The 103541-nt window shown below is 51.0% G+C and overlaps 4 protein-coding genes and 1 long non-coding RNA gene across 11 annotated transcripts; 3 read left to right on the forward strand and 2 right to left on the reverse strand.

The window, feature by feature from the left end:
• Positions 1–21519: 21519 nt before the first annotated feature.
• LOC125323029 lies at positions 21520–25607 on the reverse strand. Of its 2 annotated transcripts, none has more exons than XR_007202336.1 (3): positions 25523–25607; positions 24351–24496; positions 21520–22197 (listed from the first exon to the last, which is right to left on the reverse strand). It is a non-coding gene; the product is annotated as an uncharacterized LOC125323029 (long non-coding RNA). The 2 variants fall into 2 exon arrangements; XR_007202335.1 differs by lacking the exon at positions 25523–25607 and adding an exon at positions 25420–25510.
• Positions 25608–25848: 241 nt separating this feature from the next.
• On the forward strand, positions 25849–54216 carry GATA4 (GATA binding protein 4). Of its 2 annotated transcripts, none has more exons than XM_048297530.1 (6): positions 25849–26563; positions 44733–44902; positions 47186–47311; positions 48615–48702; positions 48963–49108; positions 49716–54216. In XM_048297530.1, the coding sequence occupies exons 1-6, from the start codon at positions 26038–26040 to the stop codon at positions 49896–49898; spliced, it is 1239 nt and encodes a 412-aa protein (XP_048153487.1). In that variant the 5' UTR covers positions 25849–26037; the 3' UTR covers positions 49899–54216. The 2 variants fall into 2 exon arrangements, with proteins under 2 accessions (XP_048153487.1, XP_048153488.1); XM_048297531.1 differs by having other exon boundaries at positions 44736–44902.
• A 2857-nt stretch (positions 54217–57073) lies between these two features.
• NEIL2 (nei like DNA glycosylase 2) lies at positions 57074–62218 on the forward strand. Its single transcript, XM_048297543.1, is given in 6 exon segments — positions 57074–57112; positions 57114–57316; positions 57963–58146; positions 59373–59704; positions 60601–60797; positions 61144–62218. Coding segments are annotated over 6 exon segments (1272 nt in total). The 3' UTR covers positions 61461–62218.
• A 1258-nt stretch (positions 62219–63476) lies between these two features.
• On the forward strand, positions 63477–74804 carry FDFT1 (farnesyl-diphosphate farnesyltransferase 1). The gene is made up of 8 exons (XM_048297529.1): positions 63477–63629; positions 64375–64472; positions 68055–68238; positions 70162–70290; positions 70689–70880; positions 71472–71648; positions 71870–72022; positions 73135–74804. The coding sequence occupies exons 1-8, from the start codon at positions 63528–63530 to the stop codon at positions 73354–73356; spliced, it is 1257 nt and encodes a 418-aa protein (XP_048153486.1). The 5' UTR covers positions 63477–63527; the 3' UTR covers positions 73357–74804.
• Positions 74805–75762: 958 nt separating this feature from the next.
• On the reverse strand, positions 75763–87900 carry CTSB (cathepsin B). 5 transcript variants are annotated; one of them, XM_048297526.1, is made up of 10 exons: positions 87800–87900; positions 82382–82533; positions 81760–81845; positions 81235–81349; positions 80512–80630; positions 79789–79874; positions 78962–79108; positions 78200–78316; positions 77273–77401; positions 75763–77166 (listed from the first exon to the last, which is right to left on the reverse strand). In XM_048297526.1, exons 2-10 carry the CDS (start codon positions 82505–82507, stop codon positions 77069–77071), a joined length of 1023 nt encoding a protein of 340 aa, XP_048153483.1. In that variant the 5' UTR covers positions 82508–82533; positions 87800–87900; the 3' UTR covers positions 75763–77068. The 5 variants fall into 5 exon arrangements, with proteins under 5 accessions (XP_048153483.1, XP_048153482.1, XP_048153485.1 ...); XM_048297525.1 differs by having other exon boundaries at positions 87790–87898; XM_048297528.1 differs by having other exon boundaries at positions 87810–87887.
• Between the last annotated feature and the right edge of the window lie 15641 nt (positions 87901–103541).

Here is a 103541-nt window from a genome sequence, read left to right on the forward strand (position 1 = left end):
CTAAAACCCTGGATTCATTTTGGATTAAATCAATCCGAAAGATGCACTACAGTTGCCCATGGGTCTGTTTTCTACAGGACTAGAGCAAACCCCTTCTGAACCATCTGCCATGGGGATATCATGTGCTCAAGGCCAATATTTTGGCTGCTTTGTCCTACTCCTACATGGCCACCTCTCATCTTGCTTTGCCACAACTTATTGAGTAGGACTTGCCACATAGCAAAGGGACCCACATGAAAAGACAAACACGAATCAGGACTAACTGGATTGCAGCATCCCATTCCTTATTCCTGATGGCTCAATGAACAGAGAAAAAGAAATATAAGCAGGAAAAATAAAAGTATTATGAATTTTGCAAGTCAAACAACCTCCAGCAAACCAGGTTTTGAGAGGGAAGAGGAAAAAAAATAACTCACAAAGCAATTTGACACTTCTACCTGTAAGTAATTATTCATCCAAACTCTAGTGATAAGGACATGACACTCTCCATGCAGATTAGGACCTCATAGGAGAAGAAAACCCTTCTTGCTTCCCCTCTTCCCATATTGTTCCCAAAGGGTTAACAGCAAAGCAGGTCTGCAATTACCCGGGAATAATGGGGTGTGATTGGGGCACTAAAGAGCTGGAATTGATTTTTTTTTCTTTCCAGGCTTTCAGCTCTAGAAGCCCCTCCCTGACTTCCTGGTAACTCATGACCAGCAGGGTCAATAGAGCAGAAATCCTTCTAAAGGGCCAATCTGTATTTGAATTATTTAAACAATGTCGTACAGCCAAGTTAAATGGGGCTTATCAAACGTTACACCTCTCCAGGCACAATTGGAGACAGAAGCATATTAACTGCTGAACACTCCACGGATGGCCTGGAGAGACTGAAGAAAAAGGGGGAGAAAAAAGGAAAAAGATAGGGGCATCAAGACAGGCTGATTTGGACAAGGGGAGAAGAAGGAGTCTGCCCAGAGATGGTCTCTTCTCCCATTTGGAGACTCTCCATGCTTTTCCTGGAGATTGGCTTCACCATCCTAATAAAACCACGAATTTGGGGGTATTTAATCCTTAATCTGCATCATCTCCTCCCTTCCCAGGATGAGAGCACCTGGAGGGATCTGGAGGATCCCAGTCTTTTCTTCACCCTTCTGGAAATGAAAATAAGGAAGGAGCTGTTTCCACGTCACATAGGCTGGGGTTTATTATCCCCAAGTGTGCACTTTGCCCTGGGAGGGCGGGGACGTGGAGCTGCCTGTAGGGCACAGTGGAAAAAAAGAGAAAGATAATAATAATAATAATAATAATAATAATAATTTCCTTCAAATTTAGGAGCCAGACAACAAACTTTCATCAGTTGAGAGAGAGGTTAAGGACTTTGCTGAGCAGCTCCAAAAGGTGGCTGAGATTATTTTTTCCCCTAAAATCATAGAATTTGCTTAGGTTTGGGAGCTGAGAATTCATCCAGGAAAACAGCTCTTGATTTTCTTATGAATGTGGAAGCAGACAAGAATCCACCTGGGATTTCCTGGACGTTTATCCTGCTTTACCCCAAAACTTTCCTGGTATTTCAGGTGACCGGATGTACATTGGGAAGCTCAGGGGGTCCCAGGTGGGACACAGGGGGTAAATAGTTCACAGGTAATTCATGCACTGACATTTTCACATGACTTATTTGACCTGGAGAGAAAACAAATGTGTTTGCAAGTAAGAAACAAACTGCAAACAGACCCCAAAGGAGCCTAAATTCACTAGATGATGTATGGCTGGCTGGGAAATAATTCACCCACATACAGCTCTGCGGTAAGGATAGAGAGGGAAAGGATTTGTACAGATTCATGGATCAAAAATGTATAAATATTGTTTAACTGAGCCACAAAGGTTTCAGCAGAAAGCCTCGAGCTTAAAGCACATGAGGAAAGAGGGGAAAAAAGATTAATAACACCGGCTTAAGGACACCCATCCTTCACTTACCCAGCTACTGTGCTGCCTCTGAGCTAATTAAACCTGTTAATTAATGGGGGCTCAGGTATCAGCCCCCTGAGAGCTGATTTTTGTGGGGGCAGGGGATCTTTGCCCACTCTGATCTGAGCTGCCATGCCCAGGTTGGACCTTCAGCTGGAACGTGCAGCCAGAGCTGGCCAGGAAAACCCAGAGGGAAACATTTCCTGCTGTGAAAGGCTCTCCCATCCAAACTGGAACGTTTCAGGAGACGTTGCTGATTTCACTGAGGTTGGGTTTTTTGGTTTTGTTTTTTTTTTTTTTAAAGAAAAATAATGAGGGGAAGGAGAGGAAAGTTTTCCTGACTCTGTTCCATCCTTTTTATCAGAAGTTAGGACTATAAGAAGGTGCCTCGCGGCTCAAATCCAGCCCGGTGCTATCTCAGTATTTGACATTATTTGTCATTTGGGGAAGAATTTCAAAATGTTTAGATTTCGTTATGGTTCAAAATGAAGCCCCAAACTCAACCCTTCCTCCCCCTCCTCTCTAAGCGGCATTTTCCACCCCTCCCCAGCTGCGTTTTTAGGGACTGCAAATCCCCAAAATGGGTTTTTCGGGGACAATGTCCGAAACACAACGAGGCACTGGGTTTGCTCCCTCGGATCCAGCCCCAGGCAGCCTCTCCCTCCCCTCCATGGGGGAGTCCTGTCCCTGCCAGCTCTGGACGTCACATCTCCGGCGGGTTCTGCCACCTTGGACGTCTTGGTGAAGGTCACCGTGGCCAGCAGCCCCTGCTTTCGCACGCTGCCTTCGCCGGGCGATGCTGGGAGGGGATGGGACGGTCACAATATTGGGAAAGCTCAGCCCAAGCAAGCTCAGGGTTTATAAACTCCTGGCCTACCCCGCAGGCTGCAAGGTCGCCCCTTATCTGAGTTTGCAGAGGGTTTGCAAAGTGCTGGCCACCCTCCAAATATGTTTGGGAGTTTTTTACTCGAACCTAAGGCTGCTGGACTCCCACATTTGACATTTTCCAAGTGCCGCGGAACGGCGAGGGAGCAATGTGTGGTTATGGCAGCCGGCTGGGATCGGGAGAGCCGCTGGCTGAGGCTTTCCAAGAGCCAGAGCAAGTGTGAAGGCTTGGCAGCCCCGCAGGAGCCGCCTTCATCAGGGATGCTGCGGGGTGGAGGGGGTGTCGGGCAAAGCCAGTGCTCACCCCTTGAAAGCCTTTAAATTGCAGCCCAAGGATGGAATAATAAAGTTTTCCAAAGCAGGGGAGGTTGGGATAACCTGGTTGCCTCTGCTTTGCCTGCACAGTTTTGGTGCAAGACTCTGCAAGATACTCAGCCCATGGGGTGTGGGCTGAGGCCCCCATTTCACAAAGAAATGAGACAAAAAGTAGCCACAAATTGGTAAAGGAGCTTGTGGACTTGAACCAGGGTTTCTCCAGCTCTGCATTAACCCCTGCATTGACTCTGCTTCCCTTTCTTGCCTTAATTAATCCATCAGTAGCAAGGGCTCGCCATAATTAAAGAGCTGGGTTTGTTAATAGGTATTCTCAATATTGTACAATAAATGAGCTGAGGTGCCCTAATTCTCAGCTGGGAATATTTTCATTATTGGGGGGGGGGGGGGGGGGAGGGGGGGGTGGGGAAGGGAAGAGAGGAAAGCCACACTGAAGACAGATAAAAACACAAACTCACTCGTTGTTTTATTTCCCCTTTTTCTTCCTTTTATCTCGCTGGAAAACTGAGTGTGCAGGACAGGGAGTAAAAGAAAACAAAAGAAAGAGGAAGGAAAACCAAAAAACAAAAGTGCTGTTTTTCTTTCTTTCTCAAGAAAAGAAGTCCAGAAAATTTCTTCCAAAACAGTTTTTCACCTAACAGCTGCCTGCACTTAAAAATAATTTTTTTTCAGAGGGGGAATGAAAGGAGAGGAATGGCTGGGGAGAAACGGGATGTGCTTAAATACAAATTGCACTGGAAGTGCAAAGGGGGTTATTAGTCAGATAGGGAGGATTATTTTACATCTTGACCACCTCCACAACCACGCGTGCAAGCGCCTGCATGAAATGTTGCCTTAATCATCCTGGTCAAAGTCCTTTGGCTACAAGCAAGGCCTTGTTGTACTGGGGATTAACAGCGGGGGAAAATAATAAGGGATTCTATATATACAATTTTCTGGCTTTGGTTGGAAGCCCCGGGGTCAGAGCAAAGCTCTGATTTCAAACAACTGTATTTTGAGTGATCCTGTTTATTCCAAGTGTCTGCTGAGGCTTTGACTCCGAGCTATTAATACAAAATAAATAATTTTCGCACGAGCTATTTTTACCTCCCTTGCCAGAAAAACGAAGCAGAAGTGACACGTGTGAACAGCAGAGAGGGTGTGAGGTGGGGCCGTGGGCTCCTGGGATTTTTTCTGGCTGCTGGATGACACGTGGAGCACCGCTGGCTGAGGATGCTAAGGGAGACCAGCAGCCAGCACAGTTAAAGATGCTTCTGCAGCACATAGGGGATGGTGGGACACTCTGAGGGTGTGTTGGACCATGGGTCTTACAGCATTTAAACTGCTGCTGTTTGAGAGAGGCTCTGAGCTGACCCTCTGTGTGCAGTATGTGAGCTCAGGTGACGCAGATGTGCTGGTACAAGATCCTGTGCTGCTGCAGATGCATCCACGGCACTGTCCTTCCATGTGGCTCAGTGGAAATGTGGTTTTTTGGGAAGCACCATCCCTCCACAGAGATCCCTCGAAGTGTCTCATTCCCTGTGGCACAGGAGCCAACCAGGTTGGCTGGAATGCACTTGGACCCACAACATTTGGATGCTCAGGGCAGGGAGTAGGAGGTCAGGAGATAAAAGCAGTGAATCCCTGCTCAGCTGTGTTCCCAGCAGATGCCAGGGGTGAGCTGTATTTGCACACCTGGAGCTGAGCCCACTCTCATGCTGATGGCTGTGCAATCACAGCCCACTTCCCTTCTCCAGCAGCTGCTTCCCTGCTCCCCTTCTTGCAGGTTGATGTCAACTGGGTATAGAATTTCAGGCCTAGTGATGGAGTGAGATGGGAGGGGAGTTCAAATGGTGCCATGCACGCCACATATGAGGGCCGCAGGGATGGCAAATAATCGTGCAAAGCCTCTGCAGAGGCCACTTGGCTTCCTGGGCTGTACCTGAAGGGCAGTCTCCTGCTATTGCTGTCCAAAAAACACTTTAAAGTCTTTACCACTTGCTGTGCATCTCATAATAAAGGAGCTTCACGAGGGTTTAGGAGTTCAGAAATGAGGGTGGGCTTGGGGGCATCAGCAAGGTGAGGAGAAGGCAGCTGGTGAAGGTGCCTCTCAAAATCCCAGCCCTCAGGAAGGAATTCTTCCCTGTGAGGGTGGGGAGGCCCTGGCACAGGGTGCCCAGAGAAGCTGGGGCTGCCCCTGGATCCCTGGGAGTGCCCAAGACCAGGCTGGAAAGGGCTTGGGGCAACCTGGGCTAGTGGGAGGTGTCCCTGCCCATGGCAGGGGGTGGCACTGGATGAGCTTTAAGGTGCCTTCCAACCCAAACCAGTCAGCGATTCCGTGATTAACCTGTGTCCATGTCAGGCATTCAAATCAGCCTGGGAAAAGGGGGAATCCCTGCTCCCTGCTCCCACCACGGCCCCTCCATCAGAACAAGCACCAGAGCTCTCCCATCTCTGCTGGATGTGCATCAGGGAGGGATGCACCTGACCCGGGAGTGTTTTCCATGCTCAGACTCACATAGGCACGAGGTAGGACCTTCAAAACTGCTGGACCAAGCACCTGATGTCCAAGGCTCCTTCCAGAGCCAGCGGGGGAAGTGGCTGCTGGGGAGATTTGGGAGGCACTCACTGGAGTCTGGGAGTCTGAGGGGAGAGCAAGCAGCTGGAAAAGTGCCTGGCATTCGTGTCTGGGTCCTGTCCCTTTGGTGCTGGGTTTTAAGGATCTATCGAAGTACACATTGATCAATCTGGAAAACCAGTTCAAATCATCAGGTTATAGAAAGACATAAATTTATTTAAGCTGTAAGGTCTCCAAGACAGGGCTGTGTCCCACAGTGGTGTAAAAACCCTGTTAAAACTACTGGGATGCAGAAGCAGACAAGGCTTTAGATACACAGGTACTTCTTAAGGGGAAAAAAAATTGAAGATAAGGATTTAAACACATTTATATCGATTCTGGTTCTGGTATCCATCACCTGTAATTTTCCATAGGCAGGGGGAGCAGAGCAGGGGAAAACCACTGCAAGATCTACTCGGTCTCATCTTTTTCCACCAGTATCTCCTAACAGCCACTCTTTCCAGTTTGGGGCAAGGAGGTATGAGCACAGTTCATCACTGTCACAAGTTATACATTTCAATTTTCCATGTTTGGCAAAGTCAGCTTAACCCTAGTGCAGAGCACCAGCTTGATTTCCGTGTCACCCTTGGAGCTTCCAGATGTCACATTAATGAGGTCTGGATCTCAAACAGAGCACCTGGACACCCAATAATGTAATTAAATACCAATAAAGTCATGTGGACCCTGCCCGCCATTCCTGACACAGGTCAGGATCTCCAGTATGCCAAAGGCAATTCAGGAATAACCCAAATCTGGGGTCCCACCAGCACCGAGGCAGGAGAGCAGAGGAGCCAGCTGGCTTTCCATGAGCCATAGGCATCTATTAACAACCAGCTTTTGGGCTCCTCTAAGTGCACTCAGCCTGACTTGGTTTTATTGGCATCACCCATCTCCCAGTAAATGTGATAAGAGAGGCTGATTAGCCATGGCAATCAGACTGGGCTCGGAACAAGTCTCCAGCACAGCTGTCTGAAGGCTCCTGACCACATGTGCTTCCCATGCCACGCTTCCAGGCCCAGGAGGCTCTAATGAAGATTGTCCCTGGACCTCATTGTTTACTCTTAAGCCAGCATCAGAATTAAGACCAATTTAGCTGCCCCTTCTTTTCCTTTTGCTTTTTTCTCCCGGTCAGTCTAAACATGCATCTCAAGAAAGAGACTTTTTTATTGCCAAGACAACACGTGATAAGGAAAGATCATCTGTCTGGGAGAAAATTACTTCTATGGGGCTCACAAAGTGGTCCCCAGGGCCCGATTCCAGCACAGGAACAGCCCCTGGAGAACATTAAGGAATTATAACCCTCACGATAAGGCACTTTTCTTTTACAGTTTTTTATTTCATAGCAATAGTCACAGCTCAGAGATAAGGGCAACATACATTTTGTTTAACTAGGCTCTTGTTCCTTGGTGTGGGGCTCAGAGTGAACTGGCATCCATCAGACCCTTTTGTGATTTACATGAATACCTGATTCTTCTGATAAGGGAAAGTGTAAGTCAACACAGTTCTGTTGTAATTGGGTGTTACCTGTTGAGATACTGAGCTGCTATCTCGGCAAGCTCCACTTTACCTTTCCTTGCTAGGTGCATAGAGAATGTCTCCTGCTTCTGCACTGGCCCCAGGTGTTGCAAGAAGCTGCCTGGATCCTTTCAGTCTCATGGAGGTGTCCACAGGATGCTGGTGATGTTAAAAGTCCATGAGCATCCAAACACTGACAGGAAAAAATTACAGAATTAAAATCCCCAAGTTAAACCCCAAATCCCCACTTCAGTCTCAGCACAGCCCTTGGCCCCTCTCTGTGTGTTCTACCAAAGATGTGCTACCATAGTCTTATTTTTTTGGTACAATTATTTATCTTAGTGAGCAACATCTCATGTTTATAGTATAAAATAAATATTCCTGATGTTTGTATGATAGCAGCAATCTCTGGGCCTCGGCATACCAGGACTCCTTTGCAGTAGATGATAGGGACACTAAGGCATCTCGAAGCCTGAGAAGTTTGCAGCCTAAAATCAAACCAGAAATGGATCCCAGTAAAGGATTTGATGACTTCCACGAAGCAGGAATTCTCAGAGGAGACACTGTAGCTCCTGCCACCTTTAATTAAATGTCAGAGCCCCAGGAGCAAACTGCTTTACTTCTAAAAGCACCTGGACTTCCATAACAAGCATAACTTGAAATGAAAAAAACAAGGAAGGAAAGACCACAAACAGCCTGAATCTCCCACCTAATGCCTCTGAGGGCCAGAGGATTGAAGAAATGAAATGTAAATCACTAATCAAACCCACTCATTTCAGATAACAAATGACCCAGAGGCTGCCCAGGGCTTTCTTTCTGTGTGACATCTTCAGGAGAGCTGAGCTCAGGAACCTGCAGTGGAGAAACAGAGCAGAATTTGGCCAGGTTTTAGTATCAGCCTGCCACAGTTCTGATCTCCCTGTCCTAAGTGACACAAAGCTCTAGGGACCTCGCAGCAGCTGCTGGTGGAGGGGTCAGGAGACCACATCCCAGTGGGATGCAGACTGGGAAGATCCCAAGGGCTGCGAATGGATATTTGGATGTATCTCCCTCCCCAAACCCAAAAATGAATCAGAGTGATTTGCCACCTCCCAGCTGGGATGATACAGGAACACCCAAAGGTCTTCTATTAAACCAAATTATCCTCTTGATGTAGCAGCACCTCCTTACCATGGATGGGCTGCTCATGGCAGATCTCCCCAAATGCCACTGATAGCCATGTGTTCATCCTACACCACTGCAAACACCCAGGGCTGAATGAATGAGAGGAGAGGCAGGGCAGATGCAGCCTTGTTCCCTGAAGTGGGATCCAGGTCTCCACCAAGAGTCAGACTCAAAGCCTGATCCCTCTTCAGCCTTCCCAAAAGCTTCTGTCCCATGCAAAGCCTTGATGGTGCCTCCTCATCTCCGGTCATGAATCACCTAAAACATCATTGTGGCCATACCTGGCCAGGGCCCCTCTCTGTGGAGCTCGGTATGGGTTGAGTGGGCACCTCTTGGCAAGGAGAGATCACGACTCTGTCGGCTTCAGGTGTCCTTGGAGGCTGGGAATATATGGCACTGGGAGAGACCTGGAAAAATGCTCCAGCCCATGTAGTTGAAAAGATTGCTTTGGCTTGGGCTTACAAGTTTAAAAGGATTTCTTGGCCACTGTGCAAAGAGCAGGATTTCATGGTGGTATTGAGAAAGGCAGATGTGCAGCTATGCTTTTATATAAAATGCTGCCTGTACCAGCACAGGAGAGCTCAGGTTTAAGAGGCAATTTCCTGGCTTAGTCTAATTCTCTCATTAGATGTTTTCCTTCACACTAAGTGAAATTCTGACTGAATTAAAGACCCGCTTTTCCTCTTATCTGCTATTGCTCTTATCTAACTCCGAGGAAAGGCTGGGAGCAGAGACAGCCAGGGCTTGCCATTTTACAGCTCTCCTTCCCACTTTTCCCCTGGCTTTGCATCACACACCAGGAAGAATTGTTAAAAACCAGCTTGTCATTCTCAACACATCCATACAAGGGGAATAGCAATGGAAAAGCCACCAAATAGGTCCATTTCCTGAATATATATATATTTTTTTTTTTTTTTTTTCCTAGGGGGATCTCCCAAAGCCTCCTACAAACCCCAGTGAAATGGTCTCCCTGGAGCAGGGACCATCCTTTCCATTAGAAGATCCAGGCCTATTCACTTGTGTGAGTCTCCAAGGGTGTCATGAAAAGGTAAAACCCCAACCCTGCTCATTATTTATTGTCACTGCTCCTTTCTGGGTCCTGAGCCAGGTTGGTACAACCAGCAGGAGCCCAGACACCTCAGGGCCCTCCCTGACTCCACCACTGACTCACTGCTTAGCCCTGGGCAAGTCCCTTCACTTATTTTCATAAAATCATAAAATAGTTTGGGTTGGAAGGGACTTTTTAAGGGTTTCACCTCTTTCTCAGCAGAGTCTCTGTCTTGATTATGGAGTTTGTCAGTTTTAAGCGAGTAGGACATGTTGGTCCAGCACCAAATACAATTTTTCAGCTCCTACTTCCAGCTGATCCTCTTCATGCCATGGTGAAACAATGCTCGTGCCTAATTAGGGTAGCCCTTAACTAAGAACCCTCTTTTATCCTTGGATTTTTCACTAGAGCCTTGTCCCACTGTTTTCAGTGTTTCAGTTTTATCCATCTTTCCTCCACGTCCTCCCTTGTCCCAAGCCTCTTCCACCCTCCGTGTTTGAGTGTCCCAGACTTTGCAATGGAGTTGGCTCTGCCAAGAGCTGCACTTCTCACTCTGGCCAGCTTTATCAGGGCTGCATTTCCACTGCGTGACATGTCTGGTCCCTAAATTCCCAACACACTTCCAGGCACAGAGGCATTTCGAGCCCTTGAAACCAAATTAGCCACTCTCCATTTTCCTCACACGCAAGTTTTTTATATTTCTCCCTAATTCAGGGCTCTGGCAGCCCAACTTCTTCCAGCAACCTGCTGTCTCTGGCAACATCAAACAAAAAGCACCCCCAAAAAGGGTCCTTTCTCACTGGATGTGGACATCCTTCCAGGAAGGGCCCTGCTCCACGGTCAGCTGGGAATTTCAGCAATCTTTAGAAGAGAAGGCTCTGGGGAGATCTCAGAGCCCCTTCCAGTGTGTAAAGAGGCTCCAGGAGAGATGGAGAGGGACTTGGGACAAAGGATGGAGGGACAGGACAAGGGGGAATCCCTTGTCCCAGAGGGCAGGGAGTGATTGGATATTCTGCCCGTCCTCCCAGCTTTCCCCCTCACCTCCTGGTGAATTTTAGGAAAGTCTCCTGCTTTGATTTTCTCCCCTCTAAAACCCAAGAGAAATCTGCTTCCCCTGAGACTGTAGTGAAAAGGGATGTACAGCATCATGAAATGGTGGCTCCTGGATGGATGTGCCTCTTCCCAATTGGAACAGATACAGATCTGCCACAACAATCCCACAAAAAAATCTCAGTGTGAAAATCTTTAATACACTGATCTGATTTAAAAAGAAACAGAAACCTGGAGTCAAAAAGCAGGTGGGTTTTATCAACTCTTTCATTATCTAATTTGGCTGGAATGTCCTTTCTTTTCTTTTAAGACGAATGAACATTCTTGCTGACAGCAACTCCCTTACTTTTTGCTTTCAGACTAAAATTGACAGGATTTTAGGGGATTTTCTGCTAGGGGAGAAAAAAAAAAACCACCTTCCTCATTGGAAAGTGCGTTCACCTGTGGTCATGAAAAGCTCTGGAAAACCACAATAGCCTTCTGGAGAAGTTACACCACGTTAGAGTAGAATCATGGAATGGGTTGGGCTGGAAAAGAGTTTAAAGATCATCTTGTTCCAATCCCCTGCCATGGGGAGGGACATCTTACACTATCCCAGGTTGCTCAGAGCTCCATCCAAAATGTCCTTGAACACTTCCAGGGTTGGGGTAGCCACAGCCCAGAACATTTGTGGTGTCTCTTGCTCCAGGTTTGGACACCCAGTCCTTCAGTTGTCCATATAAATTGGGCCATGGTGAGGACAGTTCTAGGGTTCCTGAGATCAGGTGAGCATCCCTGCACCTACATCAGGGCTTGGAACCCTATAAAGTTCTGATGGATCAGATTTGGGGCACTTTGGTCAGTGCCACCCAAGTGTGCTTGAGCCCCATGTTGGATCACCACAAACATCACCTCAGTGACAGGTAAGCAGGGATAAACCTCAGGATTCCTAGCATTTGCTTAGTAAAATGCTTTTTTAAGGAGGAAATTTGTGGCTTACTCTCCAGACAAATATCCTTCTCAAAGTCCTCCATCCAGCACAGCATAAACTGGAGACCTCCAGAACTTTCCTGAACTACATTAGATTTTCCAATAGAAAATAATAGAGTCACTTCTTTGCATTTCTTCTAGTCATCACATGGGCCTGAATAAAAAATGCTGCAGCCAGCTACACATTTTCTTTAGACAAGGCTTGTCCCAGACAACTGGAGCCTGGACTTTGCTTCTTCCCATCCTGTGGATTACGAAGGTTTTTTCTTGCTCCAGCAATAGCCTGTGCTCAGTAGAAGCCACCTCTGCATTTCATGGGCTCTGCCAAGCAGACAGGAAATTGATGAAGTTTAAATGAAGAGCTGCTCCTTCTTCCAGCCTTCTGATCCTTGCTTTTGATTCAGTAAAACCCTGGCAGAGGACTCCTGATCTAATCACAGGAGCTTGCACTTGGTGATCCAATTACTGCCAAGTTTCTGGACGTTGTTTTTTTCCCTTGATGAGAACATTTAAAGGTGTGAACTTCTCAGGGGCTGGCTGACGGCTGTCTCGTCTCTGCTATCTCATTTGGGGAAGGGAGGAATAAAATACTGTGATTTTCTACAGATTTGGACTTCTTCAATCAGAGTCTGTGAATCCTGATACCCAGAGCTTATTTCTGCTCTTGCCTGCAGGTCTCCACCCCTCTGCCAAGCCTGGCTTGAATGAATCAGTCCATGCAAATACCATCTGGGGAAACGTGCAGCCAGCACATTCACACAACCTCGATTTTAGACAGAGATAACATTGGGACTCTTCTCCAACAGCCTCCTCCAGTTCAAATGTGCACAAGCTTACAATGGCCATAAACTAAAACACAAGAAGTTCCACCTCAGCATGAGGAAGAAATTCTTGATGTTGAGGGTGGCAGAGCACTGGAACAGCTGCACGGGGAGGTTGTGGAGTTCCCTGTCTGGAGACATTCCAAACCCACCTGGATACGTTCCTGTGTCGCCTGCTCCAGGTGACCCTGCACTGGAGGGGTGGTTGGACTAATGATCTCCAGAGGTCCCTTCAACAATTCCTGTTGTGATCCTGTGAGAGTTGGGCTGAGAACTGATGATTTCACTTCGTGAGAGAGCCCAGGACACCTGCTCTGCCCACTGATTTTCCAGCGCTGTTGCCCAAACACCCTCACGTTGTACCCTCAGTCTTTCATGTCCGAAGGTTGCCGCAGTCACCGATCCCACCACATAGGGGAAAGAGGCTCCCAAGGTCTGCCCTGCGAGATAACATCACCCCAGTGACTCCCAGAGCCTGTCTTGAGGTGCCGCTGCCCAGTGTTTGCTCATGTCCTCTCATTGTCCCCAATGCTGATAATGCCTCTGGTCAAGGCTATCAACTCATCAGCACAGCACATCAGCCCCCGCGTTTGGCAGGGAGGACACCAAGCCCTACCCGCTGATAGACTCATCCCTAATCCCATTCAGGAGTGTTTTGATCAATGGATAAATCTCTGTTTGTGCAGCCAAATCCCTCCCTGCCTTGTCTGCAGGCTGGGTGTGGGGATGAATGTCCTCAGTGTCCCCCTCGGCTCGTGCCATCCCAGATCCTGACGATGTGGAGAGCACGTCACAGTCAAAGATTAACCCCATGGGGCTTTATTACTTTGATTTGAGCAGATGGACAGCTGAGGTCCCAAAAAAAGTGCAGTGGCCTCTCCAAAATCCCAGGACAATTGAAAATTGAGCTGGGATTTCCCAAACCTTAGGGACATCCTTCTCCTCCAACAGCACCGCACCAACGCAGGGTGTTTTTGTGCTGACAGCTGAACACAGAAGCCTTGGCCAGAGACACTTTTCCATCTGAATTCCCGATATCTTTTGAAGACGTGACCATTTGCTAAACCTTATTTACCCAGCAACCCTTTTCCAGTCAATGGGGAGGAGATAAGGATATGTAGAGATCTTGATGCAATCAGGACTCATCTGACAGGATAAGAATAGGCTGGAGAATAAGAAAGAAAAATGTAAAAGTAAAAGCTCTTGATGATCCAGACTCCAAGAGAGGCCAAATCTGAAGGGAAGAGTTCTCCTCTAAATAATTCTATTTTTTTCACAGATGTCAACATAAGGCATTTGGGCTCCAGCATCAAACCAGCAGCAGAGAGAAAAAAATGAGAGAGGACAAAAGAGAAATCAGAAAAAAAATTGATAAAAATAGGAAAAAAGCTCTGTATTTTCCTTCCTTTTTTTTTTTTTTTCCCCAAACATGAAAAATATTAAATTGGCCCAGAATTATGAAAAAAAAATACCCCAAAAACCCATCACCAACAAGGGAAGGAAACCAGGAGCATTTCACAAAAGGTTCTGCCCTGGAGGCCCAGCTGGACCCTCTTCAGATGCTTCCCAGTGGTGCCCGAATTCTTGTCAGTGGAGAGAGACAACCCTTGGAGGTGCCCAAGGAATGACTGGAGGTGGCACTCAGTGCTCTGGGCTGGGGGACAAGGTGGGGACCAGTCACAGGTTGGACTTGATGATCTTGGAGGTCTTTTCCAACCTAAATGATTGTGTGATTCCACAATTCTCTGATGTGAACTCGCGGCATCTTAACTCACATCACCTCTGCTCTGGGGATGAAATCCCAAGGACAGACAAAAGGCAGGAAATGAGGCAGGTGCAGATAAGGCTCAAAGATGTTCTTCACACAACCAGTCACTGGGAAATGGAAGATTCTGGGGTGTCCTCAAAAAAAACCTCCTGTGATTTATCCCAAATGGGATATGACATGTGGAGATCAAAGAACTGTAGAGCCATGAAATCACAGAATGGTTTGGGTTGGAAGGGACCTCAAAGACCATCCAGTTCCAACTCCTGCCATGGGCAGGGACACCTTCCACTATCCCAGGTTGCTCCAATCCATGCCCAACCTGGCCTTGGACACTTCCAGGAAGCAAATAAAAAAGCGCTGGGGACTTATTTATCCTGGTATTTGTGGTGGAGATCTGTGGTTCTCTTATTTTTAATTTTCCATGTAAGAGGAAAAGCCAGGAATAAAGGATTAAACAAAACAGCCTCTTTTTATTTTTTTTTTGCCTTTTTTTTCCCCCTTTGTGTGTTTGGTTTTTGCTTGCAAGAATATAAAATGTAACAACTTTTGCCTCCGCTGTGGTTTTCCCACTGCCCGTTGTGAACTGTCAAGGCTTTTTCACTGCAGTAAGAAGGCTGAATTCTGAAAATGTTCTTTATTCCCTATATGAACTACCCTCCCCCAAAACAAGAAGGAAAATAATTGTTTTTCATCTATAATTAATAAACCCCATCTGAATTCACGCTCCCATTATATTGTCCTTTCTTGAAAAAAACCTAATCCCAAACCTAGCTGAAAATTATTAGAAACATTTAAACTTCTTGCTTAGAGCAGTTCAAGCCCAGCTTTCCTTTTCATTGAGTTTAAACAGCAACTCATCCAGAAAGGTCATAGAATTTTCTGAAAACAAGCAAACCAACCAAAACCAAACCAAAAAGCCCAAAGTGAAAGTAAAGTTCAATTAAATTGTAAAAAAATGGGGAAAAAAACCCCAAACTATTAAACTTTGGAGATCTGTCCAGCCAGAAATGACAAATATTGAACCTTCCAGTTCGCTCATTTTGTCTTTCTACCTCTTGCAGATGGAACGCAAATGACATTTTTCTTGATTTCAGGAGTTATTTTCCACTGAAAAAAAATGTGATCCTTAATGAGTTCTACCTCTGCCATGTGTGTTTTCCTGGAGTGAACATTACACGAGCAGTTTTACCACAGCCTGGGCAGAAAGATGCTAAAAATTATCCTTTCTACACTGCCAGAAAAAGGCAGTTAATCCAAAGCAGATATTTTGGGAAGGAGCCCTCCGTGGGGTGCCTGCACCCATTTCTCCATGGTGGTTTAGGTATCTTTGGGTGTTAACAACTGGAATATGCTCCAATGCCTCCGGTGTCCCGCTGGAATTACAGTGAGATGTCACAGCTGTTCTGCCAAAAATCCATAATCCTGTGAAAAGGCACAGGACTAAGTGCTCTGGGAGAGGCAGGTCCTGTCCTGGATCTGCTGTCCCCCACAAGGCCTTTAATCCCCTTTTCCCTTGTCTTCCCAGATAATAAAATCCACCTACCCTGCAGTGTTGTTGCAAGGCTTAACGTGGTAATCTTTATAAAGTGCCATGGGATCTTTTGGAAAAGAGAAAAGAAAAATAAAAGAAAAAAAGGAAAACCTACAGTCCAGCCTGATGCTGGTGTCACATAGCCAAGGAGTGACGCCCAGGGAGATACAGATGATCTCTAAGTTCCCTTGCAACCCAAATCATTCAGTGATTCCATGATTTTGTGACAAAGACAAGCCCAAGGTCACCTGTCCCTCTCTGAGTTATCGCTGCAGAGCCCAGCAGCCATCCTTCATTCACGCTCCTGGGTGCCAGCGAGGGTGACACTGCAGGGGCATTTTTCCAGCCCATGGAAAGACCTGTCCCTCTGAGATGTCTTCACCTTTCTGTACTGAACCAAATCTGCTTTGTTCACCTTGTTGCTGGTGGGTAGGACAAGATGGGGCTGAGCCCGAGGTGCTCTGTTGTGCAAGTCAAAAGCCAATTTCTGGAGAAGGGAATTCTCTGGGGACACCTCAGAGCCCCTTCCAGTGCCTAAAGAGGCTCCAGGAGAGCTGGAGAGGGACTTGGGACAAAGGATGGAGCAACAGGACACAGGGAATGGCTTCCCACTGCCAGAGAGCAGGCAGAGATGGGATATTGGGAAGGAATTGTTGGCTGTGAGGGTGGTGAGGCCCTGGCCCAGGGTGCCCAGAGAAGCTGTGGCTGTCCCTGGATTCCTGGAAGTGTCCAAGGCCAGGCTGGACAGGGCTTGGAGCACCCTGTGCTAGTGGAAGGGGTCCTTGCCCATGGCAGGGGGTGGAACTGAATGATCTTTAAGGTCCTTTCCAACCCAAACCTTTCCATGGCTCCCTGATTCTGTATAATGGCCAGAGCTACACATTCAGGTCCAGGATTCTCCTGTCTCTAATTGGTTTGGTGGGATTTTCGTTCATTTCTACTAAAACCCTCCAAAACTCAAACCATTGTCCAGGATTCCACCTCTCTTTCACAGCAAGTCCCAGGACTCACATCATTCCTGACTTGTCCAGTGCATGAAAACTCAGAGGTGCATCAGTCACCCAACAGATACCACAGTTTATTAGCAATATCAACACGGCAATAATGATCCAAGAACGAGGGCTAATTACACATAAATTTGGCAACACACCTGAGTATTCTTTCCCCATGTGTTGCCCTGGAGTTCTGCCTGATGATAACAATATCATTTCCTGATAAAATGAACTTTCATGTTATTGTGTCTTTTGCAGTTACAGCCTGTGGTGTATTTCCCTGCTTTTCTCCATGGAGACAAAATGCTGCCATCACCCAGGGTATTCCATCCCGGACAGCAATCCTAGGTGGGTGTGAAGCAGCAGGATGGGTCCAAAAGCCAAAGGATTTCAGCAGATTTAAGGGACCATCAGCTCTGCTTCTCTCTGGTAACGCTGATGTATCAAAAATATTATACCAGAGATAATTTTCTTTACAAACCCAAAAGAGAAGAAGAAGAAGGAGCAGGCTATTCCTGAGGGTAGAAGGAAACTGGGAGCTTTATTTTGTGCAGCCATAAGAATCTCAGTGGCATAGTCTGAATTCCTGCTGCCCTGAGTGAGGCCGGGGAAGGCTGCACTGTTCACTTGGCTGGAGAACAGCAGTGCAAGGGGGATTTTGGTGGGATATTTCTGGAAATTTGGGTGGGTGTTAATTAGGAAATGAAAAAGAATCCCATGTTGCCGCCTCAGCTACAGAAATTGTTGTGTAAATTACATGGAAATTAAATACAATCCAAAGGAACTCCAGCAGCACTTCATAGAATCATGGAACTGTTTAGGTTGGAAAAGTCCTCTAAGATCACCGAGTCCAACCATTCCCCCAAAACTGCCAAGGCCACCACTGACCCATGTCCCCAAATTCCACATCCACACGTCTTTTAAATCCCTCCAGGGATGGGGACTCCACCACTGCCCTGGACAGCGTAAGCCAGGGCTGGACAACCCTTTGGATCCTCCTTTCCTTTACAAAGCTGAGGCCAGGGGATCTGGGAGAGTCTGAGCGACCATCTGGTGAGTCCCAGCCCAGTGTCCCAAGCTCAGGAAATTCAACTGTAACAGATCTAGGAGAAGAGAGGAAGACTCCCAGAAATTCCCACCTGCCCCCAGTGTCCCTTGCTGGAGGACATTGCCAACCTCAGATCACAAATTCACCCTGCACCAGGGAATTTTTTTCCCTGTGGAAAACACCAGACATTTTTCATCTTTTTTTTTTCAAGGTTTCCTTTTTAAAACTGTCAAGATTTTGTGGTTTTTTTGACTGGCATCTTGTCCAAGGTCAGACCATCCTCCTGCATTACCACTCAGTCCTGCCAGCACTGCCTGCACATGAAACCCTTCTTGTCCTTTCCTCATGCATTTCACATGGATTTGGGCTTGGAAGTCCAGTGCTTGGAATTTTTGGTGCATGAAAAACTATTTTGTCTTCGTGGCTTGACTTTTATGTGAAATCTGCCTCTTTTTTTTTTTGCTTTCCTCTCCTGAGTAAGTGGATTAATTCAACCGATGATACCTCAGTGCAGAAACAATTTTTTCAGCCCCCGAAGGAACTCAGCGATGAAACCTCTGTCCTGACCCCGCATCTGCCACCCAGGGGCGGAGGATTTGGGTCAGGATTGGCTTTTTTTTCATCATCACATCCAACCTCGGCGCTGCATCTCCCAGCAGCCGGAGCCCGGTGCGAGATGCTCGGAGGGAGCGCTGGGGCATCGCCTGCGGCTCCGGCCCTGCAGCCCTTCCCTTCCCGGCGGCGGCGGGGCTGCCCGGGGCACTGACCCCAGCGCCGGGGAGTCTGGAGCGGAGCCGGCGGCCGCCGCTCGCCGCCGTCAGCCCACACCTCATCAATAGGGGCTGACAGCCCCGGCCCCGCCGCCCCGACGGCACCGCTGCCGGCACGGCACGACTTGGCACGGCCCGGAGTGCGGGCTGCGAGCGGGGAGACCCCCGAAGGTGGGGTTGGAGGCAGCCCCATCCATCCGGGATGTGTTTGGGGAGACAAGTGGAGGAGTCGGGGTGCAGAGAGCCCCACGGGAGTCAGGGTGAAGGTAACCCCACAGGGATCCAGGCATTCCCGCAGGCAGCAGCCCCACGGGTCTGGGATAGCGGCAGCATCACTTGTGAGGGGGTAGGAACTTCCCAGTGGGGCAGATTGAGGGGGTCAGGGGGGCTGGAAGGGGGGTACAGGGGTGTAGGGGACCCCACAGCGACAGGTAAGGACATCCAGTGAGTGGTATAGGCGAGTATGAAGGTAAGACACGCAGGTAAGAGAGGTGTAGACACATGGAAAAATGTACGGACAAATAAATCAATATTCAGGCAAAGTAGACAGGCACAAAAAAGCAAATAGACATAGGAATGAGTAGGGAGTTACAGAGATGTATGGATATAGGGATATAGGGATAGATACATGGATATATGGCTAGATGACGGATAAATGGATATATGGCTAGAGATGATGGATAAATGGATATATGGATTAATGATGGGTGGTGATACTGACTGAGGTTCCACATTCCCAGGGCTCCAGCCCAGGCATTTCCAGGCAGAGCAACCTTCCCCGCCTGATGCACGCGGCTTGTCCAGCCTCCCCGAGAGTGAGAAGGGGTTTTCCATCACCGCTGCTGTTCCTACCAGACGCGAGGTGCTCTGCCGGGGCCGGTCAGTCCCCGACCGCCGGGATGTCACAGCAGGTGTGTTCCGCACGAGTGGTTTCACTGTCGCTTCGTCAAGGAGCGGTGACAACGATGACAACAGAACCACACGTGTGGAGGGCGCTGCGAGTGGGCGACGGGAGCCCCGCTGGTGACGCACCCCCTTCGTCCCCAGCGGGTTCCCCCCACCGCCGGTGATGTTCGCCCACTCGTCCCTGTGCTGGTGGCCCCGGCACATCCCCCTGCCACGGGTGACGTGTGCTCACAGATGCCACGCAGACATTCGTCACACCGCGGTGGCACAGCCCCTGTCCCCCGGGGGAAGGTCCCTCCGAGCTGGGCTTTCCTGTCTCCCCACCAATTCAGAGAACCCCGGATGGGGAAATTCAGAGCCCTGACGTTTTAGGCTCAATTCCCTTGATTTTGGCAGTAAAGCTGACAGGAACGCAGCGCATTGATCCACGCTGTGTTTTCAGTGTCCTCTGGGACAGATCTGTCCCCTCCACGCACACACAGTGGCACAGACACGCAGGGCAACACGTGTCCTGTGGTTCCCGGGTCCTAAAGATTCCCGTTCCAGGTCGGTCTCAGATCCTGCCTCTCCCCAAATTGCCGTGGCACTGACCCTCACTTCTCAGCCTCTCCCCTCCTGCTGCATCAGAGCACAGATCGCTGCTCCACGCACCTCTGCATGCCATGGTTTTGACCCCGAGGAAGTCACTTGTATTCATTTCCACTGAGGGTAAAAATAAAAAAAAAATTAAAAAAAAAAAAAAAAAGGAAAAAGCAATAATATAATATTTGGGGTTAGACTGGGTGGTCAGAAGGGATTTAGAAATGCTCCTGAAGCTCCACTGAGCCATGATGCTCCTTGGCCACCCTTCTCCCGAGGGCAGCACCCGGCCTTTGGGATGGCGGGGGCTGGAGGCGGGGGGTTGGTGGCATTTTAGGACCGCTGCTGTCCTGTAAACAGATGTGACGTTTGTTTGGGAAAACGTCTCTGAAAGGCGTGACAAGAGCCTTTGGTTAAGCCGGGGCGGGGGTGGCAGCCACAGCAGGGTCCCCTGTGAGCAGCTCACGCTCCCTCGGCTGTGGTGGCGGGGTTGTGCCGCTGTCCCTTCCAGCTGTGCTGCCCACGGTGTCCCGTGGGTTTTCCTTGCGCTGGGGTGTCCTGGCACGCGTCTGTGGGCAGGGGGGTGCAAGGGGGCCTCAGAGCGGGGACTCCAAGGCTCCCCAGGGAGGAGGGTCCAGGATCTGTCCCCCGGGAGGGTGGAGGGTTCATCCCTCCCCCCGCAGAGCTCCACCGGGGGATGACGCTCGGGATTCCCCCCCTTTGCTGGAGCAGGGGAGGGCTGGAGGGGCAGGGCCGGGGACAGCAGCCCCCTGTGCATCCCCACACGCCCAGACGGGTGGGAAGGGGGCGGGAGGAGGCGATGCCGTCCCGAGACGTCTCCTGGCTCGCAGGGAGCTTCGTCCCCCACTCCCGGCCATCCCCCCTCCCAAACCATCCCGGTCCTGCCGCGCAGCCCCAAAAAATCGGGGGTGCATCTTGGGACCCCCCTTCCCGTCCCCGATTGCACCGGCTGCTCTAACACAAATCAGGGACAGCCTAGAGATACCTATAGATAGATACCTATAGATAGATCCCTATAGATACCTATAGCCGATCCATACCGCCCGCAGATGCCACCCAGCCGAAGGCACCGGAGTTTTTGGAGCCGATTTCTCCCCTCTCCGCTGTCCCAGGGTGTCCGGTCCCCTCCCGCAGCCCGTAACTCTCAGACTGCCCCCAGCCCCCTCCTCCAGACCCTCCCCGGCCTCAGCCAAGGCAAGGAATAAATAAAATAGTTAAAATTATATTAGTAAAAATCCCAAATACTCCTAAATACCCAATACACAGCAGCTGCCGGCCGCATTTATCCCTTTTGCTCTGCTAAAACCGCATTTCCCCCGCTGATTTTCCTCCCTCTTTTTAACCATTTTTTTCGTGATTTTTAAAAAAATTTTCAGCACAGAGAAAAATTTAAATTAACTTTCTCCCCTCTTCTCCTCCGCTCTCCCAGTTCCTAAAGTGGCTTTGGGTGGGGTTTTAGGTTTGTTTTTTGGGTGGTTTCTTGGGGGTTTTTTTGCATCCACCAGCACCCGGAGCTTTAACTCTAAAACCGCCGCGGAAGTTCGATACAAGGAAAAAAAGCAAAACGAAAAAAATCTTTTAAAATAGGCATCGAATCGATTTTTTTCCTGCTTGGGGCAGAAGTGGGGGCTGGAAAGGAGAGAGATCAGGCCAAAGTTTGTTCCCCTGGGTTATTTTCAGCCAGATTTCGTTAATCGCAAGGGGAAAAAAGCTCCACCGAGTACAGAACAGAGTTTTGGGTTTGGTTTGGGCTTTTTTTTGTCGCTGCGCTTTGCTGTGTCCCATCTGCTTTTTCCGGGAGAAATTGTGTCCGAAATCCATCCTGCCCTTCTCGGCTGTTGGGTCACGCCAGGCTGGGCTCAGCGCGGTTCCTTAACTCTCCGATTTTCGGGATGCTCGTCCCGGCGATTCCCGGCTCCACCGACCGACAATTCCCCGCAGAAAGAGGCTGGATCCGGCCACAATCCACGGGAATTGCTTTTGTACGTTTTTTTCCTGGAAGTAGCAAAGCCAAAACAGGTCCTTGAAATCTTCTCTGCTCCAAGTATTGCTTCTTGGCCGGGTTTAATCAGTTTAAATTGCATTTTTGCTTTTTTTGCCTTTTTTTTTTTTTTTTTTTTTAAGGAAAGCGCTGATTTTCAGCAGGAATTCAACGAATCTTTAGGAAATCGCTGCTTTGGGAAAGAGAACCGTCAGGGATTTTGCAAAGGAAGGGAAGATGAGCGTCCCGAACCCGGCACATCTGGATAGGCAGCTGCTTCGGAGAAGGGATATAAAAAGAGACATCGAAATACTTAAATCTCCTTTCTTTCCCTGTGTGCCGACAGCCCCGAGTTCCAAAGCATATTTTTATAGATACATGTATTCATATACATTTTTTGATGTACGTATTTACACGTTTGGATATTATATATGAACTATTACACATTATATATTATTATTATTATTATTATTATATATGAACTATTACACATTATAATTTATATATTATATATGCATTTTTATATATTTCATAGTTTACATATATAAAAAAACCCAATTTGTACCACAGGGCGTTACAAATTATAAACAATAAATTACTTAGGTATGAAAGTACATCCATGTTTGCATGCAACACACTTTCCTGTGAATTATAACATATATCGAGTCCCGTCTGTACTCAATTTTTGTATCGATCTGTATAAAATGACACACTTTTTATTAAATACATATTTTCCCCCGTGTGCTAAAAGTACAAATATCCACAGTGACACCGTCGCTGACATTTATTTGTTACGCATTTCTGTGCCCATAACTTTATTTCTATACGGATCTATAACTGTTTTCATCCTGATATTTGGGACAGTCTCCAACTGTGTTTTCCCACCTTTTGGGGTTTGGGGAATCCCTGTGCCCCCTGAGTATTCCAGAGTAACGGGAGGGCAGAGCATGAGGGGATCGCACATCCCCAGGGACTCATTCCCGACCCGGGAGCACCCCCCAGGAGCTCCCTTCAACTTCCATCCCCCTTCAATAAATCTCTTCCCCCCATTCCCTCTTCCCCCCCACCCCGTCTCTTTCATAAAGAGATTTTAAATTTTAGTTTAATATTTTTATTTCCAAGCACCACAAGCCGCTGCCACCTCCCCCCCCACACACACACTTAGGGTAGGAACCCCAGCTTTCCACGGGAAACTCCAGAGTGTGGGAAATACGAATGGTACCAGAGTTATTCCCGGGGAACTGGGCAGGGGGATCCCCCTGATGGCCGGAGAGACCCCAGGGTGAAATGAGCCCCCGAGAGAGGAGGGGGCTGTGGGTGCAGGGCTGAGCCCCACGTGGGATGGGGACCCCAAATTGCAGAGGGGTGCATCACCCCCCACCCACTTCGCCATTAACCTTTAAACCCATCAGCCTCTGCAGAGCATGGAGGGACAGGAAATGGGTGTCCAGTTTGGGGGGAGCACCCCCAGACTGGCTGGGATAGAGACGAGAGCAGCTGCCACCTCCTCACTCCATGATTTGGGATCACGATTTGGGGCAGAAGCACGGAAAAATCTTCCCTGTGCAATATCGCCAACAAAAGGGATTGACTGCAACGGGATTGGGGGGGAGGGGAGTGTCCGTACCCCTCGGAAAATCCCCCTGATTATTTCTGGGAGCCGGGCACGGGCATCGCTGGGGTGCGCAGGGACGCGGGCTGCCCAGCCGGTGGGGCCATGCCCGTGGGGCTGGTTTGATTTTATTATTTTATTCTTTTTCCCCCCCCTTTTCTCTCTCCACAGGCATGAAACCTGGCGCCCGGCTGATGGTGCAACAGATACCGGCCCCCCTCCACCCCCCCCTTCCCTCCCATCGCCGCCCACTTCCACGTGATGTGGGCAAACCAGTCAGCGAGTGGCACTGGGCAGCCTGGCCATACTGGGGAGCCAGGAGGGGGGCAGCGCTGCCCCTAATCCCCCAAGGAAGCAGGAGCCGGGCATCTCTGAGCCCTCTGCCTTTCCCACAGAGGGGGGGGGGGGGGTTCCTGCCCCACGGCCTCGCCCCCCTCCACCCCTGTGCCCCCCCAGCACTGAAGGTGGGTAGCGCTTCTCTGTCTCCTCGCTCCTCTTCCTCGCTGTCACGCTGGGACCCCAGCGAGCCCCTTCCTAGAGGCCTCCCCGAAAGCTTCCTCCTATTGTCTCCTCGGGCTTGAAAAGGGACTCGATTTTGCTTTTTTTTTTTTTTTTTTTTTTTAATCACCACTGCTATTTGTAGGGCAGGAGGGGAACTTGCTCCTGGTTCCCCTGCTGTGAATCCTGCTTCTCTTTAGGGAATCCTGTGGAAACGCTCCGTCCTAGGCCGGTTACACACCAACCATTCCCCGGGGGCCGGGGGGACACAGACCTATTTTAAACCCGCTTCTTCCCGGCTCGCTTCTATCCTTACCCCTTCCCAACGCTGCCTCCGGCTTCTCTCCTTTTCCTCGGCCGCCTGCCCGTCTCCCGCTGTCCTCCCAGGGTATCAGTCCTTATCTGCCGGTTATCTCTTCTGCTGCTAAATTCAGCCCAGCGGAGGGGTTCAGCCGGGGGAATCTGTTGGTTAAACCAAAAGCAGTCCCAAGAGTTATCTCTCCGGCCATAACTCCCCCCCGCGCCCCATCCAGCCCTTCTCCTGTGTGTGACGTGGTTTTCATGGAATCCTACAATTCCAGAATGGTTTGGGTTGGAAGGGACCTAAAAGCCCATCCAGCTCCGACCCCCCCTGCCGTGGGCAGGGACCTCTTCCAGCAGACCAGGTTGTCCCAAGCCCCGTCCAAGAGGCTCCCTCCATGATCTGAAGAGAAAACAGCACCTCAAATCATCCCACCCCCTTCCTGGACACTCCTTGGGAAAGGGGTTTCACCCCGACCCCTTTCCACAAGTGGGTTTTGGGGTCTTGCCATTGCAAGCCACCCGCAAGGCCTCGATGGCATCCCAAGGCCCAAATCCACCCCGAATTCCCCCAAATTCCTCCAAATTCGAAACTGACCCAACATGAGGTAAAGCACCCCTTGCTCCCGCCCTGTCCCATGACTCTGGGACATTCCTCCCCATCCAGACCTACGGCATTCCCAGCTCCCAGAGGGTCACACCACTGTGCTCCCAGCTTCTCCCAGTTTCCCATACGGGAAAAATGGGGGACACGGATAAAAAACACGCGGGAGGGGGAGTTTTGTGGGCGCTGCTTGGGGTCTGCTGCCCACCTTGGGCAGCACTAATGGGGGCTGCAGTGGCTAATGCCCCCCTTCTCCTTTGAGCCCCCTCGGTCACGCGTGGCCGTGGGCTTTAGGGGTTGCGGACACACGCGGGGCAAGTGCGGGGTGGGAGGGTCAAGCCACCCTTCCTCCTTTCCCTCTTTTCCCCCCACTTTTCCCTAATTTAAGTCCCCCCCACCCCAGCCCTCCTCAGCCGCCTCCCGCCGCCCACATCAAACGCCGGCCCCGGGGGCCATTAACAACTTAAAGCACCGATCGTACCTGCGGGACAAAGGTTTTTGCTCCGGGCCAGAGGAGAGAGCATCGCTGTCTCTCACCTTCCCGGCTGTGTTCCCCCTCCTTTCACCTCCCCCCCTTCTCTAACCTCCTTATCTCCCCGCCCGGGGGGGTCCCGGCCCGGCCGCCGCCGCATCCCGCATCCCGCATCCCGGCAGCATCTCCCCCTGCTCCCCCGGGGGGTGTTGGAAGGGGCGGGCGGGGGGGGGAAGGAGGGAGGAGGAGACTGACCGAGGGTTTTAAACAGCCCAGCCCCATGGTGGAGGGCGGGGGGGGGGGGGGGGCGGGAGGTGATGGATGGAGCCCGGTGGGAGCAGCTAAATCCAGGCGGGAGCTAAATCTCCCCTCCGGAGGGACCTGGACTTCTTGCTTGGGGTCTGGAAGAGGCGGCGGGACCTGCTGAAGGTGGGGAAGGAGGGCGGTGGGGAAGGTGGGGGGTTGGAGGAAAATCACATCGCTGGTGGTGTTTTGGTTTTGGCTGGAAGGCTCTGCCCACGCGGGACCGCTGCGGGGGAAAGTGGAGCCGAGGGTTTTCCACGCGCTCCCCATCGCTCTGGATCGCGGCCGGGGAGCCGGCTGGGCTTTGGGGAGGCCCCGCACGAGATGTACCAGAGCTTAGCCATGGCAGCCAACCCCGGCCCTCCGGCGTACGAGGGGGCAGGTGGCTTCATGCACAGCGCGGCCGCAGCGTCCCCGGTCTATGTGCCCACCACGAGGGTCACCTCCATGCTCCCCAGCCTGCCCTACCTGCAGAGCAGCGGCTCTTCCCAGCAAGGCAGCCCCGTCTCCAGCCACTCCATCTGGACTCAGCCCGGAGCCGAAAGCGCCGCTTACAACCCTGGATCGTCTCACCCTCCCGTGTCACCTCGGTTCTCCTTCTCCACCAGCACCCCCATCCCGGCCACCTCTTCCCGGGAAGCGGCGGCGGCTTACAGCAGCTCCTTGAACCTTTCTGCCAATGGGAGGGAGCAGTACAGCAGGGGCTTCGGCGGCTCCTATTCCAGCCCCTACCCGGCCTACATGAGCCCCGAAATGGCCACGACCTGGACTTCCTCGCCCTTCGACAGCCCCATGCTGCACAACCTGCAGAGCCGAGGGACGCCCGCGGCCGCCCGCCACGCCAACATCGGTGAGCACAGGGCTGGGAGACGGGAGGGAAGGCTTCATCATCCCATTACCCCCCAGATTCTGGGGCACGCACCCCTCTGTGCGTAGGCGCAAAGGGCAGGAGGGAGGAATTTGGAGTATTGGGGTTGGCGCTGTCGGAGTGGCCTCTCTGGCTGGAAAATATTGGGGTCCTTGTTCTTACTTATTCTGCGAAATCACCGTTCCAAAATATCCTCAAAGGCCACAGTTTCCAAAAAGTAAATGAAATTTAGGGCAGGCCCGGAGCGGCAAGGAATGATGAGGCGAGCTCCGGAGCGAGGGCCTGCTGGCTCCTCAAATAGCTCCGAGGGGATTTAGGGGCTCTGATGGGGATGATTGTGGGGGCAGGACCACGATGTTCCCTTGACACGCAGGCAGCCTCTTCCTGAGCTGGCTGTAGGCGTAAAAGTGGGAGCATTAAGAAATCAAAGTTTGGTCCATGGGTTCCCTTTGGGCTGTTTTACATGCTGGATTTCTTAAAATATTTTTTTGAAATGTCAGGCTACAAAAAGGGAGAGCAAAGATAAATTTTGAGCTGAGGTGGGAGAGATGATGGAGAAGGATTAAAAGAAATGCATCCACATTTATATCGGTGCTTTTTGGGGAACACGGGCACATCTGAACAATACAACCTTGGTATTTCAGAATCTCCTCACCCCAAAAAACCTCATCCTGATCTCTTGTGACGAATCCAGTCTCGGAGCCTTTCATTTCATTAAATTCCTCTGGTTCCTACAACGAAAAGTTGGTCCAAATGGCTTAAAACCCTGCTTTTATATTTTGTGGGGTGGAAGAGGGATAAAACGGGAGAGAAATGCGGGCACATCTTATGTGGTTTCATAAACCCTTTTTTCCTTCCCGCCTCCTCTCCGTGAAGGTATTTCTGTTGGCTTTGGGGTCGGGGTTAACAAAGAAAACACCTCAGATTTGTCTCCAGAGCTATTTTATGATCATGTTCTCTAACCTGAATTTTGGAGGGTGATTTTTCCATCGTGTCCAGCAGGATTTGCCTTGTCTTTAGCATTAATTTTAGATGTTAAAAGAAGGAAAGCTGGGCGTCGGTGAAGGCTTGGCCTTGCAAATACCTTGTGCTTTTCTTTGGGTACTATGAAATTTCTCAAAACGAGGAACAGATTACGGATAAAAATTTAGCCAATCGGGCAATGTTTTTCCGGAATCCATGAAAAGGTAGAACGTAGAGGGAAAAATCAGGATAAATTAAACAATCAAATATTAATTGAATATCTATATGCACATATGAATATTTGCATTTTACCCCAGTGCCACCTCTTCCTTGGGGGGGGAAAAAAAATCACCTTTTTGCGGTGGTCTCAGAAGGGCTCTTAATAATAAAAATAACCTAACCCCAAAATAATGCAAATGAAGATTTGCCGTTGCAAAAACACCCATCAGCTTTCAAGGCACCAGGGGCTGAACGTGGGGATTTGGGGGTTTTGAGCCCGCTGGTTTGTGCTGCAGCTCCGCGTTTTGATGGCAAAAAATGGGGGTTTAAATAGCACTGGGAAGAAGGGATGAGTTGAGCCAGCCCAGAAGTTGGTTTTTAATGAAGGAGGAAGGAGCCGGGACTCCTCTCCACGGCCAGGTCCTGACTCGGGTGCCGGATTCTCGGCAGCGCAGCCGAATCCACGGGATTCATTAGCACGGGGCTAATTACGTCTCTGCCTTGGATATGGAAAAGCTCTCGGATTTTAAACTAAAAGTGAGTGAGTTTTTGTAAAACAAATAAATAAAATGAGCTGCCTGAGAGCTGGCAGGATTAAACTCAGGATTAAAATGGGTTTTTGGAAGGCAGCTCCTCTGGGAAGGAGTTTAAGGTCCAGACCTGCCCCGTTCCCTCTTCTCCCTGAGTCGAGAGGCGGCCGCTGCCGGGTCCCTCCAGGAAGCCGAGCGATGCTTTGGGCACCGAGAGGGCTGTGTGAAGCATGTAGAGGCTGACTGGGGGGTTCTGAGCTGGGAAAGGGTTATATTTTAATGGTTTTAAGGATAAAAACCTGAAAAACTGAAGACACTGAAAGATGTAGTTGGGGGGGCGCGGGGAACACCGCTGTGGATTGCTCCCATCACAGACCTACTTTAATGCCGCATCCGAGCCCTGGTCAGCACCTGAGAAATCCCTGGCACGGTGGAGTTGACTCCTTCTTTACCTTTTCTTAGGGCTAAAACTAATTTTATTCTCTGCCCAGCGAGAAATCTCAGGGTGGAGACGCAATCCTTTTCAATCAAGCGGTATTTGCAGCGCTCTCATTTTCTTTTCCTAAAGAGCCACCAACCTTCGGGCAGTGCTAAATGCAGAGCACCCCTGGAGTCATTAAAATTTTAATTATTATCTTTTTTTTTTTTTTAAAAAGATCAAGTCTGGGCAGGTACAGCTGGATATGCAGACACGAATTCACAGTCTATGCAATTGGGCATGGCTTCCCCCCCCCTCCCGTTTTATATAAATATATCCCTGTAAAAACAAAGCAACACACAGGGAAAAGAAGATTCGTGAAAATGTATTCGAAGAAAATAGCACTACAAGAAATACAAATCTTGTTTTTCCCTAAACTGAGGGATTTTGGCTTGGCTTAAACCGTGGTATAAAGCACTGGGAAGGATGGGTGGGTAAAACACACGGGCCCGTTTGAAAAACTTTCCCTGGTGAGAGTTTAAAATACCAAATTTGGGCTTTTCAGGGTAAGTTTGGTGACTGATTTCATTACCCTGAAGAGCAGGATCAGACCCTGTGGTCGAGGCAGTGAACTTGCCCCAGGCATTGCCTAGGATGGAGTTACTGTGAATTCCCGACTTAATGAGGCATGAAAAGGACCAGCTGCAGAATCCCCTCTCAAAAGACTTCCCCGCCAGCACCAAAAATCTCTTGAAATCGCTCCCAAAATGAGCCTGGATGGGCAGTTTGGCTCTTCCCCCTTCTCCGGGCAGAAGGGAGCGGGGATGGAGGGCGGCACGGGGGTCCGAGCGCGTCCATCCCACAGCCCCTCGCTGCCTCCTGGGTCTTTCCAGGCTGGGCATGGACGCTCAGATCGCAGAGCGCCATCCCCATTCCCTTTTATTTTGCCCACAGCGGGGGTCTTACTTTTGCTGTGGCATCGCGGAAGTTGCTGTGGTTGGGAATAAATCGGGGCGAGGGCTGTGGGCATTCCTGGTGGGTGCTTTTTGGTTTGGGTTTTTTTTTTTTTTTTTGGCTAAATCCAAGTCAGGGCTCCTCAAACAGGCGCTGCTGGAACACAGCAACAGCGTCCTGGAAGATCAAAGCCTGGAGCAGACACTGGGTTGGAAAATGTCCCTTCTGCTGCTGGTGGGGGAGAGATTGGGAACCAGATCTTAAGCTTTCCCATAGGGATGCTAAAAGATCTGCCCTGTCGCATCCCGGGGCTGACATTTCCAGTGATTCATTGGCATTTGTTACAGCCCTCTGCCCTACCAGCAGCCCCTGACCTTCCCCACGCACCAAAGGACAAGGTGGCCCGTCCCTGTGGGGTGGCAGGCGATGAGGGGGGCCCAGCACCTCTCCTGTCCCTGATCCCGGAGGGATGGGGCTGTAGGACGGAGGGATGGGCCATAGGACAGAGAGATGTGAACGTAGGATGGCAGGAAAGGACTGTGGGACAGCGGGAAGGGGCTGTGGGACATCGGGATGGGGCTGTAGGACGTGTCTGCATTTTTCTCCATCCCCCGTTTCACAAGCGGCCGCATTTCTCACCTCAGCCCCGCCGGCGGGGAAGGTTCGCCCAGGGCTTTGTTCCCCCCTCTTCGGGTTTGAATCCACCGTCTGCTCTCCCTCCTAATTTAATTGTCACCCGTCAGTCTGGGATTTGGGATGAAACCCACAGAATCGGGGTTTTTAATCTTTGAGCAAGATCAAGCTTGAACACACAAGTGTTTATTCCCCCCTCCGAGCCCCCCAAGCAGTAGAATTTAAATTGCAAATAAATCAATGATAATAAAAATAACACAATCACAGGCGTGATTATTAATAATTCAATTCCTTAATTAAAAATTGCACTGTATTACCAAATACAAGTCCTTATGTTGCACAGAACAGCCGTGGGGTAGAATTTAATACACGATAAATGTTCACAAATTTTCGTAGAGCAGTAAAGTTTAAGGCAGTGGATGGTGGTACTTAATCTAAGATTTTATTAAGCCAGGATTAATTATTTTTCTTCTCTACAAATGTGCATGTGCATTTCTTTACCCCTGTAACGATAACAGCAATATTTTTTTCAAGAGACAGCCTATATTTTGCTCTCTGCATATTTTATCGCCAGAAATTTTAAGGGAAAAAGGCGAAATTCTCAGAAACAGATGAGTATTTATCAGGCAGTGTATTCCAAAGGAAACCAGGCCAAATCCTGGCACCTCTGTGCTCTTCTGATGATGGGAAAATCTTGGCTTGGCTAGCAGAAAGGGGTTCCCCAAAACTGGTTGTCCCAAATGGAGAGGGGTATTTTGAATGGGGAAACCATCTCACTGAAATTTAAGGATGCATGAGAAAAAAAAAAACCATCAACAAACCACCAAACAGCAAATAAAATCCCAAACTTGGCAAAAAAGGGGCATTTTATGTGCCTGAAGGTCGGCAGCCTGTTGTTTGTGAAGGAGGACATTTGCAGGGGCTGTTAAAAGTGGGAAAATCCAATTTTAAGGAAAATTCAATTAAAAAAAAATTATAGTGTTATCCCAAAACCTTCAGAGGTTTTGTTTCTCATCAGCACAGGGCTCTGGGCTGAAACTTCTGCTCCTTGAGCCCTACGGAGCTTTGCAAGCAGAGGAATAAAAGGAATGCAAATATATCAACCTTGAGAGGTTTTATTCCCAAACTCACACACCAGCGCAGCGTGTCCTTCCCTCCCTGCAATTTCCTTATTGAAAAGGAGGTGCAGAAATGAGATATTTGGGGATCTTGCCCTGCTCGGTGATGCTCCCGGGCATTCACAGAGCAGAGGAAGCCAAAATCTTGGGTTCTTTGAGGCTTTTGCAACCCAACTCTAAAAAACTTAACAAAGGGTCTGCTTCCCCTTTGGGGCTCATCGCTGGCTGCAAAACCAGGTGGGACTTTACCTCAAGAGCTCAGTCCACAGGCTTAGAAAAAAAAGTTTTGCTGATGCTGGGAGGGAAAGCCAGAAATGCAGATTTTTGCTGTGCCAGCCCCGCGTTTTGGGGACGTGGGATCCCGAAAAACACGATTAGGCTGCCAAAGTGTCTCAGTTGTAACAGCCAGGTTGGGTTGTTACAGGTCTGAGTTGCTTGGGAGTGGGGAATGTGTGTAATTATGCCTGCAGGATTGCAAAAAGGGAGATGGGAATATCTGGAAATGCCGAATATCCACCTTGCTGGCGGGTCGGAATCCGCGCTGCCGTCTGGCAGGAAGGTGTAAATTTGCCTTTGGTGTGCGAGTGTGAAATGCTGCTTAAATAACCAGGGAAATAGGTGAGAATTTGCTCTGACCTCCCAAATTAACCCAAATTATAGAAGCAAATTTCATTATAAATCGGATTGAGGAGTTTTTTTTTAATTTTAAGAAAAATTGGTGTTCCTCCTTCATGGGACAGAACCCTCACAGCTGTCTACGGTCACGTCCCACACTGTGGCAAAATATGAAAACCTCTCCTGCCTTTCCAAGTCTTCCCCACATGGTCGGTCACGGTGACCGGGCCCGAGCTGTAAATACATCTGTAATGACAAATTAAACCCAATTATCTGCCAGGCCTGAGCACTGAGGTCTTTCCACACACGGCCGCTTGCAAGTACGTGACAGCCCTCGAAAATAATTCCATCACCATTGGCATGAGTGGCACTAAAGGGTCTTTTGAAAACACCTGTGGTTTTCAAACCTACTCCGAAAATATTGGTTTGGTTTTTTTTCCTGTATTTCCCTTTTTTCCAGGAGCTCCTTGCTGTGGGACATGTTGAGCTTGCAGCATTCCCCGCGCTCTTGTGTGTTTTTAAACGCTCGCAGCGCTCGGCGGTGATTTCTTTTTCAATATGATAAGCTCGGGCTGGATTTTCTCACCCCCCCAAAAAGAAGTGGCGGGTGCTGAGTCTGCTCCAAAAGAAGAGCCAGGCAGAGATTTTCCAAGTTGGATGCAGATCTGACCCCGCCATCAGCGCTGAAATGTTTCAGCTTTGGAGCTTTGGCAAGACCTGGATTTTAAAGCCAAGTTTGGGGTAGCGTCAAGTGGAAGCGAAAATAACTTTTCCTTTTCCAAGAAGTGCCCGGTGATTAATTTTTTTCTCCATTATTTTCTGGCACAGAGGGGTTTTTTTCCTTAATGAGGTGGATACCTAATTGCAGAATGAAGTCTTCACTTGGGGGGAGCAAGACGGGTCTTTCAAATGTCTTTCTGCTTTCTCTGTCTTTCTAAGGCTAAACCTGCCCAGGTTTTTAGGATCAGCCATCCCCTAAAAAACAGATTCTGCATGGACTGTGACAAAAAAAAAAAACCAACCTCAAAAATACCCACGTTCCTTGCTCAGAGCTGAAACCATCCCTGTTTTAAAACACAGGGAGGTTCACCGGCAGCTGGTGCAGGATCAGGCCCATGCAAGTAGAATCCATAGGGAAGAAACTCGGCCCACTGCAAATTACATGGGAATTTACATGTGTTCTCAAGGAGGTTAAACCCCAAAATCCAGTGGGACCTTCCTTTTTTGTCCTGAAAAGTGGCCACTTGGTTTATACGTTGCAGCACGAAGGAATTCGTGGTGGTTTTTAAAATTATTTTTAGTCACCCCTAAAGCTTGTGAGACCCTTATCGGAGCTCGAATCGCTCACACCAGCCTTGGGAGAGACTCAGTAATTCATTTTGTTTGTGAAAGAGGAAAAAAAATAACGCCTGGAAAGCCAAAAATTAATAATTTTTCCAGCAGAGGTGGGGTGAGGGCAGCCGGATGAGGGATCCCGCAGGGCTGATCTCCCGTCTCCACCAGGGACTGGTACTGGATTGCTTCTGAACCTGGGATAACAAAACCGCTGCCTGGAAATGCTTCCTCCTAATCCCTGGGAATTAAGTTGGTGTCTGCCGGGGGAGCATTTCAGGAGAGGTCCCGTGGTGGGACGCTTCTCCCTGCTCCTGCTGCTCTTCCCAGAGCTCAGCCCTTTTCCACTGGGCGATGCTTCCAGCACAGTGGATTTACAGGGAGCTGCCACGGGGCTCAGTTCCCATTGCCATCGGACTCTCCTAAACAGTTAAAACCCAAATTTGGGGGCAGAGATGAAGCAGGGAGGGAGAAGGAGACCACGCCAGTCCCTCCAGGCAAGGTTTTGCCAATTCTTCCTGGTTTTTCCACGTGGAGCTCTCTGTGTCTGTAACATTTAAGCAAATTCCAGGTTGTCCTCTGACCTCGAGGGCCAGGGGACTGAGATGTCCCCTTTGGCTCTGCAAACACCTCCAGACAGTTCAGGAGACATTTCCCCCTTGCTGGATTCCCAGCTGCCCACCCCCGGCTGTCACCAGCCCTCATGCTTTCTTGCACCTCAATTTTCCTTCAAGCTCCAGCTTCTGGAGTGCTGTTATCATATGTCAGGCTCTGCTCTTTCAGAAAGCAAAAGAACGGCTTTCCTGGACAAGGGAGAGGCTGGAAAACCCTGATTCCTTCATGCTGAAATCCTAGATGAGGCAAAAAGAAACCAAACCCTAATATTTATTATTTAAACTCCTATGAGTTTCCAAGCCAGACTCCTGGATTTGCAAGCCAGTGAGCCACCATTATTCAACATTCAGGGCTTGCAGTGCTGGAGTTGTAAAAGAAATCAGTGAGGCCCTGAGCCCCAGACATCAGGGCTCCTCCGAATGACGTGTGGACCCAGATGTCTGAGATTATTTTGGGAAGGGAGTGCTGGCCCCAGGGGCTGCCTGCCCAGGGGGCTGGCTGCTGGGAAGGACTCTGGGTTTGGACATGCCTGGGTGGTGTGGAGCATGAGAGGGGCAGATGGTTTGGGGGGAGGATGTCTCTTCCTCATGCTCCCCTGGGCTGGGATGATGCTCTCGATCCTGGGCATGACTTTTCCCATGTTCAGTCCTTCATTACTTCCCTGGGACAGATCAGTGATGCTGTAGTTTATCCTGACCCTCTGGATATGAAGATCTGAGCTTGAGGGTCTTTTCCACTTCCCAAAACAAGCAGGACTTCAGGCAGGAGGGTGAAATCCCCCTCGCACCCCCTTCTCTTTGCCTCAAGCCAGGGAAGGGTCTCACTCTGCCAGAGCTGCCTGCCCTCCCCAAGCACTTCTCTTCCCAAATCCACATCCCAGTCAGGCTCTGCCACCTCCCTCCACACAAATCAATAACAACGGGTGAGCAGGTTAATTATAATCACAGAATAAACGCCGCAGTCTCAAAGTTCACCCAACTTCAGCAGCATTTCAAAACGAGTGGACGGCGCCAAGAAACTTTCATTGATTCCTCTGGGGCAGGTGTGGGAGTTTGAACCTGTCCCCAGGCTGATCTTGATTCGAGGCCTACTCAATTTTCCTCCTTATCTCGACTTTCGCCTATCTTATAATGCCTGTTATTTTAGATAAAAAGTCCAATCAATTGGGTTAGAAAAACTGCAAGTTATATGTGGCCCTGATAAGTTCCGTACCTGCCTTTTATTGGCCTGGGCTGCGAAGTGACCTTTGCAGATGCTTTATCATCCCCTCCTCCCACCCCGCTCGGGGGCTGAGTTGACTTAACATCCAGAATAACTAATAAAAGAGGAAAAGAGAAGGGCCAGGGGTTAGACAAACTCACTATCCCCTCTAACGTGATGAGCCGTAGTAAACACCTTTTTGTTTGTCCCTGGCTGGAGTCCCGCAGGGAGGCCGGGATGTGGCCTGGCTTGTGCTGGTGCAGCTCCTCGGAGTGGGATTTATCAGTGGAACAGCTCAGAACTGGAGGCAGAGCCTGTGTCTAAATCAGTGAAATTAGAAGAAAACTGGGACAGGGGTTTGGATATGTTGATATTGGTCGGTGCCCTCATGCCTAGGGAGGGATTGGACATGTGGGGCAGTCCTACATATTCCATATATTCCTACACATGGTGTAGACATGTTTTATATTTATAAAGTGAGGTTTTTTTTAATATAGCATATATGTTTTGCACATATAAAATGAGTTTTTAAAAATACGTGTGTGTGTATTTGTGCACATATATAGAAATATATATGCACACACCCTTCTATGTAGCTAAGTTCTATGCAGCCACAGAATAAAAATAATAATTTTAATATCAAAACCTGAAAGAACTGATTGGAGATGATTCCTACAACGGCATTCTTAAGGACATCCCAGGCATCCCTGCCTATGAAAGAGGGGCTGGAACTACATGATCTTTAAGATCCTTTCCAACCCAAACCATTCTGCGATTCTATGTGTATATATACAAATACATACATTTATAAATATGTATAACACACACACAAATATGATAACAATAATACAATTGATTGTATTCCTACAAGAAAGATTTTGCTCGTTTGCTTCAGATAAATGTCTCTCCTTCCGATCTGGGAAAAAAACCCACCCCAAACTTTGAGTTTCTGGAGTTGTAGGATTGTGGAAATGCACGTTGTAAGATCCTTAGCAGGACAACCACCTCAGTAATAGCTGAGGGCATGTGGATGAGGCTTTGGAATGCCCATGGATGGACATTCCCCCATATCCTAATGAAAACCCAACAGATCATGCTCTTCAATCATTGGTGAAGAATCATCTTGGGGTGTCCTGTGCAGAGGCAGGAGTTGGACTCAATGATCCTTGCGGATCCCTTCCAGCCCAGGATATTCTGTGATTATGTGACAATTGTTAGCCCCTGGCATGGTCCAACCTCAGACCATCTCAGCCTGAGCCCAGCATCTCCTCAGGCAGCTCCTGGGCAGTTTGGGTGCAAACATTCTAGATTGGAGTCCCAGAATATCTGAACATGGCCAGACACTGCTGGCTGGGCTCAGGGTCAGGCTTCACCACCTACCCAGTAACTGGCCCGGGTTCACCAGTTACTCCGTAGCCATAAGGCCAATTCCCATGGCTCAGCCATGGAGCAGTGGCTTGGCAGGACTCCACAGCACACCTGCTTGGGGTCCCCTGTGGGGACACCAGGAACAGCTGCTCATGACCTGTTCCCAACTCAGAAACAGCTGCCAGGAGGGATCATGGCACTCTAAATCCCAAGCTTTCCCATTCCTCTACATTTTTCCCCACTGTCCCTTCCCTGAGGCCACCAAAGAAGAGTCTCTTGATGGGCACATCCACTTGGAGATGGGCCAGATTTCAAGGAGGGCAAGGCCATGGCTCCTTTTCCTTTGTCAAAAGAGAGAAAGACCATTTCCAGGTGCCTCCTGCCAAGCAGACCCCAGACTGTGGCTGACCCCATCTTGCCCATTCCCTGGGCTCACCATGCTAATCTGAGATGTGTTAAAAAATATTTGGACAGTCGATAAGCGGAGGAATCTCCTGTTTATCAGAGGAGCCTCGGATATTTACAAGTGTAAGAACTGCAAGGAGGAGTAAGGAAGGGGAGGTCACCTTGGTGGGTGGGAGTTCACTCAGGCACAACTTGACAGTCAGCAGAAGCTGCTGCTGGACACCAGGTCGCTCTCAAAGAGGTGGCCAAGAGGCTCCCACCAGAAGATCCTCAGGGATGTCTGCATTCCTGTCTTCCTGCAGAGCAGGCTGTGCACCTTTGGGATGTGGGACATGGTCCTTCAGTGTGTGTGTGGATTGTCTCTCCACTCAGCTCTGGGACAACCACGGGGCTGGATGGTTTGGGGTCTGGTGGGTTTGGTACACTGGAGAGCTGTCAGGGCTTTTCCAGCTCCTGCCCCTTCCCAAAACACTGTTTAGCTCTGAATTAGAGGAATCCAGCTTGTTTCCACCCATCGTTCTTCCATCCATTTCTTGTCTCCACATCTGTGCCTGTGGCCTTTGAAAGTTGTCCTCTTGCGCCCCTCCAGTGTCACCCCTTGTCACAGGGAAAGGACAGTGTCACCATGAGATGCAAAGCCTTGCTCAAGGGCATCCTATTGCAGAGCCAAGCCCGAACTCAAAGCCAGGCCCAGAATTTGCCCAACCTTTCCATCATGGCCCTCTTGCACATGACCTCAGCTGGTCCTTTGGCTTCTTCCACCTCCACCGTCCTTCAAAGCGCAGAAAACATCCCTGAAGGAAAGGAGTATTCCTGGCTGCTGGCAATGGTGTGCACCACAGACCTTGGCGTGCTGCAGGCAGAGCAGGGAGTGCTGCAGGGGAGGGACACAGTGTTCCCTTTGCCTTGACATGAAACATTTGGCCTGGGAAGGGTTGCACGGGAACAGTCTCGCCGTGATGTTTCGCGAAGCCGGGGAAAAACAGATTTCTTCGCCTTCTGGAAAGCCAGATTGTAGGGTGAATGTTTCCTCAGCAATAAGTGGAGTCTTTATGTTTTCAGAGGGAAAACTGTTTAGTCCAGGCAGCCAAACGGGTACACAGCCATCTTCTGCACCATAGATGTGTCAGATAAACCCTAAAACCTTCTGGAACAGCATCAAGCCATTTCTGTGAGGCTGCACAATGATGCTTTTTGCTTGAAACCGTGTTTCTGGCTAAGTGTGGGGAATTTACCTGCTTCCCCACTTCCTGCAGATCCTCAATCACACCGGTGATTCTTTCTGTTAGTCCAGACCAGGGGAGAGCAGGGAGCCACATTCCCACAGCACCCAGCCCAGTGATGGGCACTGCTTAGACAGGCACTGTCCCACTCTCCCTGTGTTTAGATCCCATTTGTCTCTTAAAGAGTGGGACCCTGGGTGAATTTCCCCCCAAATTCTGTCAGAGAGGAAACAGGAAGAGAAGAGGGAGCAGAGCGGGAAAAGCCAGTGAGCAAAACCTGGTTTTACAGAAACACCCTTGGATCCTTTAGCTCCATCCTCACTTTCTGATCCCAGCCTGTGTGCTAAGCTGGTGAAATCCCCACGGATAAAGGAAAGGCTCACTGACAGCTTTCCTTTGACTACAGAGCTCCCCCAAGCATAAATTTGGGATTTTTAAATTAGCAGTCACTCCCCTCCCATTCCTCTTTCATCTCCCCTCTTTTTTTTTTGCTGCCACCTTCCTTTCCAGTTCAGTCCTTCTCTGCCACAGTCCTGGACCAACCAGCACTTTTAACTGCTGTGATCTGACCCATCTTTTGATGGGTTTTTCCCCTTGAAACTTTGGCTTCTGGAATCATGCAATTCATGGGAACACCTCAACCCATTCCAAAGAAATAGAAGATGTGACTTTGAGCTCCTCTAGCTCCAGCAAAATGCTGGTTAAAAGGACCCCAAAAGGCTTGAAGAGTAGGAAGGATTTCCAAACTGCCCCTTTTTAATGGAAACAATTTTGGGATTTGGGACAAAGCGGCTGAGAATGGCAAACCCTGTTTCCCCTACCATGCTGTTGTGGCTGTCCATTGGAACAGAAGGTGAGGGTGTCCTGGGTGGGATTCCAGGGTGTCCACGTCCTTCGCCTCAGCTGCGAGTGCCCCTGAGAGTCCATTTGGGATTTGTGTATACACAGGATCGTGGCTCTCACCTCTTACCATAACAAATTGTTTTAGGAAACTGCTTCTCTGCTGGGAAAACTGCTCTCAGGCTCTGTTTAGAGCCTGTAAGTGGCCTGGCTGTGTTTGAAGGACAGTTTCTCCTTTGCTGAGTTGCTTCATTGGGTTGAGAAGATACTTCTGCAGGGGGAACTGTTGATATCAAATATCTCTCCAGCTGTAAACAAAACTCCAGTGCTATATTAATGGAAGTCTCTTTCCATCCAGAGAGGGTGAAGGCAGGAGGGGGCCGGAGGGACGTAGAAGACAACCTGGTTGTTTCTCATGCAGGAGGGTCTGACCCAAACCAGAGTAGGGAGGGCTCTTTGTCCCCTTCCATGGGCTGGTTTGGGAAGAGAAATTTATAAATTGGATGCTGGCTCTGAACTGAAGGATTCAAAAAATTTCCTTTTTCTGTTATCATTCCTTAGTGTCCTGACCCGTGAGGTTTATGCATTCAAGATGATCTCTCCAATGTGAACAGATTTAATCACAGAATCCCAGAATGATTTAGGTTGGAAGGGACTTTAGGGATCAGCCCATTCCAACACCCTGCCATGGGCAGGGACACCTCCCACCAGACCAGGTTGCTCCAAGCCCTGTCCAACCTGGCATTGGACACTTCCAGGGATGGGTTGATAAAGAAAAGCCCAAAGGTCTGGACCTAGGAATAGAAGTAGTGCCAGGCTGGCAGAGTTGGGGTTTGAAGAGATGGTGGGAAGAAGTCACTTCAAGCCACTCTCCAGGCTCAAGCCTTGGGTAGAGTTGCAAGTGGGTGTCTGGTTCTCCTGTTTGGGAAGGCAAAATTCCTCAGACTTTTGGTGAGCCAGAGGTGCTGGAGATGTGGGCTGGCTGGGGGGGCTCCGGTCTGCTTTCCTCTTGATCCCAGCAGTGCCCATACAGGCCGATGTCAGTGGATGTGAAGGACTCCTCCCAATGACCAAGTGTCACAAAAGGCCACATCCAAGAATTCTTTTTTCCCTACCAGACCCCCATGCCCGCTTAGGAGTCACTCCTGGCTCCCTGGGGACTGGATGTCCCATTGTGGAAAGTGTTTCTGACATGAGTGTGCCCAAGGCCTCACCCAAGATTAGGAGGCTGTTGTGCAACACACAAGTGACATTTCCTGCCCTGGGGACCTTGCAGTGCTCATAAACAGTAGATGTGAGGGGAAAAATCTCGTTTTACACAGCAAGCTGATGGTGACCAGGATGGGGATGGAACATAATCCATCCTCTCCACTGGTCATTCACTGAGTTTTCATGACCTGCTTTCAAGTGAGAAGCTCCTTCATTGACTAAAGGCAGGGTTTTATGAAGAATTAAGTAGAAGGCCATCAGGATTAGTCAACACCAGGGACCCAGGCCATAAAAAGGACCGAATGATCCCAAGATAGAAGATAAGGGCTCGGCAAAGGCACGTGGGGAAGCTGAACATTCAAAGAGGAAGACGAGGCCACTCAGCACACAGGAGGCTCCCCCAGCCACAGGCTGATGTCCTTCTCAGCCTGATCAGCAAATCCTTCCCTCAACCCTGTCCCAGTGCTGGCTGTACCTGGCTTCAGGAGAGGGAGTAAATCTTTCCAGCAGAAAGGCCATTACAGAGGTCACCGGATGGACCCATAAATCTCCATTATCAGGCAGCGGCTCCTGTGCCACAGAACGGAAATCATTGCCCTGAGTGCGACTGGGGGAGCCTTTCCTTCCCCCCTCATTGTTCAGGGCCCTCTGGGAGCCGCTCGGGCCATTTGCTGCCTGAATAAACGTTTCCTTTCCCGGCTGCAAAGTACAAGGAATAAGTGTCAGGGGATCTCATAATGCCAGGATTTAGAGCTTCAGCCCCGAGCCAGAAGCCAAGAAAACACTTTGCTGCTTTTTCCTGGGGAGTCTCCTTAATCCCCATTATTAATAACAGTGACAAATTAAACAATTAGTGCACTTGAAGCCCGATGGCCTCCATGCCCAATATAGCTCAGCCTGATGGTGGATCCCGGCTCCTGTGGGCTCTGAGCCCTGGGAACATCCAGGTTTCCTGGGTCCTGGACACCCACCCACATCAAACTGCACAGGCTGCAGGTCTTCAGGTGATACTTTCTCATTATTTTGCAGATCTTCAGGGTTTTTGAGAGCGGGGGGGATGTGTGGACAGAAGGACAGCTCAGAAAGCTCCCCTCGGCAACTTCATCCTGGAGTTTAGTGATGCTGTGAAATTATATATATAGATATATATATACAAAATAATAATTATAAAAATATAATTTCTTCTAGAAAGAAATCCAATCCCTTGTTTCCCACTTTCTTAGGGCCCAAACACCCTTTGTGCAATAAATGACATGCCCCAAGCCTCTATCATCACCTCTATGCCAACATCCAGCAGTGTCCAAGACACCTCCTGTGCCATCCCAAAGCATTCTTTGAAGCAGGTGAGGATATTTCTCCTCCAGGCAATATCTCCTGAGGTCAAAGAGCTCTCCCTACACTGACAGGGCTGCAGGAACAGTTTTAATGAGGTTGCACTCTTCAGATGTCATCTGACTCAGCACTGGATGGTGCCCAGAGGGGACACACCTATCTGATATGGGCTCGATTAGGGAGAGCCACCCATTGCGTGGGGCCTCGGTGTCCCCTGGGAACAAAGTCTGTCCCTTCCCCTCTCAAACACCAATGATTCCTGTTTATGAATGTCCACAAGGATCACCTTTGCCTGCAGCTCAGAGAGGAAAGTCTCATAAATGTTATTGCCATGGAAGAAGAAGGAGACTTTTGGAAACTTCAACCAGTGAAAATTTGGATGAGGCTTGGAGCAACCTGGGATAGTTTAAGGTGTCCCTGCCCATGGCAAGGGGTTGGAATGAGATGGGCTTTAAGGTCTCTTTCGACCCAAATCATTCTGTGATTCTGTGAAAGTCCCTCAAGAAAGACGCTCCAGTCCGAATCCCACGGAAACTGGGAAAAACCCCAAAACCCAACCCAAAAGCACCAAAGAAATAGGGAAGAATATCAGGCAAATGCAGATGGAAAAGGAGAGCAGGTCTCAAGACAGGTTTGCGCTCGTCTTTTGGATGTTGATGAGAAACCAACACTTTAAATATTGTGGGCACTGGAGCTGAGTGTCCCACTCTTGGGAAATAACAATCAGCATTTGACAACAAATTATTTATTGCCAGAAAATAGGAGACTTACATTCTTCTAAAACCAAAAATATATCCATACCTGACATTTTTTTGAGGGACCTTCTTATTCAAGAGCTAGTCCAAGTCTTAACATTTCCAAGGGACTGTTAGGAATTTTCTCCTTTGTCTTTGATCAAAAACTTTTATATTTTGGTTTCCTGGTGGAAAAACCTCCAAGAAAGATTGTATTTTGTAATTAGTCACAGGCACAACTCAAATCACTCAAGCTTTAACTTTTACATTTTGATTACCTCTGCTCTGCTAAATTCTCCCTGGATTATGTCCACAACTCTGTACTGAATTATTTTCGAAGAAGAAGGGATTTTTTACAGGACAAAAATTACTGTGAAAATACTTGGGCTTTTTCTTTGGAAAATTATAATCAAAAACCTCAACAACTTCTAAGATGAAAAAAACCCCAGTGAAATGTTTTCCTTTCTTGAGATTTTTCAAGGAAACGAGTTCTTTCCTGACCAGCTGTTCCAATCCCTTCTCTTTTCAAAGGAAGTTTATTTGATCTAGATTTTGGCTGTGACTCAATTGTAATTTTAAGGGGGAAAGTGAGGGTTATGGTATCACTGAATCCACGTGGACAAAATTGCCTGGAGGGATTCCCATCTTTTCAAAACCACCAGAATTTCTCCAGGGTAATGAGATTTTCCTAAACTGCCGGGAAGATACTGGATTCCTGCTTTTCTGGCTCCAGAGCTGCTTGGGTACAATAAATTACTGCTTTCTACCATTTCCTCATGGGCACACGGTGTAATCTCCTGCCATTTTTAGCCTGATTTTCTAGGGAGAATTAGGCTCACGTCAACATTTTCCTCTGTCTCTGTTTACTGGCGCCATTTCATTAAATTTTTTGTCCTTTGGCTGCTTCACAGTTATGCAGTTTCCTGCAGATTTTCCAAAAATAGTCTGGGGAAAAGAGAAAATAAGGCCATGTCTGAACATAACCCTTGCTAGACATCAGAGAATCCACATGGGATTGAGGCACAGCTCAGCAAGAAGCCAAATTTTGTTGGTTTGCTCCTTGGGGAGCAATTGTCTTTGAGCAGGAAGCTGAGGTTTTCATGTAAAAAGCAGGTGGACAAGCAAAAAATATAGTGAAGTTCTTGGCTTCTGGAAGGCTTTGTATGGAACAGGGACTGAGCGGTGTCTTTCCAAAGGATGATGCAGTCGAGCTGTGTTGTGCTGACCTTTGCACCTCCTGGTCCTGCCACAGCCAGAGGGACTGGACTGGCCCAGCCCAGGGCAGTTCATAGAATCCCAGAATGGTTTGAGTTGGAAGAGACCTTAAAGTTCATCTCATTCCAACCCCCCTGCCATGGGCAGGGACACCTTCCACCGTCCCAGGGTGCTCCAAGCCCCGTCCATCCCAGCCTTGGACACTTCCAGGGATGGAGCAGCCACAGCTTCTCTGGGCACCCTGTGCCAGGGCCTCACCACCCTCACAGGGAAGAATTCCTTCCTAACATCTGATCTAAACTTGCCCTCTGTCAGTTTAAACCTATTGCCCCTTGTCCTGTCCCTCCATGACCAATTGTCCTCCCCCTCACAGCCCAGCTGCAGCCGAGCCCCAGTGCAGAAGGTACCAGGGAGGCAGTGGGTGAATGCAGCAAGCCCTGGAGTGTGGCATCAAGCACGATGCAGACTTCCATCAAAAGCTGAGCCTCTGACACACATAAATTCCCAACAATCCCTGTTATCTGTCAGCCTGAGCTGGGGTTAGAATCCCAGAACCATGGAATGGTTTGGGTTGCAAGGGACCTTAAAGACCATCCGTTTGAACCCTCTTCCATGGGCAGGGAACCTTCACACTTTAGATGTGGATTCCTGTAATCAGGAGATGTTTCCCGTGCAGAGAATGGGGTGAAGGCACACGAACCTCCTCTCCCTTGGCTCTCTGCAGCCATTCCCCCAGCAGAGGGGCTGGGTGAGGAGCATTCCCATGGCGAGCAGGGCACATGGAATGGTTTTCCCTGCCCAGCTGAGATGCAGCTGCCTGATCTCTGGGCAGTTCTCCTGTGTGGGGTTTGCGTTTGTCCGTGATCTCAGGAATCTGCCCTCATTGTAAACAGGGCTGTTCGCCTGCCCCAATCTGCTTGCCCTGGCCATGGTCAATCTTGAAAATTGGATAATGTCAGAGCACAAGGGGTGGTTTCTCTTTCTGTATCCTGGTATCTGTGTCCCTGCTGCCACAGAAGTCCTGCAGCCATGGCAGGGAAAGGAGTCGCTCTTCCCAATAATCCCTGGGGGCTTGCTTGGGGAAGGAAGAGCTGTTTCTTGCAACCTATAAAATCTGAATGTGATTTCTTGAAATGTCCCTTCTGGGCTAAACTGAGAACCAGAGCAGCAATTAAATGTATGGCCACCTAACTAACTGAGTCTCTTCCCTTCTCTCCCATCCTGGCAGCAGAATTTTTTGACGATTATTCCGAGGGGCGAGAATGTGTCAACTGTGGGGCCATGTCCACCCCGCTGTGGAGGAGGGACGGCACGGGGCACTACCTCTGCAACGCCTGTGGGCTCTACCACAAGATGAACGGCATCAACCGGCCCCTGTTCAAACCCCAGAGGAGGCTGGTAAGTCAAGAAAACACACCTGGGGTGAGGAGGAGGCAAAGAGACCTCGGCCAGCTGGAGATGCCAGGGGTGCTTCAACTCCATCTGCCCGGCTGAGATCCAGATTTTCAAAACAAGACAGATTTTCTCATGCTTGGGACACTCCAAGACCTTGTACTGCCCAGAGCAGTCCTCCAGATGCTCAGCCAGGCAGTGGAAGGGGCTGACGGACACAGGGTGATTTTGGGATTTGTGGTGTTGGTTCAGCAAAAGCCAGTCTTTGCTTTAGTATCCTGCAGGCATTTCAGGAGGAATGGCAACTCTCCCCAGTTCCAGGACAGTACCAGTACATCTTCTCTTACCCACAGGGGTCCCTGGTCACTGCTGGGTGACCCCCTCACTTCATGGTGACTCTTCTGGATACCTTTTTTGGATACTCTTCTCCCAGATCCGTTGGGTGAGGTGAAGTCCCCACTGCAGGTCAGGTCAGGGCATCCCAAAACCTGTGGGGTCAGGGTGGGGCATGCACAAGGAACCTGGGGGACAGGAACAGGAATGTTCAGCCTGGAAAAGAGAAGGCTTTGGGTTGACCTAATTGCAGCTTTCCTGAAGGAAGCCTACAGGAAAGATGGGGAGACTATTTCCAAGAGTGACAGGACGAGAGGGAATGGTTTCAAACTGACAGAGGGCAGGGTTAGATGGGATATTGGGAAGGAATTCTTCCCTGTGAGGGTGGGGAGGCCCTGGCACAGGTTGCCCAGAGAAGCTGTGGCTGCCCCTGGATCCCTGGAAGTGCCCAAGGCCAGGCTGGATAAGGCCTTGAGCAACCTGGGCTAGTGAAGGTGGTTGGGACTAGATGAGCTCGAAGGTCCCTTCTAACATCTTAAAATTCTACGATTCTACAACATTCTACGATTCCATAACGTTCCACGACCGTGAACCCAAGCTAAAAGCAGCCACCAAGCCACCCCCGAGAGCCAGGTTTCCGCACTCCTTGCTTCCCACGAGGCTCCATCCCCACCCTGCCCTGCCCTTTGCATCGCTCAGCCCTGTCTGTGCCCGCACACAGCGAGTGCCAAAAGCAGCCGGAGCGCTGCCAGCAGCCACGGGCACCCAGCGCCCTCTTGTGAAACGCCTCTCCGGACACCGCCTGATCCCGGCAGGATCTCACCCCGGCACCCAGGACCTTCCCTCTCTCATTTACCGGCCTCTAAAGCCTGAGCTTTGAAGGATGATGGGAAGAGTCAGGCAGGTGTGGAGCACGTGGCTTTTTCTTCCTCCACCTCCCACTCTGCTTCCAAGATCAAAGCTTGTATTCTACATGGCTTCAAGCCCATTGCTTTCTCCTCTGGCCTTCTGAGCCTGACTAAACAAGTTCACCCAGAAAGGGAACTTCGGGTCTGCTCCCTGCACTAATTCATTAGTGAGAATTCCTATTAATTATCCCTCTTTATCAAGAGGAGGAAAATGCTGCCGGAAGGTGGTTCTTCTTTTTTTTTTAATCTTCCCCTCAAGCTCCTTGAGCAACATATCACAAAGGAACATGTAACATTTATGGCATTGGTAACATTTTCTTGGGATAGCCAGGAAGGTGAAGGGCTTGGGAGCTGGAAAAGTCAGGATGGTCTGAGATCCAGATACCTTAGTGTAGGCGTGTACATGTGCAGGGGGGTCTCTAAGCTGTCACCAGACCTGCTGGAGATCTGGGGATCTGTTCAGGTGATGTGGGATTCTGGAGAAGGAGGCTCAGGGGGCACCTTCTCATGCTCCACAACTCCCTGACAGAAGGTTCAGCCGGGGGGGGTTGGACACTGCTCCCAGGGAACAAGGGACAGGACAAGAGGAAATGGCCTCAAGCTGTGCCAGGGGAGGTTCAGGTCAGACATCAAGAAGAATTTAGGTGGTCACGCATTGGAATTGGCTGCCTGGGGAGGTGGTGGAATCCCCATCTCCAAAGGTGTCCAAAGGTGGATGTGACACTCACTGCTCTGGTCTGGTTGACAAGGTGGGGATCGGTCTCAGGTTGGATTGGGTGATCTTGGACGTCCTTCCCAACCTTAATGATTCTATTTCATGTCTCTGGCACCATCTGAGATGCCTCAGGACACCTGGGACCTCCTGGAGGCTGTGGAAAGGCCAAGAGGGGCAGAAAGAGGTAGTTGGACAACTGCAAAGGGGTGAAAAGAGAGGCAAGAGCAGAGGGGGTACCCTGAGGCGTGCTGGAGCAAGCTGGTTGGAATCTGGAGCGCTGCTGGTGAGGGCACTGCAGGGCTGACATGTTTCCTTGCTCCGCTGTCCCCACAGTCAGCGTCCCGCCGCGTCGGCCTCTCCTGTGCCAACTGCCACACGACGACCACCACGCTCTGGCGCAGGAACGCTGAGGGAGAGCCCGTCTGCAATGCCTGCGGACTCTACATGAAGCTCCACGGGGTAAATCCTTGCTGTGGGAGGGTGGCACCAGGCTGGGGGCTGGGTTCTTTGCACACCTCTGTGCTCTCCTGGAGCTGGTTTTCCTGCTGTCCCTTTGGTTTAGTCCCCCTCAAGGTTACATCATGTTTATACCGGCAAGGGGGGGTGCACACTGGGTATTTCTCACTTACTAATTAGGTCCCCTTTGCAAATAAGTCTTAAAACCTAACAAAACCAGGCCCAGATTCTTTCCACATAAGTGCAGGCACTTTAGTTAAAAAGGGAAGTCAGAAGCACAAGGAAGGGCTGAGCTCCTTCACATGAGCTGTCAGATCCCAGCTAAGGCTTGGCTGTAGACTTGTCAGGGACTGATGGGTCACTTTTCTTGTACAGGTGTCCAGATAAGTCTCTTCCTGCCAGTGGTAGCTTCATGTATTGATATCACACCTGATATATCTAGAAGAGTCCTGCTGGTGTCCAAGGCATGGCAGGAATTCAGGATGTAAATCTCCAGCTTTTCTCCCATCACTCAGCGGCAATGGGGCCACCCCCATGGCAGAGACAGAAGCCCTCAACACCCTGGTGATTGCTCAGTGGCAGCCCCCTGTTCTGTTCCTCATGGCACTGGCATCCCTGCCCGTGGCAGAAGGGTTAGAACTAAATGATCTTTAAGGTCCCTTCCAACCCAAACCATTCCTGGTTCTGTGATTGCTGCTCCTAGGGTTTTTATATTCCATATATAGATATGGAAAAAACCCAACTCCTATGAGGCAATAAATAATTGCTTTACATTTTGCATTTCTTGCTTGAACAGTTTGTGTCTGACTAAAGATGCTCTCAGTGATGTCCAGTGCTTGAGAGGAGATGACAGAATATTCAGCAGGGTCAGGTCAAAACTGGAAGTTATGGTGGATCAGGGGAAGTCTCACCTAACCAAAAAATTCTTCCTAGAAATCCCAGTGTCTTTCTGACCACCTCCGTGGGATGAGCTCCTACGGGAGGTCATCCCACATAGGTTTGGTGCCTTTCAAAAAAGCAGGTATAAGCCAGACAGATGTTTCTGGTCTGAGTTAAACAGGAAAGTCAATCAGATGAGCTGGTCTTCCCTTCTGGCCCTAAAACACTCAGAACCATGGTGTGAACTTTCTTCCTATTCCCATTTGGATGCATGTCTTGAATCTCTCTTGACCAGGGAATTTGGGCTCCGTCTTGATGTTGCTTTCAATTAAACCAGCTCGACCACAAGTTAGAACTAGAATCATGTTCTCTTAGATGACCTTAAGGACATTCAGAAACCAATGTGCTTTTCTATTTGTATCCACAGGTCCCAAGGCCTTTAGCCATGAGAAAAGAGGGAATTCAGACGAGGAAACGCAAGCCTAAGAACCTTAACAAAACAAAGGCACAAGCAGGTAAGTGTTGAATGGAGGAATTTATTTTATGATGTGTATTTGTGTGTGCACTTGTGTTTTTGACCACAGTGCCCTGCAAGTCAGAGACCCAGTGACAAAACAGGCCAGTTTTCAAAAAAATGGGGGATGCCTAAATACCTGAATATCCTTCCAACTATTTTAAAATTTATTTTTACCACGCTAGCGTCTGGGTGGGTGGGCAGAGCTCTGTGCTGAAAGCTCTTTGGAAAGAGCCTGTTTTACCCTCTGGTTTCGTCCAGGCCCATCCAGCAGCGAGAGTCTTACCCCAACCACCAGCTCCACCAGCAGCAGCAGCAGCAGCACCACGACCACCGAGGAAATGCGCCCCATCAAAACAGAACCCGGGCTCTCATCTCACTACGGGCACCCCAGCCCCGTTTCTCAGGTACGGAGAGGAGGTGCTGGCAGAGGAAAAAAAATGGGAAATAGGATGGAAGACATGGGGAGAACATCCTCAAAACCTTAATTAGGTACTTAAAGATAAGCACCTGAAGGGAGGCTGCAGGAAAGATGGAGAGAAACTATTTGCAAGGGCCTGGAGTGATAGGACAAAGGGGAATGGCTTCAAACTGACAAAGAGCAGGTTTAGATTGGATATTAGGAAGAAATTCTTCCCGGTGAGGGTGGGGAGGCCCTGGCCCAGGTTGCCCAGAGAAGCTGTGGCTGCCCCTGGATCCCTGGAAGTGTCCAAGGCCAGGTTGGATGGGGCTTGGAGCAGCCTGGGGCAGTGGAAGGTGTCCCTGCCCATGGCAGGGAGTTGGAACAAGATGATCTTTAAGGTCTCTTCAAACCCAAATCATTGTGTTTCTAGAATTAGAAGGAAAAGCAGAGAGCAGGAAAGAACCTGCCCAAAGTATCCCACGTCGGCTGCAATCTCCAGCCCTGCACCAAATCCAGACACATTTTTACAACAGCACCAGCTCACACAAAAGGGATTCACACGGTCCTCTAAGGTTTGAAGCTTTTTTCACAGCATTCTCCTTTTTCCATAGGCATTCTCAGTCTCTGCCATGTCTGGACATGGATCATCCATCCACCCTGCGATCTCAGCTCTGAAGCTTTCCCCGCAGGCTTATCAGTCAGCCATGAGCCAGTCTCCCCAAACCAGCTCCAAACAGGACTCCTGGAACAGCCTGGTGCTGGCTGAGAACCACGGGGACATCATAACTGCATAACCTGGCCCCTTCCCTATGAACTCCAGGCTGATCCGCTCGAGAGATGAAGAAGATGCCATGTAATCATCAAGTCATTGTTGTCTCCCACCTCCCCTGCTCTCCTGCCTTCTCTCCCCTTGTGAGATGTTCCACCAGAGAGGTACAGAGAACTTATCCGAGGTGTAGGGGAGCTCTCATGAAATGAACAGAGAAGACTCAAATCTCAAAGTAACTCAAGGATTTGAAGCCTTTTTTCCCCACTTTAAATGAGCCTCTCTGATTGTCACCACTTACTACGAAACAGCCAGAAACACAGAGATGGACACAGTTCTTGAGTTTTATTTAACAATATCTGGCATTTAAGACTCAGACAATGGTGGAGCAGAGACACTTCTTCTGTTGCCACCCATTCTTTTTCTGAACAGAAGAAAATGCCACCATCTTCTCATGAGCTAAATTCAGTGATCTTCCACCAAACAGAGCCAGTTCCAGCACAGTTTGCTGAACAGACTTCACTAGAGATTCTTTAGTGGCTTTAGTGGATTTGATATGATGTAGGGCAGAGAAAAAAAGAGACATCCCCCTTCCTCCTCAGCTCACACATGTAGAGCATTGTCTTCATTTTCCTAGATGGTCTGGAAAGCTCATGAATGTCCGTATTTAATAGTAACTCCTTTCCTATTTATCACTACGAAATTGTGGGACTGTGTTTCCAAAAGGTTGTTGGCTAAGCCTGGAGTAGGTCTGTCCAAAGTCAAAGAGGGATTTTGGAAGAAGGAACCTTCTGGAAGAAAGTAGATGAGACCCATGCTGGTCATCAAATCCTGGAGGAAATGGCTGGGCTCTTCACTGATGGATAGTGACAAGCCAGGCTTAGAGATAATTCAAGAGCACAGCAAGTGAAAGATGCTCTTCTAACACTGCTGTGCCATTGCTTTTCAGACAGATAATTTAATTATTTTGCCTGTTTTCATGTTGGTTTGGATGCCACTGATGAAATCTGACTGTCACTTATTTTTGGCTGTACTGTGAGTGCCCACTGTCCCCCTAACAGCTGGCTTGTGACCATTTCCCACATCTAATCCTTTAGGATTTCACTTTTTGCAACAAGCAGTGGCTTCAGCCCCTACTGGAAGTGGCAGGGGCTGTTTTCTTTACCAAGCATGTGCACAGACTTGCTTGCCTGCAAGAGAAGCACAACTCCATTAAACAAGACTCATCTGTTTGCTTGCCCATAAGGCTCTCAGCTACCGGGGAATCCTGGCAAATGGAGCTGGAAGAGATGCTAAGAGCCCGCTGGGATCAGTCCTGCCTAATCCAGCCCTGACTGCTCTGTCTCTGGCTTAACAAACTCAAACTCCAGCACTGCAGACGCCACAGCTCCCCTGGGCAGTCCAAGTGCTTCACCAGATGCTTCCCATGACGTTTGCATCAACATTTCCAAGGAAGGACAGCTTTGCCTGTCCACGCAGAGAATTTCTGGGAGACCTCATCCCTCAAGATTCTTCACTCTTGTTTCTGTCTGCTCCCAAGCTCTGTGACCCTTCTTGCCTTCCCAGCTCCTCTCTTTTCCTCCTCACATCCAGAACTCGAGTACTGAACTATCAAGTGAAAAATCTCTAAGGGGGATTGTGCCTCCCTCCCAAATGTGCCACCCTCTGTCTCCTACTTTTCAACATTCCCACAAGGAGTGTTTTTCCACACAAACACTAAGGCACATGGCTTGGTGAAGAGAAGAGCCATGGACAGGTTTGAGGCAAAAGAATGGCATTGTGTTGTCTTTGTCTGAACTCAGCCTTTCCCTCCTGGTGGTGTAAAAGCTTCTCTAAGGAGAAGGATTCAACTGGACTGGTCATGACTGGAGAGTCCTGGACCCTCTCCCATTCCCCGTTCTCTCCATAGCTCAGATTTGCAGGGTTTTGGAGGGGTGATAGAGCCTCCACACTCCCTAGAGAAAAACACCATGGCAATGATGCCATGGGAACGGCTGGATGGTGTCTGCACCAGTTCCCACTCTGTCTTGCAGAGCTAATGCAGTGTTTATGCAGCCTCATTAGTGCTAATTACAGGTGAAGGAAAGACATTAATGAAACATGAATAAATAAAATTCTGTGATTCTGTTCAGACCTGCTAGGTTTCAGAGAAGAGGCCAGAAATAACACTGAAAAATATGAATTTGAGGTGAAAACACAAAGGTGTTTCTCCATTGGCAGGAAGATCTTTACCCAAACTCTCCCTTCAAGTAAATCCCTTTGTAAATGGCAGTAGAGCTCTCCTGGGATCTGGCTATGAATTCCTGGCCATAACACAGCAACCTGCACCACAAAATCCCCCTTGGCTCATGCCAACTTTTGACATATCCACAACTACCCTGGAAAGCCCAAGAGGGAGTAGAGCCTCCTAGAGAGGAGCTAAAGTCCAGACCAACAACACCTCCCATTTCTCTTTCCATCTGGAGGCTCACAGTGGTTCTGTCCACCTTCCCTTGTTGCTGTGTTCCTCCTCCTTCCCTCAAAGCCAAATTCCCCAGTGGAATTTTTCTCCCACCCTTAAAACCCACTCAGAGATGCCAGAAAGGGCTCTGCTTGTAATGCCAGAGGGAAAAATCCCTGCAGAACATAAGTCTGCCTTATGCCCACTGGGTAGAGATTTATAAACTGGTTTTTAGCCTTCCTCGAAGCCCGAAAAACAATTCTTGAAACAGAGTGAGGAGCATTTACAAGTCCCTGCTAACAGAACAAGAAGTCTGCTTTCAAAAGGTGAAGCTTTGGGGGCCATGAGGACAGCTTTAGGGGTAGAGGACAACTCTTTAGGGGTAGAAATTAGCTCTTTTGTCCCTGCTTTTGCACCAGAAGTTCGGATACACCAGGTCCTGTGGTTCTTTTCAATCACCCAAAACTGTTGTAGAGCTGTTGTTGGCCCAGGAGAATTCGTCTTTTTCAGGCCAATGCTGACACCAAGATGGTGAGAGACTGACCTCAGATGCAGCATCACCATTTCAGGTGGGGTACAAACACACCATAATTGATGGGTCCCCTTCTTCAGAGCTTCTAATGATCAAATAACAGAATAATTCAAATCAGAAGGGATGAGATCAGGTTTCCCAGGGCCCTATTCAGGCAACTTTTGAATATTCCTAAGAATGGAAATCCCATCACCTCTCTGGTTTCCTGTTCCAGTGTTTGACCACCCTCATGCTGGGATTTTTTCCAAGAATCACTGGCAAATTAATTGCTCAGACTGGGGGATTCCCATGTAATGAGTCATTGTGGGAGGCTGAACGTGGTCTCCAAGCCCAGGAATCACTCAGAGCCAGTCTTGCAGGTAGGAGCTGGAGTGGCCAATGCAGGATGGCAAACTCCAGAAGTGACAGACAAAGGGATACTCACAGGACAAGAGGATTAAAGTGCCACCACTTGCAGGACACTCAGCTCCTTCTAGCACGAGGGGCCGCTTACAAAAAAGTTCCCCCGTGATGGGGGAGGCAGTTAGAACCTGCTTTGGTAATGAATTAGATACAATTATTAGAGACCCATTAAGGCAAAGTAATTATTAGCTTCATAATTGCTTTTATTGCTGGAGAACCCAGCAAGATCCATACCAGGTCCTACACAAATACAGGACTGAGAATTAATCCTTCCCTGAGAAGGAGGGAAGGGCCCACTCCTGCAAAACACCTCAGCATGTATGAAAACGCATTTGTGGGATTTGTTCCCCTCAAGATCATCCCTAATCATGAAAATTTGGATGCTGAAGGGTTTGCAACACAAGGTTTGGTTGTGTCAGACCACACCTTGTCACTGGCTCAGTGGCCACCAAAAGGAGATGGGCATATGAGAACCAGGACAGGGAGCCAAGAAAGGTCATTTAACCACTTCTAAATGTCTTTGCTCCTTGTGGAAGTGCAATATCTTGATTCACTTCAGCTATTCTTTGTAAACTGATCAGACAAGATCCACAGATCACTTGCAATCTTACGGGCTTGGATGGAGAGGGTGCAATCAGGAGGAGCTCAGGAATATTGCAAGGGAGCTTTAAAACCAATCAACAACTCTCAATGTAACACTGAAGCTGTGACTATGTCAGGGGTGGTGTTTTGTTTTGCCTTTTTTTTTTTTCTTCTCCCCATATATAAAGTTTGAAGCTTCCCAGGTCATCTGGGAAGGTCTCATGGAAATAGACACTTATTTGTAAGGGGGAGAGGGAAACCAACCAACTGAACAAGCTGTAATTATTTAAAGATGTAAAAAAATATCTATTATGAAGTAGTATGGCTACCAATCCACGTAACTTCTACACCTTTAGAACTAATGGAAATAAAACAATGATAATAAAACCAGAAGGTTTCTGCCTGACTCTGTCTACCCTCGTGGGCTTCTTGGAGAGGGCTGGGGCTAAATGATGAAATATTGAAAATATATGAAATGCACCTGGAGAAGAAATGGTGCAGTGGGTCCTGTCCCAGGGAGCTCACAATGAAAGAATTACTGAATAATTTTAAGTCAAAAGGGACAAAATCAGGTTTCTCAGAGCCCTGTTCAGTCAAGTTTTGAATACACCCAAGGATGGAAATCCCACCACCTCTCTGGGTTCCTGCTCCAGTGTCTGACCCCCCTCATGGTGGAAATGTTTTTACAAATCATGGAACGTTAAGGGGTTGGAAGAGACTTTAAAGCTCATCTCATTCAACACCCTGCCATGGGCAGGCACACCTTCCACTAGGCCAGGTTGCTCAAGGCCTTATCCAACCTGGCCTTTGACACTTCCAGGGATGGGGCAGCCACAGCCACCCTGGGCAACCAGTGCCAGGGCCTCCTCACCCTCAAAGTTAATAATTTATTCCCAATATCTAACCTAAATTTCCCCTCTTTCAACTTGTACCATTACTCCTTGTCCTACATAAATGTCTTATGTAACAAATATTAGATAATTAACAAGAGCTAAAATCTTTGGTAAATTAATTGCCTAGACCTGGGGATTCCCATGCAATGAGTCAGTGCAGGAGACTGAATGTCGTCACCAAGCCCCAGAGCCTACAGAGCCCCTTCCTTTATGTAGGATTTGGGATGGCCAATACAGGATGACAAACTCAGAGGTGACAGACCCAGCAGTGATGCAACTCAAAGCCAGGCTGGACAGGGCTTGAAGCAACCTGGGATAGTAGAAGGTGTCCCTGTCCATGGCAGGGAGGTGGAACTAGATGATCTCTAAAGTCCCTTCCAACCCAAACCAGTCTGTGACTATGATTTTAATACAAATGCGGAAAAGCCCCAGCACTGGTAACACCCATAACACAGCAGAGAGGGGAAAAGCCCTTGGGAGCACTTAAAAACCGTCATGACTTAGCTTTTTGGTCTTCTCACCGAGTTTTACTTAGTTCAGCCTGAATGCTTCCAGCTGGACTCAGAGACAACACCCTCAAGCCGAAATCCGGTTGTCAGCAAGGGCTGCGCCCCTACAGAGGGGAAGGTGGCCGAGCACAGCCCTCCTTTAAGCACCCAATCACCCTCCCAGGGTGCCCTGCTTCCTTCCCAGTCCAACCCGTTCCTACAGACCAGTATAACTGGTGGGGTGAGTGAGGCCAGCACCTGGAACCCGCCCATTCCTCCCCCAGCAGCCAACTGGGGAGTTCCCCTGCTATTTGGGGGGAGGATCTTTGTCCCCTATAAAAGGAGGTGGGTGGAAGGGGTTCGGCTGTAGGAGGTCTTCTTGAGGGTGGGTAGAGGTGCTGTGGGAGGTGGTTGGGGGCAGAGGAAGGGCTGTGCAGAGTAGAAGGGAGGCAATGAAGTAGGGGGGGAAGGCTGCCCAGCCTGCTCCCCAAATGGATGTGCAGGGTGGGCCTGGGGAGAGCAGTGAATGAGAGCTGGATGCAGGAATGTGGGGCTTGGGGGGAATGCTGAGGGTGCTTTCACTGCCCTGGGGAGGTGTGGGTGAGAATGGGGTGGGAACTCAAGGCTCTGTTTTTTACAATGGTTGCGAGTTGATGCTTGGCTGAATGTGAGAAGGTGGGGAGCTCTGCACCCCAGTGCAAGCAGAGGGTCAGGGCTGTGCCTTAAAGGCCCTGCAGGAGCCTTGCCCAGGGGTGTAAGGTCCCGGGGAGCCTTCCTGCAATCTCTGGCTGCAGGCAGAGCTGGGGTGAGCTGCATGAGCCCTGTCCTTGCTCTGTTCCCTTGTGGGTGCTGGGTTGCTGTCCAGCCACAAGGACTGGGAGTGAGCCCATACAGGGGGAGGATTTCTCCTGTAGGCCTGGATCCCTGCTCCAGAGCTGCAGAAGGCACCAGCTCAGGTGGCCATGCTCATGGAGAGATGGATGTCATGCCCTGCAGAGGGCTGGGGATGGTTTTCCTCCTCTTTCTCCTTGGAGGGCAGAGTGTTTTGGATGAGACTGAAGTGAGTCTGGAGTAAAAAGGTGAAATGAGGAGGTACAAGGAGATCAGAGATGGCAAATACTGTTCTTTTAATGTCCTGGGAAACAGGTCAGTCTTCCTTCTTGAGGAGGAGTGTTACTTTACTGTCAGACAGGCTACAGCTGGGGCAGTGTGAGCATTAACACCTCCCAGCGCTGGAAGCTCCCAATGCTTCCAGTCTCTCACAGTGAGCCTGTGGAGAACCGATGGAGCAGCAGTCAGAGCTCTGCAGGTGGTGAACTTCCCTGGGATGTGAGCTCTGTCTGTGCTGCCTGACATGAAGCCAGTGCCTGGAAATTTGAGGCAGACCCCTTGGATGACCTGTGGCCAGCTGCATCCAGGGATCCAAGCTGCTGCTGGTGCCTTTGGCAGCAGGAGTGTCTCTTTAGCTGTGTCTTTATCAACATAATATGCAAGTTTTCGGGTGCAAATGGAGCAGGCCTGTGAGTAATTATCACATGCCCTTGAAGGCAGAGGACTAAAGCTCAGTCCTTTACCCTTGGTAAATCTAGTTTTGATGACCACTTAACATCTGTACCTTGATATAAGACATTAAATTAATGTTCCCTAACATGTTTTCCTCCTGAGCCCTTCCAAAAGGGATTTGGTTTGTGCTGCAGCACAGGAAGGCCTTTACAGCCATCGTGTCATGCCTGCTGCTCCTCCTCACAGCCATGCCTAGGATGTCCCCTTGCTGTGGAAGGAGTGTGTGGCATTGGAGGCTTTGGTTTTAGTCACTCTGAGCCAGCCCAGGCAGTGGAGAAGCCAAGATGCTGGCATGAGGTGGGAATGGCTCTTCTGGTGGGGGACCCCAGGACTGCTGTTGATTTTTTTTTTTTTCATCAAGCTGTCTCACAGCTGTGCCAGGTGCCTCAGAGCCCTGTACTGAGTGCTGTGGAGCTTGACGCTGAGCCTCTGGTCAGTGCTGGTCTCTGGGATTAGTTTGCAGGGAGAACTGGCACTGTGGGATGAAAGCCAAACTGAGCTTTCCTTGTACACCCACAGCCAGCAGAAGTCTCAGAAGAGCTGCAAGTGATGGAGGCTTCATGCCTGAAATAACTCCTTATGTATTGGTGTGAGTTCCTGGAGGGAGCTGCAGGATGGTGCTGCTTCATCTCATCCTCATCCGGAGCCTTCTGCTCCCAGATGCTGCTGGCAGAGTGTAGGAATGCTCCCCAACTGGTTCCGTGCCATTGCAGTCAGTGGGGCAAGCAGTGGGTAAAGCAAGGGGTGGAGATGTTCTAATTCCAGGGCTGATCTTTCCATGGGAGCAGCACTTCCCACGGTGTATCAGGGAAAAGATGGGTCACTGGCCTGTGCTGGTTATGGGTCATTAATCATAAAATCACAGAATGGAATGGGTTGAAGGGACCTTAAAGACCATCTACTTCTACCCCCCCTGATGTGGGCAGGGAAACCTTCCACTACTTCAGGAAAAAGGACTTTGGGAGATTCCCAGGCCAAATTCCTGCTTGTGGGGTGAAAGCTGCCATGAGAGCAGGTTGTTCAGGGCTCTGCTTGGATAAATTATATATATCCACTAGGATGGAAGCTCCCCTACCTCCCTGGTCCTGAAAGAAACCTATTCATCTTCATGGACTTTGCCACAGGGACATAAGAAGGAAAATTAGGAGAATGTTTTGTGTATTTCTGAGTTGCAACTTCCCTTCAAGTCTAGGGCAGAGTGTGCCAAGGACCTGCTAATCCCTCAGCAGCTGCTGGAGATGCCAGAAGGCCCATCAGTGAGGAAGTTCCAGCTGCTGACCTCCCCTTTTGTGGGGCAAGTGGTGGCCAAGGTGGGAGGAAGCAGCCGGAAGCTCAATGTGAATGACCTGAATGCCCTGAGGCTGCAGGACTCCCAGGTGAGCTGTGCTAAAGTTTAATTTACAGATCCATGACAAGTCTGGGGGAGGCCACCATTGCCCTGCACCTGGGTGACAGAAGGTGCAGAACCTGTGAATGTTTCCCTGAGGGTTTCACCTGGCTGAGTTAAGGCATCTGTGCTGTAGGTGATGCCATGATAATTTTTTGCCTTTTCTTTTACACCCCTTTTATACCTTTTTACAACTTCTGTACTCTTGGTGCTTTTTGCCTACATTCTTGGACTTGTTGAGTGTCCTAGCTTGACAAACATCTTAGAGGCTTCATAGTTAGGGATCAGTGTGCCCAGACCCCAAGGTCCTCTCCAGAACACATTCTGTAAACTGAGATAGAACCATCCAGGGGAAGGCTCCTTGGGGAGGGGGGCTCACTTGAGCCTCTCACTGGGGAATTTCTGATAGATATGCTAATTAGTAAGGCCTATAAGATTATACCAGATCTTTTGGGGGTGGGCATTGTGGTGTGCATTAAGGTGCATTCAACCTGGGCGTAGTGCACCTAAGGATCCTTAAAATAAGTACCAAGGTAAAATCCCTTTTTCCCTTCTAACCGTGTTTGACTCTTGATTTTTAAGACCAGGAAAAGGAATCACAGGCACTTGTCAGAATTCACACTGGGTTGGTCCTGATGGGACTTCACTGGCCTGACACACCCCAGATGATGATTTGGACCTGAGTGGCCAAACCCTGGTGCAGCCTCACCTCCAATTAAAGGTGGGGAGCAAAATGAAAAGCACAAAATGCACCCAGCACAAAGTTCGAAGGTGAATCAGAAGCAGTGATAACAAACTTCAAACCACTGAGTGTCTGTCCTGGTGGGCCTGATAGGAGCCCCTTAGAGGGATTCAGAACTGAGTGGCATCTGAACACCTTATGCTTCAGGCAGGCAAAGAAAGGAATCTGCAAGGATGACCCCAGCTCTGATGGGAATGGCTTGGATGCTGACTAATCCTGTGTTCAGGGTGGGGTGATGTGTCCTCTAATAGATGCTGTAGAAAATAGTCACTTGTATGGAAACAGCCAGAGGTTTTATCCCTGGATGTGTTCAAAGTCGGGTTGGATGAGGACTGAGCAACCTGGTCTAGTGGAAGGTATCCCTGTCCATGGCAGGGGAGTGGAATGACATCATCCTTAAGAGCCCATCCAAGCCTTTCTAGAATTCTATGATCCTTTATGGATCATCAGTACATCCCAGCTCTTTTTCTCAGGTTCATGGGAAGAACTTGTACCTGGCATTTGTGGCGGCTGAAGGTCCCTTCCGACCAACCGCAGAGGAGACGGTGCTGCAAAGAGAGGCTGCTTGTGGGGCACACTGTCCTGCCCAGGGAGGCCAAGGACAGATTGGTGCTCCACATGCCCATTCCCAGGATGAGGAGCTGCAGGACCCCCAGCACTCAAGATCTGAAGCCCCAGATGGAGCAGAGGGTCCGGGCAATTGGCTGCGCATCCACTTTGGCATGTTCGGCAGCGTCCGGGCAAATGAGTTCTCAAGGGCAAACAGAGCCAATAAAAGGGGGGACTGGAAGGACCCTGTGCCCAGGTATTTCATGGAATCTTCTCTCTCCCTGCCTTTTCTCTTTTCTCCCAAACTAAATTTGTGTGGGGATGCTCTTAGCCTTGATTTTCTCGGATATATGCTAAAGCACAAGAGATGGCATGAGTGGACTTGGGGTGTGTTCAACCAGAGAATCCCCAGTGAAATCAATTGTAGGATGTGTTGCCTGCTGGCCTGGGGATCACAGTACCAGTTCTGCTAAGATTTTATCTTAAAGAGTGAAGTTTTAGGATGCCAGTCTGCATCATGCCCTGAAAGTGTCAGTTTCTCCCAGTTATGTGTTTTTTAAAAAGCCCTGGATAAATAGCAAACATCTCAGCTGGAATCACAGGCTGGAGTGATGCTGTTGAAGGTAGCAGTGAATTGAAAACATGGTTATGGTTTGTGTCCTGTATCCCACTGGAATTGTACAGAGCAAGGGGGAACAGCTCCCCAGAGAAGCTGTGGCTGCCCCATCCCTGGAAGTTTCCAAGGCCGGGTTGGAGCAACCTGGGGTAGGGGAGGGTATCCCAGCCTATGGCAGAGGGGTGGCCCAAGATGATTTTTGGGTTCTCTTCCAACCCAAACCAGTCTATGATTCTATGATTTTTTGAAGGATGATTTGATTTCTATACAAGTATTTTTAGACACAGTTTTGTGTGCTACTTTTAACATCCATTTCCCTGATCTGTCAACCCTCTTGCTGGAGCCCTGGTCATCCAGGGAGCACAGGGAAGCAGAAGGAGCAACTCTCCACCAGTTGTGCGTGTTCACCACCACATTTCATGTCTGAAATCATGAAAGAGGCCACCTTGCCTTGAGACCATGGCCAGCTGCAGAGTACAGCAAGTAGGTCAGAGATGTTTCTGACGAGAGACTCCCAACTTCCTGGCTTCTCCCAGGCTGGTTCTTCACTTTGAGAGTGGAGGCTTCCTTGTTTTCTACAACTGCCGGATGCTCTGGTGCTCCTCTCCGAGGGCTGATCCTGCTTCTGACATCCTGTCTGTGGAATTCCACCGTGGCCGGGCGCTCTGTGCCCTCCGTGCACCTGATCCCATCTGCTACACCCTCCTAGACCAAAGACATTTTTCAGGGCTGGGTGAGTTCCAGGGAATAGTGGCAGAAGGAGAAATGGAGGAGTGTGGGTGGGATGTCTACAGATGCAGAAGTGCATGTCTGGGCAGTTTTTTCTTTAGTCTAACAGCTTCTGGTTGGTCCAGCTGAGGGCATGTGGTCATCTTCAAGGTCTGTAACAAGGGTAGAGGGAAGAAACCTCTTCCAGCCCAATCCCAGATCTAAGTCTACTCTTTGGATGCCACCTCTGATACAGGGAATGGCATTGCTGGCTGCAATCCTTGAGGCAGAAATCACAGGTTGAAACCAGCAGCCTGTGTTACCTTTATTAGAAATATCCTTATTGTCTCTATATTTCTGACCCTTTCCAGGGAACATCATTAAGAACGAGATCTTGTACCTGGCCAGGATCCACCCATTAACACCAGGCTCCCTCTTGGCTCCCTCAGATCTGGAGCATCTGCTGGACTGCGCCATTCAGTTCAGCTCTGAGTGGCTGCACAACAAACTGCGTGGCCAGGGGCTGCACCCCAGGGTGTACCAGAAGGAGCAGTGTCCCCTGGGGCATCCCTTGATGAAGGGGACTTTTGGACCCTTGGGTGGCTTCAAGAGACTTACATGGTGGTGCCCTCAGTGCCAGCCTGCAGTGCTGCCAGGGGATGGGGACCCTTCCCCAGTCACTGAGTGACCTGTCCTGGAGGGTGCTAGGTGGTATTTCAGCCATGCTCTTCATTGTCCTAAAAGGTCTCAGTGGTTTTTTTGAGGCTGTTGAGTTTGGTCCTTAGGGACCTGCAGAGTTAAGTGCTCAGTGGGGGTCCCAGGTCCCCTGAGTGGCTGTAGAAAGGAAAAAGTGGCTGTCCATGGTTTTTTTTTTTTTTTTTTTTTTTTTTTTTGTCACAGTGGCAGAACAGTGTAAAGAGTTTGACCAGTTCTGAGGTGTTTTGGTTGCCCTGTTCAGGTGGCAGTGGATGGGAAGTATAAAGGGTTGAGCAGGGCACTGCTGTAGTCTGAAGTGACCCTGTCCTTTGACCCTGGAGGACTTAGCAAAACAGAGGATACCCCTCTGCCTCAACAGCTTGATTAATTGGGAATTAAATAATCCTGCCTCTGTCTGGAGCTGGATACCTGTGGGATGGGTGTGGTTAAACATGAGGGGCTGTTCCCTGTGTCAGATCTGACAGGAACAGCTCCCTCCTTCCACATCAATGTACACAAAATATACGTCAGCAGTGCTTGGTGGAACTCATCTCTGCCACCAATAGGTTTCAGCTTTGTGGCAAGCTGCCAATTCCAGATCTCGCTGTAGAAGTAATTAAAAAAAAATTAGAAATACACTGTGTGATGGGGATTGCATAAAACTCAGGATCTCCAAGGAAACCTGAAAGCAGAAAGGTTTGGAAATAGACCTGTGTCTCTAAACACTAGGCAGGAACTGCTGCTGTCCTCTCCCCCTGGATTTGAGTTTATTTTAATAACCTGTTGAGCAAAAAAATAAAAGCTGGAATTAGAACTGGTGCTGTTCAGTGCAAGTGTGTCCTTTCTGGCAGTTTCTTGGTTAAAAGCTGAGGTGTACAGGGAAATTCCAGCTGCCTGGAGTTGGTTAACAGCTACCTCTGTGGTGCTGCCTGTAGAGGATGGTACCAGCAGCTTTCCTCAGTGGTGTAAAGGTTCTCATTAATGGGAATTGCATTTAAAGATGGATTGCAAATCAGCTGGGAATGCCGGAGGTAAACACCTCCATTGTAGGCAGCTGCTTCCCAGGCAAGACTTGCACAGCCTCTCCCCTGTGAACTGCAACACCCTAGAGTGGTTGCAGGTTATGGGATTGATGAATAAACCAATTAATGGGGTTATGGGGCCAAAGAAGGTGGTTAATGTCCCTTCTGCAGGGTGTCAGCAAAGTACCCTTTCAATGCCCTTCCAAAACAAAAGAATTGTAGAATATCCTGAGTTGGAAGGAACCCACAATGATGATCAAAGTCCAACTTCTGGAAGAAAACCACCCACAAAAAAAAAAACAACCCAAAAGCCAAATCTTGCACTTTGAAAGATGAGGATGGAGCTGGGTCGGTGTTGGGTTCTCGGCACAGGAAGGATGTGAACTGTTGAAGCAAGTCCAGAGGCGGCCACGGAGATGCTCTAAGAGCTGGAGGACCTCTGCTCTGGAGTCAGGCTCCGAGCTGAGAGTGTCCACCTTGGAGAAGAGAAGGAGCCAGGAAGACCTTAGAGTCTCTTCCAGTACCTTAAGGGGCTCCAGGAGAGCTGGAAAGGGACTTTGGGCAAGGGGGGAGTGGGACAGATGGGATAGTGGGAAGGAATTGTTCTCTGAGAGGGTGGTGAGGGGCTGGGAGGCCCCTGCTCTAATAGGAGGTGTCCCTGCCCGTGGCAGGGGCTTGGAACTGGAAAGTCTTCAAGCTCCCTTCCGTCCCGAGCCCTCCCCTCGCCCCATGGCGGTGCCGCTCCCCTCACGCTCACCCGCGGGGGTCCGGGCTGCCGGCTCCTTCCCGTTCCGCCCGTGCTAACGCGCGCCTCCGCCAATCAGCGCCCGCGGCCGGCCGTCACACCAGCCCCGCCGCCTTCCTATTGGCTGGCGCTGCCCTGGTGCGAGCGCGCCTCCGCCAATCGGCGCCGCGCCCGCCCCACCGAACGATGCACCGGGCGCTGTGATTGGCTGCGGGGCGGGGCTGGCGCGGCCCCGCCCTTTCTGGTTAAGCGGCGGCCGGGTTGGGGGCGGCGGGAGCGCGCGGCGGCACCCATGGAGCTGCTGCGGAAATGGCTGGGCCACCCCGAGGACATCTACAACCTGCTGCGCTTCAAGATGGGCGGCTACCGCGCCGTCATGCCGCGGATGGACACGGTGAGCGGCGAGGGATGCGCGGGCGGCGGGATGCGCTTCGCTGTCACCCGTGCGAGGTGCCGCCGGTGGGGAGACTGTCATGTCCGGGTGTGGATACGGTGTTGCCATGGGTGACCGTCCCATGTCCAGCGTGTATAGGACCAGCCCGGCTTTGTGCCCCTTGTGTGTGGCCTCGGTGCTTCCCGGCGTTGTACCGGCTCCGGGCATCCTCTTGCGTTGCTCGTAGCCTGCGTGCATCCCTCCGGCTCTGCGCGTCCTGTGCATCGCTGCATCCCACGGGCTTTAGGTGCCCCGTGCTCGGTGCTGGTACCCTGCGAGCATGTCGCCGGCTCCGAGCATCCCTTGCACTTCTCGGTGCCGGTACCCTGCGCGCATCCCCCGGGGCTCCGCACATCGCACGGCCCCGGCGCTGTCCCTACACGGCCCCGTCTCCGGCCACGGCGCGGCCGCGGAGCCGAGACGGGGCGGGCTAAGGGGCGGGCTAAGGGGCGGGTTTCGGTCTGGGGGCGGGGCAGCCGCAGCCCCCCGCCGCCGCCGCGCCCCCATGGCGGCCAGCTCCCGGGCCGTGTCCGTGCTGCGGCGGACACTGACCCTGTCCCCGCCGCGGAACCCCCCGCGGGCAGCGGGCCGGCGGCGGGGCCAGCAGCAGCAGCAGCAGCATTGCGGAGCCCCCGCGGCGCCCCCGGCCCCGCCGCCCGCCGCCCCCCGCCTCCAACCCGCGCCCTGCGCCCCGCTCTGCCCGCAGGACTCGCTGGGATGCGGCCTCCGAACCTGCTACCGGTACCTCAACCAGACCAGCCGCAGCTTCGCCGCTGTCATCCAGGCTCTGGACGGAGAGCTGCGGTGAGCGGGGGGACCCTCTGGAACTGGGTGTCCCTGGGAGGTGGCAGATGGGACGCCACGCCAACACTGGGAGTCCTCGGGAGGGCGTGGGTGCAGCTTCCCCCCTGACACCGGGAATCCCCCGGAGGTGGTGGTGGTAATTCTCCTCCCTGGGAGTTGGTGGGTATAATGCCAGTCCAGCACTGGGGAGCAATGGGTGCAGTGGCCCCCCAGTATCAGGTCTCCCTAGGAGTTGGTGGGTGTGATGCCCCCAATAGCAGAGCTGGCAGGAGGTGGCCCATGCAGTGCCCCCAAACACCATTTTTCTCTAGGGGAGCTGCTGGGACATGCACCCTCTCCTATCAGGAGCTGGCTGGGCTCACTCAGCTCAGCCCCACCCCGTGCAGCAGGACGTGGGATTTTTCACGTCCCAGCTGGCTGTACCACATCTCCTCTCTGCACCACATCCCCCCCTCTAAACTGGGTGTCTGGGCTGAGCCTCCTGGCCAGCAGACTGTTAAACACAGTGCCTGGCTCTGTGCCCTGTGTGACACCCTGGGAATGTGTCCTGGCAGTGCCAAGGCTGGAGCTGGACAAAAGGCTGGAGGGAGGAGGCGAGGAAAAACCTGGGGCTGACTGAGGGTCTGGGCCTTGCCTGGGAGGTTCTTTTGGAAGCAGCTGCCTCAAAACCTGCACAGTTGTCGCCGGGAGTTTGTTGCACACTCATTTTTTGCTGTGCAAATTTTGCTGCCCCATGCAGGAAAGCTCCAGGTGGGAATAGTAACAGAAGAAGTAAAGCTCAGCTGGCCCGTGGGCCTCGTGCCATGTGACTACTCTCCATGTAATTCCTTATATTCGTTTGGTAATTGCTGATTTCAGTTTGTAAATCTCCAGTGAATCCCAAGATGGGTTGATGATCAAATTTAGTGGTTCTGGAAGTTGTTCCGGACGCAGTTGCAGGCACCACCCCAAAAATACTGGGTGATCGGTGGGGTTTCTGAGCCCTGGTTTGGCATTTTGGATGGTGCCCCATAGCTGTGTCCTGTGTTTATGAAACGCTGTTTGCAGCCTGGTTGACAGGAAAGGCAGAGAAATTCAGCGGTTTGGCTGGAATTGCGTGGAAAAGTACAACTGGGGCCAAGAATTAAGCTTTTAATTTTCCATGCTTTTTCTGTGCAGGAATTAAGAAAAAAAAATTAAGAAAACACTGTGAAACCTGGTAGCAATGTGCCTGCCCTGTGCTTGCCTCAAGCTTCCTGCAGTTTTCTCTGTCTGTCTTTTTTTGTCCTTTAATCCTTGCCGTGCAGCCCGCTGGGATCAGCATCACCCTTCAGGGCACAGAAACTTCTGCCTGGCATCCTAAAAATGCTCTTGCCGGATCTTTGCAACCCACGGTTGGGCAGGGATGGTGGTTGGATTACAGCTGGCTCAGTAGTGGATAGGGAGAGACTCATTTTCAAAGCTCTGCTGGAGAATTTAGAGACAAACAAAGGAAGTACAAAAGGATATAGCAATAGGTGGAGCAGCAGCCTTATGGAAGGAATTAATTTTGGTGGATCAGAACAGTGCTTGCATTGATGTTGACCCCATCATGGAGTTCAGCTGAGCCCCTGTGGTTACAGACAGGCATCCCAGAAGGGCTGCTGGAAAATGGGGAACTTCTGGAGGAGTGCTTGGAGCAGTGCTTCCCTGGCCAGACGGGGTGCTGGTAGTTGAGATGAAATGTCTGGTTCCTCCTTTCTGGCTTTTTTTGGCCCCTTAGACCACCTGTTTTGCTGGCCAGAGCCCTATCCAGCTCGTTGCTCCATGATTATGGTGTTTTCTTGGCAGGTGGGAGGCTCAAAACTGCAGTTTCATCCACGGCTCAGCCAACAGCATCATAACTGCTGCTGGTGAAAAAAAGTTATGATCTAAGCTCATAGCTCCTCTCCTGGTGATGGAGAGGAGAAGAGGGATGCTCCTGCCTTTCTCTGCTGCCAGTTCCATGGTCCTGCCTGTCCTTGGGACCCTTCAGGATCCACTCCTGAAGGTTCAACAGAGGCTGCAGGTGCTCACAAGAAGAAAGGAGACCTCCTTACCTGGGCAGGATGGGGCAGGAGCTTGAGCTGTGGAAGATCCACACTTGTTCTTGGGAAGTGGGTGCTTGCATTTGTGCCCTGTGCAGCCTGACCTTGAGTGTTTCCAGGGATGGGACATCTACCACCTCTCTGGACAATCTGTGCCAGTGCCTCCCCACCCTCACAGCAAAGAATTCCTTCATTTAATTTGCCAAAATTGCCACGGATCTAAATTCAGTATGTGATGGAAGTTAGGGAGGCAGGTGAGGTCTGGATGCAGAATTGGGGTTAAATAAGTGCTTTAACTGTGTTGGGCTCTGGAATTACTGCTGGCTCTTCCCTGGGCATGGTGCCCCTGTGAGAGGTGCCTCTGGGATGGCATTTCAGGTTCTGCCCTGCCTTTCTTGGTGGCTCCTGGAAGCGGGTTGGAGCCTTGGGCACTTGCATCCTGTTGGATGAACGTTTGCAGCCCAGCTGGAATGGAAAAATGGAAAAACTCAGTCATGCAAAGAAACAGGAGCATGAGAGAGCTGCCTGCTCATGTGGTTTGACAGAGGTGTTAAATACCCTTTTAATCGAGGAAAAAGAGCCAAATTTAACAGTATTGGCTCTGAGAGCAAGTCAGTTTTCCCTGGATGCTTAATCACTGCTTGCACGTGTTCATTCCAGGAGGACAGCACTGTCACCTGGTAATTAGCATTTAGCAGACTACTTTCCATTTGTTAAACAATTAATAAATGCCTTGTCTCCTTGATGTATATCCCTGTGCTTATGGAGGTCTGGGGATTATTTTATATAAATCCTGGAGTTGCAAACAGCATTTCTTGCCATCTGGATTTGTTTGTTTTGGTTTTGGGTTTTTTTTTTTGCTTCAGCTGCAGAAATGTCAAAGCAGAGATGGGGAAGGCAGGGAATGGGGAAGGAAGCAGGGATAGGGAAGGCGGGGGTGGTGGGAGCAGGAGGGGACGTGGCTCTGCAGCAGCTTCCTGCCAGGGTTCTGGGACCCATGGGCTGCCTCCAGTGTCCTGTTCATGGAGATAGAAAATACAGGGTGGTTTTGGCTCTTCCTGCCAGTCCTAATGTTCCTGTTGCACAGTGTGACCCCTTTGTTCCCCCCCAACAGGATAAAAGGTGTGCAGAGAGGGGGAAGTGATGGGAAAACCACACCTGGTTTTGTCCCTCTTCCCTACTTTATGTTTGCTTTTCCAATAAGCCGACCTCAGGCTCTGTCCTCTGGGTCCAGCTGAGCGCTGGCCTTGCTTGCAGAGTTAGGTCTTCCCTGCTCAGGTTGGTCACAGGCCTAGACCTTTCCCTGATACACATCTTAGAAAGCCCAAAGTCATGCTGTAATTCTCCTCGTGAGGGAAAATCCTGGATTTCCTCACCTGGCTGGTATCTTCCAAAGGCACCAAGGAGCTGGCAGTGCCGGTGTGTGTCATGTTGAGCTCCAAGTGTCTCTATTAAAGGTTCTCTGGTTAATCCCAGCTGTTTGTCCTCCCTCACAGGCACTCCCAAGTAAGGATTACTGTTTTTTCTCTCCTCCCAGACATGCAGTCTGTATATTCTACCTGGTTCTCCGTGCCCTGGACACTGTAGAGGATGACATGAGCATCCCCTTGGATGTCAAGGTCCCGATGCTGCACGAGTTCCACTCCTATCTCTACCAGCCAGACTGGAAGTACATGGAGAGCAAGGAGAAGGACCGGCAGGTGCTGGAAGACTTCCCAACGGTAAGGCAGCCTCCTCCTTGCTCCTCGTGGCACCTTTGGGTGCCTGGTTGTTTCCATGTGGTGCCTGCAGAGCTTGTTCAGTCCCACAGCTCTTCCCAAGGGCTCCATCACCTCCCTGTGGGGCTGGGTGCCGAGCTGGGGTGAGAAACCCAAACACTCTGCAGCTCTGTGAGTCAGAGGGGATCTGGCTGTGGAAAAGTGCCAGCTCTGATCCAGCTTTTTGCCTCCTCTGCTGGAAGAGTGGATGACCATTGTCTTGTGGAGAGAGATTTGGAGTTGTTGCCCAACACTGTGCATTGCCTGTGTCCCTAGTGGGAGGTGTCCCTGCCCACGGCAGTGGGTGGAATGAGATGAGCTTTAAGGTCCCTTCCCACCCAAACCATTTGATAATTCCATGGTATAAGACAAAAAGCACCCTCACTGTTATTGGTAACAATATTGCATTGATTTTTTTATTATTGAGTTGATTCTTCAGGGTTTTTTTCTTTGTTCTGTTTAAGAAAAAATATAATAGTTCTAGTGAGGAGCATCTCATTTTCTGAGGAAGCTTTGTTCAAGCTTTTACCATTTTTAATTTACCCTATTCAGGCTTTCCCTAGCAGTGGGAATGGGTAATTGTTTGGAGAACTGAGGTGTGTTGTGAGTTTTGTTGCTCAGCCCTGGGATGATCATGGCTGTGTCCTGTCTGGAGGGTGGAGTGTTATAGGGGATGTCTGTGTTGGGATTCTGGATGTGTAGGGATACAGTAGCGATGTCAGTGGCTTGGCTTTAGAGGAGCTTTTGAGAAGGTATTTGTGGCATTTTGCTGTTCTCTCTTGGTGTATATGTTACTTATTTGAGGCAATCCGTGCTCAGGTGTGATTTTAATTTTCACAGAATTGTAGAACCATGGAATAGTTGGGTTGGAAGGGACCTTAAAGCTCATCCAGTTCCATCCCCTGCCAGGGGCAGGGACACCTTGCACTAGACTAGGTTGCTCTAAGCTGTGTCCAACCTGGCCTTGAGATTTTTGGGGGGCATTCACAACTTCTCTTGGCATCCTCTGCCAGTGCCTCACCCTGCTCAGATTGAAAACCTTCTAATAATATTTGCTAGAGGTGCATTTGCAGGCTGTGCTTCTCTCTGCCGGGGACTGAAGCCACAGAGACAGAAGCAGAGTGGATACTTTCATTTTACTGACAAACCCTTATTGCACACAAACCCTAGGCTGGCTGCAGTCACCCACTGATGGAGGAAATAGCTTAGCACAATAAAACGTGATGCTCCACAGGTTTGGGAAAGTGAGGATGCATTTTTAATATTTTTTTTTTTAGTGTGAGAGCGATGGAGACACTGCAGGTGTCCCTGCCCCATGGCGGGGAGGTTGAAATTAGAAGTTCTTCAAGGTCCCTTCCAACCCAACCCATTCTGTGATTCCATGATCACGTTACTGGACATGCAGCAGAAGGATTTCACACTTCCCTCACTGCTTGGTGCCTTGCCAGTTGTGCAAAATGTGCCCTGTGAAGCCAGAGCTGGAGAGGGCTCCGGAGAACAGAACACCAGAAACCTCCCATGGGTCTTTTCCCGTGGCTGGTGCGATGGAATGCTCTCAAGTTACAGAGGAAAACAACTCTGTGTACCAAGTGCAGTCAGTTTTGTCCTGCAGCTCCCAGATGACACCAGTCCAAGGCCACAGAGCCTTCCCAAAGACTTTGCTGTCTCTGATCTCCTGCCAGAGACCGTCCTGTTTAGACTGGGAATGGGCTGAGCCTGAGCTCCAAGGACCTTGGAACAGCTCAGGTTGGGGGAGTTGTCCCAGATCTCCAGCCAGGGCAATATTAGAGCCTGGTAAATAGTATTTCTCTGATTTCTTGATAAATGTTGAGCTCTGTTGTTTCTTTTTTGCCTGAACATTCTCTTTCTGTTTTTACCATGCTCCAGATCTCCATGGAGTTCAGGAACCTGTCCAAGGTCTACCAGGATGTGATTTCGGATATTTGCCACAAGATGGGCGTTGGGATGGCAGAGTTCTTGGAGAAGAAGGTGGATTCTCAGCATGAGTGGGATAAGGTGAGTCAGCCCAGACAGAGGAATGGACTGAGCATGAGTAGGATCATGGAGTTAAGGTTGGAAAAGCCCTCTGAGATCATCCAGTCCAACCATTCCCCCAGCACTGCCAAGGCCACCACAGAACCATGTCCCCAAGTGCCACATCCACAAGTTTTTTGAACACTTCCAGGTAGGGTCCACCTTGTCACTATGGAAGGAGGAGACAGAGCATCCCTGTTGGGAAAAGCTGTTTGTTTTCATGGGAAGGCTGAGACATCGGAGGGCCATGAGAACCTGCATAAGATGAACTGTCAGTTGCTTTTTGTAAAACTCCCTGTGGCAAACAGGCAGCTCTTTGTAACTGCTCCTCTTACCTTGTTTTTTCCCCACCCTTTCCCAACTTGGCACCTCCTTGGCAGTATTGTCACTACGTTGCTGGGCTGGTGGGGATTGGCCTTTCCCGTCTCTTCTCTGCGTCAGAGCTGGAAGATTCCATCGTGGGGCAGGACACGCATCTGGCAAACTCCATGGGCCTCTTCCTACAGAAAACCAACATCATCCGTGACTATCTGGAGGACCAGATGGAGGGAAGGGAGTTCTGGCCCAGAGAGGTGAGGGAAAACCTCATCAAATCTCTACTTTTGGCTGTGTATCTTGGTTCTTCTGATGACAGATGGCTGGCATCTGTCTACAGCTCTCTGGGTACAGATGTGGGGACAAGGTGATGTCACCCCATACTGCCAAGAACTACTTAGGCAGCTTTTTCTCCTCTCTGCTAGGTTTTCTCTAGGAATGAGGGAGGATAAGACTGGCTGAGATCCCAGGAGGGTACTTGTTCTGCTCCCAAAAGCAGGATCAGCTCTGCCTGTGCCTGACATGATGTCCAAGATTTTTTCTCCCCCTTTTCCATGTGGCTCAGCTGCCTCTCAGGGCATTTCTTGATGTGTGACTCACCTTTTTCTTGCCCTACCTAGGAAAGATGTGGAGATGAGTTGCACCCTCCTCCTTTACAAGCTCTTTGTGTACACCAAGGCCACTGTCACATCTCCACAGCCTGCCCTTCCTGCTTTTCCTTATCCCAGTGATGCTCCAAGGCTGTTGTGTGGGGGTTTTTGGTGCTTCTTGTTGTTCTCCCAGACGTGGTGTCTCTCTGATGACATTGATGCACCCTCCAACTCCTGAGCCCTTATCTTGGTGTTCAGGTTTGGAGCAGATACGCCAAGAAGCTCTCGGACCTTGCCAAGCCAGAGAACATCGATGTGGCCGTGCAGTGCCTCAATGAACTCATCACCAACGCCCTCCACCACGTCCCCGACGTCCTCACCTACCTGTCCCGCCTCAGAAACCAAAGTGTCTTCAACTTCTGCGCTATCCCCCAGGTGAGTTGAGCTTCCAAGTGGTCCCTCACCCTCTGCAGCCCAGCTGGTGAGGAGTTGGAGTTGGAGGAGGTTCTGTATCGTTGGTTTTTTTTATTTCTTGGTTCCTGTCATTTCTGCTGTTGTTGAGATTGTGGCTCCAGTCCATGGATGTCACTATGGACAAGGTGACCCCTCGGCAAGTTCCTTGCAGTGCAGTAAAGGCTCTTCCTGTCTCTCCTCAGGTGATGGCCATTGCCACGCTGGCTGCCTGCTACAACAACCAGCAGGTATTCAGGGGGGTGGTGAAGATCCGCAAGGGACAGGCTGTCACCCTCATGATGGATGCCACCAACATAAAAGCTGTCAAAGCCATCATGTACCAGTACGTGGAAGAGGTAGGCTCAGCAGTTGGCTTTGAGTCATTTCTGGCTGTTCCTGTCCCTGTTCTTGGGGTGGAATTGGGAATACATAGGAATCTGTTCATTTCTTCCTTGGCTCAGTGGTGGTGGGGAGTGGTGACCTTGATGTAGTTTTGGCCTGGACCAGACTGTGCTTGATGTGTTCCCTTGAACGTACCCTTGGTCTGTGCCTGGACCAGCAGTAGTGTGTCCAGCAGGCCCAGGGCAGTGCCTGTCCCCCTGACCCAACCCTGTGGTCAGTTCTGGGCCACTCACAAAAAGAAAGACATTGAGGGGCTGGAGCATGTCCAGAGAAGGGAACAGAGCTGGGGAAAGGGCTGGAGCAGCAGGAGAGGCTGAGGGAGCTGGGAAAGGGGCTCAGCCTGGAGAAAAGGAGGCTCAGGGGGGACCTTATGATTCCTGACTTCAAAGTCCTGTGGAGGTTAAAAGTTCACGTGGAGAACCAACCAGTGGGTGATTTAATGGGAAAAAACCACCCCACTCCCCAAACTCCCCAACTCCATTGAGGGCTGTTAAATAAAAAGACTTTGCTTCTGCAGCAGGGAAACCCCAAACCATGGGTTATTAGAGCTGCCCTTGTGAACTGGCTGATCCCATGGCAAGGGACAGTGACACTGCAGGGCTTTAGCCCAGGAGAGGGTCTTTGCTTGTGCCCACCATGCTCAGACTCCTGCAGACGAGTATCTCAAAGGCCATGAGAAGAAAACCCCAAATAGCACAGAATTAGGTGATGATGTGGCTGTTTCCAGGCAGGAATGTCCCCACTGGTTTGAGGTGAGCTATACAGTGAGTGAGAGTTGCAGGGTGACAACCACTGGTCCCAGTAACGCCACCAGGGGTTGGGAGATCGTGTCCAGGCCCATGTGGTGGTCCGTGTCCCATCACGGGGTGCCCTCAAGAGGCAGCTTGGCTTAGTGCACTTCCCAAGGGAGATGGGCCTGGACCCATCCAGGTGTCCCTTACTTCATGGCATTCCACCACCGAGGTCACTGTTGAGGGTGACAAGCAGCCCGTAAAACTTCAGCCTGGTCCCATTTGCCTCCTAAACTCCCTATGGGAGCCATAACTCCTCTTCCCTTCTCCCCTAGATCTACCAGAAGATCCCGAGCACGGACCCCTCGTCCAACAAGACGCAGCAGGTCATCGCCTCCATCCGCGCCGCGAGCCTGCCCGGCAGCCCCGTGGCCTCCCGCCACCACTACTCCCCCATCTACCTGTCCTGTGCCATGCTCCTGGCGGCCCTGAGCTGGCAGTACCTCAGCACCCTCTCCAAGGCCGCCGAGGAGTACGTGCAGGCAGGGGACAACTGAAGGGCAGCAGCCAGGTGGGGGCACAAGTGGTGGCAGATGGGCAGCGGGGGCAGGAGGCTCCTCGTCCCCTGCTGTGGGGGTGGCCCAGCACCTGGCACTGGGATGGTGACAAGGATGGGACACCGGGGAGCTGCAGCCCCGGGGTGACAGTGTGGCACTGCTGGACTCCATCCTCACCGCCCTTGCTTGACTGCTTGGATGGCTGCAAATGCTGATTGGAGTCTCAGTGTTTGGGGTTGAGTATTTCTTTTTCCCCTTTTTTTCCTGTTCACCTGAATATTTTTGGTTTGGGTTTGTTTTTTTTTTTTTCCCCCCCATTAGGATGGTTTGAAATCGAAACTCCAGTTGTTTCTTTTCTTCCATGAGATTTGAGGCATCTTTCCAGCTCAGAGCTGAGCAAAACCCTGAGGGTTGTGCCTGCCTTTCTTAGGCAGCCTCTTCTCCCTCACCTCTGGTGCCTGCTCTGTGCTGGAAGGACGCTGCTTCAGCCGGGAGAGGAACATGCTTCCTCATCCATGGAGAAACCTCTGGCTGCCTTCTGGCCCTCGGTGACTGACATCCTGCAGCCGGGAAACAAGCAGAGGCCGTAGTCACATTTCTGTTGTGCTGAAGGATGCTGAAATGAGCCCTTTTAATGTTAAATATATGGGAGGTGAGGTGCTCTGTCCACCTGAATGTGGCCCCAGCTGGAAGGCAGCTGTGCAGCTCCCTGCCCTGGGAGAGATGGCCCCTGCAGTGACACAGCTCTGGTTTCGGCAGTGGGGAGGTGGTTAAGATGAGAAGGGAGCTGCCAGCACAGCCCTGAGCTCGTAACCCCAGGCCTGACTCCACTGTAGGTGCTGGGCTCTGCATGAACTCAGCCCCAGGGGATGTGTGGTTGTGGCAGAGCAAGGCAGGGGAGCGAGAGTTTGCACCTTGCTTGTCCCTTATGGGATGCCTTTTGGGGGGGCAGGAGTGATCCCTGCCCTGAACTGGGAAGGCTAGAGCCACCAAGGGAGTGACCAGGGCGGGTTTCCCTGGCCCACTTGGCTCTGGCGTTGGGTCAGACTGACGTGTGAGCTGGGAGAGGCTCCCAGTGCTGTCTTCAAACACACCAGGCTGGACTTAGAAGAGGAAACAGCATTCTGAAGGCAAGTCCTGTTCTCCTGGGGTGGATTGTTGTTTTCAAGGTCCCTACCCACCCCCATCAAATGCTGCGTGAAGGGAGTGAGAGCCCATGGCCTGGTCCAGGACAGAGCTACCAGGGGCAGGGTGGTGGCCTTTGTGAGGCCAAGCCCCTGTGGCCAGGCTGTTCCTCAGAAGGAGAACCCCTACTCCACAGTTCCTGGTGTAGATAGTTTTAAGCTGTTGTTCTACAGAAACTCGCAGTAGCTCTCTTTGTGCAGCTTCCCGTCTTGTTGAAATTAAAAGTTTTCTTTGGGAAAAGAAAAAAAAAGTGTTGGATCATCTTTTTTTGTTTTTTTTTTTTTCAGCTGTCATTTCTTTTATACCAGTGATTCCCCCACAAGTTACAAGCCCTCAGCTCATGAAATTCCAGTGCTCCCTTGGTGCCAGCTCTGGGTATCAAAGTACAGCCCCGTGTGCCAGACTTGGAGGAAGAATTTTAACCAGGGGGACAGCTGAGGGTCCATAAATTTAGCTTGAAAGGAGTGGTGGCACAGCCCTGGGCTGCAGGCTTGTGCTCCAGAGCCCTGGTGCATCCTCAGGGCTGCTGGAAGTCCTGGGTGTTCTCTGATCTGGGTGGAAGCACCTTCCCCCCCACCAGCACACACACCAAGGGGTGGCTGTCACCAGCAGGGCCACAGGACAGGGCTGGCACTGACACCTGCACAAGGGAAGGGATTCTGCCCCTCTCAGGTGAGACTCCACCGGCAGAGCTGCCTCCAGCCCTGGGGCAACAGCAGAAGGACGTGGAGCTGCTGGAGCAAATCCAGAGGAGGCCCCGGAGATGCTCCAAGGGCTGGAGCCCCTCTGCTCTGGAGCTGGGCTGGGAGAGCTGGGGGTGTTCATCTGGAGAAGGATCCAAGGAGACCTCAGAGCCTCTTCCAATGCCTAAAGAGGCACCAGGAGAGCTGAGAGGGACTTGGGACAAGGCATGGATGGGATATTGGGAAGGAATTCTCCCCTGTGAGGGTGGGGAGACCCTGGCACAGGGTGCCCAAAGAAGCTGTGGCTGCCCCTGGATCCCTGGAAGTGTCCAAGGCCAGGTTGGACAGGGCTTGGAGCAACCTGGGATAGTGGGAGGTGTCCCTGGCCATGGCAGAGGGTGGAACTGGATGAGCTTTAAGGTCCCTTCCAACCCAAACCACTCTCTGAAGACACAAGGGTCTCACCTGGCTTCCACACCAGACACCCACCTGAGGTGGTGGAAGTCAGGCAGAAGCAACCACGGGCCAGGAGGCGAGACACTGGAGAAATCATTTATTGGCACAGGTGTTCCAGCCAAATACAGCACAGCTCTGCCTCACTGGTGTCTGAGCAAGCAGAGGTAAGGGGCTATTTTACAGTGCATGGAGAACCTGCTTCACACGTTTCAGACCCGTAGCCTCAGCTCAGTAATAGATTTTGTGCTTTAAAATTAAAAAAAAAAAAGCTCTTCGCTATATTAGTGTTGGCAAATCGCATGATTCCTCCTGTACACAACCTGTTACACCTCCCCCAGTAACAAAAATAAGGTTTTTTACCTTCCTTAATGCCTGTGGTTCAAGAAAAAAAAGCTTTAATTGTGTCCAAGTTAGTGAGACACCTCCAAGCATCTGCTTGAGCTGCCTGCAGCAGACTTGGGAACCATCCCTCATCTCAACATTCAGCACCTGCAGCCCCAAAGCACCCCACATTTGGGTGCTGCACCCTTGCCCAGGCATGACCTGCACACATCAAGCTGCTCAGCCATGGAGGAGAAGGGCTTTGCTTTTCCCAGCTCCCTTGCAGCTGCTTGCAGGATATTTGATCACAGGCTCATGGAGCTCCAGCCAGGCCCTTCCCCAGCATCAACAACCCCAGAGTACAGCAGATAAAAAAGCCAGTGAACAGCTGAGGAAGAAGTGGTTTGAAAAGCCAGAAGGATGGAGCAGAGCAGGTGATGCACGAGGGACTTGGGGCAGGCAGCCCTGGCCAGAGCCACCCCCACATCAAGTTCAGCAGTATTTTGTCGTTGATAGGTCTGAATTTAGCCAATTCAAGGCACGCACTCACAGGAAATTCTTCCCTGCTTGTTTCAGGTGGTAACAGTCAGATCAACCCATCTGGGGGTGCACAGTCCCCCCTAGCCATGGCTTTCCAGCAGCATCCACCTCTGCTGCCCCACCAAGTCCCTAATCCCAGCACAAAGCTACTGTTTCCTGCCCTCCCAGTAGCAAACTGGGCTGGAAGGGGTCCAGGCTAACCAAATTTCAAGAGGCCAGTGAGCTCTCCAGCAGTCCTCTGAGCAGGGAATGCCCCCAATGTCCTGCTGTGACCCACCAGGAGCAGGAGGTTGCCAGAGAGCAGTTCCACCTCCAGCTCCACCATACCATTTAAAAAACAAACCCAAAAATTTAAAACAAAACAAAAAAAAAACCCCAACCAACAAAAATGGAAAAAAAAAAAAAGATAAAAAGCTTTAATAAAGTAACCTGAACTAGAGTCTCTTTTAGAAGGGGGGGTCTCTGCACCCAACCCGCTATCAGTTAAAAGCATCAGGGACTCAGGATTATTTGTGGTTTGATCAGAGTTACATCCTCTTCCAGTACTGCTCCGTCCTGGGGATGCCGGCCACAACCTCGGACTCGATGCCACAGTGGTCCTCTCCTCGCAGGATTTTGAAGAAGCCTGGGAGAACACCAAGAGCAAAAAAAAAGAAAAAAAGAAAGTCACCCTCTCCACCTATCCATCATCCCACCACGGGAACGGGGCGGGGATTCCCGGCGGCTCTCACCGTTTTCCCCCCAGTCGGTGTTCCAGGAGTTGGCCACCAGCCAGTACGGAGTGTCGTTCTCCACGCCCCAGCCCAGGATGCGGATGGCGTGGCCTCCCACCTGCTCCCCAGACACGTGCTGGTAGACCCCTGCAAGGGAAAAACACCCCAAAATGTGCACACTGCAGAGCGCTCACAGCCCGGGGCACAGCCGGTATCACAACCCCCAGAGAGGCTGAGGAGGGGCTTTTGGTTGAATGCGAAACTGAAACTTAGTGCAGAGTCTGGAGGAAGGAGTTCCGCATGGGGGGGATGGTGATAGGAAAAGAGGGAAAGGTTTTAAACTAAAAGATGGGAGATTTAGGTTGGGTGTTAGGAGGAAATTCTTCCCTGTGAGGGGGGGGAGGCCCTGGCACAGGTTGCCCAAAGAAGCTGTGACTGCCCCTGGATCCCTGGCAGTGTCCAAGGCCAGGCTGGGCAGGGCTTGGGGCAACCTGGGAGAGTGGAAGGTGTCCCTGCCCATGTTCCTCATCTCAAATGAGATGATTTTTTAATCATTATCTTCCCACCCAAACCATTCCATGACTCTGTGACTGACACTCAGCACCAGCTGAGCACGCACCAGAGACATTCCCCAAGGGGCTCAAAGGCAGATCAGAACAAGAGATTTGAGGTCCTAAAATCTGAGCTGTTGCTGTCAGCTGGACTTTGGGGTGGTTCCCATTAGGGCTCCCTCCCTGAGCCAGTCCCAAGCACCTTTCCCCCTTGCTATAAACCCATGGATGCAGGAGATGGCATCTGCCCACGTCCTTGCCACACCAGATACTCGAGTGTGAGCTTGACATCTCCTCCCACACTGGAGAAGACAGACCAGGGCCACAAAAAAAGGGACCCTATGGATGAAGCAGGGAACAGGGCTCCCCCCACAGTCCCAGTGCTGCTGCTCACCTGATTTGTACATCAGGAAATCCTCATAGACAATGAAGGCTCCTTCCACTGGGCCGTTCTTGTAGATCTCAGCCATGATTTCCTTCTCACTGCGAGGGACGCCGTAGGATGTGATGCCTTAAAGGAAAAGAATTCCCACCATTAGGATGGCGTTGTCAGGCCACACAGGATGGCTCGACCAAGCCTGCTCAGTGTGACCCTGCAAGAGGCCTCTTACATCTAAATTCAGGTTAAACTCAAACCCAGCTGCTCCAGAGGCTCCTGACGCAGCCAGGCAGGAAAAGTGGGCTCCAGCCAGCACTCTTCCACAGGGAATTATTTAATCTGAGTCCTATTCTGTACCCACAGACCTATTCCAGACAGCTTTAGTGGGAAGGGACATTTTCTCCTTGTACATCCTCCTTTTTAAAACAACCCAAAAGGCTCAAGGAGAAGACAAATCTCCAGGAAACAGCCGGATTATCCTAAATGTACCAGGCTGGCTGCTGCCAAGGAGACTTGGAGTTGGCTTTGACACCAGATGGGGCTCAGCACCACACTCTTCAAGCCAGCCACGTGCACCATGAGGACTCAAACCAGCTCCACCAGTTCCCCCTTTCCCAGCTGAGTCTCAGCAAACACAAACTGTGCATCTGCCCCGCTCAGGTTTGCTCCAGGACCACCAGACTGGAGCCTCCAGGGACAGGGCACAGGAAATAACCACCAGGGATGGGTCTGGTCCTGCCAAGCCCGCCCTGATGCCACAAAGAGCAGCTCCCTTACCATAGTGCTTGTCCTCCTTGTACGAGGGTGAGTACCCAGGCTCGCAGTGCCGGCTGCATCTCGGGGTGCTCCCTCCCTCCCCGGTGCAGGGGGGCCGGCTGCCATTGACATGGTGCTCGCAGGGTGGGATGGAGTAGGGCCGGCAGCCTGTCCAGGACAGAGGTGACATCAACTGGCTGTCCCCAAAGATCCCAACAGCCACACTGGAGAAGGCACCAGAAGCCCCAAGAAAGGGCGTTTCTGCCCCAGGAACCCCACAAATCAGTGGGGTGCAGGAGAAGGTCTTCGCCTGCCAGATGGGCAATCCCTCCATCAGCAACGGGTTTCCCTCCAGACCTGCTTCCCACCACCTCGCTCTCCAAAAGGTGATGGAAAAGGTGGAAACATGAACCAACTGATGGTCATGCCAGGAGGAGGCAGAGGGTTCCAGTCTGGAAGTTATTTTTTGAAGGGGAAACTTGTCAGGAAGACTCCCCACCTCATCCAAAGTGTATTGAACTGATTCAAAACCAGCAACAACACAAAATTCACAGCCTGATTCATTCCTGCTATGGAAACAGGAACCCTGGGAGGTTGTTAAGGGTTCCTGGCTCCCTTCCCAAATGGGCCTCCTGCCTCTGGGTGCTGCTCAGGGACCCTTGTCCCAAAGGAGTGACCAGAAGGAGCCATGGGGGCAGGAGCAGCCAGCTGGGGCTGCAGAGGTGCTCGAGTTGAAGGAGGGAACAGCCACAAGGATGCAGACCAGGAGCGAAGCATCCCAGAAAACATGAACCTTAACCAAGCAGAGATGCTCCTCTGCTTTCCCACAGGTATCTGCCAGGACTTACCCACGTGGGAGTCGTAGAGACCCCCGGACACGAGGCCCCTCTCTGTCCAGTACCTCCACGCGCCGGAGGGGTAACCACCATTGCACCTGGGGGGAGAGGCACCAGCTCCAGCCCCAGCCATCCCATTCTGGGAGAGGCAGGGGAATGGAGCCAGCCTGTGATGGTTCAAGGGAAGCTTCGGGCACATAAAACCTTTTTTCAGTCCGTTCCTGCCTTCCCTGGGATTTGCCTTGAGACACCAAGGCCTCAGGAAGAGAACCAAGAACACCCATGGCTCCACATCCCAAAGTGCCTCCTTACCAGGTCCCTGATCAGCTTCTGCTGCCTGCAGCAACAGGACTTGGAGACTCAACTCCCCACCCTGTGCTCAACAACTGGAAAAGCCATAGTGCCTGAAAACCAAGGATCTGGGACGATGAAAGATCTTTCCCTTAGCTTCGGCAGCTGCCAGCTCTGTGTGGGACAGCATCACTGTGTGCTTGCAGCCATCACCATCCACGATGCTGAGGGCAGGATGTGTCCCAGAGGCACTGTCAGTCCCTGGAATCACCTTTCTGTTCCCACCTAACTCCCTCATCCACCCCACAAACCTCTGGAGGAGCTTCCTGCTCGTTAGGGAGGTACATTCAGCACCTCGTTAGGGAGGTGCAATCAGCACCTCCAGGGTCTGTCCCTGCTCCTCCCAACCACCTTCCCAGTGCACAAGGACCAGGAGCAGCTCACCCCATGCCACACTCGAAGCCACAGCACGACAGCAGGTCCTCAGCTGAGACCTCCACGCTGACTTTGGCGTTGGTGTGGACACAGATCCGGTCTGAAATCGCTTCCACGGCACCAAAAGCCTGAGGGCAACCCCAAAACACCCATTAGAGATGGTCAGGGGAGAGAAATCAGGAAACCTCCTGGAAATGAGTGCAGCAGGCATGGCCTGGCTGGGAGAAGCCACCCAGGAGCTCAGAGACTGCAGCATCCCACAGCGTCCCCCCACAAAGGGCAGCAAAGGTGCTCTGAGGGCTGGAGCCCCTCTGCTCTGGAGGCAGGCTGGGAGAGCTGGGGCTGTTCACCTGGAAAAACCCAGGGAGACCTCAGAGTCCCTTCCAGAGCCTAAAGGGGCTCCAGGAGAACTGGAGAGGGACTTGGGACAAGGCATGGAGGGACAGGACACAGGGAATGGCTTCCCACTGCCAGAGGGCAGGGATGGATGGGATATTGGGAAGGAATTCTCCCCTGTGAGGGTGGGGAGGCCCTGGCACAGGGTGCCCAGAGAAGCTGTGGCTGCCCCTGGATCCCTGGAAGTGTCCAAGGCCAGGCTGGGCAGGGCTTGGAGCAACCTGGGAAAGTGGAAGGTGTCCCTGCCCATGGCAGGGGGCTCACCAGCAATTTCAAAAGCATGGGTTTTGCCCAGCAAATTTTATCAACACAACATGAAACCACCCCTATCCTTACCCAGCAGGAGCCACAGGAGCCCTGGTCTCTTATCTCGCTGATGGTGGGGCAGTTGGGCCACTGCGTCCGCGAGTCGAAGTTATCAGGCAGCTCCACGTCTGCAGCAAAATCCACCCTGTGAGGAGAGGGAAACGCTGTCACAGGAGCAGCAGCGACCCACGACTGGGTGCACTGCACTCTCCAACCTCCTCTGAAGGTGACCTGGAGGACGAGGGCTGTTGTTTGCTTACAGAAGGAGCATAAATACTTGTGATGTCCTCAGCGGAGGTCAGCAGCTCCTCTGGCGGGTTCACTTTCAAGGGTAACAAATTGCACAACTTGCTCAAGTATCTGGCAGAACACTGGATGGATTTTCCCCCTCACGTGTGCTCCGTGCTTAATTCCATGAACAAGGTCCACCAAGCTCCACCAATGTCCACCCTGCTGCCCACAGCCTGCCAGGAGAGCCCCTCACCCACTCCAGGTGCTCATGGAAGATCCACACAAGCTTTTACTGCAGTGCCACCTTCTCCTCCCTGCACTCACCTCTCAGGGAGCTTGGGCCCACCCAGGAAGGTGCCACAGAGCTTCTTCACGTAGCTCATGTCAGCATTGTGGAAGTTGTGCCCCGCCTGGGAAGAGACACACAGAATTGGGACACAACTCTCCAGAGCCGCCAAGAGCATGGCTGGGACCACAGCCTGGTGCTCCAGAGCTCCCTGAATCCCAACCAGAGTCTGGGATTGCTGCACAGCCCAGGGGCCAAAAGCCAACCACCTACAGACACAGAACACAGGCCAGGATCAGCCCATCAGGACCAGTAAGGTCCAGCTCGAGGCTTTGGGCACAGCAAACGGGCCAAGGAGGGACAGGTCACCAATAACTGGATGCTCGCTGCTTGTTTCCAGCCTCCTGCAGAGTTTCCTCCTCTTACATTGCTCCTACCCCACAAATCCATCCTGCTCTGCTCCAAGGAGGAGCTCCACAGTCCCCTGTCACTGCAGGAACCCCTGAGAACATCACCTCACTGGAAAAGTCAGCTGGGAACAAGGCTGGATTGATGTCACCACCGTGGTGACACTCCCAAAGCTGGGCCACGAAATCCCACATGCAGACTGTCAGCAGTGCATCCAAAAAAACATCCCCAAATCATCAGGCCAGTACTCACTTTCCAGGTGGTGTTGAGCTTGTTTATATGGTTGACCAGGTCATCGGAGAGAGGAGGGAAGTAGGGAACGCTGCGAGCGTTGGCGAAGGCCACCAGGACACACAGCAGGGACACGGACGGCCACATCTTGGCTACGGAACAGGACACTCCACCTGCAGCCAGATTGAAGCATTGTTGGAAACATCCCCAAACTGGGCTCAGCTGCAGCAACACGTGGGAGGATAAAATGTGTGGCTGCACCAGGTGTCCCTCCAGATCCCCAGTTCCCCCAAAGGTCAGGAGAGACACAGGAACAGAGTAACAACCCCCCTCCTGCAGCTCAGGAGAAATCAGATAAAGGCAGCCTTGTTTGTTGACCACTACAGGATTAGCAGCAGCAGGAAAATACCTTTTGAAGCAGATCCAAGGGATTTGGAGGGTATTAAAACCTGTGTTTACTTCCACAAAAACGAAGAATAAGGACCAGGAGAAGGAGTAAGTGGCATCCCACCTCCACAGCAAACTTCAGGCACGAGACTTGACAGGCCCTGGCCCTGCTCTTCCCTTTAAAGATATTACTCCAAAGTACATTTTTGGACTTTACAGCCTCATTTTGCCCAGCCTGCTGCCCTGGGGACCCAGACTGGGGTCACAGTCCCAGGTGTGACCCCCTGCCCATGCACAGGGGGGGTCAGCATTCACCAGAGCTGTCTGTGGCTGCTGTCCCCTGCTCCCCTGCCACTGGGGCTTTTCTCCAGAGAGGTGCAGGGCATAAGGAAAGTTTGGGGATCAGAGGTGCAGAGGAAATCCAGGAACAGGAAAGAATGGCCCAGAGCCTCCCATGCAGGAGCACAAGCACCACCCAGCCCACAGACATTCCAGGGCTCCCTGGTTTCCCTGCTCTCCTTTAACCTAATTCACACTGAATTGCCCAACTCCAAATTAACCTCCAGCGCCAGCAGCCACTTGTACCTCGTCCCCACCCCTGACTCAGACACATCACGAGGCCACGAGCTCCTTTATCTCTGCAAACACACCAGGGCACCCTCCTCCTCCTCCAAACCCTCCCAGCTCCCTCCCACCAGCCCCACATCCACCCCGGACCTCGGATCCTCCATGGCAGAGATATCCAGGCTTTAATTCCTGCTCATCTCATCAAGCTCAACGTGTAATCACCTTTGCAAGCCCGGGCTTAAACCGGACACGCAGCTCCTGCCAGCAGCTCGGCAGCCCCACAGCAGCAGAGCTGGATGAGCAGGGGATGGGGATGGGAGACACACACACACCTCCCTGCCGGCTGCTTCCACCCACTCCCAGCCAAGTTTAGCCTTTCCAGAGTAGAAAACCCAGCAGGAGTGTCCTACTTTCTCGCAGCAGCGAGCCCAGGCGGCTGCAGCTCACTGTATAAAAGGGTTTTTTTCCTCCTTTCCCACTCCTCCTTCCCACCATTTATTTATTTGTTCCCCCTTCTCTGCACTTTCAGCAGGATGCTCAACCCAAAAAGAGTTTCAGCAGCACATGGGTCCTCCCACTCTTAAATCTCACCTCTCTGAAAGGGTTTTATGCGTGTTTGCAGGGGTTTCATGAATATTTTCTTTGCTTAGAGGTTCCTGCAGGCAAGGGACTCGCTGGCAGTGCTCCCTTGCTTACACAGCAGGAAGCAGGTTACACCCAGGAAAATAAATATACATTTCTAATGCAACTGTGCTTTTTTGCCTACGACAGGCCACAGGAAGCCTGCAGGTAACTAGCCTGAGCTGAAGCACCTTTTTAATGGAAAATCTTAAATAAAATACGCACCTACACAAATATCAACCCGCAAAATCCTCTGCACTTCCTGCAGTCAGCTCGGTGTTTCCCATAGCACAGGCAGGAGGCGTTTTTGAGGCCTGAAGTCACATGATTACACTTTGTTTTTTCCAGCAGGATGTTTGTTAATCTGCTGACAGGCTGAAAACCACCCTGCCAGGCATCGATGCGCTGCTCTGCTCGCACCCAGCTTCTGAGGGACAGACACGGGACATCTCCCGGCCTCGGGTTACCAGACCACACACTCCAGGCAACCCGAAACCGAACTGAAAATCGATCCCAGAAGTTTCCCCTCCAACAGGCAGAGTTTCAGCTCTGCTGCTTTGCATCTGCACCACGGACATGGCCCAGGGCCAGCAAACCCAGCAAAGCAAATAGCTGGGAGCCAGATGGATCTTTAGGCAAAAAAAAAAAACCCTCTTGCCAAGTCTCCTGTGGGCATGGAGCCTCCCTATGGGTCATGAAAGAGCTGGGGGTGTCCAGCCTGGGGAAGAGAAGGCTCCAGGGAGACCTCAGAGCCCCTTCCAGGGCCTAAAGGGGCTCCAGGAGAGCTGGAGAGGGACTTGGGACAAGGCATGGAGGGACAGGACAAGGGGAATGGCTTCCCACTGCCAGAGGACAGGGATAGATGGGATGTTGGGAAGGAATTGTTCCCTCTGACAGCAGTGAGGGACTAGAACAGGTTGCCCCAAGAGATGGGGGATGCCCCATCCCAAAAAACATTCAATGTCAAGTTGGAGGGGGCCCTGAGCAACCTGATATACAGCTAAAATATACGAAGGTGTCCCTGCCTGTGGCAGAGGGGTTGGAATTAAATGCCCTTTAAACATCCCTTCCAACCCAAACCTTTCTATTATTCTACGAGGTCTCCTATGGCTGTGAAGTTTGGGGTGGTGGGCAGCTGACACTCTCAGCTGGCACCAGGTATCCCAAGATCTGTCTGGAAAAGGAAGGGGAAATCCTCAATGCCGTGGGATATTTTCCTCTCTAAGCCCCCCTTCTCCCTGGCTTTATCCTGTGTACAGCAGGTCTATAAATAGGACACACAGGCACAGGACTGGCAGGACAGATTCCCACCAGCCACGGGTCACGTGCAGCCCAACCACAACAACCCCCAAGACCCTACATCGAGAAAAAGCTGCTGATTTCCTCCCTCACCCCCCTGTCCCAGCTGATCCGAGCAGCAAGAGCTTCCCCTGGCAGCGTTATCACACTGCTGCTTCCTCCAGCACCGCTATCTCCTCCTCACACCCCTCCTCCTCCTAAAACCTCACAGCCGTTTAAACCCCAGAGCAGCAGGCCCAAAACCAAAATTGCATCACAGCTGCTGCACCCCACCATCTGTGGCCCTTGGTGCACAGCAAACAGGTCAGAGGAGTTTCTCCAGGAACCCCAGCAGATCCCTTCCCTTTGCACCCCCAACGTCTCCAGAGGTGCCTCAGTTTCAGGATAACACTGGCTAAGGCTGATCCACAGCTCTCATCCCACCACAGCCCATCAGGCTGGAAACAGAAACAAGGCTTCCCAGGACAGGGCAGCTTCACCCTGCAGAACTGCCCAGGTGGTGGCAGGAGGATGTCTGGGGCTTGCAAAGAGCCCCTCAGGTTGCTCCACCTTCCCCTGGACTGAGACCAGAGAGTACTTTGGGATCCAAAGCATCTGCTGATGCCATTTCTTGAAGGATGAGCAGGAAATAAACACCCACCAGCACACCTGACCCTGGGTGGGACAAGACACTCACGATTCAGCCAGCTGAGTGCAGCCCCTCTCGAGGAGGGGGCAGCGAGGCCGAAGGCTCTGCAGGAGCTGCTCAGAGCAGCTGCAGCCTGCGAGGGAGGAGAGCACCCGAAGGGCTGTGGCTGTGCTGGTGCTGCAGCATCCACCCACAGCCCTCTGTGCTGTCGCAGAGGAGGAGGGAAGGAGGAGACACCACCCAAGTGCCGTCTCCATCCCTCCTGACCGCATCTGGGAGCCAGGGGCAGCTCCCTGCCTGTTTTCTCATGAACACAGCTCCTGATAGTTGAACCCTGTCATTCCAGACATCAGCAGGATCCCACATTGCCCTCCCAGCAGCCAAGGCAGTGCCCACAGCAGCAAATCCCTTCACCTCTGCACCAAAATCAAAGCCCACAAGTCCCATTTAACTTTATTTAAGGAAAACAACAACTACAACAACCCAACCCCCAAACCGGCTATTCCGAGCCCAGCTCACATGACTCAGCCGAGGCAGGTCAGACCACAGATAAGTCACAGCCCTGAAGCATCTCCCAGCTCCTGCACTGTCTGGGCCAACCCCCTGCAGGCACAGACAGAGGCATCCACACCTTCTCCAGGGCTCTGAGGAAGGTAAAAGCTGTCCCACCCTCCCTTCTACAACATCCCCCACTCCTCCAGAGCCAGGGGTGCTCAGCACAGCCCAAGCCATGTGTCCTGCTCAGCACCAGCCGTTCGCCCGTGCCGAGCTTTGTCCTTTGTTCTCTTTGCCAGGGCTTGTGACTCCGAGCCAAAACAAAGCAAAGCCATAAAGGTTCAGCTGTGGATCCCGATCCAGCTCAGCCTGCTGTGTCACCAGGTGAGCTCGGCGGCACCAAACCCGTGGTCTGGTGACTTCATCAGAGCTCTCGCTGCATTACCAAAGCTTGAATTACTTTTTCTTCAAGTGAAAAAAACATGAGGCGCTCCTCCCCACACTTATTCCCTTCTAGCAAAGCCAGATCACTGGCACAGGTCAGATAACAGAATCCTAGAAAGGTTTGGGTTGGAAGGGATCCTAAAGATCATCTAATTTCAACCCTACTAGACCTGGTTGCTGTCTCTGACAAAATAAGTCCCTCCTGAGACAAGCTACAGCACTCACCTCTGCAGTTTCCATGCACACAAAGCACGAGATTACTCCCCAGTGAAGCTGCACTGATTTTTTTTTCCTCTTTTCTTACAGACCAATCCATTAACCGGAATCTTGCACAAGCCCCCAGACACCCCGTGCTACGGAAATCCCTTCCCTTCATCTGCAACCCAGAGGGAAATGCCAGAAGGAAGCGCTCTTTGCTGCACCACGCCCGCAGAGCATCCCTAAGAGTGGGATACAGGGGCGAGAGATTCATTCCAGGCCAGAGAGATGCACGGCAGCTCCTCCAGCGCCATTCCCAAGCCATGGTCCTGGTCCAAACCAGGCTGGGCTGTGCATCACGGGACGTTCCCAGGGTGCCAAACCGACCTCGGCGTCAGCTGACGAGCAGGGCTGCGGCGTTTTTCCTGTCTCTATCATAAAAACAAGGTTTCCTCTCTCCTCCCGCGACCCTTCCTGAAGGTTTGACGAGTTTTGAGGGTTCATTTTCCCTGCAACAACCCGCACCACTGCTCCGCAGCGCATCCCCCTCCCTCACGCCGCATTTCGCACCCCGCACTAGCCACGGACAAAATTCCCCCAAAACGCCACTGCAAAAAGCGGGAGACGCTGCTGCTGTTGTCCCCGCGGGTGTTCCGTGGCCCTCACGGAGCCGTGGAAGGGGGAGCCCCATTCCCCCCGCCCCACAGCATCCCCTCCCTTACCGGTCCCCGCCGCCGCCGCGCCCGCACCCGCGCCCGCTGCGCTTCTTATGCGCGTCCCCGACACTCACCGGGACTCACCGGGACTCACCGGGACTCACGGCCCCGCGAGCGCTCGGTAGCCACGGCCGGGGCAGCTCCCGGAGGCTGAGTCATTCCGGGCCGGCCCGCCCCCGGCGTGACAGCATCCTGCCGGCTGCCCGCCCCCGGAGCCCGCCTCCCTCCCTCCTTCCATCCCTGCTCCCGGCTCCATCCCTGCTCCTGCTTCCCTCCTTCTCCCATCCCTGCTCCCGGCTCCATCCCTGCTCCTGACTGCTTCCCGCCTTTTCCCATCCCTGCTCCTTGCTACATCCCTGCTCCTGACTGCTTCCCGCCTTTTCCCATCCCTGCTCCTTGCTACATCCCTGCTCCTGGCTCCATCCATGCTCCCGGCTCATTCCTTCCTCCTGTCTGCTTCCCTGCTCCTGCCTCCATCCTTCCTCCTGTCGACACCCGTCCCACCTACTTTTCATACCCCTAAGCTGCCTGCATCCTTCCTCAATTCCACCTCCATCCTGCCTGTATCCCTCCTCCAGTCTGCTTCTGACCTTCCTCTATCCCACAAGTGTTCCACCGTCTGCCGTCCCATCCCATCCCATCCCCTTCCCTTCCTCCTGCCTTTCTCCCCTCCTGCCGTACCCCATTCCATCTCATTTTCCTCTTCTAACCTGCCTGCATTCCTCCTCAGTCCCACCTGCATTCCACCTTTATCCCCTCTTGATCTCATCCATATCCTTCCTGCTTCCCTCTTCCATCCTATCTCCATCCCATCTAGTTTTCCTCCACCTACCTGTCTGCAATTTTCCTGAATCCCACCTGTATCTCACCCTTTGCTATCCCATCTCCATCCCTTTTCCTGCCTGTTTCTCTCCTCCAGCCAACTTCTCTCCCATCTGGTTTTCCTCCTCCAACCTGCCTGTATCCTTCCTAAATCCCACCTACATCCCACCCCCATCCCTTTTCAACTCCACCTGCATCACACAGGTTGCCCAGAGAAGCTGTGGCTGCCCCTGCATCCCTGGAAGTGTCCAAGGCCAGGCTGGACAGGGCTTGGAGTAACCTGGGCTAGGGGAAGGTGTCCCTGCCTGTGGCAGGGGGTGGAACTGGATGATCTTTAAGGTCCCTTCCCACCCAAACCATCCTGAGATTCCGTGATCCTCCTGCTTCCCTCCAGCCTGCCTCTATCCCATCTGACTTCTACTCCACCCTCCTTGCACCCCACCACTATCCTGTCTCCATCCCACCTCCATCTTGCCAGCATCCCTTGAAGTTTTCATCTGGAAATGCAGGAAGATTTCCCTGTGTTACTGTGCTGACTGACCCTTTTTCCCTCTTTTTGGCTGATTTTCAGGAGTATGAGCAACAGAAAAATCATCTTAGGAGCCAGTTTCAAGCCCTGTTCTAAACTACAGTGGTACTAAAGCTTCTCTTAAATGACAAAAAAGCATCATTTTTTTATTCTTTTCTCACCCTTCTCTGTGAGAAGGAGTGAATAAACTGTACTCCCTACCATCCTCAGAAATGAAAAGACCATGTGGCCTGTCATCAAAAATAATTAATCAGTGAGCATATTACCTTTTTTCCCCCTGGCTCCCTTTATATCCAATGAAATTTTGGTCACACTCACATTTTATAGATTGATTTTGGCTTGAGAAGGTTTCCTATTGAAGTGATGAAAAAAATCAGAGAACTAAAATTTAATACACTTGACTGCACATTCCCAGTACTTCTGCAGTGAAATTGGAGATGGTTTTGATGTGTTTGAATGTTTTTATTCTTCAGTACTCTGTGTGCAGTGGCCCTTGGACCACTGCACGCTTTACATGTAATGTTTAACCATCCCTTCATGATGTTTTTATTTGTGCTTTAGCAATTAAAATAATTTTTAAAAAATATTGCTTGTAACCTGACTTCCCTCTGGCTTCACAGGGTTTCTTCGCTCTCCTTGTGAAGGTTGATTTCAGTTTTCTATGTTGTCTGCGAGGTTTTGTTGACAAAAAACACAGGAGAAATAACCAGGGTTTTGTCCTGCCCTTTGTACGATCCGGCTCCGAGGGCCTCGGTGCCTCCAGTCATGCGGAGCTGCAGTCAGGACATCACTAACATTTATTTCTCCACACCTCCTCATTTCCAGCAAGGTTTTTGCCCAGAATCCACATAAGAGCAATTTTAAACCTGTGCAGTCCCATAAAACACTTTTTATTTTGCCTTGTTCTGAGTCACCAGGGAGCCCATCCTTCGGGCTCTGCCTGTGTCCTCTGTGGGTTGTTCGGGAGGGAGCAGCCACCTGTTTTTCCTTTTTGGTGTCTTTTTCAAGAAACGAAAGCATGAACTAAAACTTTGCACAGACTGATGACTTTCTGCCCTCTTTGGGGAAGTGTCAAAGCTCCTGCCCCTATTTCAGTTGGTTTGGGCTGAAAACATGTCAGTTTTTGAGATAAGTTGATAATTTTTGAGATAAGTTGATAATTTTTGAGATAATTTGTTCAGTTTTGAGATAAATTGTCCCTCTGCTCTGGAGCCAGGCTGGGAGAGCTGGGGCTGTTCACCTGGAGAAGAGAAGGATCCAGGGAGACCTCAGAGCCTCTTCCAGAGCCTAAAGGAGCTCCAGGAGAGCTGGAGAGGGACTTGGGACAAGGAATGGAGGGATAGGACAAGGGGCAATGGGTTAGATGGGATATTAGGGAGAAATTCTTACCTGTGAGGAGGGGGGGCCCTGGCACAGGGTGCCCAGAGAAGTTGCTGCTTCCCTGGAAGTGTCCAAGGCCAGGTTGGATGGGTCTTGGAGCAACGTGGGATAGTGGAAGGTGGCCCTGTCCATAGCAGCGGGTAGAATGAGATGAACTTTTAAGGTCCTTCCAACCCAAACCATTCTGTGATTCCACGATAAATCATTTTTATATATGATGCTGAATGCAGCCAGGAAAATTTCCCCATTAGAGACTTCCCAGAGAGTTCAAAAATCCCTTGTGTGCCCAAACCAGCCATGAAACAAACCTGCCCTTTTTTACCCTTTTTTCTCATGGTACTTTTTTTAGTGTATCAGAAAAAACGAATGATGTTTGCTGAGGCTTTGGCCTTTGGAGCAAAATCCACCACTACAGGAATGAGATAAGGAAATGGGTCAGGAGGCCTTGGGCAAACCTCTCTTATCACTCGTTAAATCAGTGCTGATTGAATCATGGTGCCCCTGCTTCTACACTGAACAGCAAATAGCTCTTAACGAGGCTGCTGCAGGGCCAACACCTATAAGTTCTAGAAAATAAAAGGGTTTTTTTATGTATGTTCTCCTGTAATTAAAAAAAAAAACCAGCCCTAATGCAGGTATGGGGTTTTTTTCTTCTTCAGGGTTTAGAACCATCATTGCTTACAACAAGGGTAGGAAATGCAGGTTTATTTAATGACCAAATAGCTCGGCTTGGCTTGGGGTAGGAGTGAACTGTGCTCCTCCCTGAACCCAAAGCCTGTCCAGCTGGGCTGCCAGACCTCCTTTGGGGAGTATCCACCCTGATTTTTCCTGATTCACCCTTTTCAGCCACTTTTAAACACCATAATTTTACTACTGAAGCAGCACTACAAAATTTGCTCCTGAGGTTCTTTTACTCTTGGTTTCGTGTCCCTCTTTGAGCAACATCCCTGGAAGTGCCCAAGGCCAGGCTGGACCCCTTGGAGCAACCTAGGATGGTGTCCCTGCCCATGGTGGGGGTTGGAATGAGATGAGCTTTAAGGCTCCTTCCAACCCAAGTCTTTCTATGATTCTAACATTTCTGTGACAGGATTTTGCAGCAGACTTGCCCCTCCTGGCAGCAGCAGCACATCTGTGAGGCCTTGATGGGAAAAATGGTGGTTATTACACTGCTGCATCATCTGCCAAGGTAAAATACTCACCCAGGGCAATTAAAACAGGGTTTTATAGAGCCATAACGCTTCCTGATAAATCCTTGCTGGAAGGGTTGGGCACCGACATAATCCTCGCCTCTCCATGGGAGCTGGGACATCCTGAGCTCAAATCCTCCCCCTCCAAGCATTCTGTGTCTGCCAGAGTCACTGCTGGAGCACGTGGCTTCAAAAAGCTCACTGAAACATGCCTTGGGTGGGTTGTTGGCTAATTCTGATGGATTTAGGCTCGTCTGGTGGAAGTCGGGGTTTGTTGACCAGGTTTTTTCTGTCCAGACAGAAAATGGGCTTTGCTGCCTCATTGAGCAAGAGAGGCTGCCCTGACTGGTGGGGGCTGCGTGCTCCTGGTGTGGATGGGAGATAATTTAAGGCACCAGCAGAGCTGAATCCAACACCAGGCCTGGATTTCCACCCATGCAGCCAGGCAGTGGGACCTGGGAGGGTCTTGGTGTCCTACACCCCCTGGCCACCCATCTGCAGCACCCTTCGCCTTGTGCTGCTGACGCTGCTTACAAGGCTGAAGGCCCCTTCTAGATCTGGAGGATGCTACAAAATCCTTGCCCCTGCTCCCAGCAAGTCTGTGGAAACAGGGAGCTCTGGTTTCCTGAAAATCCGTGCAAACAGGGAACTCCGGTTACACAACCTCGGTGACTCAGCCAGGCTGGCTCACGAGGAGCCCTGTGACCAGCTGGGAGGTGACTGGGGAGCAGATGACATCAGCAAAAAGCTTCTTCCCACCATCGCTGGGACGAAGATCTGGGAGAGCAGCAAAACTTCGAGGGCTGAACTTGCTGGCCCTGGGTGGATGGGGGAGGCAAGGACAGGGATATTATTCGTTCCTGCAAAGTTTATGGCCCTTTGCAGGGTGACAAAATGGATCCTCAGCACCAGCATAAGGCAGAGTCCTTGTCTAGATTAAACGTTAACAGTTTTGTGTATTTTTATTGAGAATCTCTCCTTGGTTCCCTTTCTCCATCCATTGTGTTTTCCTGGGGTGTCTCCCCTCGTAATTCTTCACGCAAACATGATCAGCTGTGCCCATGGAGGTGCCCAGCTGCTCTCATCCAAAGGTGGAAAAGTTTTTGTTCACGTCTGGCACATCAGAGAGGCTGAGAACAAACTTGTCCTGTATCTTGCCTGAGACAGAGCTTTGTAGACCAGTGAGAATGTCACTGCTCAGCATGGTCAGACCTCTCTCCCCAGCTCTCCCAGCAGTTTTTGGCTGCAGCACTCCTTGAGCCAAAGGTGGAACTTTATATTTATCAGAGCTGAATTTTCCTCCATGAATCCGACAAATTTTTGAATCTATGGGAACTTGTTCCATACACTCTCTCTGCCCTGACAAGGGGTTGTGTTTCTCAGCTTTTCGGGCTGGGGAAGCTCCCCAGAGCTGTATCCCCGTCAGTGTGGGGCTGGTTGGGGCAGCTGCTCTGGTCCCAGATAGTCCAGGATGTTCCTTTTGGGAAACACCTTAACTGCAGGGCACTTTTGCCTTGTGCTTTCCATACGGGGTGTCATAGAATCATTTAGTTTGGAAAACCTCTCTGACATCATCAAGTCCAACCATCCCCCAGCACTGCCAAGGCCACCACTGACCCGTGTCCCCAAGTGCCACATCCGCATGGCTTTTAAATCCCTTCAGGGACGGGGACTCTACCACTGCCCTGAGCAGCTGTGCCAGGGCTGGACAACCCTTCCAGTGAAGAAATTATTCCTAATATCCAATCTAAACCTCTCCTGGTACAACTTGAAGCCTTTCCCTCTCATCCTGTCCCTGGGAGCAGAGCCCAATCCTCCCTCAGCTGCCCCCTCCTGTCAGGGAGTTGTGCAGAGCCACAAGGTCCCCCCTGAGCCTCTTTTTCTCCAGGCTGAGCCCCTTTCCCAGCTCCCTCAGCTGCTCCTGCTGCTCCAGCCCCTTCCCCAGTTCCATTCCCTTCCCTGGACATGCTCCAGCCCCTCAAGGTCTCTCTTGTCAGGAGGGTCCCAGAGCTGTCCCCAGCACTGGAGGTGCCCCAGCAGTGCCAGCACAGGGGATGGGCACTGCCCTGGCCCTGCTGGACACACCAGTGCTGGGGACACACTGGCCTTGGCTACCTGGGCACACCTGTCTCGTGTCCAGCTGGGTCAGGCACGTTCAGACACTTCGGAGCAGACGCTGTGACCTCTATTCCCTTTCTGGTACACACCTGACTTTGCTCTTGCTCCTGCCATACCCCAGCCTCCAGGGAATTCAGGAGTGATGGGAAATGCTCAGAACTCAGCTGCTCTGCCCCATCACTGGATGCTGACCTCCTGCTTCCACCACTTGCTGAGGTTGTGCTTTTGAGCCACTCAGCTGCAATTTGTGTCCATCCATCCTGGCTTGTGACTGAAAACGGGACCTGACTTCCCCTCTGTGCCCCTCTGTGGTCACCCCCTGCGCAGACGACAGCTGTAGGATGGGGACATCTAAAGATGAGGACAGCTGATGTGATTCAAAAAGCCAACTGGCTCCAGAGGAGAAAATCCACTGAAAAGAAGAAGTGAGAGAGAACTGGGGACTGTGACATGTGAGAATTTGCAGCCAAAGCACTTTTCTGTGGGTGTTGTACAGATGGAAAACAAACCCCCTGGTCCGTGTCCTCTGCTCTTCTGCATGATCAATGTGTCAGTCCCTTCCAATCAGAGCAACTTTGCCATCCTGACTTTACTGAGACAGCTCTGGGTGCAGATTTTTGGGGGAGTGTTTCACAATTTGGCCTTTCTCTGCAGGCTCAGAGATTGGCCATGGCCCAGAGCAGAGCCTGAACAAGGTGGGCACACAGGCTCTTGGCTGCTCCTACATTCACCTGAGTCTTCCCTCCCAACACAGAGTTGGGAAGGTGCTTTCCCAACGTGTCTGGCCAAGGACCAGGGCTGTGATTGCCCTTGTCTGTTCCAGGAGATCCCCAGACTCCCATTTGTGTCAGTGACTTCATCTCTTGATCTCTCCTGCTCATGGCATGAAACGCCCGTTTTGTGAGGGGATTCCCTAGGCCCAAATATTTGTTCTGTGTGGTTTTTGGCTTGGAAAGGTGATACAGGGATGGAGACTGTGTCTGGTACAGGCAGAATTTGGCTTCAGGGAGAGACCAGAATTTCTCTGCAGAGCCACTTTCAGTGTCTGCTTGGCAGAAGGGAAACTGAGACCTGAAGGCTCCATCCCACAGCGAGTCCAGATGGAGAAAGCCACGGTGCTGGCCCATGGAGAGCTCTGCTGCAATGACTTTTTCATGCTGCTGGCACCCTCTGACTGCCTGCAAAGCCAGGAGGGCTGCTGGCTCCTAGGAGGAAGGGAAACCTCCCAAGATTCTTTGGAAAAGGGTGTTTTTGGTGCTCCAGTGAAAGGTTATCTCATCAGGCACCATGCCAGGCTCCTGGTGACGTGTGAGGGTCTGTCACATGCCGCCGGCCACTCGGGACTCGCTTTCTCCTGGTAACTCTGTTTTTCCCTGCTCTCTGCTTTGTTTATACATGAGCCTCAGGGGGGGAAATGGAAATAGGAGGAGAACTGGTGGGACTGGAAATTGGGGTCATTCGTAAGGAGCTGGGGCAGGAAGGGCAAAGTGCTGGGAGGGTTTTCTGAGGGTCAGCAGCAAGGGACCCGTGAGATGGTTACCCGGACCTGTCTGGATTTGGAAAAACTTGGAAGCACATTGAATTTAATTTAAATTTAATTTATTTAGAAAAAAATGTGCAGGACGAGGGAGCCAGCAGGGAGTTTCCTGGGGCAGAAGGGACGTTCCTATAAGAAGAGACATGCTGTGCCATTCATCCCGGCAGGATGAACCTCCGCAAGTCTGGGTTTGCTGGAGGAGGCCAGACCAGAGGGAAAAACTGTCTGGTTCAGGCTGCTCTGGTTTTTGATGCCATCTCGTGGTTCGGGAAGGTTTTACAGAGGGATGTGTGGAGAGAATTTCCTTGGCTGAGCAGAAAACTGCGGAGTTGGGCAGCTCCTGCTGTCACTTCCCTGGCAGAATCACGAAATCTGCCCCTGGCCCTGTCACTTTGAACAAGTCTCATTCCTGGAGGATGATTTCCATCACCTCATTCCATGTCTGTTTGGGAATTGCCATCCTGAATACCTCAAGGGAGCTGGGCTGTCTCATCCTGTCTTATTTTAAGCTCTGAGGGCTGGAGCTCCTCAGCTCTGGAGCCAGGCTGGGAGAGCTGGGGCTGTTCACCTGGAAAAGAGAAGGATCCAGGGAGACCTCAGAGCCCCTCCCAGTGCCTAAAGGGGCTCCAGGAGAGCTGGAGAGGGACTTGGGACAAGGCATGGAGGGACAGGACACAGGGAATGGCTTCCCAGTGCCAGAGGACAGGGATAGATGGGATATTAGAGAGAAATTCTCCCTTGTGAGGGTGGGGAGGCCCTGGCACAGATTGCCCAGAGAGGCATCCCAGCACAGAAAGCTAAAACACATTCAGAGCCCGAAATGCCAGGGGTGAGTGCTCCAGTAATGAAGAGGAAGCTGAGCACCATAAAACCACTACATCCAAGGGGTTTGATCCTGTGTTGCTGCAAGCCTGGTTGCCCAAGAGCAGCCCCACGTGCTGTGGTGTACAGCAGGAATCTCTTGCACAGCTTGCTCAACATCTGCAGCTGCAGGGATTTCAGGGAGTGCCTCCAGGCTGGCACGGGCAAGGCTCCCAGCTGTGAACAGATCTTCCCAGGGGATGCAGAAAAGTGAGGAGCAAGCGTCTCACTGTGGAGGTGTGGGAGAGGTTCTGTGTGTTGTTCTCCTCTGGTCTCACTGCTACAGGAGAGTGTGGGGGTGACAAAGCTTTTTTAGGTACTTAAATGCACCGATCTCACTTGTATCCGTAAGAACTTCCAGTTTAGAGTGAGATCCCTTTGGGTTCAGAGAGTGACAAAAAGTTGATTTGAACAATCTTCTGAGCAGAAGAAAAGTGGTAGCATTTCTACCTGGAAATCTCTGTTTGGAGATGAGGATTGTGAAGATTTGGGAGGGGAGCAGGTCCCCAGCACAAGGACAAGCACAAGGGTGTTAAAGACATACAAATTATCGGTAGAGCATGAGGAATTCACCAACTGCTGAGCAGCCTCCCAGGCTTACACTGGAATTACCCTGAGAGGGATGTGAGACCATCTCGAAACAGCCACATGGGGCTGGAGGCGGCTCTGGGTTTTCTCCCATGGCTGATTTCCAAGGTGGCTCCACCCCCGCTGCATCCCCAAGCACTTTCCAACCAGCCAAATCTTTCTGATAAATATAGCAGGAGGAAGGCAGCAGGTTTGGCTTGGGACGAGCGGAGGGAACTGGCTCTGAGACAGCTTCGTGCTCATTGCAACAGAGTCACGTGCACATGTTTAAACTGAGACCTAAGTGTAAAGTTATGCTTTCCTGGGACTTTGGAGAAGACTTGGGTTTGGAGGGGAAGTTGGCAACTGGGTTTTTTTTCCCAGCTGATGGGGTAATAAGTCAGCTGGATTGGAATGGGCCTTTTTTAGTTTTGAGGTGACTTTCCTCTCCAGGGAACAGGGTGGCAGATGTCCCAACACACAGCCGTGGTGTACAGTCATGGAATCATGAATCATTTGAATGAGTTTAATGGAATGGAATGGAATGGAATGGAATAGAATAGAATAGAATAGAATAGAATAGAATAGAATGTCACTATCTCCAGCTATGCCTGTGCTGTAGGAGAAGCCGTGATCTTCATTTCCCTCCTAGCCCCCATTATTCCTCAATATTCCTCTTCCAGGGTCTTTTATTTGTCTGCCAAGGCATCACTTGGCTTCAGGAGGTTCCTGGCATGGGGACAGAGGGGGTGACGTCTGGCTGCAGCCTCTGCTGTTCTGAGTCCCCTCGTCACCCACCTTGGGATGGACCTCAGGGTCTGAGGGCTGACAGAACAGCACAGAATCTTCCAAGAGGGGCTTTGCTGCATTTTCCAAGCACCTCCAGCCTCTCCAAGGACTTGTAGCTGACAAACTCTAAGTGCTGGTTCTTGCAAGAGCCACAGGCTCCTGAGAATGGCCCACTAAGGGTGACCATCACCCATGGAAGTCCCCACACAGCAGGCAGCTGTCCCATGGGATGGGCTGTGCCACCAGGTGCCTGTATGTCCCATCTGAGGGGTAAGGGATAGCCCTGAGTCTTTCCAGCACCAGGCACAGCGAGATCCTAACCCTGAATTGGCACCCACCCAAGGCAACAAACACCACAAAAAGAGGGAATCCTCTCCTGGGAATTGCTCTCCCAACTTTGTCTCCCCATGGCCTTGAGCATCTCCCTCGCCATCACAGTGCTGAGCTGCACGTTCCAAGGTGAGCAGAGGCTGAACAAACAATTGCCCCCCAAAATGACACTGGCGCCTGCTGGGGAAGCCCAGACTGGTGTTTGTGCCAGAAGACACACAAACATCTCAGCTGAACAGCCCTGACCTCCTCCTCCTTCCTTCCCCCTTTTTCTGCTTATCTGTGCATCCCTGGGGTAACTCTGAGTGGAGATATTCTGGGAGCCCAGTGCTGCTGTTTCCTCCCGGTGCCGTTTCCTTTGGTGCGAGGTCAGCTCCGCCACCCTCTCCTGACAGGACCCCACGGGATGCCTGTGGTCCCCCAGGATGCTCGGGGCTATCACTGGGAGGACATCGGCCAGAGAAGGAGGAAGCCCTTAGACAGGAGCCGGTGGTCCAGGAGCCAGGCGGGCTGGAGGGTGCTGAGCAAGGAAGAAAAACAGGAAAGTGGCAGCAGATAAGGAAAAGGACCTGGAAGAGGAATATTGAGGAATAATGGAGGGTAGGAGGGAAGTGAAGATCACAGCAGACGCCGTGCCGCAAGAGGAAGCTGCTGAAAGGAAAGCAGCCCCGAAATATCCTCATTGTACTGGGAAATGGGTCTCAGCCTCACAGCAGGGTGGGAGCTGGGGATGCTCCAGCAGATCTGTGTGCAGGGGTTGTCACACACCCACAGGGTCATACCTGGCTGGGAAACTCCAAGCACAGTCCTGTGGGAAAATGGTAATTAGCCTGTTGTGAAGACTGCTAATTAATCTATTACTGGCCCATTTCCCATTGTGATGAGACCGAGTCACTGCCTTGCACAGGCTGTCCCTAAAGAGGGACAATCCTTGGAATAGGGACCGTCCTGGAGGCTGGATGGGACTCTGAGCAGCCTGGTCTAGTGGAAGGTGTCCCTGTCCATGGCAGGGTTTGGAACCGGATGATCGTTACGGTCCCTCCCAACCCAAGCCGTTCCAAGACTCTATGATTCTATGATTCCATGTTTCTATGACTCGATGCTCACCAGTGCCTTGGATCCTGCTGGGATGAAACAAACCAGAGGAGGGACTTGTGTCCATATCCCAGGTGTGTCCTGCCTCAGGTACCCTGTGCAGGTGTCCTGGTGTTTAATCTTAATGTGGCAGAGCACAACAGCTGCGTTTCCTGGCTGATTTCTGCAGACACCACCACCTTCTGCTGATCCCTCAGGCACTGATCACTTCCACCTTCTCACTTTGGAGCAAGTCACACTTGTGGCACATGGAAATCTTTTCATTACTCCAAGACATTGCCTTTCTTCTACACTTGCATGGATAACTCCCTAGTCCAGATCCATCCTGGTCATGGCTGTAACCTGTGGAGGAACGCTCCCCAAAACACAGATGAGTGTGATGGAGGGATGCCTAACCTGGTGTTCCTTCAGAATCATTTCTCTGGGACCTCTTTGCTACAGGAGAGCCTATTGGGAATGCACTGAGGCCAAACTTGCTGAGGGCTTGTTTAGCTCTATGCTTACAGGTCAGCATTAAAAGCAACAGGCAACTAATTTAAAAGTACAGACAAATTTAATTCCCTCCTGGATAGGAAGGATTATCCCTGTCTTTCCAAGGTAACTGTCTTGGTTTGAAAGACAGGTGTCTGCCAAGGAAGGCTGGACCCCCCCTAGAAATGGAAAATTGCAACCCCCTTCCCTCTGAATTATTATAGTTTTGAAATCAAGGGGCTTTCAGGCAAAGATATGGGAAATAGAAATAACAGTTCTTTACTATTATATGTCTATATGTGTATAACAAGGCAAACAAACAGCAGTAACAATGGCAGTAACAGCAAACAATCACAAACGCAGCCCCATCCTTCTCGGCTGTCGGGCCCTTTCCCCTCGGGTGCAGTTCCGCTCGCAGCCGGCAGGGGCGCTGGCGGCTCCCGGTGAGCAGGGCAGGTGCGATGGTTCCCCCGCGGCTGCAGGGGGCGCTCCGGAGCGAGCTCGGGGAGCACGCGGCACCGGTGCCCTGGGATCCCGGGAAGGGATGGAACAAAGGCTTCACAAACCGCTGGGCAGCCGATCCCGGTGTCCGGCCGGACCCTCGGGAACAGCAGGCTGGAACGGCAGGCTGGAGTGGCAGGGACGAGCACAAATCCCGGGTGGCAGACGAGATGTATCGAACTGCGGAGCTGCAGCAGAACCCCCCGGAGGTCTCAGCAGGCAGGGCGAGCACGGCTACAGAGTAGTGAAGGCTCGAAGCAACGGCGGGGGCAGGGTGGCCGCGGCCCAGCTCCCAGCGGGGCATGGAAAGGTGGGCTTGGGATCCTGGGGTTCTCCTTGAGGCACCCGCACAAACGGCGGAAAGGTCCCTCTTTTAGTAAGGTGGGGTGTTAGGGTCCCAGTGCAACAGCCGCTCCAGCGAGCAGGCTCCACTCACGGTAGAAGGAAGGCAGCCAAAAGCAGAAGCCTGCAGCGCTGACAAACTCCCTCCACAACGATGGGAGCCCTCCTCTCCCTGCGGATGCCGAGAACACCAGCCAGCCAGGGGCTGTACCCAACCCCTTTTTTCCCAGCTCAAATCTCGCGGCATCCCCAGCCCTACAGGAGAAAACCCCAGGTGAAAGAAGGAGCCAGTTGGACCCCTCCCCCTGTGGCCAGGTCTTTTGTTTTTTCTTAAGCACTCAGTAATTTGTCCTCCTGGCAACATATACGGGGAAATTCTTTAGATAGAAAGAAAATAGAAGGAGAACTCCTAAAACCCAACAGTAGCTTGCCAGCAGTGAGGGTCTGGTAGATGATAGCCCCAGAAGGGAAGAGGTCAATCTTCATACAGCAGAGGTTGAGGAGACCTCAAGGGTGCTGGTGTCCCCCAGGATGAGATGGGATGCAGAACACCCTCCTGCACTGCCAGACAAGGGGTGTGGGCAGAGGAGCCTGAGCAGAATCACCCCAGTGACCTGGTCCAGGAGCCATCACTGATGGCGCTGGGGATGGAAACTGAAATTCCAGCCTCAGAGTCACAACCACGAGCCCACAGGGAACTTGGCCAGGATGTGGTTGGTGACACATCCTGGACATGGGATGGGATATGAGAAAGTGGTGCCTGGGACAACTGTGATACAAACTGCACCCAGTTAGGGAAAGAAAGGAGGGCTCCGTGAGTGGTTTGTGCATGGGCTGCAGAGAGGAGCAGCCTCTCTTTTCTTCTCCAACATAAAAAAGAATGAAGTGAGTGATATACATTGGGTCCTGCTCTGGGGTCACCAGCACAGGAGAGACATGGACCTCTTGGAGTGAGTCCGGAGGAGGCCACAGAGATGTTCCAAGGGCTGGAGCCCCTCTGCTCTGGAGCCAGGCTGGGAGAGCTGGGGCTGTTCACTTGGAGAAGAGAAGGATCCAGGGAGATCTCAGAGCCCCTTCCAGTGCCTAAAGGGGCTCCAGGAGAGCTGGAGAGGGACTTGGGACAAGGGCTGGGGGGACAGGACAAGGGGAATGGTCTTAAGGTGTACCTTAAGGCAGGGCAGGTGTAAATTAGAGATTAGGAAGGAATTCTTGGCTGTGAGGGTGGTGAGGCCCTGGCACAGGGTGCCCAGAGAAGCTGGGGCTGTCCCATCCCTGGAAGTGACCAAGGCCAGGTTGGATGAGGCTTGGAGCAACCTGGGATAGAGGAAGGTGTCCCCATGGCAGGGGGTTGGAACTGGAAGAGCTTTAAGGTCCATTCCACCCCAAACCATTCAGCCCTGAAAAAACTGATTTGAACAGAATCCGGCCTTGAACACTCCCAGGATGGGGCAGCCACAGCAACCTGTTCCAGAGCCTCACCACCCTCATTGCAAAAATATCTTCTCATATCTAATCTTAACTGACTCCCCTTTAATTTAAAACCATCACCCCTTGTCCTGTCACAGCAGGCCCAGCTAAAAAGCTTCTCCCCATCTTTTTTTGCACCACCTTCGTCCACAAACCTCATTTCTTGGTCTAAGGCTGACGAGAGAGTCACTGCTGCAGATCATCCGTGAGAAACCCACTCATCTCTGTCCCATGCCCTAGTCACAGAAGGTGTCCACACATATTTTGGGTTCCACTTTTACCTCAGGACTGTCCAGCTGGTGGCTGGCAATGGCTGCTGGGATGACTGAAGGCATTTTGCAGTATTTCACCATGTGACTCTGGTGAGTGACAGGGCTGTTGTGGGGGCTGATAACTGGATTAGCTCGAGCCAGAATTGCTCCTGCCTACATTCAGCAAGACCTTGGATCCTCCCCCACCGTGTCAGCTCACAAAATCCAAGAGCCCCTTTTCCAGCCTGTGCTTAACCCACCGCAGTCTGTCACCCCCCAGGGGACCCTGCTAACGAACTGTGCTTGAAGAACAGCGTCTCCCAGCAGATAGCAGCTCCCAGAGCAGCATCTCCCAGCAGATAGCAGCTCCCAAGGGAACAGGCAGCTCTGGAGCGACGATGCCGATGGTGAAACCTCCCATTAATCACAAAAGCACAGCCACCACCTCCCCATCCCAGCTACCAGAACTAATCACAGACCCAGTAGACAAAACATCCTCATTTTTCCCCTCCCATGTGTTTTGCCTCCATGTGCTCTGTGTCAGGAGTTGTCTGGTGCTCAGATAGGGCTGCCCCTGGGCTGTGGATCATACATTGAAGGATTGTGTTGTCATCCAGCCTCATCCTTGGAAACATCAGCCTGGAGAGCCCATAATGCAAATCCTTAACTGTTCATGGTACAGATCCTAATAGGCAAATCCATAAGTGTCCTCCCTGGGGAGATAAAGCTGTTCCCATGCCAGCAAGGGGGACCTCAGCTTCACCTTTGCTTCCAGAGCTGGGCAATCACCTCATCATGGTCTCAAGACAGCACTGCCAAACTCCTCACCTTGAAGTGAAACCAGGACAGCATTTTCTTGGGCTTTTCTTGAAAACAGCAGCCTGGAGGGAGGGATTATTTAATCTCTATGTTTTTCATTCCAGCAACTGTGTTCCATTTGAAGTGGCTGCTGTGGGCCAAGCAGAAACCCAGAGCTTTGGGAGAAAAAGGGCTAATGGCAAACTCAGGATACGCATGAACTTGGAATAAATGTAGTGATTTCCAGAGCAAATGTACAGAGCCTTCGAAATTAGGAAGAAATTCTTTACTCTAGGAGTGATGAGGTTGCCCAGAGAAGCTGTGGACTCCCCATCCCTGGAAGCATCCAAGGCTCAGCTGGATGGGGCTTGGAGCAAGCTGGGATAGTGGGAGGTGGGGGGTGGAATGAGATGATCTTTAAGGTCCCTTCCAAACCAAACCATTCTGTGATCCTGTGAAATCACATCTGTATTTTTAGCTTGTCCTGCAGACCTCACTGGGATGTGTTGTCCTTGCAAGTGCTGCCAGCTCCAGATCTCTATCTGAAGACTCACAAGTCTTGTAGTTCCCCAAAATTCTCCCATCACCCAGCTGCAGGTTTGGTTTTGTCCCCACGGCTCCTGCAGCACAAACTTTGCTGTTTCTTGGTGCCACAGGACTGTGGCATCAGCTCCTCCAGGCTGCGGATGAACTTCCAGTCTTAAAGAACCATCCCCTACTTCTCCCTCCATCTCCTCCAGATGAAGACTGGGAAGGCCAGGCTTCAGCTTCTACTCTACAA

This window comes from Corvus hawaiiensis, chromosome 3 (assembly GCF_020740725.1).
Source record: "Corvus hawaiiensis isolate bCorHaw1 chromosome 3, bCorHaw1.pri.cur, whole genome shotgun sequence".
In the NCBI taxonomy this organism is placed as follows: domain Eukaryota; kingdom Metazoa; phylum Chordata; class Aves; order Passeriformes; family Corvidae; genus Corvus; species Corvus hawaiiensis.

Coding starts and splice junctions, on each gene's coding strand:
- FDFT1 (XM_048297529.1), top strand. CDS start 63,528: ATGGAGCTGCTGCGGAAATGGCTGGGCCACCCCGAGGACATCTACAAC. Junction 70,291..70,688: donor CTCAGCATGAGTGGGATAAG/GTGAGTCAGCCC, acceptor CCTCCTTGGCAG/TATTGTCACTACGTTGCTGG. Junction 72,023..73,134: donor TGTACCAGTACGTGGAAGAG/GTAGGCTCAGCA, acceptor CTTCTCCCCTAG/ATCTACCAGAAGATCCCGAG.
- GATA4 (XM_048297530.1), top strand. CDS start 26,038: ATGTACCAGAGCTTAGCCATGGCAGCCAACCCCGGCCCTCCGGCGTAC. Junction 44,903..47,185: donor TCAAACCCCAGAGGAGGCTG/GTAAGTCAAGAA, acceptor CTGTCCCCACAG/TCAGCGTCCCGCCGCGTCGG. Junction 47,312..48,614: donor TCTACATGAAGCTCCACGGG/GTAAATCCTTGC, acceptor TTGTATCCACAG/GTCCCAAGGCCTTTAGCCAT.
- CTSB (XM_048297526.1), bottom strand. CDS start 82,507: ATGTGGCCGTCCGTGTCCCTGCTGTGTGTCCTGGTGGCCTTCGCCAAC. Junction 81,846..82,381: donor AGCTCAACACCACCTGGAAA/GTGAGTACTGGC, acceptor GTCTCTTCCCAG/GCGGGGCACAACTTCCACAA. Junction 79,109..79,788: donor TCTCTACGACTCCCACGTGG/GTAAGTCCTGGC, acceptor TGTCCTGGACAG/GCTGCCGGCCCTACTCCATC.